Below are 144,179 nucleotides of genomic sequence, written 5' to 3'. Positions count from 1 at the left end.
CACTCCCATGTCTTTGTCCATCACCGTTGGCCGGCCAGGGGGATGATGATTGGTCCTGAACATGATAGCGGACCCTCTGGTCATCACAAAGCAACGACAGACAGTCCCCAGTGGAAAGGACCCTGAGCCAAGAGAAACATAAGCTGAAAGAGCTAAGCATGCTCAAGGGGGCCTTGAGACAATGAGGCGGTTCTTATCACTGGTAGGTAGTGGGCCTGGTGGGGGTACAGGCAGGCCACATACCCTTAAGACAATTGCAAATTATGACACCTCAGTAAAAGTGGGCTTTGGAGGACTCACTTCCCAGCCATGCTCCTGTTCCTCTTAAGAGCCATCTCTGCTTCACACTTGGTGCTTCAGATTGGGTTTGGCTGTTGTTGGGGGCCACCCCACCCCATCTGGGCTCGGGACCCTAAGGGATGAGGTCCTGCGGGTGCTGACAGGTCAAATATAGCCCCCAGTGGGTGTTGTCCACCCCGCAGTTCTGGGCGTGGATCCCGGAGGTTGTAGAGGCCAGAGGTGCCAGGCACAGTGGCCAGAAACTCCCTCTGTCCCCCAGTCCTGGCTGGGGGCCCTCCGAGGGGTATTTTCCCAAGCATCGGCAGGAACAAGCCATCTGGAGCTCCCGAGCTCTCTGGAACCATATACAGACTCCTGCAAGGTCCCCTGTGCCCCAGCCCTGGCCTCCACTACCCATCCATCCACTCGTGGCTTCCCATGGGTGCTAGGCCAAGCCTGAATACACACTAGAGGGGTCACACTGCCTCTGATACAGCATGAGGTTCCCCATAGTTCCCAGAAGGGTCACACTCCCACTGGTGGGTCATCTTCAGGGCCTGACAAGGTCTGCAGAGACTAACCCGGATGAGACTACCTAATCCCACCTCGCACCGTTTGCGGGGGACGCTGGGGGCTTCTGGCAAAACTGTCACCTACTCTCCCCATGCCAGTCCTCTCTCCTGCCCTTATTCTCATCAGCGACTCCAAGGTGCACTCAGGGCCCAGCGGGAAGCCAGCGGGTCCTGTACCCCTGCTGTCCACACTGGGCTACCTCTCCCTCTTTTTCTGTCCTATAGACCTGGCTGCTCTCCCTGTTTTGAGCCACATAGCCTCCTCCACCATTTGAGCCTCTGCCTGACCTTCCAGGAGGCCCTCTTGCTCATCCTCATAGCCTCACAAACTCACAGCAGCATCCTGAGTATGCAGGAAAGCCGGGACATGCCATATTGTCCCCAGCTCCCCTTGCCCTGGCCTGCTTTTCAGCACCATTCACCACAAACAAAACCTCACTGCAGCCCAGGGACCCGTGCAACAGCTTCTTGGCATGACAGAATTCCGGAGTTCCCCTCAGCTGTCAGGCCACCGGCCCAGTCAACACCTGTGGGTGTTGTCCTTCCAGCAAACAGGACATGCCTGCCAAAGCTCTATTGTGGTCTTCCGCAGTGAACTCACTCAGGTCTGTCTCACCTTCTTGGAAGCAGAATCTTCAAGGATGGTCAGTCAGAGACTGAACCCTAAATCCCGGCTGTCCAGGAAGCTGTTGTGTGGTTTACAAGAGTGACCCCAGCTCAAGGTCACTCTGTGCATGAGCAAAGAGCTGGCACTTGCAACTGAATAAATTGATAATACTGCAGCTAGACTCACCAATCAGGGCATTCAAGCCCAATACATCAGGATCCTCCGTGAGCTGTATTGCGGATTCACTACCAGGATCTCACCATTCTACAAAGAAGTGATCGTTGATGTCAAGAGAGGGGTGCGGCAGGGTGATACCATTTCACCAAAACTCTTCAGTGCCACCCTCGAGAACATCATGCGACGACTGGAATGGGAAGGAATGGGAGTGAAGATAGATGGTCGGCAACTACACCACCTCCGCTTTGCTGATGACATTGTTTTAATAACACCAAACATCAGCCAAGCGGCACAAATGCTGGCCGACTTTGACCGTGAGTGTGGAAAGGTAGGACTACAGCTGAATCTTACGAAGACAATGTTTATGAGAAACAGCCTTGTTCCTGACGCCCCATTCGCTCTCAATGGAACGACCATCTCCGAATGCAACAGCTATGTGTACCTAGGTCGAGAGGTCAACATGAGAAATGACCTGGCACCCGAGCTGCGCAGGAGGAAGAGAGCGGCTTGGAACGCCTTCAAGAACGTCGAAGAAATAGCTAAGAGGACGAAGAACCTCCGGCTCCGGGCACATCTCTTTGATTCCACTGTTCTTCCTGCATTAACATATGCCTCAGAGACCTGGGCCCTACGCAAACAAGATGAGAACGCCATTCAGGTCTCCCAAAGAAGAATAGAAAGAGCTATGCTTGGAATATCACGTTTCACTCAAATGAGAGAACGAATCCGGAGTTCTGACATCCGTCGACGATCAAGGATCAGGGACGCTGTCTCATTTGCCAAGGTGTCGAAAATCAGATGGGCTGGTCACGTAATGAGATTTAAAGATGACCGTTGGACTAGAGCTGTTACTGATTGGATTCCACGGGATGTCAAGAGACCGCGTGGCCGCCCACCTACCAGATGGTCAGACTTCTTTGTCAAGATCATGAACGATCGGTTTGAGGCCCTCCATGTTCCCAGAGCGAAGAGATGCCATTGGGCTACACTAGCACGCGACAGGGACAAATGGAGACGTTACTGGCGCCCGCTCGAGCAAATCGACGACTAACGGGAAGTTAAGTGATAAAGTGATTAAGACTCACCAAGAGAAGAAGAGCAAAGATTCATCAATATAATCATAAGGGAAAGTGGGGACACCACAACTGACAACAGAGACACAGAAAGGACCCTAATGTGTAAAACTGTCTCCGCGAGCACCTCAGCGGGACTCAAACACTCCGCAAATGATCTTGAGTGGCCCAGAAGGACCTGCGGAGACCACGTCGCCTTGAACACTTGGCTCCTCCTATAGGTCAAACCAGCAGAAGGTGTGGTTTCCTGAGGCCACCGCCTGATAATCTCCCCTCCACATCCATCAGACCCACACCTCATCCCATTGTACTGAACTCTAACCCGGGCAGCCTGGCCCAGCAACATTAGGCCAAAAATATATTAATCCTTACTCCAATCAGCATTCCATCAAAACCCAGAAAAGTAGCAAGAAACAGTAGGACCCTAATCACAGAGTGGCATCAGATCAGGCAAAGAACACATTCTCTGAATCAATGCAGGAGGCTCAACTCAATTACACAAGAACACCAAATTGGAAGGGAAAATCTTTGATGGGGAAAGAAGAGACAACCAGCCACCAAGTTCCCCCGGCATCCTCTCTGGAAGTGGCAGGAAGAGGGGACACTAAAAGTGTACTGGAAAAAAAATCACCCACAGACTACCACAGGCACCATGGGGAAACAGTACAGAACCCCACCACACGAAGTGGACAAAGATAGGAGCCCTTAGGTCTCAATTAGGAATATCCACCTATATCATCTCTCTGAAAAATTTTTCAGAGAGGAAATGGTAAGGATATTTAATGAGCTCAAAGGAACAATGAAATGAACTGCCGTTAAAACACAGGAGTATAGCAGAGCAGAAATGAGAATGCTAAAAGCAGAAATGTCAGAATTAAGGAATTGGCAGGTGAAATGAAAACCTCAGTGGATGCGCTCAACAACAGAGTCACAGCAACTGAAGACAGAATCAATGAGCTCGAAGATGAGATGTAGAAAAACTCTCAGCACCAGTAGAAGAAGAACAACTATCTCAAAATAAGTCAATGGAAAATAGAGCTTTCGGATGAATTTAAGAGGAAAACAACATAAGTAACATCCGAGTCCCAGAGGGTCAGGAAGGCAAACCCAGTGAAAGAGCAACATTCAAGACACCATTGCTGAAAAATTCCCAGAGCTGGAGAAAGCAGAAATCCAAATCCAGGAATCCCAAAGGATCCCAGCTAAAAGAGACACAAATAAAAAGGCTCTAAGACATATCCTAATCACAATGACGAAAACCATAAAGATACAAGATGGAAAAGCAGCAAGATCAAAGAAGGAAATTGCACAAAAAGAAGCATCCTAAGATTTACAGAAGAACATCAAATAAGATCCTCTAGGCCTGAGGTCAACGGTGGATATAGTGAAAAAAACGAAAACAAAACTAAACGAAAAATGTAATGAAATGAGGGCCTCACCAAGAGTACTTTACCCAGCCAGACTCTCATTCAGATGTGAAGGAACGATACACAATTCCATGGATAAAAAACCGCTCAGGAACTTCATAGACTCAAAACAATTATAAAAGAAATAGAACTTAAGGGGTTACTTTAAGGCAAGGCAAGCCCAACAAACACACCAAACTTCTACAGAAACATGTGTCTAAAACAGCACGACAGTAATATCTCTCAGTGTCAATGAAACATTGAAAGAAATGCACCAATTAAGATATACCAATTAAGGACACAGGGTGGCAAAATGGATTTAAAAATTGAATCCAAAATTCTTCTGCTTGCAAGAAACACATGTGAATATCAGAGCAAAAACAGGCTAGACAAGAATTCTTCAAGCAAAAATACTGTTCCCTCAAAAAGGTTGGGGTAGCCATACTATTTATCAGACGACATAGATTTCAGGGTGGGAAAGGTATTCAAAGGGTCATTTCTTAATAATTAAGAGATATGTACAACACAAAGAAATCACAATACTAAACATATGAGGAATCAGCAAAACACTTAAAACAGCTTCAATAGACTTCAAGGAGGAAACTGATAGCAATGCAATCATAATTGGAGATTTCAACACTGCTCTGTCACCTCCTGACAGAGCAACCTGATTGAAGCTCAGCCAGAAAATACTGGGTTGGAGTAAGAAATGAAAAAGAGAGGACTAGTAGATATATACAGAATGTTTCATCCCCCAAAAGCTAAATATGTATTCTTATCCAATGCACGTGAGACATTCTCCAAGATAGACCACAGTCTGAGATATAAAGGATCCTTCCATAAAATCGAGAGGATAGAAATGGTATCAACTGTCTTCTCAGACCATGATGCACTGATTATAGAAATTATTCACAAATAGAAATGAAGAATCAAATCAAATGTCTGGAAATTAAACAGCTCACTTCTGAATAACCAGTGGGTCAGAGAGGAAACAAAGGAGGAAATAAAAAAAAGTCTCTGGAAAGAAACAGGAATAAAGATACAACCTATCAGAATTTGTGGGACACAACAAAAGCAGTGTTAAGAGTAAAATTTATAGCTCTGCAAGTATCACCAGGAAGGAATAAAAAACCCACACAAATAACTTGACCTTAAGAACTTGGGAAAAGGAGCCCAAAGTAGGCAGGATGAAGAAAATAATAAAACTTAGAGGAGAAGTTAAGAGCTGGGACCCCAAAAAAAGCAATCCAAAGATCAATGAAACCAAGAGATGGTTCTTTGAAAAAAATAAGAGACAGATAAACCACTAGCAATACTTACAAAGAAATAGAGAACCTTAATAAACTGATCAGAAATGAAAGGGGGATGTCACAACAGGCACCACAGAAATTCAAAGGATTACCAGAGATTACTTTGAGACTTTATGCCATGAAACAAGGCATCTAGGAGAAATTAATAAAGTCTATAACCTCCCTGACTTAACTAAGTATATTTTGAGTACCTGAACAGACCTATCTCTATCAGGGAAATTAAAATTGTAGTCAAAAGTCTTCAGCAAAACAAAAGCCCAGGTCCTGATGGATTTACTAGTGAGTTCATCCAAACCTTTTTAAAAGACCTCCTACCAATCCTTTTCAGACGCTTCCAGGAAATTGAAGAAGCAGAAATACTCTCATACAGTTTCTATGAAGCAAATATTGCCATGATACCAAAAGCAGACAAAGAAACCGGGGGAAAAAAAAGAGAATCACAGCCTAATATTCCTGATGAAGACAGATGCAAAGATCCTCAACAAAATACTAGGAAATAGAATCTAACACCTCATGAAAGATATCGAACTCGGGTCAGCCATGTTGGCCGCTTGTAAGGCGAACGCCCTACCCGCTGTGCTATCGCGACCCGAGTTCGATTCCTCCGCCCCTCTCGGAGAGCCCGGCAAGCTACCGAGAGTATTCGATATGCCAGACACAGTAACAACAAAGTCTCCAATGGAGACGTTACTGGGCCCGCTCGAGCAAATCGACGATCAACGGGAGGGCCTTTACCTTTACCTTTACCTATGAAAGATATCATGGACCATGACCAAGTAGGATTCTTCCCGGGTATGCAAGGATGGTTTAACATATGCCAAACCAATCAACATAGCACAGCAGATAAGGCATTTGCCTTGCACACAGCCGACCTGGCTGACCCGAGTTCAATTCCTCTGCCCCTCTCAGAGAGCCTGACAAGAGTATCTCGACTGCACGGCAAAGCCTAGCAAGCTACCCATGATGTATTTGATATGCCAAACACAGTGAGAACAAGTCTCACAATGGAGACATTACTGGACCTGCTGAACAATGGGAGGACAGTGCTACCTCCATTGGAGACTTTGTTGTTACTGTGTTTGGGGTGCTATCAATAAAAGAAAAAACAAACACCTATGATCATATCAATAGATGCAGAGAAAGCACTGCATTTACAATTGTGCCTTAGAAAATCCTAAAGACTCCACAAAAAAAGCTCCTAGAAATCTATTGTATAGTAAAGTGGCAGGCTACAAAACTAATATGCAAAAGTCAATGACTTTCTTATATATGCAAATAAAGAGTAGGAAGACATTTCTTTTTATTTTTTTACTTTTTGGGTCACACCTGGCGATGCACAGGGATTATTCCTGGTTCATGCACTCAGGAATTACCCCTGGCAGTGCTCAGGGGACCATATGGGATGCTGGGAATCGAACCCGGGTTGGCCGCATGCAAGGCAAAGGCCCCACCCACTGTGCTATCGCTCCAGCACCAGAAGGCATTTTTTTAAAAATCCCATTTACAATTGAGATTTTTCACAATTTACAATTGCCTTAGAAAATCAAGTATCTAGGACTGAAGTGATAATAGGGAGGGAGCTTGCCTTGCACACAGATGATCCAATTTTGATCCCTGACATCCTATATGGCACTTTGAGTCAACTGGGAGTTACCCCTGAGCATATAGCCAGTAGTAAGAACTGAGTATAACAGGTTGTGGCCCTCAAAATAAAACAACAACAACAACAGAAAATCAAGTACCTTGAAATGAGCTTAACAAAAGAGGTGAAAGACGTAGGCAAAGAGATTACTACAAAATACTACTTCAAGAAATAAAAGGGGACACAAGGAAATGGAAATACATCCTCTGCTCATGGATTGGCAGGATTAATATCATTAAAATGATAATTTATCCCCAAAGCACTGTACAGATTCAATGCAGGCCCTATCAGGATACACATGACAGTCTTCAAAGAAATAGATCAAGCATTCCCGAAATTCACATGGGACAATAAACACCCATGAATAGCTTAAACAATCCTTGGAAAAAAGGAGATGGGAGGCATCAGTTTCCCCAACTTCAAACTGTGCTACTAAAGTGGTAGTAATTAAAACAGCATGGTACTGGGATAAAGACAGACCCTCGGGTCAACGGAATAGAGTTGAATATTCTGACAGAGATCCTCAATATATGATCAGCTAATCTTCAATAAAGTGAAAGGTTAGTTTAAAGTATTATGTATTTTGTATCTTATGTATTTTAAGGGGTTTTTTTTTTGTATTTATGTAAGTGGAATAAGAAAAGCCTCTTCAACAACTGGTGCTAGGAAAACTGGTCAATTACATACAAAACAATTGAACTCAGACCTCTTTCTAATGCCGTGCACAAAAGTCAAATCAAAATGGATTAAAGACCTTGATAAAGTAAGTAAAAAGTAAAGGCCCTCCCGTTGATCATCGATTTGCTCGAGCGGGCCCAGTAACGTCTCCATTGGAGACTTTGTTGTTACTGTGTCTGGCATATCGAATACTCTCGGTAGCTTGCCGGGCTCTCCGAGAGGGGCGGAGGAATCAAACTCGGGTCGGCCATGTTGGCTGCGTGCAAGGCAGACGCCCTACCCGCTGTGCTATCGCTCCAGCCCTTGATATCAGTTCCAAAACCATAAGGTACAGAGGAAATGTAGGCAGAACTCTCCATGGCATTGAAGCTAGAGGCATCATCAAGGATGAAACACCACTGACTAAGCAAGTGGAAGGAAGGATAAGCAAATCTCACACAACAGAAATTGTACATCAAAAAGAACAAGAGCAACTGATGCTGGTGTAGATGTGGGGAGAAAGGAACTCTCATTCACTTCTGGCGGTAATGTTGATTGGTCCACCTTTTTGGACAATAATATTGACATTCCTCAAAAAAAATAGTAGAAATTGAGTTTCCACACAACCCAGCAACTCCACTTCTTGGAATCTACCCTCGGCCTCAGAACAATGTAGGACAGACACCTGCATTCCTGTGTTCACTGCAGCACTGTTCACAGCACCCAAACTCTGGAAACAACACAAGTGCCCAAAAACAGATGAGTGGATAGAGAAACTATTGTTCATCTACACAATGGAATCCTATGCAACCCTTAGGGAAAACGAAGTCATGAAATTCATGAATTTCTTTTTATACTTGGATGATACAGACAGTATCATTCTGAGTGAGATTAGTCAGAAGGAGAGGGACAGAGGGACAGACAGAGAATGGCTGTACTAATTTGCTGGCTATATTTTTAAAAATTAGTATGAGAATAATACCCAAAGATACTAGAAACAGGGACCAGGAGGACTGGTTCATGGTAGGAACCCAGCCGGAAGGGTAGGGCCAGTGCAGTTGGGACAGAGAAGGCACCATTACGAAGTGACTGTTAGGTTGATCCCTCTGAACAAGAACTAAGTGCTGAAGGAGATAAAATGATATACATAGTCACTTGATCACCTGATCACTTGACATCCCGTTACTCATCAATTTGCTCAAGCGGGTGCTAGTAATGTCTCCATTCATCCCTGTCGCGTGCTAGTGTAGCCCAATGGTGTCTGCTCGTTCTAGGAACACGAACAGCCGCAAACCAATCATTCAGGGTCTTGATGAAGAAGTCTGACCATCTCATTGGTGGGAGGCCACACAATCTTTTGACATTCCGTGAAATCCAGCCAGTAATGGCTGTAGCCCAGCAGTCGTCTCCAAATCTCATTACATGTCCAGCCCATCTGATTTTTGACACCTTGGCAAACGAGACAGTGTCCCTGATTCTGGATCACTGATGAAGGTCAGAACACCGGATTCTTTCTCTCATTTGAGTGAAGGGTGATACTCTAAACATAACTCTTTCGATTCCTCTTTGGGAGATCTGAATAGTGTTCTTATCCTGTTTTCATAGGGCCCATGTCTCTGAGGCGAATAATATACGTATAATATTCGACACTGGATATACATAGTAACCCTTCAGTAACCAGTATTTCAGACCTCAGTGCCTTAAAAGATAAAATGAAAAGAGAGAGAGAGAGAGCGAACGAGCGAGATCAACAGAGACAGAGAAAAGAAAAGTGCATAGAGTCAGGGTTGGCGACGTTGGGGGAGGGAAATGTACACTGATGAAAGGACAGGTGTTGGAACATTGTATGACTGAAACGCAATCATGAACAGCTTTCTAACTGTGTATCTCATGATGAATGGAAGGAAGGAAGGAAGGAAGGAAGGAAGGAAGGAAGGAAGGAAGGAAGGTTAGTTGGTTAGGCAGTTCTTTTAAGCCACTAATACTGAAAATACTGAAGTGGTGTGTGTATGTGTGTGTGAATGTCTGTGTGTGTGTGTGTGTAGAACTATCTGCCAATACATTAGATAAGCCTGAAGAACTGTGTGAAGCACTGCAAGCTCACAACCACTGAGTCCTTGTGAAGAAATGAAAACTGGGCATTCCTGTCATGTGATCTGATCACCAGTCACTCTCCACACACACACACACACACACACACACACATACACACACTCACACACAGCAGAGTGGGCATCAGTTATATCCTGCTGACCCCCGTCACATGCTTAAAGAATTAATGCCGTTGTTTCTCAAACCCTGTAAATATGACACAGAAGGACACACTTCAGAATCTACTGTATGAGACCAGCAGTAGATGCCAAAGCAGAAATGAATCTTCTTCTCTACAAGAAAAGAGTAATTCACAGACCGATATTCCCAATAATCATGATACAAAAAAAAAAACTCAACAAAATGTGAACTCAACAACACTTTGAAAAGATCGACTCTCAGAGGTGGTGCTGAGATGGCACCGCAGGGACCTGTGAGAGACCCAGGCTGAACAGGCAACAAAACAGAGATGACCATGGACTTGCCGGTGGCCCCGCAAGGCTGAGTGAGATGCACCTGAGAGTCCTGAGAGAGTGTCCATGTCCAGAGAGCTGCTAGACAGGACACTGATTGGGTGTGTGGCTACAGCTGGGAGGGGCAAGGGAACCAAATAGAGGTGCAGCAGGTGGTGGCAGCAGCGACTGACCACAGTGGAACAATCTGTGCGCCGCCTGTCTTCCCAGAACCATCTGGATCTACACCTGTGCACCACTAGAAAAGAGCCCAGGGAAACCCAGACTGGCAGAAACAGTGGGGGGTACCCTCGCAGCCACCAGCATGGACGTCTGCTCCCAGCAACCCTTCAGAGGGGGGACTTTGGGCTCAGGTGACACCATGTGAAGACAGAAGACAGTGCCTTCCACCACTGTGCCTGCTCAGGTCAGGCATCTAACTAGGAACACAACAAACTGAGTTAGGAGAGAAAAAGGAAGGTGGATACTTGTGGGTCAATGGTCCAAACTCAAGGACTAAAGCCACAGGGCCAGGGCTTGTCCCTGGAAAACTGTGTACTGGAAGCCAGTGCTGAGTCCTGCCACAGAGGCTCACGACCACCAGATTCAGCACAAACACAGAAGCATTGGCTCTGGGTGGGATTGGTGAGCACAAGCCTTAGCTCACTACCCAGGTCTGCACAAAACCATTCCCTCACATAAGGCCCACACTACCAATAGACATACAGACAAAACTTAGGAAGCCACCAGAATGAATGGGCGAAGACAGTAGCCTGGAAGGATTCTCCACCCCAGTGAGGCTGTCTAATCAGCAGAAAGAAACAATAGTACAAATCTGTCGAGAACGTACAGGAAAGGTCGGCGAAACTACAACCATAAGTCACAGAACTGAAGAGCATGGGAGGGAGAATTAGAAACTCACCAGAAGGTCCCAGTAGTAGAGTGACAGAAGCTAGTGGACAAATTAGTGACTTTGAAGACCAGATGAGAAAATTATGAATAGAGACCTGACAACAGAAAAAAGATTTATAAAATGAAGACAATGCCAGAGATATGTGGAATAAGTTCAAAAAGAACAATACGGGGGCTGGAGCAATAGCACAGTGGGTACGGCTTTTGCCTTGCACGCGGCCGACCCGGGTTCAATTCCCAGCATCCCATATGCTCACCTGAGCACCGCCAGGAGTGATTCCTGAGTTCAGAGCCAGGAGTGAGCCCCATGCATCGCCGAGTGTGACCCAAAAAGCAAAAAAAAAAAAAAAAAAAAGAACAATACGTGAGCTAAAGAAATATTAAAGTGGGCAAGACATTTGTATGCAGACAACCCGGGTTCAATCTCTGGCACCCCATAAAACTCCCCAAACCCCACTGACCTGAACCCAGAGTCAGGAGTAAGCCTTGAACACTGCCAGGTGTGGCTCAAAAAAAAAAAAAGAAAAGAAAGCAAAGAATCACTATGTGAATTACAGACATCCCCAAAGAGTACGAAGGAGAGATTGATGAAGAACTATTGATCAAATTAAGTATAGCTGAGAATTTACCAGAGACTTTGGGGCTTGAGTCAGACACAGAAATTCAAGAGGCTCAAAGAGCCCCAGTTACAGTAAATCCAAATAGAAAAACACCAAGACATGTTGTAATTCAAGTGACAAAACACAGAGATACTCCTGAGATCAGGAAGATCAAAGAAGGAATTTATGTATAAGGAAGGATCTAGAGAATGATTCACAGCAGACCTAGAGAATGAAACTCTACAGGCCAGGAGAGAACGCAGGAGAGAGCAAACAAGCTGAAGGCAGCAGCATCTACTCAGGAACACTCTATCCAGCTAGGCTGTGATTCAGAGTTGAGTGAATGATACAAAACTGTACGGGAAAAGCTACAGCTCAAGAAGTTCACGGCCATTCTGTCAACCTTAGAAGAAGCATTTAACAGTCTCCTCTCGAAGGAGCTTCACAAACACTCACAATTTCTACAGAATGGTGGCAAGAAATTCCACCATTTTGATAATCTTGCCTGGTGGCAATGGCCTGAATGCACCCTCACCGTTTAGAAAGCAACCGCTCACGGACCTGAGGAAAGATATTGACAGCAGTGTCTGACAGAAATAGGAGATCCACCTCTCTCTCCTCACTGGGTAGATCAACCAGGCAAAACAGTCAAGTAGGAAACACTGACCTGAAGGAAAGAAATGGAAGAGATGGGCCGGATATGCATGTATGGAGGTCTCCACTCTCCAAAAATCAAGCAGTCCTCCTTCTCCAGGGCACATAGAACACTTCCAAGATAAACCATATATCTCAAAATTATTATTAGAGACAGTGAGGGTCATTTCTCTTCTTTTCTTTTTTTTGTAGGAGTACTGCTATTTATTCAGCCACGGATTAGCTGATTGAATTGTGCATGAACTCCACCTTACTTCTTTTTTTTCATTTTTTATAATTTTATTTATTGAATCACCATGAGAGCAGTTACAAAGCTTTTGGGTCTAAGTCTTGGTCATACAATGAAACACTCGTCCCTTCACCAGTGCCCATTCTCCACCACCAAAAACCCTAGTATACCCCCATCCCACACCCTCCCCCCACCTGTGGGGCAGATGATTTCCACATTACTCTCTCTCTCTACTTTGATCACATTCAATATTTCGACACCAGACCCACCATTATTATTTGAGATTTTACCCCAACACTCAGATCTGCTGAAAAGGCAACAATAGACAATTTGTGTTCTATTGCTGGTTATGAATAACATATGATGTCGCGTGGCTGCAGTAGGGCCATGTGATTTTGAAATTCCAAAATTTTAACACTTAAATCTGGAGGGATTTCTGCCAAAAGCCACTGGATTTCGAGATTTGCTCCTGAGTCTCTGGGATCATGGCTGTTGAGCTGCTTGATCAGGAGCCAGAGAGGCCGTTCGTGGGTGATGACTAGTGGTCTAGTTTGGGTGGGGAGGACAGGCCCGGCTCCATCCCATCCTGTGAAGCCCAACAAGTTTCGTAACTGCGGGCCCAAGCTTGACTGTCCAATGGCCTTTGGAGGATGGCAGCCACCGAGCGGCCACAGGCGGAGGGAGAGCACCCTTTCCCCCCTGGGGTGGCCCGGCGACAGTAACCTACTGCAGGGTCCGGACACATTTCTGCCAAAAGCCGCTGGGTTTTGAGATTTGTTTCTGAGTCTCTGGGATCAAGGCCGTTAAACATCTTGATCATGAGCCAGAGAGGCCATTTTTGGGCGATGACTTGGGGTTTCGTTGGGGAGGGGAGGACAGGCCCGGCTACCCCCCCCCCCATCCCGTGAGGTCCAACAAGTTTCGTCATTGTGGGCCCAAGCCTGACTGTCCAGTGGCCTCTGGAGGATGATGGCCACCGAGCCACCAAGAGGGAGCAGATGGAGTGACAACACCCTTTCCTCCCTGGGGTGGCCCCGTGACAGTAACATACTGTGGGGTCCAGACGCATTTCTGCCAAAAGCCACTGGGTTTTGAGATTTGTTTCTGAGTCTCTGGGATCATGGCCATTAAGCAGCTGGATCAGGAGTCAGAGAGGCCATTCGTGGGTGATGACTTGGGGTCTCATTGGGGTGGGGAGGACAAGCCCGGCTCCACCCCCATCCCATGAGGCCCTGTGTGTCTTGTCACTGGGGGCCCAAACCTGACTATCCAGTGGCCTCTGGAGGATGGCGGCCACCGGGCCGCCAGGGGGAACAGGCCAAGGCACAAAACCTATTCCCACCTGGGTTGGCCCAGCACCGGTAACCTACTGCAGGGACTAGACACATTTCTACCTAAAGCCGCTGGTTTCCAAGATTCGTTTCTGAGTCTCTGGGATCATGGCCGTTAAGCAGTTCAATCAGGAACCAGGGAGGCCAAGCCTCCAATTATATAGCTGAGCTGGAGGTGGTTTGTGGGTGTGTTTCCCACATGCCTAACTTTTGGCTGTTTACTTTCTTGGTAAACTTTGCCTCAAGTTTTTGGGGTCTGGCCAAAGGCACAGCAGAAATTTTGGGGTGTCTGGAAGTCTGAAGGCGCCATCAGGCTGCTGATGCACTCACCTCACAGGTACAGATTGACCTGCTGACGGCACCATACCCCCGAGGGTCATTTCTTAATGATCAAGGGCCCTATGCATCAGGAAGAACTCACACTCCATTTGTTGCAGTGACTTAACCTGCTCCATTTCATTTCATCCACCCAGATCCCTTGTCAAGGGTTAGCTGTCCGAAGCTGAGGGTCTATCTTTGGATTCCCACTTTTATTCTATTGGTCTGAGAGTCTGCTTTTATTTCACTACCAAATTGTCTTATATACCTCTCGGAGAGCCTGGCAAGCTACCAAGAGTATCCTGCCCACACAGGCAGAGCCTGGAAAGCTCCCCATGGCGTATTTGATATGCCAAAAACAGTAATGATAACAGGTCTCATTCCCATGACCCTAAAAGAGCCTCCCATCGTTGGGAAAGACGAGTAAGGAGAGGCTGCTAAAATATCAGGGCTGGGGGGAATAGAGACATAAGTGGCAGCCAATCGAGTAAATTGATGAACAACGGGTTGACAGTGATGACAGTGACACAGTGTTACCAAATAGTCTTGATTCCTATAGCTTTGTAATAAAATTTAGTGTTGGGAAAAGAAATATTGCTCTGGCTATTCGGGGAGTTTTATTACTCCATATAAAATTTAAACATTGTTTGGTTAAAATAACCTGAGTGCCCGAGAACAGATGACTGGTTAAAGAAACTTTGGTACATTTACACAATGGAGTACTGTGTAGCTGTTAGAAAAGACGAAGTCATGAAATTTACATACAAGTGGTACTACATGGAAAGTATCATGTTAAGCAAAATGACTCAGAAAGAAAGGGATGGACATAGAAAGATTGCATTCATCTGGGGAACATAAAGTAACAAAATAGGAGACTAACACCCTTGGGATTGGCAGAGATTAGTACCAGGAATTTTACTCCGTGGCTTGGAGGCCAACCACACATGCTAGGGGAAAAGGGAGCTCAGATAGAGAAGGGAACACCAAATAAAGGTGTTGGGAGGATCCTCCAAGGATGGGAGAAGCATGCTGAAAGTAGACTATAGGCCAAACATGATTGTCACCCATTGCCTCTTTTGCAAACCACAACACCCAATAAGAGAGAGAGAACAAAAGGGAATGCCCTGCCACAGAGGTAGGGTGGGATGGAGGGATGGGGTGTGGGAGGGATCCTGTGACTGGTGGTGGCAGAGAATGGGCACTGGTGGAGGGATGGGTATTCGATCATTGTATAACTGAAACCCAAGCACAAAAATTTGTAAGCCTACAACTGTACCTCATGATGTCTCACTAATAAAAAAAAAAAAGAAAAAAATATGCCATGGGGGCCAGAGCGATAGTACAGTGGATAGCGAGTTTGCCTTGCACATGGTTGAGCAGAGTTCCATCTCCAACACCACCCATAAGTTCCCCGAGCCTGCCAGAAGTTATCCATGAGCCCAGAGGCAGGAGTGAGCCTTGAGTACACTGGGTGTGGCCTAAAGCATCATCAACAACAACAACAATAAAATATCATGGGAACTTTTAGGGGGACCGCATTGAATTGTGCTTTGGATGGAATGGTATTTTTAACAGTGTTAATTCTTCCCATTCATTTAGAAGGAGAGGTGTTTTGTTTGGAAGTCTTTCACCTCCCTTATCACGTTGATTTTGGACGGCATGATTGCAAAAGGGATTGTTTTATGTCTCTCTCATTTGCTTTAATATTCGCCTATAGAATTATCATAAATTTCTGCATATTAATATACCGAATGTAGCCTGCCCACACGGCAGAGTCTGGCAAACTCCCCGTGGCGTACCCAATATGCCAAATACCAGTAACAATGATGGGTCTCATTCTCCTAACCCTGAAAGAGCCTTGAATATGGCACTTTTTTTTTAAATCTCAGGGCTAGGACGAAGGAGACGTTACTGGTACTTGCTCGAGGCAATCAACGAACAACAGGATGATCGTGATCGAATATTATTGTTTAATTTACTTCATAGATTTCTTATTTATAGGAGTGATGTTGTAGAACCCTTAGGGATTTCTAAGTATAATACCAAGTAAGCTGCAGATAGTAAGGTCTGATTTCTTTTCCAATCTGGATTCCTTTAACATCTCTATTTTCTCTTAGGTGCTATAAAGGCTTTGAATATGATATTGAATTAAAATAGTTAGGGTTGACTCTTCATCTTGTGTCTGATCTTAGAGGAAAGACTCAGCTCTTCAACTTTGAATATGATATTAGTTGTGGATTTGTGGAAAATGGCTTGCACTATATTGAATCAATTTCTGCCCATTCCCCTTTTGTTGAGTTTTTTCCTATCATAAATGGATGTTAGAGCTTGTCAAATGTTTTTTATATGATCATATAATTTTTATCTTTTCTTGTATTGATATGATACATTGCACCAATTAACTTAAATACACTAACCTAAACCATCCTTGCGTCCCTGGAAATCTCTCTTGATTGTGGTGTGTGATCTCTTAAATGTATTATTGGATTTGGTTCCCTAACATTTTTTGAGATTCTGTGAATTTATTTTCATCAGGAATATTGGCCTTACTTTCCTTTACTAGTGATTTCTCTGTCTACTTTTGGTATCAGGATGATTCTGGCCTCATAGAAATTGTAAGGATTCCTGCTTCTTCGATTTTCTGGAAGAATCCAAGAAGGATATGAAGAAGGTCTCTTTGAAGGTTTGGAAGAGCTCATCAGGGCCTGGATGCTTGTTTGGGGAAGACTTTTGATTAATGTTTCAATTTCCTTGTTCATAATTAATCTGTTCAGTGTTCTGCTTTCTTTTGACTCAGTATTGGGTAGATAAAGGATTGAAAAAAATGCTCTACTTCTAGGTTCTTAAATTTTGTGGCACATTTGCTGGAGCGATAGCACAGCGGCCAACTGGGTCAATCCAAGTTCGATTCCTCCGCCCCTCTCAGAGAGCCCGGCAAGCTACCTAGAGTATCTCGCCCGCACGGCAAAGCCTGGCAAGCTACCCTTGATATATTTGATATGCCAAACACAGTAACAAGTCTCACAATGTCACTGGGCCCGCTCGAGCAAATCGAACAATGGGAAGACAGTGACAGTGATTTTTAATAACAATATAATAGGATCTTTTGAATAGCTGTGATATCTATTCAACTTTCCCATTTTCATTTCTGATCTGGACTATTATAATTTTCCCATTTTTCCCCTTGTTTAGTATAGTGAATAGCTAGTCAATATTGTTTATTTTTTTTATTTTTGCTTTTTCAGTCACACCCAGAAATGCACAGGGGTTACTCCTGGATCTACAATCAGGAATTACTCCTGGAAGTTCTGGGGGACCCTACGGGATGCTGGGAATCGAACCCTGGTTGGCACGTGCAAACACCCTACCCTCTGTGCTATCACTCCAGTCCCAATATTGTTTATTCTTTTTGGAGGGGGGGGAGAAGCCATTAGTTTCATTGAATTTTTATATTTTTCCATTTAGATTTTGTTAGGTTACACTAGTTGGTATTTTTCTAGCAACTTAATATCATTAGGTTTATTTTGGATCTTTTCTTGTTTCCTCATAAATGTTTTGTCAACTTCCCTAATAGAGTAGCTTTTGCTGTGTCCCATTTTTCATTTCATTTCATTTCATCATCCTGTTATTCGTCGATTGCCTCAAGTAGGCCCCAGTAACGTCTCTTTCATCCTAACCCTGAGATTATATCCAAGGCTCTTTAGGAGAATGAGCCCCATCATTGTTACTGGTATTTGGCATATTGGGTACGCCACGGGGAGTTTGCCAGACTCTGCCATGTGGGCAGGTTACATTAGGTAGCCTGCAAGTTTGTCCAAAGTAGGAATGAGATGATAAGATGTCATAAAAGATGTCTTGATAAGATGTCAAGCGGCCGCGAAAGCGGCCGCGCGGTTCCGGAAGCTGCATTTTATAATCTCTGAGTCTTGGCCGTTGATGGGATTACATGGCGCCAGGGGGCCAGGTGGTGGGTGTGACCCCCGCCTACTGGAATTTGGAGGATCTTGGTGGAGGATGCTCGACTCCAATCCGAGTAGGCTGGGAGATCTCGGCCCCGGGACCGCGTGGATTTGTCCCTCTGCCAGTACCTTCAGGTGTGCGGAGAGTGGTCTCAGCATGGTGGTGGCTGGTCCTGGAGGTCTTCGGCTGCCGGAGCCCTGGTCGGGGCGGGGAGAAAAGCTCAACCCGCTCCCCTCCAACGGGCCCCGGCGAGGAACAGCCAGGGGCGGGGGCAGACTGCACTGTTCTCGTCCGGGAGCTGGATTTTATAGTCTCTGAGTTTTGGCCGTTGATGGGATTACACGGCGCCAGGGGGCCAGGTGGCGGATGTGACCCCCGCCTACTGGAATTTGGAGGATCTGGGTGGAGGATGCTCAACTCCGATTCGAGTAGGCTGGGAGATCTCAGCCCCGGGACCCGCGTGGATTTGTCCCTAACCCTGTGTCCCATATATTCTGATAACTGGTGCCTTCATTATTATTATTTGTTTCCAAGATATTTTTTTTGTTTGTTTTATTTATTTATTTATTTATTTATTTATTGAATCACTGTGGGAAAGGTTACAAAGCTTTCAGGTTTATGTCTCAGTCATGCAAATATCAAACACATTTCCCTTTACCAATACTTATTTTTTACCATGAAGAACCCCAATAAAACCCCACCCCCCACCCCTCCCCGTCCCTGTGAGGCAGATGAATTCTAGTTAACACTCTATCTGCTTTGATTAGATTCATTGTTTCAATAAAAGATTCACCACTATTTTTTAGAGTTTACCCCCCCCCCCCCAAATCAGACATGCTGAAAAAGCATTGTGAAGTGATCTGCCCTCTACAGCTGGGTTCAAGAATTAAATGTTGGTTTTGGATTTCTGCTATTTTACCCATTGACCCTGGAAGTATTTCTACTGAAAGTCAGATAGTCAAGATATTGGTTTCTGTGTTCTGGAGTCGTGGCCGTGCTGGAGAGCCGCTCGCGGGGGGACCGGTGGCCTCGGTAGGGCGTGAAGGGCGGAGCAAAACGCCCCCCTTCCCATGAGGTTTTAGTCGCCCCCACATTCCCGGCTCATACCTGCTGTCCACAAGGCTCCCATGTTGCCGCCATCTTTCTTTCCAGAGAGGAGAGGGCGAATGGGGCAACACCCTTTCCCCTCCGGCAGACTTGATGGCCTGGATCAACGCATAGTCCATTCACTTTTCTGCTCCAAGCTGCTGGGTTCTGCATTAAGTCCTTGTGCTTCTGGGGCCATGGCCGTGCTGGAGAGCCGCTCACGGGGGGCGACTGGTGACCTCGGTAGGGCGTGAAGGACGGACCGGAACGCCCCCCGACCCATGAGGTTTTAGTCGCCCCCACTCCCCCAGCTCATACCTGCTGTCCACAAGGCTCCCATGTGGCCGCCACCTTTCTTTCTAGAGGGAGGAGGGCGGAAGGGAGCAACACCCTTTCCCCTCTGGGCAGAAATGATTGCCTGGATTAACGCATAGTCCTTTCACTTTTCTGCTCCAAACTGCTGGGTTCTGCATCAGGTCATTGTGCTTCTGGGGCTGTGGCCGTGCTGGAGAGGCGCTCGTGGGGGGCGACTGGTGACCTCGGTAGGGCGTGAAGGACGGACCGGAACGCCCCCCCTTCCCATGAGGTTTTAGTCGCCCCCACACCCCCGGCTCATACCTGCTGTCCACAAGGCTCCCATGCGGCCGCCATCCTTCTTTCCAGAGAAGAGAGGGCGAATGGGGCAACACCCTTTCCCCTCCGGCAGACTTGATGGCCTGGATCAACGCATAGTCCGTTCACTTTTCTGCTCCAAGCTGCTGGGTTCTGCATCAGGTCATTGTGCTTCTGGGGCTGTGGCCGTGCTGGAGAGCCGCTCGTGGGGGGCAACTGGTGGCCTCGGTAGGGCGTGAAGGACGGACCGGAACGCCCCCCTTCTCTTGAGGTTTTAGTCGCCCCCACACCCCCGGCTCATACCTGCTGTCCACAAGGCTCCCATGTGGCCGCCATCCTTCTTTCCAGAGAAGAGAGGGCGAATGGGGCAACACCCTTTCCCCTCTGGGCAGAAATGATGGCCTGGGTTAACGCATCGTCCGTTCACTTTTCTGCTCTAAGCTGCTGGGTTCTGCATTAAGTCCTTGTGTTTCTGGGGCTGTGGCCGTGCTCCAAACTTAACTCTGATTTTCAGGGAGAAAGATTGGGTGGTTTACTTCTCATTGATCACTTTGTATATAGAGAGTTGTTGCGCGGCTGCGTAAGCGGCCGCGCGGTTTTGAGAAAAAGTCCTCGTTCCCGCATACTCGAGCTGTGTTTGTAGAGGCTTCTGGTCACCGGGGTTCCATCTGGGGGAGGCGGGATGCGGCACCTACCCCATCTGGAACTTGCCGGTGATCTCGGCCCTTTTTGGAACCTGTTTTTTTTTTTCCTCCGGGATCTGTGGTTCCCGCACCCTCCATGTGGTCCTTCTCTTAGCTCCAAGATATTTTTGATTTTTCTTTAATTTTTCTTCAACTCAATGGTTGTTCAGAACTAAAGCTGTTTAGTTTCTAAATCTTTGATTTTTCCTTCACTTTCTGTTTGTGAATTTCTACTTTCAAATCATTGTGGTCTGAGAAGATAATTAAGAAGATTTCTAGTTTATTTTATTATTCTAGTTTATTTTATTTATTTATTTATTTATTTGCATTTTGGGTCACACCTGGCAATGCTCAGGGGTTACTCCTGGCTCATGCACTCAGGAATTACTCCTGGCAGTGCTCAGGGGACCATATGGGATGCTGGGAATCGAAGCTGGGTCGGCCATGTTGGCTGCGTGCAAGGCAAATGCCCTACCTCTGTGCTATCACTCCAGCCCCTCTATTTTATTTTTTGGAGATATATGGTCTATCTTGGAAAATGTTCTATGTGCCCTGGAGAAGGAGGACTGCTTGATTTTTGGAGAGTGGAGACCTCCATACATGCATATCCGGCCCATCTCTTCCATTTCTTTCCTTCAGGTCAGTGTTTCCTACTTGACTGTTTTGCCTGGTTGATCTACCCAGTGAGGAGAGAGGGGTGGATCTCCTATTTCTGTCAGACACTGCTGTCAATATCTTTCCTCAGGTCCGTGAGCGGTTGCTTTCTAAACGGTGAGGGTGCATTCAGGCCATTGCCACCAGGCAAGATTATCAAAATGGTGGAATTTCTTGCCACCATTCTGTAGAAATTGTGAGTGCTTGTGAAGCTCCTTCGAGAGGAGACTGTTAAATGCTTCTTCTAAGGTTGACAGAATGGCCGTGAACTTCTTGAGCTGTAGCTTTTCCCGTACAGTTTTGTATCATTCACTCAACTCTGAATCACAGCCTAGCTGGATAGAGTGTTCCTGAGTAGATGCTGCTGCCTTCAGCTTGTTTGCTCTCTCCTGCGTTCTCTCCTGGCCTGTAGAGTTTCATCCTCTAGATCTGCTGTGAATCATTCTCTAGATCCTTCCTTATACATAAATTCCTTCTTTGATCTTCCTGATCTCAGGAGTATCTCTGTGTTTTGTCACTTGAATTACAACATGTCTTGGTGTTTTTCTATTTGGATTTACTGTAACTGGGGCTCTTTGAGCCTCTTGAATTTCTGTGTCTGACTCAAGCCCCAAAGTCTCTGGTAAATTCTCAGCTATATTTAATTTGAACAATAGTTCTTCATCAATATCTCCTCTTATTCTTTGGAGATGCCTGTAATTCACATTTTTCAGTGGTGGGAAAACTGGTTGACCACATGGAAAAAATGTATTTGGAGTTCTATGTCTTATATACACAAAATCAACTCAAGATGAATTAAAAAAACTTGACATTAAACCCAACTTCATAACCATAGGAAAAACCTATGGCTCCAGGGGCATCTTATAAATGCATCAATGCCCTTGGCCAAGCAATTAGAGCAAAAACAAATGGATTACACCAAAGTAAGAAATTTCTGCACTGCAAAAAAGGTAGCTAGAACAAAAAGACACCCTACAGAAGGGGAGGGGCTGATTTTGCTTATCACACATCTGAAAAAGGGATTATATACAAGAAACATAAATTATGTACAAATCAGCAACAGAAAAACCCAAATAACCCTATAATAAACAGAATAAACAGGGGGGAAATCTGAACAGAACTTCCTGAAGTAATGCACAAAAATAGCCATAAGGTATATGAAAAAGTATTCTTCGTCCCTTATCATCACTCCTAAGTGTATATGCATCTAATGAGGAACCAGAAAATACTTAAAACAACTGCTAATATGCTTGAAGAAAGACGCTGATAGAAACACAATAGTAGTTGGATACTTCAGCACCACTCTGTCAGTTCCTGATAGAACTAACTAAAGCTCAGTAAGGAAATACTTGTTTTGAATGAAGAAATGGAAGAGAGAGTTTTAGCATACATATAATATGAGCATATATTAATGTATATTATATAGTATATATTATATTATTCTAGACTTTCTGCAAGACAGACTACATGCTGGACAGAAAGCATACCTCCACGAAGTCAGGAGGATAGAAATCATACCAACTATCTTCTCAGACCATGATGATCTGAAAAGAGAAATTAGTCACAAACAGAAATGGAGAAACAACTCATACACTTGAAAATTAAATAACTCATTACTGAACAACCAGTGGGTCATAGAGGATAACAAAAAGGAGATGAAAAGTTTCTTGGAAACAAATGAGAATGAGAACACGACCTGCCAGTACTTGTGGGAACAGCAAAAGCCATGTTAAGAGGCAAGTTCATAGCTCTGCAAGAATTCACGAGAAAGAAAGAAAAGGGGTCACATAAATAACTTGACAGTACAGCTATGAACCTTGAAAATGGCCAACAAAAGGAGCGTAAAGCAGGCAGAAGAAAAGAAATATTAAAACTTAGAGAAAAATCGATGAACTGGAATTCAAAACAACAATCCAAAAGATCAGGAAACCAGGAAACCAAGAGCTGTTTATTTGAAAACATATATAGGATCAACAAACCACTGGCAAAACTCATACAGGAGAGAGGGTTGGAGGAAAGGGACGAAGGGAGGAAAGGAGAGAACTAGAATAAACTGAATCAGAAACCAGAGGGAGGACATCACAACAGACACCACAGAAATTTTAAAAAATCATCAGAGATTATTTTGAGCAACTTTATGCCACGAAGTGAGGGAACTTAAAAAAATGGGTAAATATAAATTTGTGGACTCCTATAACCTCCCATGGCTGAACCAAGATGATATGAAAAACCTCTCAAACCTATAACTATAAAAGAATTTAAATGGTTATCAAAAGTACCCCCCAAGGAAAAAAAAAGCACAGGCCCAGATGGATTCACTAGTGAGTTCATCCAAATCTTTAGAAAAGACCTACTGCCAATTCTTTTCAGGCTCTTCCAGGAAATTGAAGAAACAGAAATACTCTCATACAGTTTCTATGAAGCAAACATCACCATGATACCAAAAGCAGACAAAGAAACTAGGTGGAAAAAGAGAATTACAGGCCAATATTCCTGATGAACATAGGTGCAAAGATCCCCAGTAAAGTACTAGAAAATAGAATCTAACAACTCATGAAAGACATCATAGACCATGACCAAGTAGGATTCGTCCTGGGGGTACAAGGATGGTTTAACATAATCATGTCAATCAACATAATACACCATATCAATAAATTAGCACTGTCCTCCTGTTGTTCATCGATTTGCTCAAGTGGGCACCACTAATGTCTCACAACAAATTGTGAGACTTGTTGTTACTGGTTTTGGCATATAGAATACATCATGGGGAGCTTTCCAGGCTTCGCAGTACAGGAGAGATATTCTCGGTAGCTTGCAGGGCTCTCCGAGAGGGGCGGAGGAATTGAGCCTGGGTCGGCCGTGTGCAAGACAAACACCCTACCCACTGTGCTATCAAGCAATTAAAAACAAAAAATATATGATCATATCAATAGATGCAGAGAAAGCACTTTAAAAGATCCAGAATATATTCATGATAAAAACTCTCAACAACATAGAAATTGAAGGAAATTTTCTCAACACAGTCAAAGCCATTTACCATAAGCTCATAGCAAACATTATACTCAATGTGGAAAAATTGAAAATCTTCCCTCTAAGTTTAGGCCCCAAACAAGGTTGTCCACTCTCACCACTTCTTTTGAACATAGTACTAATAAGTGCTGCCAAAGTAATTAGGCAAGAGAAAGATATAAAGGGAATCCAGGTAGGGAAGGAAGAAGTCAAGCTCTATTTGTGGTTGCCATTATACTATATTTAGAAAATCCTAAAGACTCTACCAAAACATCTCCTAGAAACAAGAGATTTGTATAGTAAAGCAACAGGCTACAAAATTAATATACAAAAGTCCATGGCTTTCCTATGTACAAACAATGAAAGAAAGGATTTTTAAAAAACAGTCCTATTCACATTGTGTCTCAGAAAATTAAATACATAATAATTGGTTAATTAAAGAGGTGAAAGTCCTATACAAAGAGAACTACAAAATACTACTTCAAAAATTAAAAAAGGAAACATCCCCTGTTCATGGGTTGGGAGGATTAATATCATCAAAACAGCAATACTCCCCAAAGCATAGTACAGATTCAATGCAGTTCTTATAAGGATATCTATGTCAGTTTTTCAAAGAACAAGATCAAACAGTCCTGAAATTCATATGAAATAATATAGAACCCCTAATAGCTAAAGCAATCCCTGGGCTACAGAAGATGGAGGCCCACACCTCTCTGTATTTCCAGAAGTCTGGCAGTCACACACCACCCACCTGGCGCCATGTAAGCTTATCTACTGGCTTGCTCCATAAATAAATCTCAAGAGATCAACCAGCTGCCAAAAATTCTTCAGACACCCATGCATGGCTGAGATATCTGGGGCACCCAGAGGTGGGTGGGCCAGCCCAGGGCCCACCCAAACAGAGCCTTGGCAGCTGCTTGCTCCCATACTGCAAAATCTCCACCATGCCTCTGGCTGGAATCCATTGTCTCAACACTAAGCCTCACCCAGAAATCTGCCTGCTGAAAATTCAGGTATGCGGATTTTTGTGACTGAAATTTCCAGGCTTTCTCAGAGTCAGAATGGGCTACCTCCACCTACCTCCATGTACTTTTGGAAGCCCCAACAGTCATGTACACACCCCAAAGCACCACCCAGTTAAAAATTTAACTCCACCTGTACCATCCAGTTAAAAATTCTGGACTTCCTGAAGCCTTTGTGGCAGCACAACATCCCCAAACTTTACAATACGGATAATGCAGAAGTAGTACACCAGATTGGGTGGGCAGTAATGGAGAACCAGTCTCAACTGACCAAGCAGTAACACAGATGGCTTAACCTGTAACAACATTTTAGTAATCTCACATATAAGGACCTAATCTCTCCATGGTGAGATACAACAATTTACACAAATTTTATTTTAAGAAAAAAAAATTTGGTCATTCTGTTAGCAATTTATTGATAGCAAACAATCATGATCACGATCATCCTGTTGTTCGTCGATTGCCTCGAGCAGGCTCCAGTAACGTCTCCTTCGTCCTAGCCCTGAGATTTTAAAGTGCCATATTCAAGGCTCTTTCAGGGTTAGGAGAATGAGACCCATCATTGTTACTGGTATTTGGCATATTGGGTACGCCACGGGGAGTTTGCCAGACTCTGCCCTGTGGGAAGGTTTACATTTGGTAGCCTGCCAGGTTGTCCAAAGCAAGAATGAGATAATAAGATGCTTCCGGGAGCGGGTTTTACAGTCTCTGGGACTTGGCCGTTGATGGAATTACATGGCGCCAGGGGGTCAGTTGGTGGGTGTGACCCCTGCCTACTGGAATTTGGAGGATCTGGGTGGAGGATGCTCAGCCCCGATCCGAGTAGGCTTGGAGATCTCAGCCCCGGGACCCGCATGCCTTTGTTCCTCTGCCGGTACCTTCATGCTTATGGAGAGTGGTCTCAGCATGGCTGTGGCTGGTTCTGGAGGTCTTTGGCTGATAGCAAGCAATATGAATAAATTATCGTGGGCTTACTATGGGGGCAGGTTTGAGGAGTGGCTGGGAAAACTGGAAACAATGATGGAGGGAAGGTGATGAGGACGGTGGGATTGGCATTGGAATATTGAAGGTCTGTAAAAAATGATCATGAACAATTTTGCAAACCATTGTGTTTATATAAAGTGTAGAGAGAAAATTTACATAGGTAGGGCTTACCTATTTCATGTAAATGCCAAAATATATCAGCACGGTATTTCTTTTAAAGTTTTATTAGCCACCCCAGCACCATCTTACAGCACACAGCAGCGAAAAAAAAAAAAAAAACGGCTGGAGGGCCCCACAGCTCCTGGAGAATTCTCCGGGCCCCATCCAGAGCCGATATCACCGGGAGGTCCCAGATGGGGTAGATGCTGTCTCCCCGCCTTGAACTGAAAGGCTTTGTGACTGTTCTCACAGTGATTCAATAAATAAATAAATAACAAAATTTAAAAAATTTTTTAAAAGTTTTATTAAAGACAGGTAAAGCATGATTCTTACCATAATGTGACACAAATACAAAATAAAATTTAATGCTATATATTTTAGATTACAGAGTTGAGAGCTTACTTTTGTAGTGAGAATAAGCATTTTATTCTATTGTATTAAGGGGTTTTATTTTTCTTATTTACATAGGGTAAAATCATATAACAACCACAACTTGGTTCTTACTGATTTGTTTTCTGATTATTCTATTTGCCATTTCTTAAAGTTTTGTTGGAACAAGTAATATAAAGTCAATTTGTTATGTGTGCAAGGGGTCAGGTTGGGGATATAGGTTAAAATGTAGAAATTGGTGGAGGGAAGATCACATAAGTGGTATTGGAACACTAAATACCTGAATTGACTGTATAGTGAACAACTTTGTAAATCACGGAGTTTTTAATAAAAATGTTTGTTTCTCTTTTACAGAAGATGGGCGGCATCACTTTTTCCAACTTCAAACTGTACTACAAAGTAGTAGTAATTAAAAAGTGCATGGAACTGGAATAAAGACAGGTCCTCAGATTAACAGAACAGTTGAGACAGACACCCAAGTATATGACCAGTTAATCTTCAACAAAGGAGAAAAAATATGAAGTGGAGCAAGAAAATTCTCTTGAACAAGTGGTGCTGGGAAAATTTGTCAGCTAAATGCAAAATGAACAAAAAATAAATAAATAAACACCTCCGACTTCTTTCTAACACTGTGAACAAAAGTCAGATCAAAACAGTTTAATCCATATGGTACTTAGAGGAAAAGTAGACAGAACTCTCCATGATATTGAAACTAAAGGCATCTTCGAGGGTGAAATACCAATGACCAAGAGAATGGAAGCCAAGATAAACAAATGGGACTACATTAAATTAAGAAGCTTCTGCACCTCAAGGGAAATGATGACCAGGATACAAAGACAGTCCACGGAATGGGAGAAATGATTTACTCAATATTCATCTGGTAAGTGGTTAAAATCCAAGATATATAAGTCACTGATAGAACTTTCATCATGATCACGATCACGATCATCCTGTTGTTTGTCGATTGCCTCGAGCAGGCCCCAATAACGTCTCCTTCGTCCTAGCCCTGAGATTTAAAAAAGTGCCATACTCAAGGCTCTTTCAGGATTAGGAGAATGAGACCCATCATTGTTACTAGTATTTGGCATATTGGGTACGTCATGGGGAGTTTGCCAGATTCTGCATTATGGGCAGGTTACATTCGGTAGCCTGCCAGGTTGTCCAAAGTAAGAATGAGATAATAAGATATCTTATTAAATGTGGCTGCACTTCTGGGAGCTGGGTTCTATAGTCTCTGGGTCCTGGCCGTTGATGGGATTACATAGCACCAGGGGGCCAGTTGGTGGGTGGTGTGACCCCTGCCTACTGGAAGATGGAGGATCTGGGTGGAGGATGCTCAGCCCCGATCCGAGCAGGCTTGGAGATCTCAGCCCCGGGACCCGCATGCCTTTGTTCCTCTGCCGGTACCTTCATGCGTGTGGAGAGTGGTCTCAGCATGGTTGTGGCTGGTAGATAGAACTTTACAAGAAAAAAATCCAACCTTATCAAAAAATGGAGAGAAGTGATTAATGAAACGTTCTCAAAGAAGAAACACAAAAAGCAAAAAGGTACATGAAAGAATATACCTTATCATTGATTATCAGGGAGATGCAAATCAAAAATAACAATGAGATATCATCTCACACTACAGAGACTGGCACATATTAAAAAGAACAAAAACAAACAGTGCTGGTATAAATGCAGGAAGAAAGAGTATCTCATTCACTACTGAGAGGAATGTCAACTAGTCCTGTTGGAGTACACAGAGCTTGGGTTTATCAGATTGTACCCATCACAGTGCTCCCGAGTCACTCCCATTACTTTGTCTGTATGTGACCTCTTCTATGCTCTCTTCCCCAACTAATTTGTAAGGTCTCATCCTGCTTAGACACTGAAGCTGTACTGTAAGTTAATATTTGTCTTTCTCCTCTCCTTATGTCTTTTGAGCAGTTTACTTTAATGCAATGTCCTTTTGTATAGATACAGGAAGACAATTAATTAATACGCTCCGTAACTTAGGAATTAATTGGCTTTGGATATTATTCACTCCTGGGCATCTGCCTTCTCAACTTCAGCCTCAGTTGCCCTCACTTCCTAGCACTCCAAGGGCAGGGTCCCGACGTGGGACTGGATGGAACCAGGGCGAGCCGGTAAGTTATGTGCTACCCTGGCATCGCGATGGGCCAGGCCAAGGTGCCACGATTCTTAACTATAAGTTAAGAGGTTGATCATAGGCATTATGTCATGATCCAATAGTAACGATGAGACTAGGGCCCTGCTGCTAGGAATAGGAAAGATATCTGGCCTGAGCACTGCAGTCTGAGATCGAGATGGCCCTAGGAGAGCAATTCTATAAGCCCAAAGTATTTCTTACTGTGTCCATACAAAATTATTAATATTATGTATGCTTATATGTTGGTTGGACAAGGAGAGGAGAAACACGTCCTAGAAGCAGTTTCCTGTGTGTCCTGACTAGCTTGGATGAGACTGCTTTCTCCCCTTCAAACTGTCTTCAGTAAATGATTCCAGTATATTGAGACAGTTTCCCCTTTCTCTCAGAGCCCTAGCTGGTCTTAGATATGCAGATCTCAGGTGGTAGCCAGGATTGATCTTTAGGATGTAGATTCCCAGCTCTAGCCAGGCTGGTCTTTGGGATGCAAATCAAGGTGCTTGCAGCTTGTGAAAGTGCTTGTGAAAGGTTTCAGCTTGGCTTTGTATCTTCTTTCCGGAGGCCAGTGTTACTTGGCCTGCGGATGTAAGGAAACAATGTGGATGTAAAGAAACAATGTATGGTTTGCTGCCTCAACGTTCTTTCTGTAACTCCTTTTGATGACATCACTATATTGCGCCCTTTAGAGGTGCTATGATCTATATAAGGGAGATTTCAGGGCTCTCTGGGGGGACACGTGCATCAGAGAACCTGGGAAGATGGGGCTGAGGACAGAAGCTGAGAGAACAAAGGCGCACGTGCTTGAGGATTCCTGAGGCCTCCATGACATACATCTCTTCCATGTAATAAACGGCTACTAAGACCAACTAGCTTGGCCTCGTTTCCTTCCTTCACCTGACCATCGCCATCGACCTCCCTGGAGTGGGGAAACGGCAAGACCGCCGGCCTTTTTATTTTTTGTGTGTTTACACAAGTCCAAGTCCAACCCTTCGAGAAAACAGTTAGGACATGCCTAAAAAAAAACCTAGGAATTGAGCTTCCATTTGACTCAGCAATTCCACATCTTCAAATATACTACAGGACCCAAAAACAAAATGAAAAAAAAACCCTTTGCACCCCCATATTCCTTGCAGCACTATCCATATCAGTCAAAATCTGGAAACAAACCTAGTGTCCAAGAATAGTATCAAGAAACTATGGTACATATAGACAATATTACCTGGCCATAGGAAACAACAAAGTCATAAAATTTGATGCTCCATGGACAGACCTGGACAGTTGTAGGATAACATTGGTTTGTCCTTTCTCCCTATGGCAGCTTAGGTTTATGGGGTTACACCCATCACAGTGTTCCCAAGTCACTCCCATTCCTCTGTGCTTATCTACAATTTCTCTGTGCTCTCTTCCACAAACAGTTAATCAGCTTTTCCCCTTAATCACTGTATCACTGTCATCCTGTTGTTCATTAATTGACTCATCAGTAACCTCTCCTTCGTCCTGGCTCTGAGATTTTAAGAAGTGCCACATTTGAGGCTCTTTCAGGGTCAGAAGAATGAGACCCATCATTGTTACCGGTTTTTGGCATATTGAATATGCCACGGGGAGTTTGCTAGACTCTGCTGTGTGGGCAGGATACTTTTGGTAGCCTGCAAGGTCCTCCAGAGTAAGAACTAGCTGATAAGATGTCACGCAGCGGGCGCACTTCAGGGAGCAGGGTTTTATAGTCTCTGGGTCTTGGCTGTTGATGGGATTGCATGGTGCCAGGGCAGTTGGTGGGTATAATGCCGACATACTGGAAGATGGGGTGACATACTGGGTGGAGGAGGCCCCTGTCCCAATCCAAGCAGGCTTGGAGATCTACACCCCGGTTCCCGCACACCTGGGTTCCTCTGCCAGTTTCTTCATGCGTGAGGCTCGTCCAAACGTGTGAAGAGTGGTCTTAAGCATGGCTGTGGCTGGAACTGGAGGTCTTCAGCTGCCCGGGCTCTGCTTGGGGTGGGGAGGGAAACTCAACCCACTTTCCTCCAAGGGGCCCTGGTGAGGACATCCCCTTAATCAGATTCTGTTAACTTGTAAGGTCAGATCCTTCTAGGACACCGAACTTGCATTGTAAGTTAATATTGCCTTTCTCCTCTCCTTATATCTTTTGCATAGTTTACTTTAAAGCAATGTCCTTTTTGTATGGACAAAGGAAGACAATATTATGCTTTTGTAACTTTGGAGTTAATTGTCTCTGAACAATACACACTCAGGGGTATCTGCTTCCTCGACTTAAACCTCAGTTGCCCTTAGTATCAAGCACCCCAAAAGCAGGGTCCCAATGAGGGACTGAATGGACCCAGGGCAAGCGGTGAGCTACCCTGGCGTCAAAATGGGCCAGGCCAAAGTGCCACAATACTGAACTATAAGTTGAGAACATGGTCATGGACAAATGCTGTCATGATCCAAAAGTAACAATTAGATTGCGACCCTGCAAGGGTTAGGAAAGACTAATCTGGCCTGAGCACTGTAGTCTGAGATCAAGATGACTCCAGGAGAGCAATTCTATAAGCTTAATGTATCTTTTACTGTGTCCATGCAAGATGATTAATAACATGAATGTTTATATGTTTGTTGGACAAGGAGGAGAAACACACCCATGGGATCCCGCTCTTGGGTGGGTCATCCTGCTGAATGAGAATCTGTCCTAGAAGCAGCTTCCCCTGAGGGAAGGATTTTACCCTTATTAATTGTGACAACACCTACGTGTAATTATTACCTGAACCCCTCATGCTTTGGGATTTAACTAGGCTAAAGAGGGGGCTGGGGGAACGAGAAGGAGATTGAAGTGCCATCCAGAAGGACAATGAAGTCAGATGGGGAAGGAAGAAGCAGGAGGAGAATATGAGGAGAATGGAGATGAGACTGGAATAAACTGCAACTGACACCAACCAGCCTTGATCCTTCCTTCACCTGCCCATCACCATCGACCTCCCTGGGGTGGGGGAAGCGGCGAAGACCACCGACGTGGGCTGCAGAGAGAGAGAGAGCCACCACGCAAGTTCCCTTCGTAATTTCTTTAGTGAATACACAGACGTTATCCTGCTGAGTGAAGGGAGACCCACACCGAACGGTTTTTCATACGCAGCATATTAAAAATAAAAATCGGGGGCTGGAGTACAGTGGGTAGGGCATTTGCCTTGCACGCAGCCGACCCGCGTTCGATTCCCAACATCCCATCTGGTCCCCCAAGCACTGCCAAGAGTAATTCCTGAGTGAAGAGCCAGGAGTAAACTCTGTGCATTGTGAGGTGTGACCCAAGAGAGCAAAAAACAAATTAAAAAAATAAAAATTAAAAAAACATAATGGGGAAATAACAATACCCAAAGGCAATGTTCCCAATTGAACATGAGAATGTATTCAGCAGGAAACAGGCCACTTGAGGGGGCTGGGGGATAGGACAGGGAGGGGGAAACACCTTTGGTGGAAAGAGGAGGAGGGAGGGGTGCCGGGGGAGGAGGGGGGGCTGAAAGTGGGAAGGTATTACGTAGGACACCCCAGCAGCAGCAGCACTGTAAACCCACAGACCCTGGGTTTCTTTTAAAATAAGCACCTCTCACAGAAGCACACCAGTGGGTGGGAGGCGAGTGGGGTTTGGAGCCCTTGGTGGAGGGCAGGGGACACTGGGGAAGGAATCGGTGTTGAAACATCATATGCCTGAAATCCAATCATCAATAACGTTGTAATTTTATGGTGACTAAATAAAATAATGAATCTCCAATTACAATTAAAATTGCACACATTTTTACTTGGAGGCTCTTTTCCATTTTCTGCTGTTATCTGGAGATTCTCTGGAGATTCTCCGCACCTGCACCTCGTCTTGGAGCTCACTGATTTTGTCCTCAGCAGCTGTTACTCTGTTGCTGAGGCCTTCCACGGAATTTTTCCTTTCAACTTATCAGGTTTTTCAGATCTGTATTTTCTGTTTGTAATTTTGTTTGCATTTCCTCATTTCTGCTCTCAAATTCTCCTATATTTTATTGATTTTTTACTTTTTGGGTCACACCCGGCGATGCACAAGGGATACTCCTGGCTCTGCACTCAGGAATTACTCCTGCCAGTGCTCAGAGGACCATATGGGATGCTGGGAATCGAACCCGGGTCGGCCATGTTGGCTGCGTGCAAGGCAAACGCCCTACCCGCTGTGCTATCGCTCCAGCCCCCATCAACTTCTCTTGTATTTGTTCTTGTAGCTCCCTATGCATCCTTAATAGCTCCCTTCTAAATTCCTCATCAGAGAGGTTATATATCTCATATTTCTGACTGGGTCATCTGGGCTAGATTCTTCACTCACTTAGTCTGGTGGGTTTCTGCGCTGCTTTACCATTGTGACCTGTGCAGTGGCATACATTTTTTACAGAAATGTAATGTGCTTCTTAAAGAATAAACTATTTTTAGCTCAAAATTCAACTATCATTACTTTTTAAAATTTTTTATTGAATCACCGTGAGATAGAGCCTTACAAAGCTGTTCATGGTTAGGTTTCAGTCATACAGTGTTCCAACACCCATCCCTCCAACAGTGTAATTTTCCAGCACCAGTGTCCCCTGTTTCCCTCCCATCACACACCCCAACTTGCCTCTGTGGAAGGCACTTTCCTTCTCTCTCTCTCTCTCTCTCTCTCTCTCTCTCTCTCTCTCTCTCTGCTCCCTCTTTTGGGCACTGTGGTTTGCAATACAGATACTGAAAGGCTATCAGGTATTAAGAAATGAACTGAAATTTTCTTAGAGAAGAAATTCAAATGGCCAAAAGGCACATGAAAAAATGCTCTTCATCATAATCAACAGGGAGATGCAAATCAAAATAATAATGAGATATCACCTCACACCACAGAGGCACACATATAGAAAGATCAAGAGCAGCTGGAGTTGGTGCAGATGTTGGGGGAAAGGGACTCTCCTTCATTCCTGGTGGGAATGCTGACTGGTCAAGCCTTTTTGGAAAACAATATGGACATTCCTCAAAAAATCAGAAAATGAGTTCCCATTTGAAATAGAAATTCCACTTCTAGGAATACACCCTGCGGGGGGCAAAACATACAGCAGAAACATTACCATCACTCTATGTTCATTGCAGCACTATTCACAATAGTCAGAATCTAGAAACCACCCAAGTGCCCAAGAAAGACAAATGGACAAAGAAGCTAGGGCACATCCACATAACAGAATACTATGCAGCTGTTAAGAGAAAATGGAGTCATAAAATTTTCCTATAAATGGATGGACATGGAGAATATCATGCTGAGTGAAATGAATCAGAATGAGAGGAACAGATATAGAATGACTGCATTCATTTGTGATATATACATACACATATATATTATATATCCACAGCCAGGGAACATGGGCTAGGAGGACTGGCCAATGGTTGGAATCAACCACCAGTGTGTGTGGCATGGAGGGTAGGAAGGAGAGAGAAGGGACTATATGACAATGATAACTGTAAATTATCACACTGTTCAAGAACTGAGTCACTGTCACTGTCACTATTCTCCCTTTGTTCATTGATTTGCTTGAGTGAGCCCAGTAATGTCTCCATTGTGACACTTGTTACTGTGTTTGGCATATCGATTACTTCATGGGAAGCTTGCTAGGCTTTTGCCATGCGGGTGAGATACTCTCAGTAGCTTGCCGGGCTCTCCGAGAGGGCTGGAGTAATCAAACCTGTGTTGGCCGGGTTGGCCACGTGCAAGGCAAACACCCTACCCACTGTGCTATCGCTTCAACCCGAGAACTGAGTAAAATATATCACCTGATCACTTGATCCCCTGTTACCCATCAATTTACTCGAGCGGGTGCCAGTAACGTCTCCACTCATCCCTGTTGCGTGCTAGCATAGCCCAGTGGCATCTGCTCATTCTAGAAATATGCGGAGCCTCAAACCGAGTATTCAGGGTCTTGACAAAGAAGTCTGACCATCTTGTAGGTGGGCGTCCACGCGATCTTTTGACATCCCGTGGAATCCAGTCAGTAATGGCTCTAGTCCAGCGGTTGTCTGTAAACCTCATTACGTGTCCATCCCATCTGATTTTTGATGCCTTGGCAAATGAGACAGCGTCCCTGATTCTTGAGCGTTGACGAAGATCAGAACTCCGGATTCTATCTCTCATTTGAGTGAATCGTGATATTCCAAGCATAACTCTTTCGATTCCTCTTTGAGAGAGGAATATATATGTATTTAAATATATATATAAATATATATTTATTTATATATATATTTAAATATAAATATATATTTTTCAAAACCAGGGACTGGAGACATAATACAGAGGGCTAGGCTCTTGGTTTGCATGCAGCTGACTGGAATTTGATCTCTAGCACTAAAAAGGGTCCCCTGAGTCCCACCAGGAGTGATTCCTGAGCACAGCCAGATATGGTACAAATACAGACAAAAATGACATGATTATTACAATTACCACTAACCGTCTGAAAGTATAATTTATAAATCTATCTCCTAAGGAGCATAAGTGAAAAATTGAAAGCCAACTTGTGCTTAACTACTGAATGGTTTTACTCACATGAAATATAGAGAAACAAACCAAATGAATTCACGAAATAACTTTCAGGCTTTGAGAAAAATCTGGTAGTTCCTAGGGGTAGAGGAGTGAGACACAGGAATAGGTAGAGGAGCTAACTTGATAGTTTAAATGGAACCAGCATCTTGGGGGTGGATTAGTGAGGTCTAGTCATATAGCAGAGTGTGTTCAGGGCCGGAGCAATAGCACAGTGGGTAGGATCTTAGTCCTCGCACACAGACCACCCAGGTTTGATCCCCGGCATCCCATATGGTCCCCCTAGCACCTCCAAGAGGAATTCCTGAGTGCAGATCCAGGAGTAACCTTGAGCATTGCTGTGTGTGACCTTCGCCCTTTAAAAAAAAAAACAAAAAAAATCCAAAACAAAAACAAGGTGTGTTTAGCTGTACTCCTGAGAATACCATAAAACCTTTCTAGTATTATAAAGGAATGATAAATCAGTGAAATTCTATTTTAAACAGATGCCAATCTCTTCCATAATACTACCAAAAGCAATCAAGTAGGAAGGAACCTCTGACAAAATTAATCTTCAGAGAGAAACAATAATGCTAGAGGCACCACACTTCCTGGTTTCCAAGTGGAATAAGTGGACGTAGCTATATTACAGATCTACAATAATCAAAACAGTATGGAATAAGAGCAGAGAAGGAGACCAACAGAATAAAAAAGCCAGGAATAAATTCACATGTTAATTGTCAACTAATTCTTGTCAAACATACCAAAAATTTGTCATGGCAAACGACCTTCTTTTTAATAAAGGGTCTTGGGAAAACTGGATATCACTTTCAAGAGAATAAAAGAGGACCCTTATCTTACACAACTCTCAAAATAATACATTAAATTGATCCACTATTTTAGTGTAAGAGTTGAAGCCATAAAAATAAGACAAGGAAAAACAGGGGTGGGGGTGTCTAAACATCAGTCTTGGGAGGAATTTCGTGGATCTGACACCCAAAGCACAGGCAATAACTGCGAAAGTAAACAGAATGGCAGCAGGTGGGAGGAAAGCCCCTAATCAAAGGGAGAGTCCACGAGACAAAAAGGGAGCCCCAGAATCAAAGGGATTCTGTGCAAATCGCATCTGCTGAGGGGCCATTGTTTGGAATATGTAATGGCCTCATACTGGGCAATAGCTTGTGTTACTGATGAGCAGAGGCCCCAACGGGTGTTTTTCTAAAGAAGACAACAGGTTCATGAAAACATTTTCAATATCACGAATCTTCCAAGAAAGGAAATCCCAGACCTCACTGGGCATCATCACCTCTGGCCTGTGACAGTGGCTCAGATGACAGTGAGATGACAAGACACATGTTCAGAAGACAGCAGTAACCAGAGAGGCTGTGGTGGTGAAGGTGTTAAAGGGTGTCAGTCACGTGGTAGCAGCTGGAGGGAGACTTGCTTGGCCTGCTGATATAGCGTATACAAGTACCACATGTGTTGCCCAAACCTACAGGTGCAGCGCTATACATGTACAGTACAGTACCAATATAGGTGCAATGTGGTACCATCAAAATCTACAGATAGAACTGTGTATAGCATTGTAGCACTGTCCTCCCATTGTTTATGGATTTGCTCGAGTGGGCACCAGTAACGTCTCCATTGTGGGACTTATTACTGTTTTTGGCATATCGAACATGTCACGGGGAGCTTGCCAGGCTTTGCTATGTGGGTGGGATACTCTCAGTAGCTTGCCGGGCTCTCCAAGAGGGGTGGAGGAATCGAACCCAGGTTGGCCACATGCAAGGCAAATGCCCTACCTGCTGTGCTGTGGGGCTCCCACCCATAGTTGTGTATAAGCATAATAATATATAGCATAAGCTATACATGTATAATTCTGTATAACAATGCGTTACTGCTGAAATGACAGGTATGAAGCTCCATGCGTACAATGCTGTACAGGTATAATGTGTAATAGGTATAAAGTGTACATGTGTGATGTGGTACAGATACAAGGCTGTACTGTAATGTACACATACAAAGCTATGCAGGTGTAACACTGTACAGGTGAATACTGTAAATGTACAATGCTATGCAGGTGTAATACTTTAAAGGTAGAACGTTGTGCAGGTGTAACACTGTACAGGTACAATTCTGTGCAGGTGTAATAGTGTACAGGTATAATATTGTACAGGTATAATGTTGTGCAGGTGTGATACTGTATAGGTACAACGCATGCAGGTGTAATGCTGTGCAGGTGTAATGCTGTTCAGGTACAATGCCTGCGGGTGTAGTGTGCAAGTGTAATGCTGTGCAGGTGTAATGCTTTCAGGTGTAATGCTGTGCAGGTACAATGCTGTGCAGGTGTAATAGTGTGCAGGTGTAATAGTGTACAGGTATAATATTGTACAGGTATAATGTTGTGCAGGTGTGATACTGTATAGGTACAATGCATGCAGGCGTAATGCTGTGCAGGTGTAATGCTGTTCAGGTACAATGCCTGCGGGTGTAGTGTGCAAGTGTAACGCTGTGCAGGTGTAATGCTTTCAGGTGTAATGCTGTGCAGGTACAATGCTGTGCAGGTGTAATAGTGTAACAGGTATAATATTGTACAGGTATAATGTTGTGCAAGTGTAATGCTGTGCAGGTACAATACTGTGCAGGTGTAATGCTGTGCAGGTGTAATGCTTTCAGGTGTAATGCTGTGCAGGTACAATGCTGTGCAGGTGTAATAGTGTAACAGGTATAATATTGTACAGGTATAATGTTGTGCAGGTGTAATACTGTACAGGTACAATGCATGCAGGTGTAATGCTGTGCAGGTACAGTGCTGTGGCGGGGTCGTGCGGTGCAGGTGAGAGCTGCAGCGGTTCCACTGCTGTAGAGGTGAGTGCTGTAAGGGTATATGTGACACAGGCACCGGCTGTGGGTTACAGTGGGGCTGGGGACAGCGCTGCTCCACCAAGACCCCCTCAGGCATTGCCTTGCCATGATCCATGGGCTGCTCAGTGCACCCGCTCCTGGCAGCAGCCGCCACTTTCTCTCCCAACCGTGCTGAGACGCGCTGTTGGTGCAGATGGACAGGCCACAGGCGGCAGAACTTGCCTCAGTGCTGGGGCCCAGAACTGTGTTTCCTGGGGTGTCTCTGCACCCAGCCCCCAGACCCCAGTGTCAGGGGCAGGGGGTACGGTGCTTCCTGGCGGAGGTGGGGCAACAGTGTTAGCAAGAGTGAGAGGGAAGGGGGCTGTCACTCCCTGGGGAACGCAGACTCATATGGAGGGTCCCCAACTGACCGGTGCATGGCTATGATGCAGAGGTCCACTGGGGGAGTCCAGCCAGACAAAGACCCAAACCGGAGCGTGGGGTCACAGCCTGCAATCCCTGCATCCCTGCAGCAACCAGCTCCTAGTCAAGACAAGGAACGAACTCTAAGTCGATCCCGGAGTCGAACCCGTGTCCACTGAGAGTCAAGACAGGGAATCAGCCGTGTCCACCGAGGGAGGAACGGGTTCAGCAAAAGCTGCCTGTGAGGGTGGGGGTGAGAGTCCAGTGGGAAGACAATGACCTTGCGCATAGCTGGCCTGAGCGCGGTCCCCTGAGCACTGCCGGGGATCAGCCTGAGCACTCGGGACGGGGTGGGGAGTCCTCCATGGACCAGATCACTGCCCGCTGGAGAAGGAAGGACCCAGGTCCTGGGGCCCTCAGCGCTGAGCGGGCATCGCACAGGTGAGCTTGGGAAGGCACGGCTGCAAGTGAGCTGGGTGCTGGGGGTGTGGCCCGTGGTACCCGGCTCCAGTGAGGTGGGTGTGCTCCAGTGAGCACGGCCCAGCCCCTGAGTGTTGCGAGCCTGTCTGGAACATTCCTACCAGGTCCCGTAACGAGGTCGCTGTGGAGAGGGCGTTGCACCCCTGGGCCTCGGCAGGGAGATGCAGCCCTGGGAGAAGCCCACCCGCCAAGAGCCATGCTGGGCCACGGGGTTTGGGGGTCTGCAGGAACAGGCCAGGCCCGGCTGAGCGTGCCCACTCTTCCCAGGGGGTGGGGGGGACCAGCCCCCTAGAAGAAGTGACTCAGCAGCTCTGAGCTCTCCAAACCAAGACCACGCAAGGCCGGCCACTACCCTCCAGCACGGGGTGCCCCTTGGGGAGCCCAGCGCCCCCTCCTGGCCGAGAGGAGCACAACCTCTTTCCAGACCACCAGGTTCCTGCAGAGCTGCTGGGGGTAGAAGGGTGGGAGAGAGGAAGGGCCCTGGGAAGTTCTGTGTATCCAGGGGAGCACTGGGCTCCCTCCGGCACTGGGCAGCCCAAGGGTTCACTGCGGGCGGTGCTCCTGGGCCAGGCCCCCTTAGCCAGCCAGTGTGGGGACAGTGTGGGGACAAGTGTGACCTCACAGGCTGAGGCTGGGTGCCTGGCATCCCAGAGGTGCCTCTACACCCCATTTCCCTGAGCAATGGTCAGGGGTGCGGGCCCCTCCCACCGGTCAGTTCAGTGCTGCTGGCCCTGTGGGGTTGGGCTCCAGGGTGCCACCTGGTGGTGTTCCAGGGCCGCGGTGCCCAATGGGAGATGGGGCGTCAAGGCGGCCAGACACTCGCTCCTGCGCCCTGGGCCTCTGCTGGCCCTTTCACCCCCTTTTCTACCGGGGATGGCTTCCAGCACCTGGACACTGCCTGAGACTTGGGGGGGGTGCTCATCACGACCCCCTGGGAACAGACCCTCCTCCAGTCCTGACAATGAGCGCGTGTCCCAGAGTGGTCACTGCCACAACCCCAAGGCCACCACAACCCCACACCACGGGCACTGGGCAGGGCCAGGAGGAGCCAGCCTGCCCTCATCTTCCCAGGGACCCCCAGAACCCAGGGGTGCTGGTGAGGCTGGAAGGGGACCCACCAGGTGGGTTTGTAGTTCTTGGCAAGGATGAATGCCATCCCAGGCATCGTAGGTAAAGGTCTAGGGGTAGGCCCCGGAGAGCGCTTGGTAACCACGTTCCCTGGAGTGACACTCATGGTGCCCCTGCCAGAGGCTCAGGGGCTGGATCAGGACACTTAAGCCAGGGGCCAGGGAGCAGCATGACAAAAGACCAGCCCCCCTGGGGGGAACTCCAGTGGAGCAGCACCCCCACATGAGCCAGGCTTCACATTCTAGAAAGTTCTAGTGGAATCCAGTCACGCTTGCCGGATTCAAATCTTGGCAGTTCCTTCTGGAGTCCTGGGCCAGGGTGCGGAATTGGGCTCGTGACCTGCACCTGTGGCAGGAGGACCCGACCAGAGTCATGTGGCAGACACCCACCGAGGGGCCTCTGTCCTCACCCCCACCCACGATCAGGTGGACGTGCAGAATCCTGCTGTCTGTCTGTCCACAGTCGCCCTGTCCCGTCTCCCCCCTTGGTGGGCTCTGTTGGCCCCCAGCCTCCTCTGCTCTCGGGGCTGGGGTTCAAACCTCTAAACGTGCTGCAGAGAAGGCAGCTGGACTGGCCCCATCCTGGTGGCCGGAAGAACAGGCATCAGGGGCCACAGTGCTAGAGGCGCCAGGGCTTGCTCTCAAGCTCCCTTTCCCCAAACCGCAGAGAATTCACCTTTCTCTCTGCAAAATGGGGCCTAACCCCCGCCGCCCAGGTCCCTGGGGAGATGGGACCCTCCATCACAGCCACAGCTGCACAGAGGGGAGGACTCAGCCCACTGGGCTTCCGGGGCTTCCTGCACCTCTGCAGCTGCCCCCGAGGGTGGGCGGGCTTGGAACAGAGGCGCCTGCAGTGGGGGGACCCTCCAAGGGGCTGGGTGGGAAGGACAGGCAGTTCCGTGAGTGGACACCCTTTCGCCCAGGGGACACCATCCCAGACCCTCAGCAGACCCCCCAGGGATTCCCAGACCCTTAGCAGACCCCCCCCAAGGGACACAGCGGGTGCAGATGTGAGAAGATGGGGTGGGGGGCACGGCCTTCAGGGGGTGGCCCTGCTCCAGACCTCAGGCCTTTCTGCAGGGAGCGCTGATCTCTGGGTCTGACAGTCTGAGCGCTTCTAGGGGCCGTGGGGACAGGGCAGACCAGCACGGTGAGCGGGCCTGGGGGCAGGTTCTGGCGGGCAGGTGTGTTGTGACTTCAGGATCCTTAGGAGGGCGTCCCCGACACTAACGGCACACGCCAACCTACGCACCTCTGGGGCAGGCAGTGCACAGAGTTGAAAGTCACTGTGCTCATCCCACCTGTGGGCTCCTGGCCCTGTGTCTCATGAGCAGGGGACAGGGAAGGAGGTGGCAGTGGCTGTAACACCCGCTGCCTGGGTGCTGGGCCCCACCTACCAGATTCCAAGCCCCTCGAGTGAGTGAGAGCACAGAGCCCGTGGCAGCTAGCCAAGGTCCCAACAGCCCAGCACGTCAGCCCCACGGGAAAACCTCCAGATACACACCGAGGGCCTGTGACCGACAGAGGCACCCAGGCTGTGTCCCCAGGTATAAGCACCCCAGGCTGTGTGCCTACAAATATGCACTTCAGATGTGTGCTTAGATGTGTACCCCAGGGTGTCCTCAGATATATGCACCCCTGGATGTGTCCCCAGATATATGCACCCCAGGGTGTATCACCAGGTATATGCACCCCAGGCTGTGGGGCTAGATATATACATTTCAGGTATGTGCTTAGATGTGTACCCCAGTGTGTGTCCTCAGACATATGCACCCCACGGTGTGTTCCAGGATGCGTCCCCAGGTATATACACCCCAGGGTGTTCCCAAGTACATGCACCCCACATGTGTGTGCCCAGATATATGTGCTCAGGCTATCCCCAGGTAAGCACTCCCAGGGCTGGCTCCTGGTGACACTCCCCAGAGCCTGTCCCCGTCCACAGGGCACTGCTACTCCTTCCCACGGCGCACTCTCTTGTCTGGACGGGCACACACCCGCCCGCCAGAAGCTCAGGAAGCACAGTGATTGGCTCTGGGTGAACTGGGCTATCAAGTACTCTGCGCCTCAGTTTCCTTCTTCGCCAGGTGGAGGTGGTCCTGAGCACCGTAGCAGCAGGGGAGGGCAGCAGCCCCCCACCCAGGGCCCTGGAGGGGACAGGTGGGGAGCTGCTGCCCTCCCCTCGCTCAGAGCCGGCGCCGTGCGGGGGCGAGTGGAGCGGGGACCCGCTCCTGGCTCGGGCGCTGAGTCAGGGCTGCGTGCGGAGCGGTCCTAGGTGGCAGGTTTTCTCGGTAATTATGGAATTTTCGAGCTCCTGCTCTAAGCGTGTGAGTCAGCGGCTGAGTCGTGACCAGCGGAGGCTGCAGAGCCCGCGTGGGCGAGGCCTCTGCCCCTCCTGGGCGGTCAGTAGGGCTGGGGGGAGCTGGCCCCCGCCAGGGCCTCTAGCAGGGAGGGGAGACCCCGCCACCCGCCGTGGGAACAGATCCTGGGCTCACCGCTCCAGGGGCAAAGGCCAGAGGCGAGGCCCCTTCCTGCCTGCTGGTGCCCCCAAACAGACACACTCGGCTCCCTGCTCTCTTGCTCTCATTTATTACCTGGAGCCGGAATTCCCATGTCTCCTCCTCCAGCTCCCCCGTTTCCGTGTACGCCCCCCCCCAATAAGCCGATCTCCATTTATTTCTCCCCCCTGTGTCCCCAAACGACATTTCCCCCCGTCCGGTGCTGCTGTGGTGGTCATCTCCCGCCCGCGCGTGGGGGCACTGTGTGCGAGAGGGTGGCTCACTTTGTTTCTCCCAAGAGGGGCCCATCGTGGAATTGTGGGGGGCAGCAGGATGGCCGGGGGCCAGGGTCCCGGCCCTACGCCCGTGTGGGCAGGTGGGAACAGGACACACTTGCGAACCGTGGGAGTTTCCTGCTGGGGGGATTTGAGGGATGGCGCCACGCCCCAGAGGGTGGCACAGGTGGGCTGGCGGCCCCCTGCCAGTGACGGAGCGGACCAGCAGCCTCGATGTCTGGGTCAAGGTCAGAGCTGGCCCAGGCTCTGGGAACCCATTCCCAGGCCATCAGCTTCCCGCCCGGGGGAACTCAGGGTCAGCTTTATGTAGTCAGAGCAGCGAGTGGCCCCAAAACGCAGCCCTGCCCGGCCATCGGGGAAGGGTTCAAGGGCACCTGGGGAGAAGATAGGGCTCCCCCACCCCTCTCTCAGGGAAAGGAGCCAAGGGGGCTGCCTCTGGCCACCCCCTGACCTGTTCCTCGGGGCACTAAGGTGCTGCAAAACGAACACCACACACACACACACGCCCTCTGGGGGCCCCTAGGAACAGACAAGAAGGGCAAAGCAGAAACGTGTGCTGTGCCTCAGAGCAGCTGGCAACCCAGGCGTTGTGTGTATAGGGGGAGACCCCAGGAGACTTCCTGTCGGAGGGGGCCCTGGAGCGGAGCCTGGCTGAGGAGGGTCTGGCCCTAGAAGGATGCGAAGGCCCCGGTTCCTGTGGTCTGAGGACTGACAGTGGCGCTGGGTTCCGGTGGGTTCCGCCTCACATGGTGCCGGCAGACGTGGGCCCCGGCAGCTCCTCTCTGCTGTCCTCGGGGGGCACTTCCGGGCCCCGGATCTTCCTGCTCCCCAGCCTGGCGCCCGCCAAGTCCCGCCCGCGTGCCACTGGGCCATGGGAAAATGATGGAGGAGCTTCCCCCACGCCCTTGCTTCCTGGCCCCCAGCCGGCCCCTCCGTGACAAATGGCCCCCGGGCTGTGGCAGGGTCCTTCCAGCAGCCCCCACCGCGGGACCTTGGCAGTGGCCGGTGATTTATATCCCTGGGTCCAGGCCCCTCTTCCTGCCCCCGCCCTCCGCGGGGGGCCGCCCTGACTCCCAAACATGCCTTCTCGGCCGCTTCTGGGGCTGCGTCCTGGCCAGAGAGATCTCAGCCGAGCCCCCCGGGGATGTGCCCCCCAGATCCAGGCCCTCACGAGCCCCGCGGGCACTCCCGCAGGCTCCTTCTGATGGAGAAAACAGGGGTGGGGCGGGGTGGGGGGGGAAGCGGCTCTCACTGCTCAGAGTGGGTCTGGGGGTGATCCCAGGAGTGTCAGCTCTACGACATGGGCTGTGTCTTGGAGGCCAAGGTGATGGTGACAGAGCTCAGGTGAAGGCTGGCCTGGGCAGGTTACCCCGACAGGTCGCCCCCAGAATGACGAGAAGCTGGGGTGCCTTCCTGGGAGGGGCAGCTGCCTCGGTCCCCGAGGGCAGCAGGTGAGGGGACAGGGTGGGGGGGACGATACTCTCCACTGCAGGGCACAGCCAGGACAGGGGTGGGGGAGTGCGGACGGGGGGGGGGGGGGGGCGCTACCTCCCACCCCCACCCCATTCTGGCGAGGTCCCTTGTTTCTTTGGCTCCTGGAACAATAGCTGACTAGTAATTCCGCTTCTGCTGAAACCCCGTGCCCAGCAGAGGTGGGTCACCGTCTCGGGTCTGAAATGAGGCTGGGACATGCGCGCAGCCGTCCCGTCTCACGCGGAATCCCCCGGGGCCACCGGCTGCCAGCCACACTTCTCCCCAGGGCCGTCGGGGTCCTAGGGGGGGCACCGAGCTGGTTAATGCCGCGGAGTGGGGGGGAGGGTCGGGCCGCCGCTGTTGGGTAACGTTAATGTCACCCCGCACAAACACACGCACGTTTAATATATTGCAAAGATGTGTGGATGCATTAACAGCAATTTTCTTCTCCAAATGTTCCCATTTAGTCAATTCCATGCATAAAATATTAGCCCTGGCATGTGCTCCAGCTGGTTGCCGAGGGGGGTCCCCAGAGGGAAGTGGTGTGGAAGTGGGGGGCCCATTAGTGTCTTCTAGCTATTATGGAGACTGATCACTACCCTGCACGGTCTCAGGACCCCTAGACAGTACAGAGACCCCACAGCCAGCTGACCTGACCCCGCTGCAGCAGTCTGGACCCCCAAGCAGCACCCCAAGGAGCAGAGGACAGCGCCAACCTTCGAGGGCTCTCTCAGGGCTGGTGTTCCACCCACTCCCCCTCCTCCCCAGCAGGGTCAGTCGTGCGCGCAGGGACACTGCAGAGATCCCATCCTCCGGCACCATCGGTCCATCAGCAAACCCTCCGACACGGGCCCGGCCCGGGGCTGGCCGGAGCAGAGAGCAGAGAAACCTGGAAGCAGAGAGAATACAGGGCTGGCACAGGCGAAAGTTCCAGGAGAAGGGGCCCACCAGAGCCCCAAGGGGAGGGACAGGGAGGTCGCCACTGCCGGCCCCCACCTCAGGGACCCTCACCTCTGCAGTTCCGACCCGTCAGGACAGGGATGGGTTAGGGTGCAAGAGAGCAGCGGGTATGTGGGGGTCCTGAGAAAGGAAGATGCAGGGACAGGGGACTGCGGGGGAGTGTGGGGAGACTGGGACCTCGGGGGCAGGCCAGTGTGCAGGGACGAGAGCCAGGACACACATGCACGGGGCGACGGAGGGGAGGGAGGGATGAGGAAGGCAAGGAGGCCGGCCAGTCCCAGGGCCTGGGAGCCCAGCCCCACTGCAGGGGTTGGTGCGTGAAGGTCCCGCCAAGGCTGCTCGGTGCGCCTGGAAACCTCGGGAGAGAGGAGGGGCGCCCCGTGGACGCAGTCCGGCGGGAGTCGGTACCAGAAAGAGGTTGACTGTATAATATTCATCGTATAGAAAGTGAACACCTCACAGGCAACCTAGTCCGGGTACCACTGGGCGCCGCCGCGCGAGGACGCAGGCGGCTTCTTCCTGGAGGCCCAGCCCCTGCACCACAGCTCGCTCGGCCCCTCTCCGTGGGACCACCGTCTGCTCCCACGCTGATCCCCCAGAGCACATGCAGCACCCCCAACCCTCGGGCGCAGGAAGGGCTCGGCCGGGCCATGCAGCAAAAGAGGAAGGTCAGAAACCAGCGCAAAACCCACCCCTCCCAGCACTGTGCGTCAGGACGTGGACACAGGGCCGCAGGGGGTCTCCCTCAAGCTGTGCAAGCAATGTGCAAGAGTCTGGGGGTCTCGGGTGCAGGGAGGGGCAGGCTAATTTTAGTGGGCAGCCCTGAACACCCAAGCAGCAGGCATTTCCCCAGAGCCTCCCAAGACTCCTTCTCTTGCAAAAAACCACGCCCGGACAAACCCCGCCCCTCCCCGAAGCCACGCCCAGACAACCTCCGCCCCTCCCGAAACCACGCCCAGGCAATCCCCGCCCCTCCCAAAGCCACGCCCAGACAATCCCCGCCCCCCGAAGTCACGCCCAGACAATCCCCACCCCTCCCCCAAGCCACGTCCAGACAACCCCCACTCCTCCCGAAGCCACGCCCAGACAACCCCGCCCCTCCCGAAGCCACGCCCAGACAACCCCGCCCCTCCCGAAGCCACGCCCAGACAATCCCCACCCCTCCCGAAGCCACGCCCAGACAACCCCGCCCTCCCGAAGCCACGCCCAGACAACCCCGCCTCTCCCGAAGCCACGCCCCAGCATCTCCCAGGCCATCACTGAGGTCCAGGGCAGGGTGACTCGGGTCCAGTGGGGCATGGTGTCGCTGGGGGTGTGGAAGACAGGCCATCTGTGTTATATTCGTCATTCATAAAGCGAACTCATCACAGACAGCCTCTCCTCCAGCACCCAGTTTCTGTCTGCTGCTGCGGCCGACGGCTCCTGGCACGGTCCTAGGGCGGATGACACACCGAGGGTGAGGACACAGGATGGGCCTGGCACAAACTGCCCTTCCTCCCGCCCGCCCCGATCCCCGGAGCCCCGCCGGTACCACCCCTGAGCGCTTTCGTGTCGCTGGGTGGCTTGTTCCAGCTTGCACATGGTCCATGCCACTTCGGGTATGGGCGAGGGCAGGGCCAGGGCCCAGGCCGCCGTGGGTGCGGACGGCTAGTGGACCAGGTGAAGTACATTCGACACAATTACTTTCCAACTGGTCGACCATCCATCCTGTACCCCAGTGATGCCACCACCACCTTTCCTGGAGGCACCAGGAACCCCTCTCCCCTAGTACCAGGGAGGCCCGGATGCCGGCTTCAGGTGTCTCTGGATGAGTCAAGGCTTTGGACCCTTCCCACAGGCGAGCGGGAGCCCCTTCCATGCTGGAAACTGGAATCCCACTTCAGGCAGAGGGCTGCCGAGGTCCTCATGGGAGCCCCAGCCCCTCACCCACCCACTTCCCCATGGCCACAAAAGGCGGTGCAGCTTAAGAGGCCAGCACTGGGGAAGCCCCGTGTGCCCACCTTCAGCCCCAGGCAGGGGGGCAGGGGCCGGGTTCTCTAGGACAAGCTGCTTTTGGCGAGGGCTGCCAGGAGCCTGACACCGAGCTACACAGGGTGGTCCTGCTCCAGCCCCCCTGAATCCATCAAAGATTAAGAACAGGGAGCACCTGGTCGCCCTTGGCTTGAGCTTCACGAACTATGCGCGGAAAGACCCCAAATCACAGCAGGTGCAGCGGGGAGAGGCCACAGAACGCAGGGGTGATGGGGGCCTCGATCCCGAGAGGGCTGGTGGTGGCCCAGGCACAGGCTAGCCACGGGCCTGGGAGCAGGTGACGAGAGCCACAGCAGGGAGTGGATTCTGTGCCCACCACCCATTTTGCCAACTTTGGAGTGGAGCCGACAGCAGAATCCTTTCCCCGACGCTGGCTTCAGTTCTAGGTCGCGCCAGGATCGGCGCGGGGGACCGGCCACCAGAGGGGACGCGCGTGATGGAGCCCGCCCCCTCCCCCCGACACCTTGGACACTGACCTGTGGCTCAGCGTCTTTCCCAGGGTGCTCGTCGCCTTCCACAGGACTCCCAAGAACAGCGGCTGCAGGAAGGCACCCCACTTCGCAGTGGCTGGCCAGGGCTACCGGGGTTGGCCACAAGAGTGACCACACACCCTCCAGCCCTCAAGAGTCCTCGGAAGCCGTCAGCGGGTCCCAGAATCGCTTGGGACAAAGCTGCCAAGGAGGGAAATGATGAGTGAGAGTAGATGCGGGGACCCCCGACGCCCCAGACACAGGGACACCACGCCAAATACCTAGGAGTTTAGCTGTCTTAATGAGGCTCGTCCTGACATTGATTTTCATAAAAATGTGTTTTTCTCCTGGGTGAATTCCATTAAACTAATCCAATTCCCTGTTTAGCTTGGCTGACGGTGCGGCCGAATGGGTTTCATTTCTTTTATTTCCCTTGTTATTTTCCTGCAATCACTTTCATTAGGATCAATTCTTTTCCATTTAGAAGTCGGAATGGAGATGGGATGCCTCGACGTGCTCCTGTGGACACCCCGAATGCGTGGTGGCCGGCGCCGTCCGCTCCTGCAGGCTCCGAGACTCGGCGCTGGCTTCCCGGGTCAGCTGCGGCCGCCGAGACACTGTCAAGGAAATTGGATTCTTCTGCCAATTTAGAGTCAATTGGACGCGATGCGCCCTGCGCCGTTTCAGCTGTTTTTAGTTTTAGGTTCGTGTTGATTGTTTTTTTTATCACATTTAATACAAATGGGAGGGAATACTGATCGTCTCTATTTGTTTCATAGCCCTGGAGAAATCGAGAGGAATGTTCAGCCAGGGGGAGGGAGAAGGGGAACCAGGAGAGATGAAAGAGGGGTGGGAAGCCCAGGAGGGGCGCGTGAGAGCTGTGACGTGGGCATGGCCTCTCCCGGAGGCTGAATGCTGACTCGAGCTGGCCGGAGCCCCTGCACAGGGGCAGAGGCGCAGGTAAAAGGACCTGGGCCCCGAATCAATGTGGCCACTGGAATAGGGAGCCGAGGCCAGAAGCCACGTTGACCGTGTAGCGATATCACCCCTCCAGTGCCTGAGGTCAGGCAAGTCTGTTCTGGCACCAGGTGGCTCTTGTCCACGACACTGGCGTGGACAGCACACCCACACCCCTGCTCTGTCCGTGGGAGAGGTGTAGACACACACCTACACCACCCTCCGGTCCAAAGCAGAGGTGTAGACCCTGAGCTTGCCTCCCGACCATGGGAGACGCTGCGGTGGGGTCTGGTGCAGAAACGGAAGTTGTCCTTGTCCGATACTGCATCGGTGAAGCCACGTAGCCGAGGGCAACCCAGACCCCGGGGTCCCGCGTCCGCAGGGCCTCCCTGCCCGTCCCCCGCACGCACGCGCGCGGACACCAGCTTCATCTCCGGAGGGCTGTTCCCTCCGCCCCCGACCCCCCACTCGCGGCAGGAGCTGCTGGCACGGTCCTTCGGGCACTGGACTCACCCCGGCTGGTCTCGGGCGCGCAGGGCTGGTGGGCGCGGCCCGGGGGTGTGTGCACGCACGCACACGCACCGTTCACATGCACGCACGCACGGACACGCGCACACACGCAGACGCACGGAACAGGCCCGCGTGGGACCCTCCGGGGCGCTGGCGCTGCGGTTCTGGCCGCCAACCGTGTGTCTCCGGGACCCCCCCCCCCCAAACTGTCTCTCCGGGACCCCCGAGCCAGTCTAACCGAGGTGCCGTCTGTGGGGTGACCTCAACCTCAGGTCTGGGGGTGGAGGGACCCTCCTGGGGGCCTGGCCAGCGAGCAGAGGGGGCGTGGCAGGGTCTACCTGCCAGTCACTAGCAGGCTGCTCGCGGCTCCACCCACCTCAGAGAGAAACTGAGGCACAGTGGGGGCTGGCCAAGTACGAAGGCTCGGCCCTCGGGGGGCCCTGGTCTTGCCCCAGACACCCCCTCCTCTTCTAAGCCCAGCGCCACGCCGGAACCGGCCCCCTCCCGCTGCGCTCCCCGTGGCTCCTGGCGCCTAAGGGGTGGTCGTCACCTGCTCTCCCGAGTCCAAGGCTGGAGTTGGCGGGCGAGAAAATCACGGTTCCCGCCCCAAACGGGCAGGGTCGCTGCTGGCAGAGTGGGCGGCCGAGAGGGGCCCCTTTCCTTACCTGGACGGTGCCGGACAGCGGCGGGCGCGGTGCTCCCCGACGAATTTGGTACCAAAGGGAGATTGGCCATGTAATACTCATCATAAATAAAATGAACACACCATGGACAACCTCCATTCGAGTACCTGGGCAGGGCTGGCGCGGGCGCGTCCCGGACCTTGAGCCTAGGATGGGACACGGGCGTGAGGCGGAGACCCCCTCCCCACCCTCCCCTCCCACCCCCGGGCACGCCTGGAGCCAGGCTGGGCGCACACGCAGCGAGCAGGGGGCCACATCCATGGGAAGCCGCCCCCCACCCCACCTCGCCCGGCGCGCCCCATCCCCTTGTGCGCGCACGCACGCATCTGCCCGGTGGGCGTCCCTGCAGGGCGCCGCCCCGGGCGCTCAGGGGCTACGTTTGATACTTAAAAAAAGGTCAACCATGTATGATTCGTCTAGAAACCACGCGAATGCATCATGGAAGACCTCTCCTCAAGGACCGCAGAGCCGTTCCAGAATCTTCCCATGGATGGAACCCACACGGAGGGGAGAGGGGAGAGCAGGTACACGGGGGGGCACACGGGCGTGCATGCGCACAGGGGCACACGGGGAGTGCACGGGGGGCGGGGCGCACAGGGGCACACATGGGCTCGTGGGGGCACACATGCTCCACAGCGGGGTCGCCCAAGCTCCTCCGCTTACCCTGGACAGGAGCCGACACCAGGTCCTACCCTGACGCGGCCCCCGGAGCCCTCCCAGGCGGGATTGGACACTGAAAAATAGGTGAACCGTGTATGATTCGGCACAAGTACAGCGAAGGCAACACGGATAACCTATCTTCAAGTACCACGGGGCGGCTGACTCTTCTTCAAAGCGGGCCTCCTCCAGGAAGGCCCCCGGCGGAGGGAGCGAACCCCAGCAGGAAGGAGCCGTGGCCACCCTGCCTGGCTAGCCCCTGGGCAGCAGCTCCCAGGCCGGCCGTGGTGCTCTGAGGGGCGAAGGCTGGTCTCACGGCGGTCCCCGTGCTGAGTGCAGACCCCCGTGTCTAGGGAGAGAGACCATCAGAGCTGGAACAGTTTACACCAGGCAGATGGCCCCAAGTGTGTTTCCACCAGGCTGGGCAGCGCACCCCGCACCAGGGCCTAGGGAGAAACGCAGACCTTGGGGCCCGCGTGCAGGAGGAACACACTGATCATAGCCACACGCAGCAACCCTCCCCTCCTCCCCCACTGGCGCTGGTCCAGGCTCCGGAAGTGGGAGGCATTGCCTTCCCCCACCCTCACACACAGAGGATGAAACCAGCAGCAAAGCCCCATGGGAGGCCAAGGAGGAGTGGGGACAGTCCAAGGAAGGCCCTCTAGGACCGAAGCTAAAGGAGAGCCACCACCACCCCCAAAATTAAGGAGTGGAAATGAGGGATAAGAAGTAACCATGGCGGAGGGGGGTGGCTGGAGCAACAGCACAGCAGGTAGGGGGTCGGCTGTGGCCGTGCACACAGCCAATCCAGGTTCGATTCCCAGCATCCCATAGGCCCCCCCACCCCCAGCACCACCCGGAGTAATTCCAGAGTGCATGAGCCAGGAATAACCCCTGTGCATCACCGGGTGTGACCCAAAAAGCAAAGAGCATAAAATAAAAAAGCAACCAGAACCGATGACTAAATGATGCACCACTGGAAGGAACCTAAGAACAAGAACCCCTGAAAATGAAAAGGTGGGAAGAAGAGAGAGAGAGAGAGAGAGAGAGAGAGAGAGAGAGAGAGAGAGAGAGAGACAGAGACAGAGAGGAAGAGAGGAAGAGAGACAGGGAGCGAGCACACTCAGTACATGGGGAGTTGTCTAGCAGACCTTGAGCTGGACATCTCCTCCTGCCGGAAGTTACAGAGGCCCTTAAACAACAGACGCGGGGACCCTGGCCTCAGCAGGGTGTGTGTGTGGTGGGGGGGGGGCTCAGCATATCCAAAGCAGAACCCCGATATTGCACCACAGGAATACCTTTGTCCCCACTGTGGATCACCCCAAAGTAAAGTTCCCAAATCCACGAAGGAAAGCACCATCACAAACCCAGAGACTCAATACTAAGCACCTGAAGCACCGAGTGAGAGAAATGACCCCGTCACCTGCAGTCAGAAAAAAACAAGAGCCGGGTGTGGGCAAGGCCCAGACAAGTGGCCGTGACCACCATGGAGAGAACCTGGGAGGTGTGTGTGTGTGTGTGTGTGTGTGTTGGGGGGGGGGGGTTTCCAATAACCTCTGGCCATCAAGAAACTTGAGTAATTCTCTCCCGTTTTACTGATTCTGTACCCGTGACGTATTCGATATGCCAAACACAGTACCAATCGTCACAGTGGAGACGTTACTGGGCCCACTCGAGCAAATTGATGATCAACGGGAGGACAGTGACAGAGACAGTGCTCTGCAGTATGGGAACCAGGAACCCACGAATGTGCCTTTGAACCAATATGGTGATACATCAAAGAATTTCTCAGGGGTTGAAGAGGATGAGGACAGAGATGTGCTCTCTGCTCTCAACTCCGTGTGTGGCTTCGACACCACACTTGGGGTGAATCACTCATTCACGGAAGTGCGGGATCCCCGGCCCGGAAGCAGTCCCACCCGCGAGCGGGAGGAGAACGGGCCACGCGGCTCCTGCAACACGGATGGGTGGTGCGGCAGCCCCAGGCTCCAGGCCTCGGCGGGACACCTGGACTAGGAGGTGGGCGCTGGGGACACTGCTCCCCTCCACCTGCAGGGCTGACCCCGTGCTCAAGCCCACCTGCAGGGCCTGAGTGAGAGATCCCAAGGCCTGGCGCAAGGGGTGGACCAGGCACTGCCAAACAGCCGTGGCCCTCACGGAGCCTGCAGGGCTGTTTCCTGGGGAGTGTGGCCTCCATGGGGGTTAGGGCAAGGGGACGTTAAAGATGAGTGGACAGGCAGGACCAAGGCCCAACTGCCCTGGCCCTCTGCCACACCCGGGCCCGCCTCTCACTGAGCAAGCAGGGACGGTGGCGGGTTGGGGTCAGTGTCACTCAGAGCTGGGAGAGGCTCAGGTGGGAGCCTGGTCACATGGGTCACCAAGTGGGGTTCCTGGCGCCAGGGTCCCACCCAGTCCCTGGTTGTCCCTCCCTGAGGCCCAGCCGAGGTGGCTGCCGGAGTGCGGTGTCAGGGGAGCCGCCCGCACTGGGCAGCCCGGCAGGCAGTCAGGGGGATCAGGGCCAGTGGGCACCCCAGCATGTAGGTGGGGCCAGTGGGTGCCCAGCAAGTGGTAAGGGCTGGGTGGGTGCCTAGCAGGTGGTCAGCAGATGGGTGCCCAGCAGTGGATAGGGTCAGTGGGTGCCCAGCATGTGGGTGCCCAGAAGGTGATTGGGGCCAGCAGGGGGGTGCCCAGCAGGTAGGTGGGGCCAGTGGGCACCCAGCAGGTGGTCAGCAGGTGGGTGCCCAGAAGATGGTCAAGGCTGGGTGGGTGCCCAGCAAGTGGTCAGCAGGTAGGTGCCCGGGAGGTGGGTGGGGCCAGCAGGTGCCCAGCAGGTGGTCAGCAGGTGGGTGCCCAGCAGGTGTCAGCAGGTGGGTGCCCAGGAGGTGGGTGGGGCCAGCAGGTGCCCAGCAGGTGCCCAGCAGGTGGGTGCCCAGCAGGTGGTCAGCAGGTGGGTGCCCAGCAGGTGTCAGCAGGTGGGTGCCCAGGAGGTGGGTGGGGCCAGCAGGTGCCCAGCAGGTGGTCAGCAGGTGGGTGCCCAGCAGGTGTCAGCAGGTGGGTGCTCAGGAGGTGGGTGGGGCCAGCAGGTGCCCAGCAGGTGGTCAGCAGGTGGGTGCCCAGCAGGTGATTGGGTCGGTGGGCACCCTGAGGAGCAGTCCTGCCGGAGTGGGGCTGAGCCCCGAGGGCAGGAGCCCTTCGCAGCCAGGCGGGCACTCATGGGGGAGGGCTGTGTGGGACACTCGCTGCCCAGCGTGTCCTCAGCCAGCCTCTCTCCCAGCAGGCACCCTGTGGGGGCGGGGAGAGGGTTGGGTAGTGGGCCGAGTGACATGCTCCGCCACGTCACATGCTCACCCGAGACGCACTTACCCGAAGGGGCAGGAGGCATCCGGCACTCCGTCCTCCCGGTCCCTCGTGGCCACCCTTCCCAGAGCCACTGTCCAGAGCAGCGGGGCCTGTGCAGAAAGAGGAGGCAGAGCTGAGGGCAGGGACACCCTTGGCCATCCAGAGCACCTCAGGGCAGCTGCCACTCTGGACGCGGCCAGAAACCACGCAGGACTGTGCCCCCCGCCCCACGTGGAGGAAATGCAACCCCTGGCAACTGAGCACTGAGAAGCAGCAGTCACTGGAAGTGCGGCCACCCACCCTGTCTGTGCCGGTGGGTGCTGGGGGACAGGCTGGCCACTGGGCCAGCAGTGCCTGAGCCCCGGGGTGGCTCGGACACCAGCGTCTCATCTGATACTGGCCGCGGGCCCAGGGCCTTTCACCCCCAAATCTCACACCGGGGACACTGGTGACTTCTGGGAGCGGATGTGGGCCCTGCCCCAGAGAAGCACATGGGGGCACCTGTGGACCCACCTCGGGGTCCACCCAGCCCTTGGCCAGCCATCGGGTCCTGTCTTCTCCACACGGCGAAGCTGGGAGTCCGGCCGGCCCTGCAAGGCAGCATTTGGCACTGAAGAAAGCGCCGTCCGGGGGGGCGACTAGGAGCCAGAAAGCCATCTGCCCCCTGCCAATTCCCACTGTCCCTGCAGGGGAAATGTCCCCCACCTCTGGGGCAGGTCCAAGGTGACAGGAGTGTGGAGATGAGGCCCGGGGGCAGTTCCCTGGCCCAGGTCCTCCTGGCTCAGGGGAGAGCCCAGACCCAGAGTAAGGGGCTCAGCGTCCAGGGGGTCCCACCCCCCTCTGAGGCACTTTTTTCAGGTCCCCGGGGGGCAGAGAGCTGCCTTGCTGGCCTCTCCTTGCTGGAACACCACTACCCCCCGCCTCCTTCCCGCGACCCCTGGACCACAGAGCCCAGGACTGAAGGTTTCACCTTCACCTCCATGCGTCAGCAGTGGCCCTGGTGCCCTCATCCTCCTCACCCAGGGCAGCAGCAGGAACATTCCTCCCAGGAAGCTGCCTGCATCCCCTCTAGACCTCTGTCTGCACCCCCTCTAGGTCCCCTGCCTGCACGGAGCTCCATTGATTCTCAGCAGTCCCCCTGGAAATCAACCTTAATCAGATGAGAAAGCACCCCCAAATGCACCTGGATGTTACCTGGACCCCAAGACTGTTCCAGCACCCCCAATGTTCACCCCCTTGGGGAACACAGAGACTGAAGCCCCATGCAGCGCCATGCACCCTCAATGTGCCAGCTACGCTCTCCGGGACAGCCCACATACCTCCCAACCCCCGCCCGAGGGGTCCAGCCACCAGAGATGCCAGGTCCACTGCAGACGCTGCCACCCCCGCCCCACCAGCTCCCCGCACTCCTATCCTGGGGGACCCTCATGGACCCGAACACCAGACCCCATGCCGTCACCCTGGAACAAGCATGTCCGGGGCTGCATCTCACTGTCCAGCTACCTGGCTGGACTCTGAAGCATGGCCCACCCCCGCCATCCCCCAGGCCTGGTCTGGAATCACCTAGAAGGCTGCTCTGTCCTGCCTGGGGCACTGACCTGGCCCCGACTGACTCCAGGACTTGCGGTCAGAAACGCACGAGCTTCCCAGACTTGCCACCCCCAGGAGCGGGGGGCAGCTGGTCGAGAAGGGGGTGAACCCAGGGAGCCCCACCCTGCTCAGAGCCGGGTGCCCCCCCCACCCCGCGACGAGGGCAGGAGCTGTCCTGGGAACTGAGGAGGGAGACCCCACACACAGAGGCACGTCCCCGCACCTGGAGACCTCGGGCAGCGTCCCCATGTGGTTCGGGGATGGCCACGCCACACGAACCTAAGGCAAAGGTGCCCAGCGTGGCCACAGCTGTCCCGTGGTGACCACAAGCACCCCCATCCTGCATCCCTGCCCTTCAGGACAGAGGCACAGGGACACTCTGGCACCGAGAAGCCCTGTTCCCAGCTCCCGTGGGCCCCCCAGGACGGGCCAGCCCTGAAAACACAGCAATTCCTGAAGTCACTAGCCACTCGCACAGCAGCGTGGGGACCACGTGGCCACTTGCCACGGGGCTCACTGTCCCAACTGAGGCAAGGGACTTTGGCTGTGGGGAGTCGTGAGGACGGGACCTCTGGGGAGAGTCGGGGACCAGCAAGTGCACCCCAGAAGCACGCCCCACACCAAACTCTCTCCCCAGGAGGGGGTGGAGCAAAGCCCACGCCTCGTGGCCACCCCTCCAGCAGACTGCCTTCCCACGGGTGCTGGCCTGGGGTGGGCACTGCTCACCCTTGCTCTGTGCAAGAGGGCTCAGTGGCCCCTCCCTGGAGCTGTGGCCCAGCGCAGCACAGAGGCACACCCAGGGGGTTAGGGAACTGGGGTCTCCCTCCTCAGTTCCCAGGACAGCTCCTGCCAGCAGGTTGGGGGGCCACTCCCACCCCTGCCATTTCTGGAGTCAGGCTGAGGTTCCTTCCCATAGGCCCAAAGCTGGCGGATGCGCTTGAACATCAGGATGGGCGTGGGGGCACGGGGGACGGGGGACGGCGGGGTCATTAGGACCCCAGCCCCGGAAGGGACCCATGAACAGGCGGGATCCTGGGGCACACTTCCACCGTCCCCCCGTGAATCTGGGGTCCAGGCTAGACGTTCAGGGACCTGGTCCAGTCCCGATGTGAGCGCCGATGACAGTCAAGAAGACCGGGGGTCTATGCGCCCCATCCCGTGAGTGCACCGGGTTTACCAGCAGAGAAGTGGATCGTGGGTCCGGGGTCTGGGGTTCGGGGGGGAGGGTCGGTCGGGCTGGGCAAGTCCTGGCTCTCAGAACAGACGCCCCGGGGGTCTCTCGGGAACCACCTCCTGCCCAACGGCGGCATCGTGCGCTGCAGAGGACGGGGTGCAGGTTAGGGCTGCAGATCTAGGTTGGGGGGTGCCAGGGGTGCACTTGGGGGTGCGGAGGCCCCTCTTAGGGGCCACCCAGCATCATAGCCTTGCCCTCAGACAGATCAGCACGGACAGAGGGGTGGGCGACTGGGACCCCAATGCACAAACCCACCCAGCTCACAGCAACAGCACGGCAAGTCCGAGAGGCAATTCCCCCTGCTCCCCAGGGCGCATGCGCATAGCCACACTGGCTCCGCCCACCAGCCGCCCCACGCATGCGCACAGCCACACTGACGCAGCCCACTGAGCCTGGCACAGCTGCACACGCATGCTGACCCCGCCCACTGCCTCCATGGCGCATGCGCACACCATGCTGCCCCCCCCCACCCCTCGTCCGTCTACGCACCACCCCGTCGGCGCATGCGCAGCCGAGCAGCATGCCCCACCCCTGCACACACAAGCACGTGCTCTCACAGCTCTTGTGCGGCGCCCTCGAGGCAGAGACTGATATTCAAAAAAAGGTTAACCATGTATTATTCATGACGAATGACGCGAACAGGACACAGGTAACCTCTCCTCAAATATCCTTCAAAACCGGCCGCCTGTTGCCCGCTGCTGGGGGCCTGGCTCTTTCTGGAAGGTTCTTCTTGGGATGAGCAGGATCTCCAGGTCCCACCCTGCAAAGACAGCAACAGGTGCCCACGTCGACAACCCACGCCCAAGCCCACCCAGCCTGCTGAGCCCCACACAGCCCCCTCCAAGACCGGATCCCAGGCCGTACCTTCTGTGTTAGGGGGTGCCTCCAGCCTCAGTCTCCCCTGCAGGGTCCGCTCAAGCAACTTCTTGGCCTCACTAGGAATGCGAAGAGACTGGTTAGACACCCCCCGCAGAAAGCTCCAGCCAGCCTACGGCTGACCCAGCCCTCCCCACCGCCTGCCAGCTTTGGCCCCGGCCCGGCCGGACAGGACAGAAGAAGAGTTCAGGCCTGTTCTACAGAAAGGAACCCCAGCGCACACACCCCAGGCAGCCGGCGACGCTCCAGCGGGCGGAGGGCAGGTGGGAGGGGGTCAGGGGACACAGCACGGGCCACACACAGCATCGCAGGCAGGCCCCAGGGCTCCACGGCTGTTCACAGACCAGAAGAAATAGCATCATTTGGGAGCTTGCTAAAAATGCAGAATCTTGCTCCTGGAATCAGAATCTGCCTTTTAACAAGAGCCCTAAGTGATGAAGTCGCAGAAGGCGTCCCGACGTCAGCCTGGGCCAGCACTGCACGCACACACGCATGCACATGCTGTCTGCCCGCTGCATCCTGCAGCCTGGGCTCAGAAGACGAGTCTAGCACAGGCCCACGGCCGTGTCAGGACCATCCGGAACGAGCCAGACGTCCTGGCATGGCTGGGAGGGCACGCCAGGCCGCGGGAAGGGCAGGGCGAGTTCTGTTCCCCTCACCGGCCCCTCTCATGGGCTGGGGTACAGGCGCCTAGAAAGCCCCTGCCCTGCGGGAGTCCCACGTGGCTGAGACTTAAGAAGAGAAACACACATGAGTCATCACCAACACCCCCCATGGGGCCCCCACGCCCCGGCACCGCAGCTGGGTGAGCTTGGGACCCCGGGGGGCATGCGTTCGGGGCCCCCATGTTAGTCACTGCCAACATCCAAACAAGCATGCTCGGGGGTGGGGAGGTGGCCACCACGTCCTCTTGCTGAAGTTGGCGGCTGTGCAGAGACCACGATCGAAGCCCACTTGGATACTAAAACAATGGTTGTCCGATATTAATCACCATGAATAGAGAGACCATACTACGGACAGCCATTCTTTAAGCACCAAAGAACAGATTCCTCCAGAAGCCCGGTGTCTTCTCTGAAGTCGGTGTGCCTTCCAGAACATTCCCAGGTGCTCCGGACAGGGATGGAGGGTTAGCAGGACACACGCTGAGTTAGTGACACACATGCTTGGGGGTGGGGTGGGGGGGTTTAGTGATGCCCTCAGGCAGGGGGGCCGGGACTGACAGGTGGGCAGTTCACCCTCGAAGCAGGCTGGTGAGTCCTCAGACCGGGTCCGAGTGCACCCCACCCCCAGGCCCACACAGCTCCTGGGGGTCCGGAAGTCTCCAAGTGTGGGCGCAGCCCTGGGCCCCGGATCCCTCTGTTGCATGCTCCCTGCCCATTGCAACCACGGTGGGCCGCGACGTCCCTGCACAGAGCTGTCACGGAGTCTGACGTCCGCCGAGGCAGGATTTGATACTCAAAAAGAAATTGTCCTTGTATGATTCATCATGAATAAAGCGAACACACCAAGGATAATTTCTCCTCAAGTATGAAACAGCAGCGCGGGCAGGAACACGGTAGCGTCCAGGTCTCGCTCATCGACAGTGGCGGCGGCCACGGGGCTTGGTGAAGGTGGGTCCGCAGTGCGGCGGGCAGATGGGCGCCCGTGACACTCACTCTGCCTCTCTGCTCCCTGTGCAGCTGAGCTCCCGGTGACAAGCGCCAGCTCTGGCCCTCGGGGGTGGCCTGGTCCCGGGCCGGCTCAGCCACCGTTCTGGCCTCAGTTTCCCCGTTGTCCACCCGCAGCAGCTCCAGCTGTGGAGTCCGACGCGGACCTGTGGGGAGGACTTGGGTGTCCAGGTGTCCACCTTGTGCCAGAACTCTGCCCTGAACGCCCCCCCCCCCGCCTCCCGCTGCCCAACCGAGAGCCCAGAGGTCAGGGCTGTGGATGAGGAATGGCCCAGGGAGAAGGCTGGGCACTCCCGCAGCCCGGGGGACCCCCGAGCCCACGTGCACCCCCTCGGCCAGCACGGCGGCGACCAGCGCTACAGTCTGCGCTCTTGATACTGAAAGAGTGGATGACCCTGTACGATTCGACATGAACAAAACGAACAGAACAGAGATAACCACTCTCCAAGGACCAAAGGGTAGCGGCAAAGCAACGCCGCCGAGCCTGGCGCACCGCTGGGGGGGCAGGCCTGGGAGGCACGAGACTGGCCCGGGCTGGCTCCCGACGCACCCCTGGCCATGGTGGGACCCAGCACACACTGCATGCCCCGGGCCCACCCACTGGGAACAGGGAGGGGGTGGGCTGTGGCCTGCGGGGGTGGGGGGCCAGCCTGATGACGTCTGTGCAGACCACCTGCCCGCCCCTGGGATGTTTGTCACACAGCAAAGGGTCACACTCGCTCATGCACCCACATACCACATCCCTCGCTGAGTGCGGGCTGGGCCCGGGAAGACTCCCCGACAAGGTTTGATACTCACAGAGAGCTTGCCCTTGTATATTCTATGTTAATAAACCGAATATACAAAGGGCAACCTCGCTTTAAGTACCAAACAGACACCCGGGCAGGTCCGCGGCTCCCGCAGTGCAGGGCTTGGCCTCTGTCATCCTAGGGAAGGGGCAGGAGTGCGGGGCGGGGGGCGGCCCCTCCTGCCAGGTGTGCCCAGGGGGCTGCGCCCTGTCCCTCCCTGAATGTCTCCAGCCCACAACTGGGGAGGGGGGGCAGGACGCAGACCCAAGCGCCCCGAGGCCTGTCCAGCAGGAGGCGCTGTGGAGGAAGAGCAAGTGGAGCCTGTGTGGGTGCAGTGAGGCCCCCACGGTACCCACCTCACGTGGCCGAGACCTTTTCTTCCTCCTCTGGGGCAGAGGCAGCTGTCGGGGGTCCCGGCAAACAGACCTGGGCTGGGCTGAGCGCAGGGACGGTCTCCAGAGACACCCGCTGCCTGCTGCGGGGACACCTGCCCAAAACGGAATGCAGGAGGTCAGAGGACCCGCGGCAACCTCGCCCGGTGGAGGCACACCCTCTGACCTTCCGCATCCACGTACCTGGGGCGCGGGGGTCCCCACGGCTGGTCTCCGGGCTTCGCAGAACCCACAATCACACACTGAGAGGCTAACGCCATCCTGCCAGGGGACACGAGTACACCAAGGAGCACTGATGGGCACATCTCAGCCTCCTACCCCAACGGACGCCACCGTCTCCAAGAAGCCCTCTGGCACGGGCAGCTTGGGGTTACAAATACAGAATCTCTAAGTCAAGCAGCCACTCTGCAGTCCACGGTGACTCAGACATTACCCTTCAGAGGGACTGATGTCAAAATGACCTCATGGTATTGGACATGGACAAAGGGCGGGCCCACCTTTAGCAGGCAAAGCGTCATATTTAAACACAGGCAACAGACAACTTGCCGCCCCCTTGCAGGGCCTGGTCTGGGGGTCCCGCGGGAGGTTCTGGGGGGCAGCAGCCCACACGGGACCCCCTGGGCAGATGGCATGTGCCTGACATGGATCCCACACAAGATGTCCCACACTGGATCCCTGTACTGGATCCCAGGCCAGCAGATATACGGTCTGGACCTCACCCCAGATTCCTACACTGGATCCCCAGGGCGCGTCTGAACTGGATCCCATAGTGGATCCCTGCTCTGGACCCCCAGTCTGACAGGATGTACCAGAACTGGATCCCACCCAGGGCTGGCAGCAAGGACAGAGTTGCCCTGAGCACCATGCGTGAGAGCAGGAGTCTCCCCATATATGCACGAGTGAGGACGAGAGCAGCTCTGGGAGGATCACCCTCCACTTCCTGCCGAGCCCGAATGATGGTGTGGAACCAGGCCCCCTGCAAGGACAGGGAACCCCCCGTGACTCACCATCCTGTGGTGACAGAGCAGGCAGCCGCCTCCAGGACCAGTCAGTTCCCTTTTGCCCAGCCGCCACCTCCAGGAAGTCCACCAGTGATGATGCACAGGCTGTCGGGGGAGGGGAGGGCAGGACCCCGGGCATGTGCATCCCTAGGAAGAAAAGGCAAGACGGACCCCAACACTGCCACACCCGGTCAGCCCCCCACGCACCCACCTGTCTACTTCACACTTGGGACAGACTCCCTCTGAACCTGAACCTCTGGACGGAAATCAGCCAAGACTCCCCCTTGGGAACCCCAAATCTGCACGGCTCCCCTCTGGGACTGAGCAGGGATGATGCAGTGACCGCCTGTGAGAGGAGACAGCGGCGAGGGAAACCCGCAGATGCTGGTCACACTGTGGCCGGCGCCCACCCACTGGGTCCCCCGGGTCCTGTGTGGCCCAGACATCTTGGCTGGGCAGAGCTGCTGGCCTGAGCAGAAGTGCACAGCTGTGTGTGAAGCACGCTGGAGGGAGCCCCTCAGGGCTGCAGGGGGACACACAGCATGGCCACCTGCTCTCCAGAGGGCCTGTCTTCTGGAAAGTTCTCTGAGGACTGCCAGAGCTCCCCATGAGGAAGCTCACATGCCCTGTGACCAATCGCCCATTTCCAGACTTGCCTCCAAGGGCTGAGCTCTGCCTGGACACCCAGCACCCGTGATGTCCAACCCAGGAGGGGCCATGTCTTCCAAGGGCCACGCCATCCCGAAGGGAGGGGGGGGTTGTGACGAATGATGATGAGGGGGTAGCGGGCGAGCGACAGACTGTGAAGGGAAGAGCACCGTGGAGGCAGGGGTCACTATTCACACCCCCAACCCCAAGACCCCCCAAAGGAGCCCACTCTTGAGTCAGAACAACTTACCTTAGAACGTGCCTGTGTTTCTCCAAGGGGCCGTTGACCAGGGGTGCGTGGGGGGGCACTTCCGGTCACTCAGCCTTGCTGGCTCTGTGCCCGGGCCTATGGGGGCGTGGGGGTGGGTAGCCAGGGCCGCGTGCCATGCTCGGGATGGAGCTCGGGTCTTCTCCCCTGGCCACACCCTGGCCCTCCCTGGACTCTCTGTGGTAGCTACAAGAGCTTTTGGGTAAAGGGAAGAAACAGCACAGACACCGACCGAACGCACACACAGAACAGAATCCACTCCGCGTCTGGGGCCAGCCGCGGCAGCCGCCGGCCGGACACCCAGTTCCCGCATGCTCCGCGCTTTCCCGGGCTGCTGGCAGGCTCTTGGCTGATCGTGGGCGGCGAGTTCACATCCGTGGACTTTTCCAAGCAGCATTTGATACTGAAAACGTGGATTTTCCTCTATGATTGATCATAAATAATGTACTCATAGAAGGAGAATCTACCTTTTAAATACCAAAGACGGAGAGCACGCGCGGTGCCAGGTCTCAGAGGACAGTCGGGGGGACAGGGCAGGGCAGAGCCCACCGACGGCAGGGCCCACCCCACCCCAAGCGCTGCCCACTCCCCTGCATCTTCACATCCACGGCTCCACGCCACGAGGCCGTCAAGGACGCGTGGAGCCAGGTGACTGCTATGTGCGCCCTCCCCCCCCCCACCTACCCAGCTGAGGGGGGCGCGGGGGGGCGCGTGCCCGCCCGTCTCTTGCGGAGAAGTTCCAAAGCTGCGTTTGATACCGAAAACATGGATTTTCCTCTATGATTATCTACGAGTCACGTAAACATAGAAGGAATATCCACCTTTTAAATACCAAGTTAGACGGAGTTCCGGGAGCGTCGAGCTGGTCGGCGGCGTGGGCGAGAGCGGGTGCGGCGGCCGGCTCGTCTGCACGGGGGTCTCTGAAGGTGATGGTCGGCAGACATATGACAACAATGACGCACATGTTCCGCGGCCCACCACCTTCCCACTTACCCAGGAGGAGCCCGGCCGGGGCCCTGGCCCACGGCACGCAGTCCGCCCGCTTCCGTCCCAAGCCGCGTTTGATACTGAAAACGTGGATTTTCCTCTATGATTAACCATCCAACACGTAATCATAGAAGGAAAATCTACCTTTTAAATACCAAAAGTCGATGGATCCTGGCTGGCGGTGGCCTCGGCGCGGTCGTTCCGGACGCAACTCGGAGCACAGAGAGGGCCCGGCGGCAGCGGGGGCCCGACACCCCCGCCTCCTTCCTAGGGGCGACCAGAAGCGTGGCCCCTCCACGGGGCAGGGGCGGAGCCTGGGGCGGGGGACCCCCATCTTCCGCTTACCCCCTCCAGGATTGGCGGGGTCCACCCCCCTCCTGCTCATGCGGACTCATCCAGACAGACTCCTGGCAGCTTTGATACTGAAAATGTGGGATTTCCTCCCCATTTAACCGCCAAGAACATAAGCACAGAAGAAGGGATACCCACCTTTTACATACCAAAGAAAGATTTAGCCCCGGAACGCTGGATGCTAAGAGAGCTCCACCAAGCTCAGGGGTTGGGGCCCTGGCCAGTGGAAATACAGGACTGGCCTGCAGGGAGACAGGACCGGCCATCTGCATTCTGGGTCCTGTGGGGCGGGGGGGTGCTAACCTCCGCCCCTCCCTCTCTGCTTGGCCCTGGAGGGTGCAGGAAGAACTAATGGGCCAGGAGCATCTTAGAGGACCTTCGGACACGGAACTTGAGGACCCCCTCTAGGGCACGCTCCGTATCTAGGGACTGTGGGCTGAGCACTGAGCCCCCCTGCAAAAGCCCCACCAGCACTCTCGTCTCCACAAGGGGTGGGGGACAAGCACCAGGAATGTCTCAGAAAGGGCTGCGGGAGGCCTGGGGGTCTGGCCCTGCTGGATGCCTTGCACCCAACACTACCTCACGGGCACAGAGTGGCCCCAAGAAACAGGTTCGTCTTTAAGTGACTTCTAAAACAGCCGGGGAGGCTCCTACGTGCTCAGACCCGTACCACGCCCAGGTCCTGCCACAGAGGGAAAACCCTAAAATGATCCCAGGTCAGGGCCCCCTCCCAGACACCCCCAGCCCCCCAAAGGCTCTGCACTGAGCAGACCAGGAGCCTCTCACATACTTTCCAGAGACAACGACATCCAAGAACCTTCCAGAACAGTGTGGCTTGGCTCCAGAGGGTCCCGATGCGCCGATCAGTGTCCCGGCTAGACGTCACCTGATGAAGAGATCACAAGGGGGTGCAGTGCAGCGTGAGGGTCACCAGCCACCACCACCCCCGTGGGACAACTGCCCAGCTCCCAGAAACTCGCAAAGCTCAGCCCCCAACTACAGAGATTCATACTCACCCGATCTGGTGGCAGAGGATCCTCGGCCCAGCTGGCCTCCCCCGGGCAGTGCTCGAGAAATCCAGCCTCGGTTCCTGCTCTGTGACACCTCCACTCACTCCAGGGAAGTCCTCCTAGAAACAGAGCCATGGTGGGGACAAACAGGCCCGGGTGGCCTTCTTCACGAACAGCCTGTGCTCAAGGCCACTCCCCACTCATGCCCCCAGAAAAGGCACCAGCGCTGCACGGCCAGACATGGTGTTGGTACCGTCCCCCGGGGTGAGGGACAGGGGGACAGGGCCCCAGCCAATGTCCCTTCTCGACAGGAGCTGCTCCCTCCCACCCTCCGTGCATGGAGGAGGCATCAGGGTCCTCCGGGCAGCCACCGGGCCTGGCCAGGGCTGTAGGAGGGTGCTTCGTGAAAGGCTCAGCGTGGTCCAAGTCACCGGCAGCCCAGGGGACCCGTGGGGAGCAGGAGTGGCTGTGACCCACGCTCTTTGCTTGGAAGATGCTGACCCCGAAGGAAGAGTGACGAGAGGCCGGACTGGCCTGCGTCCCACCCAGCTCCAATTCGCAGGCAGGCCCAGGGACACGCCGAGGCCACCAGGAGCCTCAGTCAGTGCCCCCTAGAGACCCCAGGTCCCCCCCGCCCTCCAGAACAGCATTCCTAAGAGAGCCACTAAAAACTGCCACTCACCATCTGTCTGGGCGGCTTCCTCCACGGGGACACGCGGGTGGTGATGACACAGACGCAGGGAGGAGGGTGAGACAGCACCCAAGGGGCTGTGTCCCCACTGGGAGGATGAGGGTTGGGGAGTGCCTCGAAGGCACTGCATTGCCCCCGGCATCAGGACACGGTCCCTTCCCGCAGCAGACTGGCCCTCGCACTCACTCCCCATGCCGCCTCACTTGGCAAAGCGAGTCGCTCTGGCCTATGGGACAGGCCCCACCGCCCACGTGGACGTGGCAAGGCACCCCGGGCGCAGCAGCGCATCACCTGGAGCCTGCTTGGTCTCTGTCCACTCGGGCCCCTCAAACTCAGCAGCACACAAAAGCTGTAGGGCTTGTTTCTCAACTCACTCACTCAGTGGGTGCTGCAGGCCCTCCCTTTCGCCACTCCCCAGAAACAAGGTCAGGAGGGGACCCCTCTGGGACGCATGCGTGCAGCATGGGTGGGACAAGCTGCCACGGTCCAGGCAGCCAGCCCCGCCCCCCACCCAAAGGGGCAGCTCTGCCCCTGCACTCACCCCACGCTACTCGCCCTTCAAGAAGGTATTTGATGAGGAAAAGAGATCAACCGTGCAATATCTGCCGAGAACAAAGCAAATACATCACGGACAACCTCCTCTCGAACATCTAGGACCAGCCGCAGCCTCACGTGTCCTCCTGTGGCCACGGGCACCTGCACAGCAAGCGAGGGGCTGATTGTGCAGAAAGTGCAGGACACACACCTGGCTGAGGGGCCCTGTAAGCCCCGCCCCTGCGTGCACCTGGCTGAGGGTCTCTGAAAGCCCCGCCCCTGCGTGCACCTGGGCTCTGGGTCCCGGAAGCCCCGCCCCTGCATGCACCTGGCTGAGGGTCCCTGTAAGCCCCGCCCCTGCGTGCACCTGGTCTCTGGGTCCCGGAAGCCCCGCCCCTGCATGTACCTGGCAGAGAGTCCCTGGAAGCCCCGCCCCTGCGTGCACCTGGCTGAGGGTCTCTGGAAGCCCCGCCCCTGCGTGCACCTGGGCTCTGGGTCCCGGAAGCCCCGCCCCTGCATGTACCTGGCTAAGGGTCCCTGGAAGCCCCGCCCCTGCGTGCACCTGGCTGAGGGTCTCTGGAAGCCCCGCCCCTGCGTGCACCTGGCTGAGGGTCTCTGGAAGCCCCGCCCCTGCGTGCACCTGGGCTCTGGGTCCCGGAAGCCCCGCCCCTGCGTGCACCTGGCTGAGGGTCTCTGGAAGCCCCGCCCCTGCGTGCACCTGGTCTCTGGGTCCCGGAAGCCCCGCCCCTCCGTGCACCTGGGCTCCACAGAGCTCGGGGCAGGCACGGCAGGAGCCCACTCAGGGTGAGGGACCTGCAACCCTGTAGCGCTTCCAGCTGTCGCAAGGACCCTGGGCTTGGTCCTCCGTCCAGGGTGCTCCCAAGCAGGTTTGCACACACAAGGTGCCACCTGCCTCTCCCGATGGTGGGAGCAGGCTGACTGCAGCATACTCTCATGATGTTTCCTCCTCCAGAAAGGCTTCCAGGGGGTGGGCCCGCCTGCCAGTAGGCTGGGCCCAGAACCACACACGGGCGCCACGAGCCGGGCCTCGGCGACGGGGTATGATACACAAACAGAAGTGCACCCGTATTTTTCGTCCCATGTACAGCGAAGAAACACGGACAACCTCTTTTCTAGTACCAAAGTGGCGCTGAAGCCCAGACTCCAGACAGGCCCTGCGGGAGAAGGAGGCAGGAGTCAGGGGCTGGCTCAGGGCCGGGCCAGCAGCGGGCCCGCCCCCCCCCCCCAACACTCCCAGCCACTTACCGGGGGCGCTGGTGCCAAGTGGCCAGCAACCTTCCCTCCCGTCGGATGGGGTACTGAAGAGAGGCTGGCCAAGAGTGATTCGTCCTAAGACACACGAATGCACCTGGGAAAGCCGCTCTTCAAGTACCACGACAAGCCGCCACGGAGCCCACTGCACCTCTGCCAGGAAGACCTACGGGCGCACGAGCAGACCACGGACGACGGACGGGCAGGTGACGGATGGACGGACCCACGGGTGACGGGTAGGCAGGTAGACGGACAGGCAGGCAGGCAGTCGGATGGACGAACGGGCGGACGGACAGGCGGGCGGGCAGTCGGATGGACGGACGGGCGGACGAACAGGCGGGCGGGCAGTCGGATGGACGGACGGGCGGACGGACAGGCGGGCGGGCAGTCGGATGGACGGACGGACAGGTGGGCGGGCAGTCGGATGGACGGACGGGCGGACGGACAGGCGGGCGGGCAGTCGGATGGACGGATGGGCGGACGGACAGGCGGGCGGGCAGTCGGATGGACGGACGGACAGGTGGGCGGGCAGTCGGATGGACGGACGGGCGGACGGACAGGCGGGCGGGCAGTCGGATGGATGGACGGACAGGTGGGCGGGCAGTCGGATGGACGGACGGGCAGACGGACAGGCGGGCGGGCAGTCGGATGGACGGACGGGCAGACGGACAGGCGGGCGGGCAGTCGGATGGACGGACGGACAGCTGGGTGGGCAGTCGGATGGATGGATGGGTGGACGGACAGGCGGGCGGGCAATCGGATGGATGGACAGGCAGGCGGGCAGTCGGATGGACGGACGGGCGGACAGACAGGTGGGCGGGCAGTCGGATGGACGGACGGACAGGTGGGCGGGCAGTCAGATGGACAGACGGGCAGACGGACAGGCGGGCGGGCAGTCGGATGGACGGACAGGCAGACGGACAGGCAGGCGGGCAGTTGGATGGGTAGAAGGGCAGACGGACAGGCAGTCAGATGGACGGACGGGCAGATGGACAGGCGGGCGGGCAGTCAGATGGACGGATGGGCAGACGGACAGGTGGGTGGGCAGTCGGATGGACGGACAGACCGATGGACAGGCGGGCAGGCAGTCGGATGGATGGACGGGCAGATGGACAGGTAGGTGGGCAGCGGGATGGACGGTTGGACAGGCGGCAGACAGATGGACGGCTGGACAGGCCGGCAGGCAGGTGGGCAGGTGGGCAGTCAGGTGGACAGGCAGGTGGATGAATGAACAGAAGGGCGGACAGACAGACGGGGAGTCGAATGGATGGGTGAGGGGGCATTCGGGTAGTGGATCCAGGGTAGGGGACAAACATGGAGGCGAGAGCCAGTGGTGATTCCTCGCAGAATTTGGGGCAGCATCGGGTCCCCGTCCACTGGGGCCACTCCAGGGCAGGTGGGTCAGGCGGAACCTGGGTGGGGAGAGTCTCTGGGGGACGGTAATCAGAGACTGGAACTGCAGGGGCTGTGCCTCAGCCAGACCCCCAACCCTCCACAGCAGAAAGCAGGGGACAATACTTGGCCCCGTGGGTCCCACTGATCAGTCACCCTCCAGGGTTGGGTCCTGTGGATCCATCACAACCCCCCAGGGCTGGGTCCCACTGACCCTATCACCCCCAGGGCTGGTCCATGCTGACCCTGTCACCATCCGGGGTTGGATCCCACTGATCTTGTTCATCACCCCCCGGGGCTGGTCCCCGCTGATGCGTCACCCCTGGGGCTGGTCCCCGTTGACCCGTCACCCCCAGGGTGGTCCCCGCTGATACTGTCACCCCCTGGGACTTATCCCTGCTGACCCATCACCCCCGGGGCTGGTCCTGCTGACTATATCACTCCCCAGGACTGGGTTCTGCTGACCCCGTCACCCCCGGGGCTGGTCCCGGCTACCCCGTGTCTCAGAGGTGGGGTCCTGCTGTCTGTGAGAGTGATCTCATCAACCCCTTCCCAAAGTTGGGGGGCTCTTCCAGTGATCTGGAAATGCCTTCTCTGTCTCCCGCAGATGGGGGTCCCTCAGCAGCAGTGCTCATGGTGCCTACTATGGGTGGGGGTGGGAGGACCTACCTTGTCGAGGGTCCCGGAAGTGCCCGGTGTTGGAGGGACCTACCGTGTCAGGGGTCCCGGGAATGCGCAGGGTTCATTTGACGCCGGAGAAGAAGTGCACCATGTTTGTTTCGTCACGTATCACGCGAAAAGAACATGGGCGACTTCCTCTCAGGGGCCACAGAGTGGCGCAAGCGTGGCCTCTCCTCCCTCGGTCGGGCTGTGGGGGACACTGAAGTCAGGGCAATCAGCAGCCACACACAGGGCCGCCCCAGCTCCCCGGGGACAGGAGGGCTCCACCCAGGGGGGCCACGAGCAGAGGTGAGGGGTCATGCAGAGCGAGGCCAGACCTTGGCATCAGCAGCAGGCGCCGTCCACACCACAGCAGCTTCCTGGACTCTGGGGCGGGATTCGAGCACAGCATCCCCAGGAGGTCCTCAAGGAGATGGGGCTGGACACAGCAGCCGTGCAGGAACACAGAGGTCTTCCCTGCACACAGAGCACACATTAGCTCCCAGTCATTCCCCAGGTATGCCACCCACAACTTGGATATGCCTTCATTTTCATTGGCTTTGCCCCAATATTATGATTATTATTTTTTTAAAAAAGCAATAAAACTGGCTTACGGAGCCAGAGTGACTGTATTCACAGAAACAAGAAACTGCAGGCCAGCTTCAGGAAGGGCTTGATCCAGGGCATCAAATGACAAGGCCCAAGTCTTGCTTCTTCTCTAGCAACTCAGCACGGGCTTTGTCAAAGCGCTTGGACAGCTCTCCTAGGAGGGGAGTGTCGCCTGATCTCCGAAGCCTCCCTGGCTGCCTGGACTTAGGGGCCTGCTTCACCCCCATCCCAGCCGCACAGGCGGGCACTGAAGCTGCCGTCCACATGACCTCGGAATTGTGCGTGAGTGTCTGAGCGCCTGAGTATTCGCATGTGCGTGTGTCTGCATGTAGGTGTGGGATGTGAACGGGGAAGTGTGTGATTTAAAGCTGTGCGTGGTGTGTATGGTGTGGTATGTGCGAGTGCGAGTGCGTGTTTGTCTGTATGTGTGCTGACCGTGTATGGTATGCACTGTATGTTTACCCATGCGTGTGTGAGGATGCATGGGGTGTATCTGTGATGCATGTCTGCATGAGAGTGTGATGTGTGTAGGGTGTGTCTAGGTGAGTAGATTGGATACATGTATGTAGTGTGTAGGTGAGAACTTGGGTGTGTATGTGTGTTTGCATCTGTGAGTGAATACATAGAGATGTGTGATGTGTTTGCATGTGTGAGTGGGGATGTGGGGATGTGTGCTATGTGAGGTCTGTATGTGTGGGCGTGTGAATCTGTGAGTGTATGTGTTTTTTGCAGGTGTGAGTGTATACATTAGGTCTGTATGTGTGTATATGTGTGGTGTGTGTGTGAGAATCTGTGAATCTATGTGTTTTTTTTTTTTGCAGGTGTGAGTGCATATGTGGGGATGTGTGCTATGTGAGGTCTGTATGTGTGGGCGTGTGAATCTGTGTGTATGTGTTTTTTGCAGGTGTGAGTGTATACATTGGGTCTGTCTGTGTGTACATGCGTGGTATGTATGTGAATGTACCATGGGTGTGCACCTGAGTGTGTGCCTGAGTGTATGTGTGTTGTATAAAGGGGGATCAAGCAACTCAGGCCACGTGGCAGGAAGAGGGTTGATTCCTGAGAGGGGAGACTGAGGCAAGGCGCTATGAGGCAGTGACCATCCCTGCCCAAGCCCACGGCACACCCGCCGGCCCTCCACGCAGCAGGCCCGAGCCGGAAGTTCTCCAGGTGCTAGTGGGTACTGAGGGAGAAGTGCACCGCGAATGTTTCGTCACAAACACAGCGAAAAAGACACGGGCAACTTCTCCTTAAGTACCGCCTGTCAGCGCTGCGCTGTCGTTCCTGTGGGCCAAACGGCGGGTGGCGGGGGGACAGCAGGGAAGAGCAGGGAAGGGCACACGGCCACTGCAGCCTCAGAGGCAGAGAGGCGACCACAGGCCCGGGAGGGGGCAGGGCGGCCACCGATGTCATCACAGGACAAGAACCCAGGGGCACACAAGGGTCAGGAAAGCGCATCCTCAGGAAGATGCTGGCCACCCCGGCCCACCCCCAGCCCCGTCTCTGGGCTCTGCTGGGCCAACCTGTGTGATCCAGAGCCCCCAAGGTGGTACTTACTTTCTGCACCCATCCTTGCTGAGGAGAGTCCCAGCTTTGGGCCCGGGAGCTTCCCGAAGGGGACAGGGGCCTCTCAGGTTAGTGGGAGGGGAGGGGACACACCAGCTAACCCCCATATGCCGTGGGGAAACCCCCGGGCAGGAGGCACTAAGCCCCCATCTGCCCAGGTCAGCTGGAACAGAACAGCAGGCACGGAGAGACGGCAGAGAACACGCAGCCTCGTTCCCCAGAGTCAGTACAAAGAGAGCCGGAATCCAAGGAGAGAGGTCCCAGAGAGGATTCAGGAAGGCCCGTGGACTCCCGGGTGCCACTGGGCCCTCGTGGGGTCCAGCTCCACATCTAGAGAGTCCTCAGGTCAGAGTTAGGACTGAAAAGAGAGAAGAAGACAGTCCCACCCACCCAGCCTCCCACCCCAGAGAACAAGGGTGACACAGAGTCACAGACACTGCAGCACTGCTGCACTGCCCAACACACACACACAGCCACACACACACACTCACACATTCACACACACACACACACACACTTACATACACACACACAATGCCTGATGCTTTGTTAGTGGGAAGCAGACCCCCCGCCCCCGTACCCATCGCATGCTGGATGGACCCCATGCAAATGCTGCGAATTCACCTGGCAACCCCAGCGCCCCGGACCTTCTCCAGAATTGCCCAGATGGCCCCCAGAAGGATGCCCAGATGGATGAAACAGGCAAAACAGAGTCAACAAAGTGGACATCTCCCTCCCGCCTACCACCCCTGCAGAGTGGCCGTCCCTTCTGTGATGTGGCAGGTGGGTCCAGAACCACCCTGTGATGAGCCCCCCTTCACTCCCCCCAGCCAAAGTCAGTCGACACAATGGAACTGCACACGGAGCCTTGCCCACAGCCCCACCCGGGATGGCCAGCACCCGCCCTGTGACACGTGTCGCCTTGCCCGCCTTCCTGACGCTGCCCAACTTGTTGCTGGTGATGTCTCATCTCTGAAGGCTGCGTCAGAAAAAGGAAGTAACTCCAGGGTTGGATTTGATACAAAAAAAGAGGTTTCCCGTGTAAGTTTCTTCAGCATTAGAAAGAAGACAACACGGACAACCTCTCCTTCAAGTATCTGAGCCTGGAGCAGACACAGTCCAACAGCAAGTCAAGAGCAAAGTCCCTGCACAGAGCAACCACAGCCGCAGGGTCTTTCCCCACACGATGGGGGATGGAGGTCCCCTCCAGGAAGTCCTCCTGGGTCTGTGCCGCACCTGGTCAACCAGATGGCCCGTGTCGCGGAAGTGGAGATTCTGATTCACGTGTCCTGAAGAGCTTCTTCCAGGTGAGCCACCGACACCTCGAGCCTGGAATTAGGTCACCCATGAGCAAAGAGCTGTTTCCACTGAAACAGAGACCACATCGGTGCAAAGTTTCTCTAGGCCCTGGGCTTGCCTTGGGGGGCTGCCGGACTGTTCCTCTGGAGGCCAGCCAGGCCGGGCTGCGGGCTGTACTTGGACCCACGCTCCAGGACGGACTCCAGCAACTGACCCCACAGCTGTGGGCAAGAGAGGCCAGTGGTGTGGCGACGAGACGTCTGAGTGGGCCCCTCCAGGGCGAGTCTGAGGGATAGGAGTGGGCTTGGGTTAGTCATAAATGCAGCTGGTCTCCTTTGGACCCCAGGCCCCCCCTCTGCCGGGCCCCCAAGAAAATCCTTCTGATACCTCTCACCACTCTGCCGAAGAGGGAAACCCAAGCTTCCTGCCCTGGAATCAGGATGCCAAATGCTTGGGCCAATTCTGGATTTTTCGTTTTTGCCCTAATGTTTTCACATGAAGGGAATTTTCCCCATTGTAGGGGGAATGCCTCCAAATTATATATATATATATATTTCCATTTTAGCTGAGAGGTAAGGAACATCTGAAAGAGATAGGACAAGAGTCAGGAAGCAGGGTCAGGGTCAGCACCGCCCCTGCCTGGTGCTTCTCACTGGGTCACTCCTTTGGAGAATACCCAAAGGCGAGAGAAGGCCTCCCTCTGTCATTCCCCTGCCCTGTCCAGGAAACCCTGAAGCCCTGGACACCGGGAGCCCACCCACAAGTGATGCCCAGAGCCAAGCAAACAGTACTGACCTGTGTCCCGTGGGCTGCCAACAGGGCCGCCTCTGGTTCTGACACTGCCCAGGGCCCTCCTGGAAGGAGACAGCAGGTCAGTGGGGGCACACGGCGGCAATGGGAGGAGTCGTCCGCCCACCAGCGCACCTGTGCTGGCCAGGAGCCCGGCTGGGCCGAGGTGGCTTCAGGGCTGGGATTCAGCCCTGAGGAGCCTGATCTGGTGTGGCCAAGGCAGCCCCTCAGGAGCCCCCAGGAGGGGGGCTCCCTGTCTTGGGGGTGGGGACAACTGTCCTAAAGAAGGGGCGGAGACAGTGGTCAGAGGGCAGGAGGGTGGCCTGCTTCATCCGTTCTGGATGCAGTGACCCAGGCCCTATCCCCGAGCCCCCCGGAGGCCAAGAATTCACATTTTCTGCCCAGAGGCTCAGGAATGTCAGGTTCCTCTGGGAGCTGAAGGGCCAAGCGTAGGGGTCCCCAGGACCCCAAATGATGTGAATCCCCATCCCATCCTCGGAGGGGGTCAAGACCAACCCTCCCTCCCACAGGGGACTGGACCTTACCTGGGCTGGCCGTACCCAAGCCTCCACCAGCAGAGAACTCCCGGGCTGGACACCGTCCACCATCCTGCCAGCCGTGGGCCCGGCTAGCTCCCCTAGGAAGGAGGACATACCCGGGGTCAGTGGCACAGGCGATGGAGTCAGAGCAGGTAGCCAGCCCGGACACGGTGCGCCATTCTAAGGCTGAGAACTGAGCCTGGAGTCACCAAGCAGGGCTCACGGGCATCTTCCCGGGAGTCACAGAGCAGGGGAGCACCGCTGACGAGCAGGCCAGGGGACAGCGGCCATGAGCAGACACTGGCTCAGCAGTCGGCCCGGTCAGCCCGCCGGCCAGGAGCAAAAGCACGCCTGCCCCGGGCCAGGGTCCACCCCAGGGGTCCCCGAGGACGGGATTTGATACTGGAGAAGAGGTTAGCCAGGTGTGTTTCGTCCGCATTAAAGAAACAGAAACCCAGGAGACCTCTCCTCAGGTACCAGGGAGTTCAGAGACCCCGCACCAGCACAGCCCACCTGCGGACCCCCACGCTACCCTGCGGCCCGACTGCACGGCCCCGACGCCCAGCGTCTGTGGGGCGGATGGAGCAAGTCAGACACTCCGAGCACGGCCGAGCTTCCAGGATGCTGGGCCCAGCTGGGCACAAGAGGCGACAGCCCTCCCCGACCCCATGGACAGAGGCCCAGGGGCCCCGGCCCAGCCAAGGCTGCACCTGCAAGGCGGAGGGCGGCAGGCAGGCGCTGGAGTGCAGGAGACCCCCACCGACCACACGTCCAAGTTGGTCCCATCTGGGGCAGGCGGCCGGAGCTTCACAGGTGCTGGTCTTCCGAGAAGGGGGCCCACTCCCCGCAACGAGCTCGGGGTGGCCGCTTCTTCCAGCAAGTTCTCTCCCGGGGGGGGATTAGATACTGAGGGTTAGTGGACCAGGTCACAAACGGCACGAATGAAGCGTGTGCTTGCTGGTCTACCACCTCATGTACCCAGCACACGCCGAGCAACGTCTGGTCCGCCAGTGCAGCCGCCAAGCCGGGGAGGGCCGCTGTGAGCAGAGCGCTGCCACACACAGGAGAATCAGACACACACGCACACACATGCACACACTTACACACATGCACGCATATGCGCACTTACACACACACATGCACACTTATACACATGCACACACACGCACACACAACACATGCACACATGCACGCACATGCACATACAAGCACACCCAGATTCACGCACACACACACACACAGGCACACACACATGCACACACATGCACACACACATACACATGCCGCAGGCAAGGGGCAGCTAGCACAGACGCACCCCTCCCGCCACCCGCCTGCCCCGCGCTGGTGTTAGCTCCGGAAAAGCTGGTTGCGAGGCGGGATTAGATACTGCAAAGAGGTCGACCGTGTAATGTGCGCCATGAATAAAGCGAACGCGCCACGGACCACCTCTCCCCAGGTACCAAGCGGAAGCAGCCGGACACGCCGCGGCTCCTCCTCAGGGCCGGGCCGGCACCTCGGGTCGTCCAGAGCGAGAGGTGATATTGAGAAGAAGCAGACCATGTGTCCTACGGCACGGATAAAGCGTACACACCATGGTCGACCGCATCTGCAAATACCAGCACGGCCGGCCGCGTCCCGAGCTGGGTCTCCAGGAGTGCCTGGCCATGGCGGGGGGCGGGGGGGGGGGTCTCGATTCACAGCCCTTCGAAGAGGTGGCCGGGACCACCCAGCCAGGCCCCGGGCTGCAGCCACCAGCGGGCAGTGGGGGGTGGGACCTCGGGGCTCAGGCAGAGAGACAGCCACGCGAGCCCATGGCTGGTGGCCAGGTGGGACCTGCACCCGCGTGGAAGGACCCCCGGGGTAGGGGAGGGGCTGTGGGCAAGCACGCCCCAGGCCCACCGCTGTGCTGGGATGCCGATGCCAGGCTGACGGTCTCCCTCGCAGGTGGCCGTGCCGTGGGACGCCCTCCGTGACAGAGTGTGATAATGAGAAGATGTGGACCATATTACATACGGCATAGAGACAGCGCATGTCCTACGGTCAACCATCTTTTCAGGTACCGTGGGGAGGGATGACGGCGGCCGTGGCTCCATCCTCTCCGTGGCGCCCCCTGCAGGAGGCCCTGGGAGGCTGCATGCAGGTCGAGAACTGCCTAGGACTTCCCCCCCGCCCCCCCCCCCACCACCACCCCGGCCGGCCGCGTGGCTGGGGCCTAGGTCTCAGCCCTGGGAGCCCCGAAGCGTGCTGAAGTTAGACAAGGGCACATGCGTGGTAAGTTCGGGCGTGGGAGGCGCGGCTGGCCCTGCACGTGCCCAGGCGCTGACCCCTGGCAGTGGCCTTGGGGGAAGCAAGCTGTGCGGAGCGACGCAGCGGTCAGTGAGGGCCATGCAGTGCCCACTGCCTCCGGGTACCGTGACAGCCTGGCTGCGACTCAAGGCAGGCGGCCAGGGCGTCTTCACCGGTTCCTGCGGAAGCAGGCGGAGCATAGGTCTGTGTTCACCAAGCCGTCGACCAGGACGGGACAGGGACGAGCCCCGCCCCGCAGTGCCAGATGAGTCGGGCGTCCTCTGGGACCCGGCACCCACTGGCTGGGCGCCCACAGCTGCCTCTCCACCACAGGGTCCTGAGCTCTTCCAGGGCTGGGCAGATTTGCCGGACGGCCACCGGCAGGTGTGTGGGGTGTCGCCTTCTGGAACATTCAGACCCTGACCGCCTCTTCGTGGACTGCCAGCGGGGCAGGGGCAGGAGACTCAGGTGGGCCCTGGACACTGTGAGGGGCGCCGTGGCGCCGAGCACAGCCCGGGCAGGCACTGCAGAGCCCACGGGCAGCTGAGGCCCACGACGCCTCCTCCTGGCGGTCTAGACGGCTGGGCTGGATACCAAGAAGCGGTTTACCGTCCCACATACATAGCTGAAATGTATGTGGGACGGTAAACCATTTCTTCAAGTACCGCACGAGGGCAGCGAGGGCGGGAGAGGGCGCCCGTGGCCGCGGGCCTCCCCCCTCTGCCGGCGGTCGTGGCTCTGGTGTGAGCGGTGGTGGCGTCTCGGTGTCCCCGGCGCGGGTGCAGAAGGTCTCCTCCGAGGTCGAGCTTGCCGTGCGTGGGGCGGAGAGTGAGTCCCGGCAGAAGCCCGTCCTGGACGCCGCGATGACCGGTCCTGGGCAGCTCCTGGAAGAAGGTGTCGTGTTCCTGGGGCCTCGAGGATGGATTTGATACTGAGGGTTAGTGGACCGTGTTACATACGTCACGGATAAAGCGTACGCTATACGGTCTACTATCTCTCCAAGTACCACACGGGCGCGCCGAGGACAGCTGGGCTCCCGTCCAGACAGCCTTCCGGAGCTGGGCGCGGGCCGCGGGGTGGTGGGCGAGGGAGGACTCTGGTCTCCGCCGAGTCTCGAGCCTTCTCCTCCACCTGGAAGCCCTCCGGCGCTGCTCGGTCCATGGGGAAGCAGCAGGCGTTGCGATGGATTGCATCCTTCTAGAAATTCTGGTTAAGTTTCCAGCCAGACCTGGCACGCCAGCTTGGCGCCGAGTATCAGGGTAGATCAGGGGGACGGGAGGTGTGGAAGGCAGGTGTGGGGGAGAGAGAGGAGGGGTGAGTCCAGGCGGTAGCAGACAAAGAACGGCCAGGCGCATAGGGGGTGGCTGTGAGGCAGGGGTGAGGAGTGAAGTGAAGGGAAAGTGCGAGATGGTCTGAGAACATCAGGCTGAGGTGTGGGGGGGGGGGCGTGAGTGCCAGGCTGGGACACCTCAAAGGGCCGCGGGGCACTGCGACCCTAGGACGAGGGCTGTATGGGTGGGGGATGGTGACTCTCCAGGCCCAGAAGGCCCCACCCAGCACCGACTGGCCACGGGTCCGAGGTGAGACACAGACGAAGCACCTTCCCCTCCCCCATAGAGCATAGGAAACAGCCAATCACCTCCCACCCCTGGCGACGTCGGCTTCACAAGCCCCCTCCAGAGTCCCGCAAGGCCAATGGGCTTCTGAAAGTGGGGTCTGCGTGTCTGTGCCCTTCTTGCCTTCCCATGACCATCTCCGAGTGCCACACCGGGGCCTGGCGTCTTGCCCGCGCCCCCCCCCCAGGCACGTCACCTCCGGAAGCCCCAAGAGACTGCATGAAGAGGAGGAAGCGGGGTTGGGGAGCCCGGGCGAGGGGGGGGTCACCGTGGCATGGCGCCAGAGCTACCGTGCCCCACCCCGCCGCACCACCTCCGGGGCGCCCTCCGAGGATGGATTGGATTCCGAGGTTTAGTGGACCATGTTACATAGGTCAAAAGCACAAAGCCTACGTTCCATAGTCTACCACCTCCTCAGGAACCAAGGCGGGGCCTGACGGTGCCGTCACTCCAGAAAGCTCTCTGAGGCCCGAGGTGGTACTAGGAGACAGGCAGGGGCGAAGAGTGACAGAAAGAAAGAAGAGGTTGGGCAGATTTCGGGAGACAGCACGGCGGGCCTCTCCCCTGGGCCGTGAAGGCCAGGCCAGACCACCTCACTCCCTGCTCCCGGCCCCGCTGGGCCACCCTCGGGCGCCAGTCAGCCTGCGCCTGAGCCCTGCCACTCACCGTCACCCGCCTTGGCCGGTTCCAGACTCAAGAACTCCCGCGCCGTGCTGCAGCCGTGGTGGGCCTACGGGGTGGGGGTGGGGGTGGGGGGACGCGGGTGGGGAGCACGGCCCTAAGGGGCCAGCGAGCAAGGCACAGAGACCACCAGCGGGCAAGAGCAGAGACCACCAGAGACCAGAGAGTGCCTGAGAGCGAGCTGCTCGGGAGAACTGAGAGGAAGATGAAGGCTGCCGAGACCTAGCCAGGAGCAGATGTGGCAGTTGGAGGAGCAAGAGAGATGGCCAGGGTGGGCGGAGGGTGAGGCGGAGGGCGCAGCAGCTGGACGGGGCAAGAAGGGGACAGAGAGGGCAGCGGGAGGGGTAGACGGCAAGAGATCCGCGTGGATGAGGCAGGAAGAACCAGAGATGCAGAAGGAGGCAGGGCGGGGTGGGGGGTGGCCACCCACCCCATGGGGCATATGAGGAAGGCCGAAGATGAGGCGGGGGGCTGAGCACGTGGAAGCCCTCCCCGCCCCCACCCAAACCGCTGGGCACTGCCCTCCCCCACCCAGTCACAGATGTCACTGATGCAGGAAGGACCAGCCCATTCTGAGGAGCCGTAACTGCTGACAGGAGCAAGAGCAGGGACCAGGAGAGAGTCCCGAGAGGGAGAGGCGCAGGTGGGCAGGGGCAGGGCGCGCCATGGAAGAGATGGACAGAGGGACAGACAAACAGGAGCGGATGCCACGGGAAGGAGAGTGACCAAGAGCAAGACAGGGTGGTCGGCGGGCGTGGGGACAAGGCCCTTGTGCAGCGGATGAAGACCCTTCCTTAGGATGAGCCCAGAGAGCATCATGCGGGCAGGAGTCAGAGGGAGGAGTCAGAGTGGGGGGGACCCCCTGAAGATGAGGGGCCCGGGGGTGTGGGAGAAGAGAGGGATCATCAGCACCACTGAGGGACAGGCCCACCTGTTCCGTGGCCTCTGGGACTCGGGACAAGAAGCAGGGTCACTTGCCGGCATTGTCGGTATCTGTGGTGGGAGAGGCATCCTCCATGTGGTCCCCTGGAATGGCACTCACCCCCAGCACCCCATACTCCACAGAGCAGTGGTAAGAGGGAGCTCTGGCTGGCGTGCAGGGCAGGCGGCCCCAAGAGTCGAACCTCCTGGACAAAGAAGTTGTGTCCCCCATTGGCCGTCTAGATCTCAGGGTAGGTGAGTGACCCCTGCCCCGCCCAGCCTTCCTGCACAGACACCCATCTCCTGCCAAGCACAGGGGGGCTGGAGGTGGAGGGTCCCTGAGTCACCCCTGGGCCAGCAGCTGGGGCTCAGCCAGGCCCCGCTGACCACTGTTCTCACAATGCTACCGTCATACACGAGGGTGGAGACTGGCCAGCTTAGCCTCGAGTCCACCCACAGGCTTCCCCATCCGGGGACCCCTGCCGAGTATGCCAAGTATGCCTTGGGCTGAAGCTCAGAGCCCAGCCTGGAGAGGGGACACCCTGCATCCATGCCCAGCACAGCACCAGGGGCAGGAGCAAGGGTCCAGCACCACCAGGAGGCCTGGCCAGATGAGCCTCCCCCCCACCGGCCCGGGCCCTTAGACCATGTGGGCAGGAGGGCAGGGCACACACACAGGTGCTGGACTTGATCCCCACACCATGGTCACTTCAGCAGACCACGATGTCAAATTCAAATTCAGAACCATGAAAAATAATAAAAGACCATGAAAAATAATAAAAGAGGACAGGCAAGGAAGGATTCAAAAACAAGCATCAATTCTGTTTTCTTATGTTCAAACAAATCAAGAAGGAAAAAGGAAAATGGCTCATTTGCGGGCCAGAGCGATAACACTGCAGGGGGGGGGGGTGTCTGCCTTGCATGCAGCCAACCCAGGTTCAATCCCCCAAAGCACCGCTAGGTATGATCCAAAAAAAAAAGCCCCATCCCCCCAAAAAAGAGGGTGATTTGCTCTTAAAGGGGAGTCCCTCACTCAGACCTGAGACCAAATGTCACTGGTTGGTGCCTGTTGGGGTAAGTTGGTGGAAAAAGCTCTCACGGGCACGTGGGAACAGACCAGCAAGTACATGGATGTCCACAACCATGGAATGTATCTGGCTGCCCACTAGGGCATCCCACACACCCTGGTTTTGTCAGACAGCAAGTGATTGCATTTGTTTCTACAAAGTGAATCTGGTTGCAGGGACCGGTAAACGGGGACCCATGGTCACTCTCTGTACAGTCTATTGAATGGGCAGCATCATGTGTTCTGAACAGACTTGGCCTCACCTGAAAACTAGCATTTAATTACACTTCACTCTCATATTTTCTCATGAAACTGTGTGGAAATGGACAGCTATAACGGCCGACACCAGCGGTCACCACAGAGCTCTCAAATTACTCAACAAAGGAAGAGAGAGATGGGAATCAGTAAATCCATGGGCTGTCTCTAGCTCAATGACTACCTTTAAAGCAGGCAGCAATGTATCTGAAAAGAAGGAAAGGAAGGGGTCCGCTTTGGAGTATTGTCTGACTGAAAGCCGGTAGTGGCCAGCTTTCCTATTTGTCATGCTCTACCTCACCGGGACCCAATAAAAATAAATAAGTCGGTAAATAAATAATTATTTCAAGAAAAGAAGGAAATGAAAGAACCTCCATGGGATGCTAGAAATGGCCAGGAAAGGTGCAGAGTACTAAACTCTCACAGAGAACGCTTTGGAATTTGCTAGTCTTTGCTAGGACTTTCAAACAAGACTCGGAGCAGGGCCCAGCTGGAGGATGACAGGAGGATGCCCACCTCAGGGGCACGAGGGACAGCAAAGCAGGACACTGCCAGAGTTTCAAACACCCCACGGCAAAATCTTAAAACAAGTCCACGAAACCGCTATACAGAGTCCTACATAAGCAGAAGCGTTCAGCAAACCCATACTTCTCAGCGGGATCTCACAATCCACCAGGAGAGAACACTCAGGAGCGCATCCGGTAGGGATCAAATAGTATTCCTATGTTTATTTGTGGAGTGAGAGAGACAAATAGGGTTTGCAGAGTTTTCTCGATCCTAAAGACACCAAATCATAATAAAAAATAAACAATAAACGAATCACGAGGCAAGCAAGAGCATACTTAACAGAAAATGGGCAATAAAGGAACAGATGCATTTTCAGTATTAGGCTTCACTATCCCCAGAGCTCTAGCCAACGTAATAAAACAAAAAGTAGATAACTATGCAGAATGAGTTAAAAATTATAGTTCTTTGCAGGTTGATTTGTTACAGCTATCGAAAGAACCAACCAGGAAAAATGAGTGAAGTGGAATGTCCTTGCATTAAAACCTGTATTCCACAAACAAGAGGCATACCTTATTTTTTAAGGCCCACAAATCCTTACAAAACTGAGTATCAGACACAGAGAAGGTCCCAACAAAGCACCCAGAGCAGAATTTGTAGCACCACATTCTCCAACAGCATAGAGTCATAATTGAAGAAAAGAATAAGTAACAGAAACACAACCCAAACAAGTGAGAAATTAATGAAAAAAAGAAACAGCACTTTTATACATTTCATTTAGATAGTCATTTAAAAACAAGAATAATGGAAAACATAATTACAATTAAATATTGAAAACACCACACATTAAAACTTGAGACATGCTGCCAAAGTCACAACCAGAGGCAAATTCATAGCATGAAATAGTTTCATTCTTAAACAAGCAAAACACAAAGGCTATTATATGAACAGATCAGCAAAATAGGTTTGAGGAAAACATAAGGGTGGAACCAATAAAAAGTAAAGACAGATATTGTTGAATTTGAGTACACACACAGTGGGTTGAATTGACAAAGTTGTTCAAGAACTGAGCCTTTTAAAACTTTTAAAATAGACACTCATCAGTTCATCTACGGAAAAAAAGAGATAAAAGACATACACATAAAATTAAGAAGGACAAAGGTGATGTGATTGCAGAGATACCCAGGCTAGAAAGAGCATACAGGGTAAGGCAACAGTGACCTGGGCCCCAAGCACCAGCGAGGGGGACCCAAGCACAGAGCCAGGAGTCGCCTCGAGCACCACCAAGTGTGGCTCAAAACCCATCAAGTGGGAATATTTAAATTACTATTGTTAGACTATTCATGTAATAAATTAGACTATTCATGTAATAAAATTGTAGACCTCAACCTGCCATTTCCTGAGATAGGAACTGTAAAGCTTTCTGTACCAGACGCGGTGCGAGGCTCCTTGTCCTCGCCACCCTCAGAGTTGCCCTCTGAGCCACAGGCTCTCACCTGAGCCACCATACAAAGGGGAAATCTAAAGGAATCGGAAAGAGAAACGGTTTTCCCAAAGTCACATAGGAACTGCACAAGAATTTTACCAAGTTTCCCTGCTACATTGCCTGCATGTTTACAGAGCTATATGAGAACAAGAAACAAAATGACTCAAACAAAGTAGAAAATCAAAGGGATTGAATAATTACAGGAAAAATAGAAAAAAAAAGTTGACAAAGAAATATCCCAGGAGAGGTTATCTGGGTGAGTTGTGTCAAGCCTCACGTGGATCATCAAATAGATCAATTTATATATAATATATGTGATTATATTATATATATAGACATATGTATAATTGTATATGATACAGAATGAAAGATTTTCCTTAATTCATTTAACAAAGCCAGCATAACTTTAATAGAGAAATAATTGAAAAATTAATATGAAAATTCCTACATAAAATAGTGGCAAAGCAAGGCATGTAATATGTTTAAAAAGTAATATACCACAACCAGAGAATAACTCAAAATGCGTTGAAGTTATGAAACATTGCATCAACAGATAAACAGAGAAAAACAGCATGAAAGTTTCTACAAGTATTGAAAAAGCACTTTATAAAATTGTTTATTTTATAAAATTGTATTGTAAACTTTATCAAATATACAATATTTCTAATATTGTATATTTTATAAAATTGTATTGAAAAAGCACATTATAAAATTGTACGTTCATCGCAATTTTAAATCATGGGTGAGCTAAATATTTCATTAGCTTTTAAACCTTGCCCCAATGATTTGTCATCATATTTAACAGTGAACCAGAAATCATACCAGATTTTCCTTAGCAAATATTTTATGTTTTGGAATGTCTAGCCAATGCTATAGATCAAGAAAGTGAAATAGAAGAATAGTCCTGAAAAGTGGCAAAATTTATATCTGATATGAAAGACTCCGCATAGAAATTCCAAAACATTGATCTAAAATCTGAATTGTAAGTGAATTCAGTGAGAAAGCCAGTCACAATAAACATATCATACCTTCTCTAGATGCCAGAAACAGACAGAGTATATAAGAAAAGAGAAAAAAAATCACAATAAAACCATTTGTAGTTCCTTGGAATAAACTTAATGATAAATCATGAATTTGCCAGATTTGACAAACTGTGAAAACAGAATAAAATACAGAACATCACACAAAGCCTAGAAACCAAAAATACAAACTCTTTTAAAATTAGTTTGTAATTTCACAGAAAATCAGAAAGAAGGTCTTTGTGTCACAAAAATCACTAAAATTCATCTGATAGAATAAACATGTAAGACAGTTGAGAAAATATTGAAAAATGAATGAAAACTGCTCTTACAAACAGTAATATAACAATATAATACATTATAACAAAGCACTAGGAGAGCATGAAAACGCAAAGTAATGGAAAGTAACAGAAAAGCACAATAGGAAACAAAAAATTTTAAAGTATAAAGCATGGAGTAAATGCAAAATTAAACCTTTAATTTTTCCTTAGAACAGTCAAAGGACTAAAGATTCAAATATAAAAGATGAAGTCAGGGAAGAAGTAGAAAAACATTATTCATAAGGGAAAGTTCTTTCTAGGTAAGAAGAAACTGTCAGGGAAATGTGATCTATGTTTAGATACATATGTAAATAAAAATATATTATTAAAATATATTCTAATAAATCCATTAAAAATATGATGGCCAATGAGAAACAGAGGGAAGAGTAATACAAAGAGTTCTTTTTCTTTTCTTTTTCTTTTTTTTTGGGGGGGGGGCCACACTTAGTGTGGAGGAGTGGAGGTGAGACCCCGCCCGCGCTTTCCCAGCCCTTCCTGGCACCATCTCACTGCTTCGGGGAAAGGAAGACGCATGTGAAACGGATTCAGAGCTGAGAACTTGATCAGAATGTACGCAGTTTAGAACAAATTCTGATGTGGCAATGAAAGCAGCTGGGGGAAAGTTCCACGGAAACTAGGAGAGTCTTGGGGAGTGACAGAATCCCCCTGAATGGAGCAAGAAGCTGGGCCCGGGAGAGGAAGCACCTCAGGAGGAGGTGGGCTCCCAGCCCTCACCTGAGGCACAGCGCCCCCAGGAAAGGAGGGGCAGAGGGCTGGACACTGGGGCCACTGGGTCTTCTGTCAATAACCTCGTGTTGCAATAAAAAACAAATATATATATATATATATATATATATATAACAAACAAAAATCCATTGTACGGAACATAGGAAAAGTAGAAAATACATAGAAAGGTGAAGTAATAGCACAATGGGTAGAGCGTTTACCTTGCACACAGCCCACTCGGGTTCGATTCCCAGCATCAGCCAGGAGTAAGCCCTGAGCATCACTGGGTGTGACCCAAGAACCAAAACCAAAACAAAACCAAAAAAAGCAGAGAAAAGGCAAAAACATAAAAATGCTGAAACCCAAGGTTATCCACTAGAAGACCAGCTGGCCTCTCCCCAGCAAAGCCCACAGCTTACAAGGCCCAGCAGGGTTATCGGTGAGAATGCAGAACTTCCAAGCAATTCTGCATGTGGTACTTATCTCTCTCTTTATATATGTATGTCTGCATCTTTATTCTCTACCATCTATATCCATCCATCTCCATAGATTTCTGTTTCTATCTCTCTATATCTAAATCTCTAGTCTTCTCCATTTCTATCTTCTATCTTTTTGTGTCTCTCTTTCTATATCTATCACACTGTAAGTATATATGAGTTAATAGCTAGATTTCTATAACACCAGAAAAAATACATAAAGCATCTCATAAAAGAAATTAAACACACACAGAGGGAAATAAAAGACCTTGGAAACTCTGTTGAGAGAAAAAATTACAGAACAACTATCGTGAATACTAATAAAAACAAGAACCAATTGCATCCTAGACACATAATGCTACACATATTTTCGAGCATAGTAAAAAAATTCTTAAAGGTTATAAAATTGTGTTAAAGAGAAAGACAAATGTTTCGGGAAGGGGTGGCAGTTGATGGAAAGTAACAGAGATATTTGGGAGTCGGTCAAAGAGGTCCAACTTCTATAGTTTTAGGAACAACATAACTTATATAAAGTGAAAACAAATGAGAGGAAATTATCCAATGGATCATCCAATCTAGGAAGAGATTGAGGTAGTGGGAAGAAGCTTAAACAGAAAAAAATTACACCCAGAAAGAAACAAATGAATCAAAGACTGGTGGTGAGTTTAGCGTGTGGGCATTCCAGATTTGGTCTCCAGCACTGCTCCCTGAATGTACTGCTGGGGCAACACTTAAGCCACGTGCCAGGAGTATCACTGCTAAGCCCCCACCCACCCCGGCCCAGGACATGAAAGAACATAGGTTTTCACATCCAAAGGGCGTGGTAAAATGTATAAACACAGATTCATACAAAACCACACATGCATGGAATTGGAAACACGAGATCTCAATGAGAAAAATCCTACAGGCTCTCAAAAGGGAGAAGAGTAAGATCCCATAAACTTCATTCTTGAAGACGAGTTTCAAAGTGTTCAGAGCTCCTGAGAGATCTAGAAGACCTTAGAAGACAGTCATTCACGGTCTCAAGTCCCAAGGAGAGGGTGATGGAGAGGGCAGAGCTCAACCAGAATTCTACACCCAGCCAAACTATCAGCCAGGACGTCTGGGTCCCCGACTTCCAGACGTGGAAGGTCTGGGAACCTGGACTTCCCAGTGAACCCCAACAGAAGCAGCTGCTCCAAAGATGAACAAAACAGGAAGTGCCCAGAGAGAGGTAACATGGGACTCTGAATTCGGAGGGGGAAACAGGGGTCCCCGGGAAGAGACAGAGATAAGGCAAGACCCCCTACACAGATCAGTAACCAAGAACAAAGGACCAAAACTCTCTAAGAAATATTTCTCCCAAGAGACAGAAGCACATTCTCAATCTCAGTCTGTCTCTCCTTCCAAACAAGCCATCCCAGGACAGGAGGAAGAGAAACAAACAAAAAATGAAGTGATCAATAGCTCCATAGGGAAAAAAAAAAAAACAGAAAGAAGCTGCCAAATAAGTGTTCAGCTGTACTATTATGACGTACACCACACGAATATTGGTGGGACTAAAAGTGTGAATGTGATGTGTGTGTTAGCGGGGTGGCAAAGGGGTGCGGCTTAAGGATTTTAGAGTTAAATCCTTATCTTCTCTGATTAAAAAGACAATATCTAAAAAATAAAATATCTAAACTAAAAAACCATGGCGAGGGGCTGGAGCGATAGCACAGCGGGAGGGCGTTTGCCTTGCACGTGGCCAACCTGGTTCGATCCCCAGCATCCCATAGGGTCCCCCGAGCACCGCCAGGAGTAATTCCTGAATGTGCAGAGTCAGGAGTAACCCCTGAGCATTGCTGCATCGCTGGGTGGGGCCCAAAAAAGCAAAAAAAAAAAAAAGATGGCTGTAAATGTCAACCAGAATCAGGTGTGGGAGTTATATAGGTGGTGAGTTCTGCAGCTTTATCTAGGATGCAGAAAAGAGGTTCACTTACAGGGACACGGACACTGGCTCTGAAGAAGCTGAAGCCAACTGCAATGAGGAAAATGATCTCAGCGAGTCACTCAGACGCACAGAACCAGGAAGGGGAGGGGAGGAGGCTCCTGCCACTGCCACTGAAGAACTGAGATGAAGAAAGCGACAGTTCGCGTTGCCAGGGGGTCGCGCAGCGCCTGGAGACCCCCAGACACACAAGACAGTGCTGGGAACCTCAACGTGCCCTAGTTCAGGGAAAACGTGTGGGCGTGACAGTGGCCACCTTCGACGTGAGCCCTGAGCGTGTAGAAGAAACTTCATCAAACAGGCGTGCATGGGGGGACAGTGACAAAGAAGCTGCCCACCCTGAATGTGTGGCTGCCCCAGAGGACATGCTCCAACTCCTACCAGCCCGAGCTCTCTGGCCGGACCCCACGCTGCTGCTCCTGGGATGAAGTGGCCTCAAAAGTCCACTTTTAAGGGGATACTGTGTTTGCTTTTGAAACAGGAAGTCACTGAGTGGGGAAGTGTGCAGGATCGGGGGCAGGTTTAAGCCAGACTGACCATGAAGATTCCCATCTACGCTGCAGTTCCCTTCTGGTCCCTCCACACGCATGCACATGCACATCACACACACACACACACACACACACACACACACACACACACACACTTGGTTGTTGCAAACAGGCCGAATCACAGCACCATCCCTGGGTGTGGTTGCTCCAGCCAGCCTGGAGGGTCCATGCAGTGTCACTTTGATACCTGCAGTTTGTAGCATCTTACAGTGAACGTATTTCTTGTAGAATGAAAGAACATTAATTTTGAGAATTCGTCATGGGCCCTGAATTTTGCTTGATGAGCTTAGTGTATCTGGTTTTGGTTACTTTGGTTGGATTTGGGTTTGGGCCCACACCTACCTGTGCTCAGGGCTTACTCCTGGCGGGACAGAGGGAACTGGGGATCAAACTCGGGACAGCCACACACCAGGCTAATGCCCACCCCCGCGGCCCCCGGCCCGGCCAGCGCTATGCATTGTGTGTGAGTGTGCACAGGGTCTGCCCACTCAGAGGTCCAGCAGCCGCCGCGTCCTGCCTGACCACTGGGCAGACGCCAGAAGGCCCGAGGGGACCAGACCTTCGCACAGGGCAAGGGAGGGGGCGTAAATATGACTCTGGAAAGACCTGGGGGACAGAGGAGGGGCACAGAAAAGGCCCCCACCCCTGGGCAGCCCCTCAAGGCAGCGGCCCTCCGCACCCCAGCTCGGAGAAGCAACTGCAGATGGCCCCGGCTGGAGGGGGTCCCCGTCTCCAGGGGGGCGTGTCGCAGGACCCCAGCCCTCAGTTCCTCTGCCCTGTCCATCCCTTGCACCTGGACACACCCACAGAGGAGTGGAGGAAACAGGGCTCACCAGCAGGGCGGCAGCTCCAACAGGCTCCCGGGTGCCCGAGGGGGGCTCACCCCAGTGCCGGAGCTTCCCCAAGTGACCAGGGCTGTAACGGGGCTGGGAAAGGCGGACTGGGCGGGGCCACAGCCTGGGGAAGCTGAGGAAAGCTCTCCCAGGGCCTGGGGGCCACATGACACTGGGCTTGTGCAGGGGGGCCCCTGAAGGGCGGGAATTCCTCTCCCGGTGCTCCTGCTAGTCATACACACTGCTGAGTGACCACTGGCCACGGGTGGTGACACGTCGCTGCCCCCAGCTAACTCACCGCTTGGGACCACCAGGGGCTGAGTCTACCCAGCCACGCCCCCAGCCTGCTCTGGGGACCCCCCAGAACCTAAAGGTCAGAGTGTGTGGGGTGACCCTCACTCGGATTTGAAACCGGGCTGTGCGGTACCCGAGTACTGGCAAAGGGACATTTGAAGTGATGGGCCAAGGCAAGGGTCAGAGGAAGCTGGACAGGACATGAGCAGAAGGGCAGGGTATGGCCAGAGGGTGGGAGCATGGACAGAGCTGGGGTGTGGTCAGCTGGATAGGGTCTTGGCCGAGGACAGGAGAAGGGACACAGGGCAGGAAGGCGCCGGGCGCTGGACACAGGGCATGGTCTAGGGTCTCTGACTGAGCCCAGGAGTCCCGCAGGGCCTGGGACCATGCGGGAGAGAGTGGAGACCAGGTGGGGGGGACACCAGGCCCGCTTCGGACCCGCCCCCTAAGGGCCCCCTGTTCTAGCCAGTAGGGCAGGCTTTCATTTCATCCGAAGTAAAAGCTTTTAATGTTAATAAAATTCAAATTTCTCCAAACCTGACCTGGCAGAGGACCGTGAGCTCGAGGGACCAGGAAAGAGTTCTGAGGCCCCACATGATGAGTGGGAGCCACCTGCCTGGACACGTGGAATGGGGGGATCCCCAGGAGCCCCCTAGACCAAGGGGTGACCTAAGGGACTCTCTTGCTGTCTATACTCACCCCCTGTCCATCATCCCCATGGGGGGAAACTGAGGCCCACCAAGCCAAGGCCACAAGCCAAGACTCAGACAGTTAGGAGGGAACGGGTCACGGCAGCAACAGGGACCAGGGAGGGGCATTTCAGGACAGTGAGGCAAGGCCAGGCTGGGGGGGGGGGGTGCGAGTGGACACCGTCCACTCCTGCCCGCACACGAGACTGCTGCTGAGGAATGAATGAGGGAAGACTGAGGGGGCCTGAGTCTGCTCCCTCTTTCCTACGGCAGAGAAGCAAAGGGAAGAGAACAGGGAACACAGGCCCACACAGTGCCCTGGGGGTCCTCTTGCCCCCCATCCCAACTGCACAACCCCTCTCAGGTGAGAACCCACCAGCCCCGACGGCCAGGACCCTCTCCAGTCCCCCACGTTCTCAGCCTGGGAGGGGGGAGCTGCCCCACAGATGCTGCCTGGGGACTGGGCGTGGCATCCCACACTCCCACCCTCACCCCAGAAGCTGCAGGATCCTGGAACTCAGCTGCAAGCCCCGAGCCCGCCCCTGAGGCAGCCGGGCATTTCCCTCCCTGCATCTGACGGGACCCCAGAGACTCCCAGCCCCAACAGCCAGGCTCGGCTCTGGAGCACCAGGCTGGAGATCTGCAAGCAGGCCTTCCTGCCAAATGCCTGAGCCCATTCCCCTTACCGCGTCTGCAAACCTCCAGGGATGGAGACGGATTGACGAAGGCACCAAGTCTGCATTCATGCCACAGAGGGACAGCAGCCGGCTGGGGCATGCAGCGAGGACCACAGCCACGGAAGATGCTGCTTCTGAGTGCCCAGGACCCCAGGTCTCAGCCAGTGGGGTCCTGTACCCCAGAAAAGCCTCCCCCAAACTCCTCCTTGAGTAAGTCAACCCGCATCTGGACCACTGCAAAGATCACTGCATAGACCAGGAGTGAGCTCCAAGCACAGAGCCGGGAGTCATCCCTGAGCACAGAGCCAGGAGTGAGCCCTGAGCACAGAGCCAGGAGTGAGCCCAGAGCACAGAGCGAGGACTGAGCTCTGAGCACAGAGGTGGGAGTGAACCCTGAGCACGGAGCCAGGAGTGAGCACTGAGCTCAGAGCTGGGAGTAAGCCTTGAGCACTAATCCATGAGTAAGCCCTGAGCACTGAAAGAGGAGTGAGAGCACAGAGCCAGGAGTGAGCCCAGAGCACAGAGCCAGGAGTGAGCCCAGAGCACAGAGCCGGGAGTGATCCCTGAGCACAGAAACAGGAGTGAGAGCACAGAGCCAGGAGTGAGCCCTGAGCACAGAGCTAGGAGTCAGCCCTGAGCACAGAGCCGGAGTGATCCCCAAGCACAGAGCTGGGAGTGAGCCCTGAGCACAGTGCCAGGAGAGAGCCCTGAGCACTGACCCTGAACACAGAGCTAGGAGTGAGCCCTGAGCACAGAGCTAGGAGTGAGCCCTGAGCACAGAGCTAGGAGTCACCCCAGAGCACTGAGCCAGGAATGAGCCCTGAGCACTGCCAGTGAGCCCACCCTTACCCTCAAACAGGAAGGGTCCCGTGGGAAGGCAGGTGGCCCCAGCGACCGTGCGGGCACCAGGAGCGCATGACGGTCTCAGGTGGGGCTATGTTTGCCTCAGTTCCAGGCGGGGACTTCCCTCGGGAAATGCAGTGCCAAGGTGAGACCAACTTACTCTCCTTGCCTGCCGCTGGCGATGTGGGCGCGCTGGGCTGGCCGTCCTGTCCCCACTGTGTCCCCCTGCGACGAGGCGCACACGCCGCTCTTCTGTGGCCGGAACCGGGGAACCCTAAGGGAAAGCACCAGAAGTCGCTGGTCACAGTGACTTCAGGGGAGATGGGGAGGCCGGGGCGCGCCTGGGGTCTGTTCCCTCCCATGTGCAGCCCGTCAGATGTCAGCTCTAGTGAAACCACCGAGTCAGACCTGAGTGGGCGTTTCTCAGCCTTCCTCTCGCCAGGGCCCTTCTGACGGCGCTTCCTTCCTGGGTGCCCCCTTGCCTACCGCTTGGACCCCGAGTTTCACGCCGTGGTCCTTCACGTACATGCTTTTCACCTGGGCCCCACTGAAATATCACGGGGGTCCCTGGGGTGGTCCTTAAGGAATGACCAACGTTGTGAAGCTCAGGCCCCATAGCTCAGGGGTGCACCCGTGCCCCGCCCTGCCGCCCAAACCGAGATAGTGCACGCGGCCGGGAAGTGGGCCCTGAGTCCCAGGAACAAGCCGGGATTATTTCAGAGCTCTTGTTTTGGCAGAGGCCAGGCCACTTTCAGGAAACACCCAAAGGCTTCCCTCCCGGCGCCAGGCCAATGTTCTCCAGGATAGGCCATGGCCAGGACAGGCAGAACGGCCAGTACCCTGTCCCCCGCTGGCCTGTGCCCCAGGAAGCCGTGCTCGAGGGATGGCATAATCCACTGACACACAACTCACAACCCGCAGAGCGGTGCCAGACCCAGCTGAGAAGGTTCGTTCCGTTCCACAAAAGCCTGCCCGGCTCCAGCCACACCCATCCACCCAATTCATTCATTCACACGTCGGGCAGATCGACACCCAAGTCCTGGCACTGGGCTCCAGGCTTGAGTGATGACAAGTCAAGGTGCTCTGGCTGCATGGAGGATGCTGGGAGGTCGGGGTGTGGTAACGCTCTGGCTCTGGCCGTGGAAGGCATCCAGGGTGAGCTCACTCCCTCGTTGCCTCACACACGGACGGCTGACTCATTGGCGTGGGGACTGGCTGGCTCATGCACTCACCCTCGGAGCACTTAATTTATTCCTGGCTCAGGCGCCCATTGATGGGCTTCTGTGCTCACTCATTAATTCATTCTCTCTTTCGGTCTCCCTGACAGACTCATTCACCCTCCCGTTGCCCATTCATTCGCTCATTAATCTGTCTCATTTGTTAACTTATTTCCTCATTAGTTAATTTAGTCCATTTTTCTTTTCATTGCTTTCCTCATCTATGGCCTCTCTCTTTCCGTGACTTAATCATTAATTAAATCGCTCAGCTACTCTTTAACTCATTAACTCGTACGCGAGTTCCTCCACCAAGTCTCTCATTACCAATTAGCTTCCATTTAAGCATAGATTCACAAATATATTCCGGGAAGTGCGCCTTTATTCAACGCTCATTGGCTACTTTTTCCTCCATTCACTTGCTAACTGGTTTCTTCTTCACTCACTCATTTACTTTGCAGAACTTACACGTGGGCACATTTGCTCCTCGGGTCCTCTGCAGTTCCTCACGGGCCACTGTGAGTCATTCAGGATTTGCTCACTCATTTGCATAATCCTCCATGGGACATTCCTTGTGAATCTCTCATGCCTCTGTTCATTCAAAGATCGGGAGAAATGTTTACTACAAGTGCCACAGGTGCCAGGCCTAGAGGGCAGAACAGGAACTCAGAGGAACATGACTTCTCTTTCGCAACGCTTCCGGACTGCCAACTGTCCCATTGGTCCGGGCGTCACCGCCCCAGGACAGCCCAGAGGAACTGGGTAGGATTCTATGTACAGGAAGATGTCAGCAGACCTTATTTTAGCACTCGTTAGCTAACTGGGTGCCAGCAAACTATAAAAAAAAAAAATGAGTTCTAAATAAATCACCAGCTCTAAATAAAGCAGGTCAACAGTATCCATGTCCAAGGTAGGGGAAGAATAATACATGTAAGTTTCATTGTAAAAATATCCAAAATATTTCAAGAGTTCGTGCACAATAGTACAGGCTATTACAACAGAGACTGGGAAATAAAAGAGAAATGTTCCATTTAGTCAGTGTTGGGGGTCAAAACTATACTGTTTTTTAAGTCTTTCTTTGAAGACACAGGCTGTCGACCCATAGATTTACCTACCAAAAAACAGCCACAAAAAAAGCAGTAAGATATGTAATATTCAAGAACAACAGCTATAATAACAATATAAGATCTATGAACTCCAAAAATTAGTCACAAAAACACTTAATGACATAAGGGTTTTGTCCTTATTAGTCACAAGATGGCAGTTTAAATACTTTTAGTCAAATGGATCTTTGAGAAGTAAACCTAGGTTGCTAGTATTTCTTAAATTTTGTAAAATTGGTAAAATTTGGGAAAAGTATTCATCAAAAGACTCGTGGTCATTCAAATTTTTTAATAGGATTTTTCTTTCTTAATTCGGTTGAAAACCTCATTTCTAAAAATAGAGGCAACAACATAGAATTTGCTTCCAAACAAGTGGAAAATTTGATGAGTAAGTGTTTGAATGTATTTCTTAGAGTGCTGAACTCATTAACGTTCATCTTTAAAAGTTTCTTATTTCATGAATAATCCCATCACTGATCCTGAGTGGTCACGGTAATTTTATGGGAATATTTACTTTTAAATTTCTTAAGAAAATTTCTCATCTGAACCCTAAGCAAGATACAGGTCAGGACTACAATGTGTTTACCATATTTCTAATCTAGATAAGAAGCTTTTTTTTAATAAACCCACAGCCTTTGTCAAGACAAATTCTTCTTTTTGAGGGTTGGAGGGAGTGTCAGACCCAGTGGCACACAGAGCAAACCAGGGTCAGCTGCAGGCCTGATACTTGCATGATCTCTTTAGTGTTGGCACATGTATGCATGTGTTTGATTCGATTTTATGATTGCACAGAGCAATTTATTCTTTTTGTATAATACAGTGATCAGAAAAGGACCAACCAAGAGTAAAAAATGTGATCTCTTACTCACCCTAATCTACATGCTCTTACGCTTCTGTCAAGATCTTCATAATTAAAGGATGAATTCACAGCTGCCAGCAACCACTCTGGGGGTACAAAGCAGATAGGAGAAAGGAAAACAGAGCTCTTCCTTAGTTTATATGTCGCCTCTTTTCATGTAGCAAACTACTTAATTTTCACTTTTTATCTTCACTTATCCAGCCAAAGTAGGGGCAACAGGCTGTCTTTACAATACCTCTGACTAGCTACTTTTTTCCAGAAAGTGGTAACAACTTTAATCTTTCCTTTTTGTTCGATAGCAGAAGGAAGTACTTAAGAATTTATAACTATTCCTTTTTTTTTTTTTTTTTTTTTTTTTTTTTTTTGCTTTTCGGGTCACACCCAGCGATGCTCAGGGATTACTCCTGGCTCTGCACTCAAGAATCACTCCTGGCGGTGCTCGGGGGCCCCTATGGGATGCTGGGAATCGAACCTGGGTCGGCTGCGTGCAAGGCAAACGCCCTACCCGCTGTGCTATTGCTCCAGCCCAGGAGGGGATTCTTGAACACACTGGTTCACTGGTTTGCAAGGGACTTTAATGCTTAAAATGTTGGATTATGCTCTCCTCAGATGCGTTCTGTTCATAGCACTGGGCCAAGTGCAGTCCTGCTGCCTTGGATCTGTGCAACATTTTAACAAGACAAGCAGCAACCGCAAACCCACCTCAACCAATGAATAACTTTGGCACTGATTCTTTTTCAACGATGTCATGGCAGTTGCAGGAACTAGCCAGGCCCACTGGTAACTGTGTTACTTGCTTCTTCCCTGAGCAGCAGGAGATGAGGAGAAATCTTGATGGGAGAATCCCTTGGTTAGCGATGGAGTATCCAGCCTGCGGAACGGAAAGAGGGTTTCAGCAAGTGGAATGGCTCCGAGTTGCAATTTAATTGAGCGAACAAGAACTAGCTGCGATAGAAGTTAATCAGAAACAATCATAGATGCTAAACTCTTACCTCTGGCCCACAAACGGGCCTTCATTTAATTGCTTCATGTATTCAGCTGTGATTTCAACGATGCAAGAAACTTGAGAACGGGGTAAGAGATAACTGCCTCGCTTCCCTCACCTAGTGAGCTATGTAGACATCCGCCCCCATTAAATCTCCGCTTCCCTGCCCCCTGAGTCCTGCAGGGGGTTACTCCCTGAGCACGGAGCCGGGAGCAGCCTCTGAGCACTGCCCGAGTGGCTCAAAACCCAGCTGTCCCCCAGGCAAGGAGAGAGCTCAAGGGGCTCAGCACACAGGAGGCCAGGTTCAACCCCCAGGATGACATGGTCCCCTGAGCACTGCCAGGCGGGGCCCCAAAACAATAAAAGAAAGAAAAAAAGAAAAGTCAGCTGTGCAGAGGCTGAAGCCAGAGGACAGCGGGGAAGGCGTTTGCCTCACTCACGACCAACCCAGATTCTATCCCTGGCACCCCATATGGTCCCCCGAGCACCGCCAGGAGTAATTCCTGAGTGCAGAGCCAGGAGTAGCCCCTGAGCATCACCCGGTGTGACAAGAAAAAAAAAAACAAGTAAATAAATAAAGTAAAATCAAATTAAATCTCAGAGACCTAGGACAAAATTTCTGTTACAGCATATGTTGCATTTTTCCTTTTATTTATTTGGAATATGTTCGGACTTGCTTTCGGAGAGTGATTACCTGAGTGGGAATGCTAAATCATAACACGACTTTAAGATGGGCCATTACTGCATCCGTATTTATCCCCTGACCCTCTTGCTTGTTATCATTTATTCCCGATAATGATAAAATCAGTTCCTCTGCATTCTCTCAAAGCAAGGGCACCAAACAGCAGAGAGAACGTGCAATCCGCTCCCCGTTCCTTACAGGAGTAAAGACATCCTGTGCCCGCCGAGTTTCATGGAGAAAACCAGTGAGCACAAGAGCTCTTATTAGGCGCCACATGTTTACCCCTGGCCTTTTATATTGTAAATACCAATTTCACAGTACCACACCCAGGATGCCAAGTTTCTGCCGGGAGCGTGGGCTAATGCAGACGCCTGTCTGTGGGCGCTGAGTCTCAAGGCCCAGAACAGCTGGTGAGGGGGCCGTTGTCCTCACAGGTGCTGTAATTGGTGTGGACATGTTTTTCCCTTCCCCGATGCCTGCCTGTTAAACGCCTCATGCACTAATTCATTTATAAAAATCCAATACAGCAAATTATCCATGAATCTCAAAAGGGCAAGAATTGCATAATTTAATCTTCCTAAAAACTGGCTATCGGGTCTTTTCCAAAAGAGCAAAGGACAAGATTTCATTTTGTGTTTGAACTGAAGACCTGTAGATACATATTACTCATCACTCTTCACCCCCAACCTGTCTTAATTATCCAGGCTAGTGGATACTTTTTTTAAAAACTTACGTTGTATCTAATGTATTTATTAATTTTCTCTTCACTAAAGACATACACATTACCCCCAGAATATAGGGAGGAGAAAACAGAGAAGGAAAAAAAAACCAAGAGGAGCAGGAATAAGAGAAAGGGAAGTATAGGGGTGGAGGGGTAGGGGTGGTGTCAGGGGTCAGGACTTGGGTTCTACCCACAACAACACTGAAAACATGAGATCTAAGCTCAGGAATATGCCTGGTGGGGCGGGGGGGCAGTCAGGACAGGGCTGGAGGGAGCAGGGAACCCTGGTGGTGGGATTGGTGTTGGAATTTGTTTGCCTGACACCCAACAAGCAGTCAATTTGTAAATCACAGTTCTTTAAATAAAAAAAAAAATTTAAGAATTCAAAAAAACTAAACTAACTTTGATTATCCCAATCATCCCTATGTAGAATGATGCTCACAGCCCACCCCTCCCTTCCTCCCTCCAGGCCCAAACCACCGCTGCAAGCAAAGAGCTCAAATCATGCAAGACTTTCAGTCCACTAAATCAACCCCCAAAAGAACAAGGTACTCTACAGAAAACAGAGCTGATGAATCGATATTGATTCCTGACTACTATTACCCAATTACTCATTTGGGCATGCATTATTTGTTTTATAAATATGTATTAATTTTGGCAAAAGTTAATCTCTAGCTTAGAACTAATTCAGAAGAACAAAGCTGATCGTTACTAATCAATGCTTTGAAGATCCTGAACCAAAGTGACAGCATGCTTTTTCCATTTCTGCAAAATTAGCATGGTCGTCTGAATGAGTACTACCCCAGTGAACATTTGCCCTGCCACAACCAGCATCAACCCATGACTGGGCCCCTTCTTACATCTCCAGTTACTGACTAAATTTATCAATACTTGTACAACCCCCCAAGTGGGATTGCCTGAGAGTTGGAATATCTCTCTGTCCTTTGAGACTGAACTCCAGGTCTCGTCACCGACTCATACTTTAGTAATGAACTTAACAAACAACATGGAAGAACTCTGACTCCAGGCCATGTGTACCCTGAGTTCTAAACACAGATGCAGTTGGAGTTTGGGAGCTAGAATTCATTTTAGGCAGCTGAGACCACCTTCCAGAGCATGAGAAAAGAAGAAAACTGGCTTCTGCTCCCACTTTTCAGGGTCACTCAATGGTCAGCCAATTATTTGTGGCTAATGCATATTTTACACGTTTCGAGATGATCTCCCACTCACCACTAATAATAACGCCTAAGTGCAAATGCTGAACACTAAGAATAAAGACAATCTCCAGGGGCCGGGGCTGAGGGTCTGCATTAGAACTCACCTGGTACATGGGCAGTCCTGGGGTCGATCCCCGGCACTGGGAAGCAAAACAAAAATGAAAAACAGCGTCTTATAAATTCCTGAAAAGATTCCAGCGTCCCCAACAGCAATGACCATGGATCTTGTTTGGGATTGGATCTCAGATTTTTGTGTGATCACTGCGCAGAGCTCAGATATGATGATCATTCCCATCATTGACCCAATCCCAGCCCTACATTTTCTCAATTTGCTTCCGACCGTGTACTGACAAAACGCAATTTCTTGAGAAGTTTGAGTCTGATGATTCATCAGACAACGGGAGGAACTCTGAACAACCTTCTCCGTGTCTCAATTATTTTCGTATCAGCCACAATCACATTACTACTCTCAGTCTAAACACACAGACTCAACTACATATCCTTTCACATACGCGGCCTTGATCACAGAGAGAGAGATCAATTGCCTTTTTAAATTACATTTTACTCTTTCTAAGAATGCAATGAGTTTCCATCAAGAAATAACACTTTGCAAAGAAAATAACACCGCCTGAGTCAGGGTGCTTGGAGCCCTCCCACTCCATGCACCAAGATGATTTCCAGAATCATCTTCACCCCAAGATCAGGGACGCACGGTCATGGTAAGCTTTCCCACTACACTGGTGTCCACGGTCAGCCATTTGCCCTCTTAAAAGTTCTAAGACACTTTCTAAAACATTGAAAACCTGCATAGAAACCGCAGACACAGACATGAACGCTGACCCTCACTCACCGGGCTTAGAGCTGCCACACGGGCATCGTCACAGAAGTCGGCAGGGGTGAGTGGAGTCTTGAACCATCTTGGACACGTTCATCCTGAGAAAGCAAGCACAGTTGAACCAACACATCAAGTTGGATCCACAGTGGTATCCCGTGCACATCTCATTCCCTGAGACGTTTCGAGATTGAAAAATGCACGCAGTGTGTTATTTTCACTGAGCCAGGGAGATAGCCTCAACTTGGGACTAATCGGAAGTAATAGCATATGATCCTGAACACGCAGATAATATTCTCCAATGATTTCTGAGTGAATATCAGCACTTATCAAATTTAATTAGGAACAGCTATCACGTCACGTGATGCCATCGTAGGAAATGTCTTATCTCTTTTGGTTTAAGTATGTACTAATTTTCAAAGCTCTTAACCACAAACCAAACCTAAGAATACAAAATAAGAACCTGGTATCTGTATATTCAACATCTGTGTGTGGGATCACTTCCAGGAGAAGGAATAGGTGAGAGGCTAAGCTGGACACAGAGGCCACTTATGCTAGTGACCACCAGGATCACAGACCCACATTAGTCCATAATTCCCTTCATGTTTTTACATAGGTGTCACTTGAATAATTTAGTCATGAATGTGAATAGAAACACACTACTTTCCTCTTATCACTCTTTTGTTTAGGACTTTAACCATGAACGGATATTGGATTTTGACAAACACTTTCTCTGCATCTATTTACATGAAAGTGCCCGGACTCAGACAAGGTAGTGGGAGAAAATGAAACATCTCAGCCCTGTCCCAGAATTCCCAGGGATAACAGACACCATTATTCTAACAGTGGACCTCAGAGCTCCAGGAACATATTCATCATGTATGAACACATACACGATCACTGGTCATCATCGATCCAAAATTGTTTCTCTTTGTGATCTTGTCCCCCCCCCCCCCCCCGCACATCCACTGATCAACTCGTTATTGTCTTTAAATGAGAGGGTTCACCAACACTTTTCATGGCCCTAGCTCTTTATGGAATTATTCTCACAACAGGGCTGTCATGAATCCTCCTCACTTTTTCATGATTATGGATAAAATGCACCACAGACATGCACACATGAGGATGTTCAGTCAACAACGGGCCACACGTATGACGGCGCTACCTCGTCTGAGTCCGGGGGTCCAGCAAATGGATGCCAAGCTGGAGTCATGACACCTTATATTGTGTCCCGGGATGAAAATGCCTGGCATCCCCGTTCTCACTCTGTATCCCACCACTAAGTGCCACACAAATGGGAATCCCAAAATCACACTGAGATACCCACATATCTTACAAATTGAATATGCCTTATAAATTGAAAAACGCTTTTTAAAAACCCAAGAACTTTGTGTTCAAGAAAGCAAGGTCAGTGCTGCCTTATTTATGGCCACGCAATATCTCCTATTTTACACCACTAATATACCAAGAATATCACACCACATTTGATGGGGTTTAAAGCAGAAGGCAACCTACCTTAGGAGGAAATACATTTATACAGCTATCCATATATGCACACAAGGCTCAACCTTTAACAACATGTTACTGACCTCATATTGAAGGGTTTAATGGCTCCTGCGTGAAATACAACAATCTTCACACACCTTCCTCTAAGAAACCTTCTTTGAGTCATTTTTAGTGGATTATTCATGACAAGCAATACAAAATGAATTATTTTGGTTCTGTTTTGGGAGAAAGATTTGGGGTTCGGGATAGAAACATCCAAAACATGGTGGTGGGAAGGTGTGATGGTGGTGGGATTTGTATTTGAATATTAAGTGTAATCAAATATTGTGAACAACTTTATAAAAATAAAAAACTAAAAAAAAAAGAAAGTAAGGTCAATGATTACCCACATGGGCCTTGGGAGAGGAGCGACCACATGACCAGGTCACAGCAGACGTCCAGCGCCCCTAGGGAGGACTCACCCTGCTGCCTTCCTTTTCTTTAGCATTATCGAACTTCTTTAATGGTGCCATGATTAATCACATTGGTAATAACTCTACCCTATTAACCCAATAGCCACGTTGGGCAAATTCCTAGTCTCTGTCTCTAGACCCAGGGAATACTCTCAGTCTAAGGGGGACATGGCAATGTGGAGTGTTATCTTCATCAAGTCTCCCAGCCAGGCCCTGCCCACCTCATCAATCTAGAAGTCCCTGCTTCCATTTCCACAGTAGTGGAATAATTCACTATAACAGCCAAACATTCAAAGTAATTTCCCCAAATTATCTGGATATCTATGTCTCCTTAAAGACTGGCCTCAAGGTCACTTTATTGAACTAGAGTTCATGTCCTTTAATAAAGCACTGACATCTTCTTCCCACCCCCCAAAAAAAATCCTCACAAGAGAGAAGTTTGACTCTTACTTACGTGCTTCCCAGGATCCAGACGTGTGGACACACTCAGAACCGTGGGGCCATCCTCAGAAAGTACAAGACAAAGGAGATGAGGAAAAATTAGATGCCATTCCCCCATTCGCGTGTCAGTCATGAAGCAATGAGTGGCTCATGAACATTTTTATGTATTTACTCATGATCTCATTCCACACTTACAATAATGGAAATGGGTGAACATGAAGAATAAGAATATTATTTGGGGGGCTGGGGACGTGGCTCAGGGTAGAACTCACCTTCTATGTGGGGGGTCCTGGTTTCGATCCCTGGCGCTGGAAAAGAAAATAAAAAAAGTTATTTTGTATATTCCTCACATGATCTAGACGCCCTGAGAGCAAAGAGGGGGAATGAGGGGCTCATGTCTCGGTCTCAGACTGTCCCACATGATCAGCGTAGAAACTCATGAGATATGATGACAAGTCAACATCATTGGTCCAGCCCTGCCCTTTCTTGATTCACTTCTCATTGGTTGTCAATAAATTCATCAGTGCCCCATGATTTTGAGTGCCAGGTTAACAAAATAAGCAACATGAGCTTCCAAGGCACTTGGTCTGTCCCTAGACTGTTCTCATCTCCACCCCTGCCACTGGGACAGGTGACACAGTGACTCAGAAGTACACTGTGGGGTTAACCTGCACTCATCACCGAGAGAGTTTTCCTTCTAGTTGTATTGACACTTTTGAAGAATGCCGTGAACTGCATTACAGAAACACAATCCTCAAGCTAAAGAAAATAACCTCAAGTGTGACTCACCTTGAGCTGACCCTGGGCCAGGTTTGTGTCCGGACGTGCTTCTGCGTGCGCCAGCGTGTCCGACTCTGCGGAATACAGCACGAATGGTGACAGAGAGTCAGACACCCAGTTCTATGGTCCCAGACGCCCACTTTCCACTAAGCCAATGAGCAAACAGTGAGTGGAATCATTTCTGTTTCATTTTCTTGTCAGTAAAATAACAGTATCTGGCTGCTGACAGAGCAAGAATACTGACAATTGTTTCTTAACGACAATATCATCCTCAGTCGAACACTAACATCCTAGTATAACTAGTCTTATAACTATTTGTATTTCTAACCATCTACCTCTATAGAGAGATGGTGTTTAACTACCTTCATCTTTACTTCTATATCAAATGCACAAATGTGAAGACCAAAACTAGATCCTTGTGTCTTCATCGAGAGCAACTCCAACTAGAGCATCCCTGAAACAATGAGGAGAGACTCGACCCTTTGCTGTTGGACCTCAGCGTTCCGGACAGGCCTCATCACAGGAGACTCCGACACCACAAGCCGTCATCATGCATCCAACATCCTCCCTCTTCTTCATTCATGTCTATGACCCACATTTATCTGTGCCGCCCTCGCTACAAACACACTCACGGTGAATTTTACGTGTGACTAATGAGCACAGAGCTTCCTACGATCGTGGCACGGCTGCTCTGGGGTGTGTTCAGACGTGCAGTGCACAAGCAGAAAGATACCAGACAGACCCGAACCATGACCATCCCTCACCTTAATCTCCGAGCCGCCGGCAGGGACGCCCCCTCATGGATCCCTCCACCAAGGCAGGTCTCACGTCAGTGCAACGTGTCGGTGTTGAGAAACAAAACACAGGTAAGGATAAAAACTAATCCCCATGTCCACTGTCAGTGGCCACGCAATCCCACATTTCACCCACAGATATACTGAGGTATTAAAAAAACCCGATAATGTAGTCCTTGCTCTCTCTCTCTCTTCCATCTTTTTCCTTTATTTCTCTTTCCCTCTTTCCCTCATTCCCTCCTTTCCTTCCTGTCTTCCCTCCCTCCCTCTCTCCCTTCCTTCTTTGCTCCTTCCTTCCTTTTCTTCCCTCCCCTCCTCTCTGCCTTCCTCCACTTCCTCCTTCCCTCCCTCCCGCCCTCCCTCCCTCCTTCCCTCCCTCCCTTCTTCCCTCCCTCCCTCCCTCCCTCCCTCCCTCCCTTCCTTCCTTCCTTCTCACCTTCCTTCCTTCCCTCACCCCCCTCCTTCCCACCCTCCCTCCCTCCTTCTTATTGGGCTTCTTGGCTCTGAGCTCAGAGATCTCTCCCGGAGTGGTTTGGGGGACAATATGGGGAGTCTGGAATCAAACTCAGGTTGGGCACGTGTTGGGCAAGTGCTCTGACCACTGGACTGTCTCTCCAGCTCAATAGGGTTTTCTTGCAACAGCAGAAACGCTCAAACCCCTGACTTGGTTAGAACAGCAGGACTGAGTCTAAGTGATTCATATCCAAGTGACCCTTAGGAAAAGAGATCGTGTAATAGCCAGCAATTTATTTCTTAATGAGCTTCAGTGTTTTATATTTTTATTTAGAATATACGTTGTCTCTCCACATATGTTCATAGTTGCACAATGCTTCACACTTTCTCCTTTATATTTCCGTAATAGTGCTGTTAGCCATTAATATTCACAAAAGTACATATAGAGCCACGCAAAACAAAAACAAAGACAAGCTTTACAACATCTGAAGAACACAGCCGGGCCTGACCGTCAGAGCCTCTGACGCCAGCACCGGTCCACACAGCTCACGCTCACAGCGCTACAAACCATCAACCTCGCGACATGTATAATATGGATTATTGCACAACGGCCCATTTTTTTTACTGATAACTATATATTATGTGATGATTATACTTACAATACTACTATGAATACCTCTCATTAAATGAGCCAGCCAGAAGAACGCATTTAACCATTCCTTGCTTTCTTTCACGTCTATCGTGAAAGCAAGGTAGCAATCTTGATGGTGACAACAATTTATATGTCCACACCAAGGACAGATTTGCAGTTTCTAATTTACTTCAAATCATTGGGCATTTACTAATAAATTTCCATTTCTTTCTAATCATTAGGCATTTACTAATAAATTTCCATTTCTTTCTAATCATTAGGCATTTACTAATTTATAAAGATTATTTATTTATCTTGGGATTGTGGACCACATCTGGTGGTTTGCAGGGTTTACTCCTGGCTCTGTGCTCAGGGGTCACTCCTGGTGGTGCTTGGGGGAACAGATGGGTGCCGGGAATTGGCCAGGACTGGCCACAATGGAGAAAAGGGTTTCACCTGCGGCACCCCCTCTCTGAACGGTGCAGAGTAATTTCTAGTTAATGAAACAAAGTTGGAGTCTGCAACTGGCTCAGGCAATGAGTAACGATTACATTTCATTATCTACATCAAACTACGAGTGGATACAATACACTTGGTCTACTCTTTATGGTTCCAGTGAGTAAGTGTTTAACCTTGTAACATATTTAACAAAATACATGGTGTTCTTCATCTGTAGTCATTTCTACAACTCGTTTAATGCTTTAACTTTGCGGATTGAAAATACTGCTAAAATCTTGATTACAAAGGCTAAGGAGAACATACGAAATATCTAACATCTATGTGGAGATTTCCCGGACGCACGGGAGAGCAGCAGATACTCAGCACGCAGGCAGGACTCGGGGGCCACGAACATACAGAGGACAGAGACACAGCGGTGGTCGGCGACACCAGCTTTCCTGTGGCCTTTCAAAGGGGGTCTACTGACTAACAGGAGGTCGGCACTACGTTCACAGCCACAGACACGAGATCCCTCTTTCTTGCAAACACGCAGCTATCACAGAATCCACGGGAGGAAATCCCCTGCAGTAACTCTGTGGTCACTTCTCTTCGCTCTCAGCACCGTGCCCAAGGCTGCCGTTTCCGTGATTACTGGGAAACGGGCACATGTCAAGCTCTTGGCTATCTTGGTCTTGAACAAGGCACCAGTCGCTCTCAGACTCAGGACGCAAACCCAGCCACCGAGGCTGATGACTGGCAGGCAGGCAGCCACGCGACCACGTGGGGACACCAGCTGCGCGGGGGTGGTCCTGGGGGTGGTCACCAGCAGCACCAGAAGCTCCAATCTGGGGAGTAAAGTGCAGGAGATGAGAAACGCTACGACGCCCTGCCGGGCACGCTGGCTGTCCGGTTGTCGTTACTCTGGGCCCGGGCCATCCTTCCGGGACAGTGCTCACACGATTTTCTTTGATGAATGCAAGTTACCTTCCAACCTCAAGCTGACCCAAGGCAGCAAACTGCCAATAACTTAGTTGTGGAGATCATCCTTAGCCAAAGAGCGTGAGTCAAACCCACTTACTCTCTTCCGCTTTCACTACTTCATACTAACAGCATTTCTTTCCTCTTTTTAAAGGGTGGGGGTCCTTATCCAATAGTACTGAAGAACCATACGAGGTCAAAAACAAAACCTGGGGTTCCCAGCATGGACTCCAGGCTCCGGGCCCTAATAGCAATTCTTGCCTCTCCACATACTTTTCTTTCTTTTTTTTTTTTAAATTTTTTTTTAGTTTTGGGTCACACCTGGCAATGCTCAGAGGTTACTCCTGGCTCTGCACTCAGGAATTACTCCTGGCGGTGCTCAGGGCACCATATGGGATGCTGGGAATCGAACCCGGGTCGGCCTCCTGCAAAGCCAACACCCTATCCACTGTACTACTGCTCCAGCCTCTCTCCACTAAACTTAACTTCTAAATTTAACAAGCCACCCATGTCTTGGTTTGGGGGCTTTCGGTAGTGGTTTGTGGATTCCTGCTTTGTTGTAACCATCGTCAGAGACCAGAAAGGCCAGAAGGGAAAGCTGCGGCCCTCCACGCTGACCGTCAGCTCCGCAGACCCGCGTGGACATCCCTCCTGAGTCCCAGGCTGGCGGGGTTCACCCGGGCCAGAGAGACCTCCTCCCCCTCTCTCAGAGTCTCTGCGCTGCTTATGGAGGAAAACTCTGAGTCCTCAGACTCCAGGCCAGAGCTGCCATCGCCCCCCACGTCTGCGGAATTCTTCTCACACCAAGAGGTGTCAGGAATGCACCCACTCTCCTGCACGCTTGAACCCAGAGCATGCTTCAAATTAATCCCATATTTCTCACGCAGGCATGGTTGGCCTTCTTGGATCATAGTTCCTGCTTTTTATTAATACCCGTAAACAAAAGACTCGCGCCGAGACAAGGTCTTTGATTATTACTTACATTTGTCTCCAGGCTTCTTCCAGAGACGCGCCCACAGAGCGTGGGGTCAGGGCGGCAGGGGGACCCAGGCACGTCGGTCCTGAGGAGGGCAGAGCGGAGAAGTGAGAGCGAGGGGTGAGACCTCCCTTTCCACGGCCCGACCTTCCCGCCTTCATGGCACCGCTTGTCTGGACCATTGTGAATTGGATGTCGGGACGCTTTCATTTCTCCACGAGGGCAAACAACTTTGAGTGGGACCCAGAATCTAGATTTTGTCTATGTCGCTAGTGCCTGGCCCGTCCTTAGCTGGTCTGGTCATTGTCACGAGGCCCTTGTGTTCTGGGGCTACACCGAGCAGGCCCAGGGGACCATGTGGCATTTGGGATTGATTCTCGGGCTGTCTGCTGCATACCCCACACTCTAACCCTTCATGCCATCTCTCCAGGCCATGGACCGTTTATTTCTAAGTGAACATCATGATTTTCGTACATGTTATTGCCTCAACATCCATTTTTGAAACTGGACTACGCTTCATTGCATTCACCTTTCTTGTTTTATGAAGAATTATGAAGAAATTATTGGTAGATTTTCATTTTTCTAATAGCTATAAAAGAATGCAAATGTATAAATAATAAGGCCAAAGGTAAGCCATCAAAATTCCCGACACCTGTCCTGAGACTCTCCTCCAACAATGAGAATGGATCGATTTCCTTTGTGTTGGACCTCAGATTCCCACGTATTCATCGCAGAAGACTCATACGCCACCAGTCATCATCATTGATCCAATATTTTTCATCTCTGCATCCATTTCTCATTGCTTATTGATAGAGGTATTCAGTCACCAAAAAAAATCTTTTTTTTTTAGGGTCACATGCAGCAGTGCTCAGGGCTGACTCCTGGCTCTGTGCTCAGGAATCACTCCTGGTGGGACTCAGGGGCCATATGAACCATGCAAGTGCCTGAGATTCAACCCAGGTCAACCACATGCAAGGCAAACACCTTATCCACTGTACTACTTCTATGGACCTAAAAATTATTTTACTTGCTAAAATACATGCCCCCCGCCAAATTAAGAATACATGTCCCTTGCTGAAAGTAGACTATAGACCAAACATGATTGTCACCCATTGCCTCTTTTGCAAACCACAACACCCAATAGGAGAGAGAGAACAAAAGGGAATGTCCTGCCACAGAGGCAGGGTGGGATGAGGGGGATGGGGGGTGGGAGGGATACTGGGACCCGTGGTGGTGGGAAATGGGCACTGGTGGAGGGATGGGTATTTGGTCATTGTATAATTGAAACCCAAACACAAAAATTTGTAAGTCTACAACTGTACCTCAGGGTGTCTCACTAATAAAAATTAAAAAAAAAAAAAAGAATACATGTCCTTACTAGGAATATCAAAGCCTTCTCAAATATTTCTTAATCCTTAGTTTCCCAAATACATACCAACTGGTCAGACACCATAAACACCATTCACAAACACCATACTTAACAGTAAAATAATCTGGCACTTTGGGATGATGTAGTTCCCGGTACCGAGACAGTGAGAAGGCAGGAAGACAGCTTCCCCCAGGACTCACTTCAGCATCTGCATCATCTGCTCTCCAGCGGTGACCACAGGCCCAGCCCTAGGCTCGAGGGCATCCATGCTGAGGAGAGGATAAAAAAAAAGAAATAAAATCATGAATATTCTGGATAGTTCAAACTGAGGGACAGTGTCTGCTGTGCTTGGGCGGGCCTCAGAGTCCCACGTATTCATCGTAGAAGACTCATACGCCACCAGTGGTCATCATCAAGCCCACCGCCTGTGCCTTACCACTGTGTCACTTGTTAATGTTTCAAATTCCCAACACTCTAACCGACTTTAAAACCACATGAAACAAATCGCATCCTTCAGTTGCAGAGTGCTTTTCCAGCAACATACTCTGCACCAATCATGCTGCTCCCAGTATGAGAGTTAAAATAAATGTTTGGTATTAAGGATAGACATCACTTAGTTTAGATATATTTCAGACTGTCAAAGAAGCCGATGGGATTACCTTTAAACAGAACCACTGAGATTCGTGAAGAGACAAAGGCTCAGGCGATGGCGATGTGGTTCTTACACTGGCCACCAGGGGGCACTGCTTCAGTGAGCTTCAGGGGTCCACTCTGGGGAGTACAAAGTCCAGTGGGAGATTTTTTTAAAAACCGGTAAGGGCTGGAGTAACCGTGCAGCGGGTAAAGTGCTTGCTTTCACGCGGCCAATCTGGGTTGAACCTCACCACCCCATATGGCACCCCAAGTCCCACCAGGAGTGAAGACTGAGCACCTCCAGGTGTGGCCCCAAAACCAAAATAATTAGGTCCTACCCTTCCTGCCGGATCAGACCACATTTTACTTATTCATTTTGGTATTTCTAAATGTGCCATTAATATAGGTATTTGATGCAAACAATATAGGTATTTGATGTAAACAGGAGTGATTCCTGAGTGCCACAGGAGTAACCCTTGTGCATCGCTGGGTGTGACCCAAAAGGCAAAAAAATGAAAACAAAAAACCCCCTATATCTAAGTACAAAATAAGAACTCTAATATCTCAAATATTCTAGTGACAAAAACTAACTTCGGGGCAATTTCTTTGATTTTTCTTACATGTTAATAATACACTGAAATCAAAACCCTCAAACCTCAGGAGCTAGTTGGGCCCTTACTCCCATGATCACAGACTCTAGACGCACCTACAAGTGCTCGGAACCAGGGACACCCTCGGTCACCTCCAACGGTTCATTGTCAGGAACACAGACAAAGGACACGGTGTAAAGATTGGATTCTGTTCCCCCTACCTAGCGGTACCCAGTGATTAAGCCAAGACTGAGTCCAAGTCTACGTGGAGCAGAAGGTCTCATTCTCCCGATGAAAACAATACAATGTAAGTGTGCGAGCACATAGAGTCACACAGACCCTTGGGACAGATTGGCTCAGTGGTCAACTCACCTCTTATGTGGGGGGTCCTGGTTTCAATCCCTGGCACTGGAAAAGTAAATAAAATAACAGTTATTTTGCATATTCCTCACATGATCTAGACACCCTAAAAGCAAGGAGGGGGAATTAGGGGTTCATGTCTCGATTCCAGACTGTCCCACATGATCAGCGTAGAAACTCATGAGATATGATGACAAGTCAACATCATTGGTCCAGCCCTGCCCTTTCTTGATTTACTTCTCATTGGTTATCAATAAATTCATCAGTGCCCCATGATTTTGAGTGCTGGGTTAACAAAATAGCAACATGAGCTTCCAAGGCACTTGGTCTGTCCCTAGACTGTTCTCATCTCCACCCCTGCCACTGGGACCCTTGGCTGACACAGCGACTCAGCAGTACACTGTGGGATTACCCTGCACTTATCACCGAGAGTTTTCCTTCTAGTTGTATTGACACTTTTGAAGAATGCCGTGAACTGCATTACAGAAACACAATCCTGAAGCTCAGAAAATAACCTCAAGTGTGACTCACCTTGAGCTGACCCAGGGCCACGTTTGTGTTCGGACGTGCTTCTGTGTGCGCCAGCGTGTTGACTCTGCGGAGTACAGCACAGATGGTGACAGAAAATCAGACATCCAGGTCCCTAGTCCCAGATGCCCACTTTCCACTAAGCCAATGTGCAAATAGTAACTTGGAATCATGTCTGTTTCATTTTTCTGTCAGTAAGGTAACAGTATCTGGCCACTGGCAGACTCGGGGTCTTCGTGTTGGACCTCAGCGTTCCGGACAGTCCTCATCACAGGAGACTCGGACGCCACAAGCCGTCATCATGCATCCAACAACTTCCCTCTTCTCCTACACTCACTTCTAGATCTTTATGAACTGACTGGCTCACGTGAAAATAATGTAATGCCCAATTGACAAAAGACAAAACACTGATAGCTCCATCTTTGAATAGAATAGTTCTTGACTTGATAACTGTGTGGATTTTGTGATGTTCTTTTTCATGCTGGTGTTCCTATTTCATGATGTTCAGTAATTAATGCTGAGCTACCCTTAGCAAGCATTCCGCCATTCTAGGGTTACTTTTTTTTTTTTTTGGCTTTTCTTGTGTCACACCCAAGATGCTCAGGGGTTACTCATGGCTCCACACTCAGGAATTACTCCTGGCGGTGCTGAAGGACCATCTCGGTGCTGGAAAGTGACCCTAGATCGGCCACCTGCAGGGCAAACACCCTCCCCACTGTAGTACAGCTCCGGATCCTGGAACCACTTTTAAAGAAAGTGCTAGATACTCTAGAAATCCCAATATGCCTTGAAGTAGAACTTTTTCAAAAGAAACATGCTCACACTGGTGTTGTGTTTCCAACAGCAAGGGGACCCAGGTTCTCTGCCGTGAAGTGAAGCACAAGTTGAGTCTTCTGAGAACAAAGCAGAGATGGAAATATGTCAGTTAGTGCAACTGTATTCCTCTGGGTTCTGAGGCCACAGTTCATTTCCTCGGCTACTGGGAGTTTCCGTGGTTTGTAATGGAAGCCTCAGTTATTAAGGAACAAAAATTTTTCGTGACGGACAGACAGTCTAGTGGGTAAGATGCTTGCTCTGCATGCAGCTGACCCAAGTTCTACCCCCCACAAAACCATGGATTCCTGAGCCTCATGAGCACTGATCCCTGAGCACAGCTGGGCTTGGGTCATAACGAAAAAGGACGTTTTAATAAATCAAAAATTTTCATAATGTATGACTTTACCTCCTCTTAATAAAAAAAGAAGTTCTTAACAACCTCAAATATAAAACCCAAAACAGCGAATTGGTCCTGATCCATATTTGTATGATCCTTAGTCAAATAGGTGGCAATCTTTATTGATGAATAATTAATTTATTCAGTGAGGATTCGGGTTTCGTGATGGCATCTGAGATTAAACCTATAGCCTCATTCAGGCCAGCAAGATCTCTACTCAGGGGTTATTTCATGTTTGAGCTCTATTTGTTAATTGAAGTAGAACTTTTACTCTTTTTATTTGTTAATTTTCACGTGTTTTTAAATTTATCAATAAATATGTTTTTCCCCTCACCGAACATAATTGATGCTAACTGGATTATATATCACACTATGTTTACATAAATAAATATCCATCTCTCTACATACTCATATTTAAGAGTTGTATCGGTAATTTATAAATAAATCCATAGCTATAAAACCAAGGAAATGATTTTCCTCTAACTCTTAGTTGAAAATCACTTCAGAGAGGAAGTTGAGGGATTCTGCTCCACGTTGGACCTCAGAATGTCAGAAACATTTTCATCATCCCTGTCTCCTGTATCAGTGGCCACAATCATAGGTCCATATCAGACATTGCATTTTGTTTAAACAAATCTATTAATGAATGTATTCATTCACTGGCAGACAAACAATACATGGCTCACAAAAATAAAACCAAAACTAGTCCCGGCATTTCAGTAGTTGCTTTGTGCGTGTGGCTGACCCTGGTTTAATCACTGGCACCACTGCCTATGGTCCCCACCCCGGGCTCTGCCTACAGAATTATTTCCCACATACACTGTATCTCTGCCAATCAACCAGCTCACACTACACAACATTAATTAACACAATACTTTACATCTTGCTCATCATTTGAGATGTGGTTGGCTAATTTTTGAGACTTTAAAAAAATGCTCTATGTCACACAGATAGGGGAAGGGTTGGAACAAGGGTATGTTCAGGGGGATACTGGGGATCTTGGTGGTGGAAAAAGTGAACTGGTGAAGGGATTGGGTGTTTGATGATTGTATGACCAAAGCTCAAACATGAAAGCTTTGTAACTATCTCTCACAGTGAATCAAAATTAAAAAAGGGGGGGGGGGATAATAATACTAATAATAAAATAATAAAATTAAGATTCAAAATTTTAGAAACAGTAATGTGGAGTTCATGCTCAATTCAATCAACTTAATGGTGGAATAAGTAGCAGTACTCCTACATTATAAAAAAAAAAGATGCCAAACACAGTAACAACAAAGTCTCACAATGGAGACATTACTGGGCCCGCTCGAGCAAAATCGATGAACAACGGGAGGACAGTGACAGTGTCTATAAGTGTAGGACTGGAAACTGCACGCCTGAAACCCTAAAATGAACAGTATTGTCAATCTCAATGGCTAAAATACAATTACAAAAATGGTACTGATCACTCAACCATGCTCAAGAAATAACACTGCAAGGCAAACAACACTGACCATTTCTCACCTTGGTCTCATCTCTGACACGAGGACACAGCTTGAAAACAATCTTGATTACAGAAGCTGGAAACTGCTCAGCACCTGTGTGGAAGTACCCACAGAGAAGACGATGAGGGGCTGAAGGGACCCCTCCCCGGGGCAAACCTCCTCGATCACATACACGCATAGGTTTCCATCAGCTCATGCTCATACTACTTCGTCTCTTAATAAAATAAACTTCAGACTTGTTATTCATGGATAACAATATTACCTGTCACTGCTCAGATAGTTCTGAGTAAAGAAATAGAGCATGACGGTACATTTAATAACACTTGAGATTTAGGTTGTTATTCATTTTCCTTGTAACATAGTTGATCAATGAACAATGCTTCATTCTCTTCATCCAAATTTATACATTTTACTTTTATTCTGCCATTAATTCATTCGAGAGGTAAAAAAATATATATGGACACTAAGACCAAAAATAAAATTCTTCAACATTCCTGAATTCTGGCTACCTGTGGGTCGGACCTCCGAGTCGCAGGCATGTGTCCACTGTCATCCAGAGTCACACGCCAGTCATCATCATTGGTCCAGACTGACCCTCCTGCTCTACTGAAAGCCGCAGTCATCTGCTTCCTAATTTGCTCTTAAACTGACCTACATTACCCAAAAGTCATAAGTATAAGTTCCTCGACTAGCCTTGTTCTTTCACCAATCCGTTCCACTGAGAGCCAACTCTCATGAACTGAACTCACTGTTTCATATATGGGTTAATCAGAATATGATTTTATATTGGTGATATCTGACAAGAGCATATTTAGACTGTCTTGATTATATTTAGGATTTGTTAGGAAAAATCAAGTCATGAAACCTGCTTATACATGGATGGACATGGAGAGTATCCTGCTACGTGAAATGAGTCCAAGAGAGGGGGACAGGGAACAAACTTAGAATGATGGCACTCATTTGCCAGATATTAAAACAAAAACACATAAGTGAATAATACCCAAAGACATAGAAGCAAGGGCCAGGAGAACTGGTCCATGGTAGGAAACTTCCACCAAGTGGGAGGAGGAGTGAGGATCATGAATTTCTTGATAATAATAAAATAAACACATTTATAAATTTATTGTCTCCCTGTCTCTGTCTCTGTCTCTCTCTCCTCTCCTGTACTTCTCAGAGCTGAATCATAAAAATTCATAAAAATTCCTTTGATCTACCCTATTGGCCTGTCCAGCTCCCCGTGGCGTATTCGATATGCCAAAAACAGTAACGAGTCTCACAATGGAGACATTACTGGTGCCCACTCGAGCAAATCGATGAACAATGGGATGACAGCATTACAGTGCTACCCTATTGGCTCTATAAATCATTCTTTTTTTTTTTTTTTGCTATTTGGGTTACATCCAGTGATGCACAGGGGTTACTCCTGGCTCAGTACTCAGGAATTATTCCTGGCGGTACTCAGGGAACCATATGGGATGCTGGGGATAGGATCCGGGTAGGCAAATGCCCTCCCCACTATACTATTGCCCCAGCCGCTATGTATCATTCTTCACGAAGACAATATCACCTCTGTTCAGAGGCCTCAAAGATCCCAGCATTACCTGTGATCCAGATTGTTCCATTCTGATTGGGTATACAATTTCACGCAAATCCCACAAACCCATTTTAATTTTTTTAAAATAAAACCAGGACAAGCTCTTTGCTACTTACCTGATTCCTTTCCTGGGCCTGAAGTGAGATGACGATCTTGATCCCAGCAGAATCTGAAGTGAACTCCAATGTTTGCCCTGAATGGGCCAGTGGAGAAGGGAGGCATTAGAGACAGAACCACGGTCTCCGGTGACCACGCACTAAGCCCATTGGGATTTTGTTCCAACTAACATTATATTCCAATCCCCATGATGTTTGTTCATTATACATTTGGAAAATAAACAATACTTTATCTGTTTTATCTCCGACCATTTATGTCTTTGTTCATTCCTTCCGTCAATTCAGATACTCTAAGATTTCATTAACACATACCGCCTGTCCGTGGCCAAGAGCCTGGTAGTCTTCGGGCGTCTGCCCCATGGTGCCCTTCCAGCGGGGAGAAAGGAGCCATTCCTTCTGCAATGGGCCTCAGAGTCCCAGGCAGTCTCATCACCATCTTCCCAGGTGTCACCCTCGTTTTGTATTCTTTTTTTGTTTGTTTCATGTGCTTCAAATAATCTAAAAGTTCACAAATAGTAACAAAGGTAATGCACACAGGTCACAGCTATTTTAAGCAGTTTCTTGGGAATGCCCGAGATCTCTCAACAGAATATGCCCCACCAACACCCTCTTGCCTCCCCTGACCTCAGTGCCTACTTCAGCAATCTATCCCCACCAGGAGTGACATCAGCCCCGCCTCTGCCATTAGGCTGGGACTGATGGATTGATTATATTCCCAAGGTCTTCCTAGGGCAAACACAGGACGTCACTAGGACTTCCACAAGAAAGACTACTACTCACTTCCGTTGCCTCCCAGATCAGACCACGCCTTGCCGACAGCCACCAGGTTTCTGGGGTATTCAAGACAGAACAGACAATCAGGATGGAGACATCCTTTCACCTACGCCCTCCGCCTGCCCGTTACTAAGCCAGCTCCGTATGTACCAGCTGGTGTCACTAACTCTTTGGGGGCCTGGGCATGTGGTCTGTATTCAGGAACCCTGGCATTGCCCACTCCCCCCCAAGCACGGAGTTGGGCTTAGTCCCAGAGCACCACCCATTATTTTAGAGGCCCTTAATTATTTCACTCTTGTCTTTACAAAAACCACATGAAACTCACTACTGTCCCTGGGCAACAGGATTGGTGTCTGTATTGATGATGGTTAGCCTGATGGACTCGTTTGAAATAAGGATTCCTCATCCAAAAGTCAAGTAGGTGCAGTTCACACCTTTCGGCAATACTGGGACCCCACTTTTTAGAAACAATAGCAATATGCAGGACCCAAAGCTTGACCCCTACTTGCCTTGGTCTCAGATCCTCAGACATGGTCACATTCGCGGAGCTGGTCACCAGAAGGTTCTTCAACTCAAGGGGCCCATTACTATTATCTTCCTGAGAGATTCAGTTCTGAGAAGAACAGGAGAGGAGAGAGAGACAGAGACAGAGACAGAGACAGGGAGACAGAGACAGACAGAGACAGAGAGACAGACAGAGATGGACAGACAGAGACAGAGAGACAGACAGAGATGGACAGACAGAGACAGAGAAAGACAGAGATGGACAGACAGAGACAGACAGACAGAGATGGACAGACAGAGACAGAGAAAGACAGAGACAGAGAGAGAAAGAGACAGAGACAGACAGACAGATCGACAGACATAGAGACAGAGACAGAAAGAGGGGTGGGAAAAGACAGGATTCCAAACATTGGAGATAACTCCCAGAGGTGATGCTTAGCAGACTACACTGGACAGCCCATAGGGACTGTCCATTGAAAAAATGTGTTTATTTCTCCTGAGAAAACAGACCTAAACGGTCTCACCAGTGTCACCGTGGGAGCACGGCTCCGGCTCCACCCTTCCCTGACGCTGTGAGCCAAGAAGGGGAGAAGCCATGACACACTGACGGCTGTGGATACTAGAGAGAAGTCTGTCCATACACTGTCTCGAGGTTAAACAAAGGGTTTATCGCCATTTTCATTAGCATTGGTCTCTTCGCCCACTGACTATTTCAGAATCTGTTCTGAGGCAGAGGAGAGACACTGGACATCATGTGGTTGGACCTCAGAGTCACACGTATTCATCGTAGAAGACTCATACGCCACCGCCAACAGCGAACATCATCGATCCAACCCTGTCCCTCCTGCTCTGCACTGACCCCCATCGTCCATGTGACCGTCAGCCTGTGGCCTGGCCAGGACTCATCTGGGGGCTACTGAGTGACTGCTGGACACAACCCCATAAATGGCCCCCATTTCAGATTAAGAGTCCTAGATCACCACTCCCCTCCCTATCTCCCTCATCAGTGATGCTAGGCGACCCCTGGACACGGATGTGCAAGGAACACTCAACCCCGTATCAGCCAAGTCCACCCTGCAGATGTCAGGGGGACACAGGGGTCTCACTGATCACGGAGCACTTTGTGAATCAATCCCTGTTGTCCTACAAAATTCCTAACACCAGGCCCTAATGGTAACAGTACTTGCCTTATTCTGAGCATCAGAAAACAGGGTTGCAACTATGACGCAAGGAGCCAAGACAGCGGCGACTTCTGTTCCAGAGTGCCACTTTCCCGAGGGCAACTGAGAGAGAAAAAGGGAGAGAAAAAGATGTGAACAGGCTGACACTCAATGCCGCTGAATCCTGCCCAACCCCTCGGCATAGAAAGACCATGTGAGAATCTCTTTCTATTTCTCCCTAGGTAGCATGCCCTACCCATCTCCCGGGGAACCTGGACAGGAGTCACTGACCAGCAGGGCACGACATTATCAGAAATCATTAGCCCAGGAAGTCACCCTCCACACCTCTGAAAAATGGGCACTGATAGCATTTCCTGGATCAGGACTTGAACCGTGGGACGGAACACCACAGCCTCTATTTTTGTGATCCAGTTCCTGATTGATGAGTTCCTGGTCGAGTGATGACCGGGAAGGGGATACTCTCAAGTCCTGATATCCATTTATAGCCTCATGCCACAGGCAGCCAAGGACAAGTTATCACCTCTTTGGACCTCAGACTCCAACATATTCATTGTTGAAGACTCATACGCCACCAGTGGTCATCACTGATCCAATAGTGCACCTTCCTGGCCTCACTGGGGCATGTTGGCAGCCAAAGAACCACTAATTTCATTGGGGTAAAAAAAATTCTGGGACCCAGGGATGGTCTGAACATCCCACACTGTGATGAAGCATCATACTGGCATCCATATCACTAACTCAGGCTCCAATTACTGTCTCCCACGGGAACTGATGGATGGAATCAATCCTTTACTTGCTACCGCATAGCAAGGGCCTTCCCTGATAGTATTTCACACCTTTCAATGATACTGGCCATCTACTTTCTAGACATAATAGCACATGTGGGACCCAAACCTTGACTTGCACTTGCCTTGGTCTCAGATCCTAAGACGTGGTCTCAATTGTGGAGCTGGTCACCAAGAAGGTTCTTCAATTGGAGGAGTCTACCGCTATTATTTGTAGGAAGGTTTTGGTTCTGAGAAGAACAGGAGAGGAGAGAAGAGGAGAGGAGAGGAGAGGAGAGGAGAGGAGAGGAGAGGAGAGGAGAGGAGAGGAGAGGAGAGGAGAGGAGAGGAGAGGAGACAGAGATACAGACACAGAGAGACACAGAGAGACACAGAAAGCAGGGTGGGGAGAGATGGGATTTCAAACATTGGAGATAACTCCTAAAGGTCATGCTTAGCAGGCTACACAGGCTACAGGACGGCCCATAGGGACTGTCCATTTGAAAAAATACGTTTATTTTTCCTGAGAAAACAGACCTAAACGGTCTTACCAGTGTCACCACTGGAGCATAGTCCCGGCTCCATGTGAGCCAAGGAGGGGAGAAGCCCTGACACACTGACGGCTGTGGGTCTAGAGGGAAGTCTGTCCATACACTGTCTCGAGGTTAGACAAAGGGTTTGTTGTCGTTTTCATTAGCATTGGTCCCTTCGTCCACTGACTACTTCAGAACCTGTTCTGAGAGGCAGAGGAGAGACACTGGACATCATGTGGTTGGACCTCAGAGTCACACGTATTCATCGTAGAAGACTCATACGCCACCGCCAACAGTGAACATCATCGATCCAACCCTGTCCCTCCTGCTCTGCACTGACCCCCATCGTCCATGTGACCTTCAGCTTGTGGCCTGGCCAGGACTCATCTGGGGGCTATTGAATGACTGCTGGACACACACCCCAGAAGTGGCCCCACAGTTCAGATTAAGAGTCCTAGATCACCACCCCCATCCCTATCTCCCTCATCAGTGATGCTAGGCAACCCCTGGACACGAGTGTACAAGGGACACTCAATCCCATATCAACTGAGTCCACCCTGCAGACGTCAGGAGACACGGGGGTCTCACTGATCACGGAGCACTTTGTGAATCAATCCCTGTTGCCCTACAAAATTCCGAACACCAGGCCCTCATGGTCAACAGTACTTGCCTTATTCTGAGCATAAGAAAACAGGGTTGAAACATCATAATGCAGGGGGCAAGACAGCAGCGACTTCTGATCAAGAATGCCACTTTCCTGAGGGCAAACTGAGAGGGAAAGAGAAAGAGATGGAGGGAAGGAGGGAGGGAGGGAGGGAGGGAGGGAGAGAGACAATGAACAGACTGATACCTAATGGCCACTGAGTACTGCCTGTGTCCCTCAGCACTAAAATGGACATTTGAAAAACTATTTCTCTGTATTGGTGCCTAGTTTCCAACACTCCAAACAAAGGTACAAAGTGACTGTTTATTTATGGTATTATGTATATATTTTTCTCTTACTAAGATAAATATAAAGCTTAAAACTGATGTAGATCAAGACTCCATGGTTACCACTGTCTCAGTTTAAAGTGTAAAATACATTTGGTCCACTTTGTGTACATTTTCAATATTTCTAATCACTCTATATTTAGTAAGCAATACTAAAATCCTTTCAACCTCATTCACTTGGACATATATTTATTCTGCTGTTTATAGCCTTGAAATAAAATTATTCCAATTTCATAGGCACAGAGCCAGGGAAGCCAGTCCTCAGACCATTCTGAAATATTCTGAAAAATGGTACACCAACGGCAGAGAGATGGATTCAGAGGTGGGCAGGGTGCCTCCGTGTAGACGGACTGAAGTCTCTTCATGGCCAATCCGGACTCGGGTTCCATCTTCTTCGTTCTGAACAAAACTTGGCACCAATCAATGAATTAATTAATTCATTAAAAATAATAAAATAAGCACTTATGTAACGATAAAATCAGGTAGAAGACCACCCAATATCCCGCCACCTGTCTATGGAACATTCGCTTCATTGAACAATGCTTTTTCCATTAATCTTTCCTCTTGTGGCAAAATATCAACTAATCAAAATGTTTTGTCCCAGTACCAGATTTGTCATTGACTTTTGTTGGACACTCTCTGAATATATTTAATAATTGTTCATTTTACACTGAATAGCCTCCACAAATAAACAAGATAATGGGAGACCTATTACTCACCGTGTCTTTAGTTTTTATGTGTAGGACAGCAATTGAGCACCTCATCATGGTAAAATGCTTCCATCAGGTCAGGCGATCTGTCCTGGGATAGAAAGCAGAACAGATAATAACACAACTGAAATATTCTTTACTTACCCACAGAGAATGCCTTCATTTATCAGTCATTTTAGAATTCAGCAAACACTGGGTTCATTTGTTATTACTTTCTCTTAGGAAAACAAATATCAAATATAATCCTAACATAAGAACTTCATTATTTATTGTCTAATCACTTTTAGTCAAAGAGATAAGAAAATGTTGCTTTCTTAATGAACTTCAGCTCTTCCAATATACATTTAGAGTTTTATTTCTTACCACATAAGATAAAACAGACACACTTCATTCTATTTATCTTAACTGTTATGAATCTGTACACTAATTCTTTTGGGGGGATCATTTTTTTAACCCATTCTTTAACAAACACCAAGAAAATTCTTCTTCTTTTTCACTTACATATCTATACTATCATGTCAAATAGAGGTGATAGATAGTATTTCTTTTTCTTTTGGATATCAGTTATGGGAACATACTATTTACTGATCGTGATTTATACTTCACCATTATTGTTATTGTTGGTTCTTATATGAATCTCATTTTTTGAGATGCCAGAGATCAAACTCAGGGCTTCACACATGCAAAGGAAGTGCTCTTACCACTGAACTTTATTTCTGACCTTTCTGCTTTATTCTTATTTGCATAAAGTACAGTGACTAATTCACTAATCATAAATATTCATGCTTTAAACTTTTCTAAAAACACCCAAAAAATAAAAGCAAGAAATAGTCTGCATCCACCTTGTGTTAACTGCATGTTAATATCTCTCTTTCATTATTATCAATGTTGAATCTGAAAATTAGTAAATTTAATACTTTCTATCAACCCCCTAGTATTCACTCCTAAAATCTGTCATTTTTTGAAGTCTCTCAACCAAAGGTAAACCTTAACTATTACTCACGCTGATTTCTACGCTGAATAATCAGAAGGAATACCAGACTGATTTGCCATGGAAGGTACTTAAATCTGCTTCAGGGGTTCCATGCCAAGAAATACAGAGCAAAGCAGAGAATTTTAAAATGTAGACCATCTCTAAAATCCTGCTTCTTTCTCTCAAATGACTGACTCCAGCAGATAGGCACTAATGATTTGTTATGTAAAGATAAGGTCTTTAGTAAAGAATTAATACCTCTACATAGCTCAAAACCATCAGTTTCAGTCATCTGTATAAATGATATTATGTGCCTCATCACATATGCCTAGTTGATAAGCCTTCATCCCTTATTCTAGTGTTCACTGACTGGTTGACCTCTTATGAATACACTTGTACCAATAATACAGAAATCTTTGGATCCAAATTTACCAGCACAAAACCATTCATTGTACTAATGATCAGTCTGTTTGAGGATTGACAAGAGAAGCAGAAGACCAAATAGTGTTGCTGTTGGACCTCAGACTTCCAGACACACAGTGTTCATCGTCTATGACTCTGGCGCCATTAATCGTCATCACTGGTCCAAGCTGGGGTCTCTGCCTTCATCCTCATGAATGCATCCATCCACTAGTAACAACTTAATAGATATCTGAGAATCACATAATTCAAAGACAAGAGCATTCAAAAGCTATCACCTCTTTGGAAGCATTGATAATTAAATATATATATATATATTTCATTCATCACCTCATTATGACAAATTAAATCATTGATTTCTGGTGTCCTTATATTTAAATTTTTAAATATTAAAAAGAAAAACATAAAAAAATTCTCTAAGAAAATTTTCTCTGAGAAAAACACCCAAAGTAAGATGAAGAGAGTTTCTTTCACTCACATGGGTTTCCACGCAGCTATAAATCCAAAGATCATGACCAAAGGGAAATGCTGAACTCAGCTTTGTAAGTCCTCCCTAAAAAGCAGAATCCAAAACAGATAACATGACTCAGATATTATTTCTATTGATCTAGGCATCTTCATTTCAGTATTCAGTGATCAACATACATTATGTATTCCGTTAGCATAATATTCATTTTTGTTTTATATATATATTTTTGTCTTGTTTGTGGGTCACATGCACGGGCTTAGTTCTGGATTTGCTCAGGGATCACACACGGGGAGACTTGGGGACCATATGTGGAACCTAGGTCAGCCACCATGAGGCAATTTCTCCAGCTCCAGTATTTTTAGCTTTTAAGAAGAAAAGCAACATAAACCTATCTGCTAACACAAAACATAAATATGGGCCTTTAATGTCTATAATCTTTTGAGTGAGAGGTAATATCCTTGAAGAGTTTATTCCTTAATGGCTTAATAGTCCCACGGTTCTCCATTAATATTTTCCCTTGCCTTACTTCCATTTATCATAATTGGACATGATTAGTGAAACTTCATAATTCGCCCTCTTCATCTTCCTAAGTATTATAGTAAGTATGTATTAATCTTTTATTCGTTTGTTAAAATAAAAACTCTTAAATATTAGAGCCCCAAATCTTAAGACCTCTGGAAAAACTTCAATCACTCCAACTATTTCTAGACTTATTTGCCTTGTTGGACACAAATATTTTATTAAATCATCTTCACTGATACAGATGGTGATGGATTAAACATTTAATATCAATTTATATTTATTATGGCACCATCAATGGGTCCTTTGTATTATATATAAGATTGAACCACTATAGTAGATATACCATGATGGTTATATATATAATACAAAGGGACAATAATGGACCCAGAATAAAGACAGAATTGATATCAACTAAATTTTTAATATTATAATTAACATGCTAAGCAAATGATCAAAACTAAATAAACACTCACACTGGTCTCTATTGTAATTCACCTTAGGATATGATCTATGTTTTTGTCAGCTTCTGGGGGCGGAGGTCATCATTCTGAGAAACTCAAGACAGTAAGTGATAAAAGACTAAATCATTATCTTTTATTGATTATTCTATTTACCTCTCAATAAGTAGGTAATTGAGATAGTTATTAATTGGAGTAATATTTTACTTAGGAGAATGAATGCCCAATTTGCCTCTGAGCCAGTATAAAAACATTAACTATGACTTTTTTTGTTTGTTTGTTTGTTTTGGGGGGATTGGTATTTTTGCTTTTGAGTGTATGATGAAGGATCAAAGCTCACACATCACATACATGAGGCATGCACAGAACAACTGAGTCACATTTCCCTGATTAACTTTCGTTGGACTTTAGAGTTCTAGATACCTAAAACATCACTCAGAGCTCAAAGAGCAGCAGCATCCGTGATCCAACTGGACCAATCTGTTTTCACTTTCATCACTCTCTAAAAGAATTAATTTGCCAATTTCCTGATCATTAAATACTTGTGATTTTAAAGTAAGCTAATAAAGGCCTTAAGGGCCCTCCCTATCAGCTGATGCCATCACTTGCCATATCAATATACCAGTTTTCCTCTATGGTTCATATATGATTAATCAACATGATGTATCATGGGATAGTATATTTATCATGGAGTTAACAGTGGCCTTTCTTTGTTCACAGGAAATAAATCTTATTCTTAAAAAAATAAACACATGCAAATTAAAAGTAGGACAATACCTTTCCGTATCGTATGGCTCAGTGTCCCTGACACTGGATGTAACCACAGAGCTCATGACTCCGGAATAGGGTCCAGTCATCCTATGTCCAGCATGGGAGCAAAGCAAAGACACAGGTTTCTAAAATGAAGACATTCTCTCCAATTCATTTTGATTTCACATTTCACTTAGTCTGTCTTCTGTAATAAGCTTTTCATAATATTTACGTACTTTTCTCTTCACAAAATGAGCAACCTCGCCCGCAAGGTTGATCATGAGCAGAGGGATGAATCCTCATCAGTGCCGAGGTATTCCTTGGACAGGGCAGTTAATGAGCTGGTCGATTTATTTCTTAATGGAAATCAATGAGGTCAATTAATATCGAAAGTGCTTCATGACTTGCCACATATATTTAGAGTCTAACACTGCTTCACCTTCGTCATACTTACTAATTTATGTGTTTGCGTTGATTCCATTATTGATCCAGTTACCAACTGAAAGTAAAGCTATGTGTATATCCTTATGGAGTGAACGGTGCTGGACATGGTACCCATGAAATCCTCTCATTAGCCAAACGGTAACAAAGATAAAGCAACAAACTCCGTGTGTGTGTGCATGTGTGTGTGTGTGTGTGTGTGTGTGTGTGTGTGTAAAAGAACAAGACTCCTAAATATTTCTCACATGTCTCCATAGGACCATTTACCACAGAAAGCGTTAATTAGATTTCTGATTGTATAGGACCTTAGAGTTCCAGATGAATATCTTTTATAAATTGATCACCGCATGCTGCAGAGACAAATTAACATCTCACATTAATCCCATTTTAGTCTTTGAATTAAAATTAAAACTGAATAATACATTTTACATTAATGAGCTCATAAAATAACAGTATGAAAATGGATAAGTTGGTCATGCCTTTTTCTCCTTACTTGATCACGACGTAGTGAACTGGCCCACATATGACCTTCACTGATTTCATCTGCCCGTGGAGTCTTTTACTTCCTTTCACACAGACTTAGACCACCAACCAGAAGCAATTACTCTGTTACTTACAGAACTTTCTATGCTTCTTAATTAAAACATTGTGCATCCATTCTGTGGAGTACAAAGCAAACACACACACACACACAAAAAAAAACAGAGATGAGACTAAACTGGATTAGGAAGCAGCTAGCACAAGCTAGATTCAGATTTTTTAAATTGAGCTTGTTAATATTAATGAGTATTTGCACCTTAAAACTTTGTGTGGCTTGTTTTGATTATTTGATTCACTGATTGAATTTAACTGATCAGGAAAATGACAGAACCAATACCAGGGAAAAGAGTAGAAATTATGACCCCGTTGACCATTTATAGTCCCGTTATCTGTCAAAGTAAGGTCTAAGATACTTCTAAATTAATCTTAAGCTTGAGAATTTGGCTGATTTGAAACTAAAGCCTAGGACCAATTTTCATTCGTTCCTGTCTAGATGTGTACAGCTGCACACCGAATCATCTGGCTTCCATTTTTAAGGATATTTCCAGAAAGAAAAAGCTATCTAAATATAGTCCCCATTTCAAACATCACAAATTTAGGCTTCTTGCTCTGGGAGCAGCTGAATCCTGTTTCATGATGACCACAATCCTCAACAGTTTATACTTTTCATTCTTTCCAATAATTAACAAAATATTAACTTATTCTCTTATAACTGTATTATAGCATCAATATTTATGACTCCAGAGAAACAGCACAGTATTGATACCTACACAAATGCTCACTGGGCACAGGAAAAAGATGAGGTGACTGTAACTGTGTTTTTCTTCAGAGAACAAAATCGTAAATAGGGGCCAAGAATACAAACCCATGTGCTAGCGCACAGGTCTGGCATGTAGAAGGTGCCAGCCTGAATTCCAGCACCACACGCCCTGCCACCAGCCCAGCACTGTTCTGGTGGGTCCTGGCATCAGAGTGTCAGCATTGAATCATCCCACTCACACACACGAGGAGTGAGCACTGCACAGGGGGCTCCCAGGCAATAATAACAATTACTATTGTTATTGAGCAATGTACTGCTACCTGAGTTTAAAAAAAAAGTAACTGCAAATATCACAGGATTGTCCATAATCAATCACGAACCACAGTTACCACAGAGATCCAGGTGTGATTATGCAATTAATCAGTCATCTTAGAAAAACCATAATGCTTTTGGCTCTTCTAATAAAACAAAAACTAACCACCTAACCCAGTAAAACAACACGGAATTTTATATCCATTTATCTAAATGCTCATTTTCCCAGAAGATTCAACTTGAATCAATTCATTTTACTGGAGCTCGGGACTTCAAAAATGTATTAATAATGATTTCATATTAAATATATTAGATTACAAACTGTTAAGTTGAACCAGAAATAACCTAACTTGTCATTATTTATACATTTCTTGGTTGGCCAGCTGAAAATAAAACAAAAAACTCAGAAGCTCAAGAACAAACGCCTAAACTTGGATTTGGTTTGGGTTTGGGTTTGTTTTCTTTTTGTCTTTCAGTGCCGGATTGAGTATGCTAAATTCCTGGAATGCGTTCTTCTTCCACAAAGTTAACAAACAGTAGTATTCTGGAAATGGACCTCAGAGTTATAGGGTTTAATCAAAATCCTTGATTTCAGACACCCCAGGGAACTCATCATTGATCCAGGATAAGTAGGTTTTTTTCAATTTATCCCTTTGTTTATTGATCCACTAAAATCAAGACACACGAATTATTTGTAAAGCCCAAACAGGTTCATTAGCCATTTCAGTATCAAAACTCTGTGGGTCAGGGCTGGAGCGACAGCACAGTGGGTAGGTCATTTGCCTTGCACGCAGCCGACCCGGGTTCAAAAAATAGAAAATAGAAAAATACGATCAGTTCCAAACAGCTTTGACAATGAACAGCGAATGTCTTCCATCTTATTTTGAAACATAGTCATGTGGAATCTGGTTAATCACAATCTTAGTTTCCAGGCACAACAGTATGTGAGGTTGACGTGTGGTTAAATTTAAATAATTGAGGACTAATAAAAAATTGTTAACAGGGGCTGGAGTGATAGCACAGCGGGTAGGGCATTTGCCTTGCACGTGGCCAACCTGGGTACGATTCCCAGCATCCCATATGGTCCCCTGAGCACCGCCATGAGTAATTCCTGAGTGCAGAGCCAGGAGTAACTCCTGTGCATCGCTGAGTGTGACCCAAAAAGCAAAAAAAAAAAAAATCGTTAACAAAAAATTTTTACAAGATATGTTCAACCCCTAGTCCCAAGAGATAATAGGCCAGAGACAAATACTCCAGTCACAGTTTTCATTCTCTGGGGGCCAGACCTCAATATACAGAAGAATGAACAATCCAGATCAGGTGGAATTCATGGAAAATAGTTTAACTGTGAAGTTCTACTTTTCATAAATGACCCAAGAATAGCTATACTATCTCTCTGAGCCATCTATTTTATTTTTTGTTATTGGCTACATTAACCCAAATACCCAAAGCAGAATCAACAATACTGAAATCAAGAGACCCAAACATTAACAACTAAACTCAGAATGAACCCTGTCAAGAGGGCAGGCTGGAGGGTGGTGGCGGGGGCATACGGAAGGGGCCCCGGGGACATTGGTGAGGGAAGTTGCCACTGTTACTGGGATCGGTGTTGCTATATTATATGTCTAAAACTCAACTATGAATAACTTTGTAAATCACAATGCTTTAATAAAAAAAATTTTAAAGGGTCTACATATCTACATTCAAGTTACAAAGAGAACATCATCAGGATATATAAAGGTTGAACATCATTTCTCTTTTTATTAGTTCCTGATTTTGAGGCCTTTGGAATAACTGAGGTTCATTCATTATCTGTCCACAAGTAACAATTTATGAACATCTATGAATTAATGACCATCAGACAATAACCTTCACAACGTGTCTTGCTAATATCTACATGGATTGGTGGGGTGGTTAGGGGGTCACACCTGGTCATGCTCATGGTTAATCCTGGCACCTGGTGATGCTCAGGGTCACTCCTGGCTTTGAACTCAGGAATTACTCCTGGAAGAGCTTGGAGGACCCTATGGGATGCCAGGGATCGAACCCGGGTCAGTCACATGAAAGGCAAATGCTCTACCTGCTGTACTAGCACTCCAGTCCTGCTACATGGATTTTAAAGCCAGATTTTTTCCTAACTTTTAATAAAACAGTGAACATAGCAAATTGACAATAACTTGTCAAAACTCACATTTCAAGAGCTGTGCTCATTCGTACTTTAATTCAGTAACTAATCAATTATTTATGTAATGTTCCTGTCTGTAAATGAGATTAAACAAACAGCTGACACCCACCAACCTCAAAAACTAGTCTCACTTGTATCTGCGTGCAAACATATTACAAAATAAGCAACAGATTTCATCAATATATTTCAACGAAATTCAGTGCTACATTATTGTATAATCACCCCCTTTGTGTTACATGCTCTCACAATTATGAGAGTATGTCATGTTCCTGTATACCTATCTTATAGTTCTTTAACTAGTCATGCATTTATTACCTTATGAAACTCAATCAATACCCATACAAGGGTGTGGACACCCACGATCCAGGAACCCGAATTGTCCAAACTTCTGCAATAAGCTTTGTCTGTGAGGAGTGGGGTCAAGTTGGAATAGTGGATCTCAGAGTCATAGATGGCATCAATCAAAACATTTGATTCAGACACCCTCCAATCTCATCATTGGTCCAGGCTTGGCGCACTTCCCTCCATGCACCGATGCCTTCATTAACCCATGAAATATATGCTCCCAAGAATAGCGGCTTTGATTCATGAAACTCAGAGCCTTGACAATCGATGCCAATGGAAGGCTGATTTCCCGTCAGCACCAACAGCGAAGCTGGTCCTTGACTGGGCCACATATTTAATTTGTTTAATTTTCAACATGGCATTAGTGAACCATTAAAATCACAAAGGTTTCAAACAAGTAAGTCTAAATAAAAGCACAGTGCTATCCCATAGCCAAAATATAGATTCTAGATTAGTTTTTTGTTCTGGGGGCTTGGGGGTGGATTTTTGAGTCAAACCAATGATACTGAGGGGTTACTCCTGTCTCTGCACTCAGGGATCACTTGGGGTAGGACTCATGGGGCCATACGGGGTGCCCGAGATCAAACCCATGTCAGCCACGTGCAAGGCAAGTGCCTGACCTGCTATAGAAGTGTTCTGGCGCCACTATATTCTTTATAAAGAATTCACTTAAACCATCAAGATCCATAAATAACATCAATAATGTGGACTACAAATGGCTCTGGTATTTAATTAAATGATTTCTGGTATTTAATTAAATGATTAAATGAATCTCAGTTGTACAAAAATGACCTCTGCTTCTTAATACCTGGTGCTTACCTACTTTAGGTCTACATTTGGAGTTCCTGGGATGTATTTTTGTTCGTTTGCTTGTTTGGCGGAGGGTATAGGTATTGTCTTTTGTTGCACTGAACTCAGCGACGATCCATGAACAGGTGAACACAGAAGAGAAACTTAATTTTCTTACATTGATTCTTGGCCAAGAAGAAACAGCCAAGGTCCTCAAGAGTTAAGACACAGCGACCGAATCCTCTGGGCAGTATTCAACCAGGAGAAACAGGTGGATTTTGAAAAAAAAAATTAAAAGTGCAAATTTAGATTTTTTTAAAGAAATATTTCCATGAATAATCTCAATATTGGTTCATGTCACATTTTCATAATCAATTCAGCTGGGGTGTTGTAGTCATCTGTCAATTTACTCCCTGCTTAGAGTGTAATATTGCAAGGGAGGTCCTTTGCTCTCCTACCCCATACAGGACTGTAACGATTAATATCTACCTTTATATCTGTACCAAAAGTCAAAGAAGCCACAGAATTTTTCAAGACTCTCTTTTTTTTGTTGTGTCGAGGGTGGAACTCGAAGCTTTATACATTCCACTCAAGCAAGACCTCTCCTGAGCCATATCCCTGAGCTCCGGTAAATATTTTTAATGTGGAAAACTTGGACTTCTCTGACTGTTTTTGCTTTTGTTTGGGGGGCCACACCTGCTAAATGAAATTAGACAGAAGATGGGTAAACATGGGATGATAGCACTTGTTTGTGGATTTAGAATAACTGGATGAGAAAATGCAGTGTTTTAAAGGGGGTGGGGGGGGCACGCCCTGATCAACCTTGGTCTTGGAATATAGAGAGGAGAAGGAGAGAGGGGGAGGGGGGAGAGGAGGGGAGAAGAGGCAGATGGGAGCCAGGCCAACGAGGTCAGGGGCAAAGGTGGTGTTAGGGAATGACATAGCCAAATACCCAAACCAGAGAGTCCACAACACTGAAATAAAGAGCACCGAACTTTACAAGCAGACTGAAGAAGGTGTAGGTCAGGAGGGTGGGCTGCAGGGTGGGTGGGAGGGAGGGGACCTGGGACCCTGGTGGAGGGGCGCTGAGACTGGAGGGGGGAGCTGCAATACTGCACATCTAAAACTCAACTGTGGGTAACTCTGTAAATCATGGTGCTTTCATGAAAAACGTGAAAAAGAAAAAAGAATGTGGAGGGACACCGACATCTATCTACTCATTAATTACTCATGAAAATCGTCAACCAAGTTCTTTATCAATAAAAAATCAGTCAGTACAAGAGGATTCTTCTTTATTATAATTATACTTTCAAAGTCCCTGCTTACGACATTTTCCATGATTCCACAGGTAACCAGGGATTCCTATTTTTTGTTTGTTTGTTTGCTTGGGGGCCATACTCTATTGTGTTCAGGGCCGACTCTTGGCTCTGTGCAAAGGGGTCACTCCCAATGGGGCTTGAGGGATCATATGGGGTACCAGATATTTAACGTGGGTCAGCCACATGTAAGGAAAAGTGCCCTGTCCACTGTACTATCTCTCTGACCCCTCTATTTTATTTTTTATTATTAGCTACATTAACTTATTCTCATTAAAATAAGCTGTTCTCAAGTGTTTACTATTATTGAATAATAATTTACTATTATTACAATAACATTTACTATGATATTTACAATAATATTTACTATTATTGAATATATTTTATGAAGTAATTTGGCAAAGCTCTCTACATTTGTACCCTTTGTAAAAGAATAATAGCAAAAATAAATCTGTAAAATAAGCAAAAAGAAACACACCACTAACTATAGTAATAATGATATTTCTGTTCATATGCTTGCAAAGAAGGAACAGTCTTGGTTTATTTTTTAATTCACATTTTCATAAGTGCATTAATATGTCTTTAGTTCATTAGTCCCTTTAATAATTTGATATTTGGTAGCCCTCCTCTGTTTATATTTTATTCATGCATTGATTTACCACTAATCACGCAATCCATATTCATGAATAACAGGAAGACCCAAGATACAATCTTTAACTACTTCTAACTTCCTCTACGAATAAATCCCCTAGACAAAACGCCCCTCAGAGCTACAGGCTGAGTTTAATCAAGGTATTTTATTCCGATGCCCCAAGCCTAGTTATTATTGATCCAGACATCGTATTCTGTGTCTTTACTTAACATAATGTTCTCGATTTATTCATTGATTCACTAATAATAATGCAATCGATGTCCATAAATTAGGAAAATAAAGCAAGATTTGTGAGTAGCCTGTGAAAGATGCTTTAGTCTTTGGTTAAGAGCCTCCAGCATCTTCAGATAAGAATTAATAACATCTAGACCATACTTTGTCTCTTTCATTTAACACCCACATTTTAAAGATGTTAAGATGCACTAAATTTTATGCCACAAATGAAAAAAATGCAAATGTTTCTATTTCCTTATATTCTGTCCCTCATAGGTTAATAAATCTATGTATGAAGAAAGGCTTAAACCTACTAGGTAAAAAAAATTTTAATATTACAATGTTCTGGAAATGCCTGAAATATCTTTTATCTTTTTGTTCTAATTAAGTCAATCATAATTAAATGGATAAGTTTTAATCCCAGATTCATAAGTTTTAATTCCAATTTCCACCCCTAGTCAATAATAGATGGCCACTTCTGAATTGACTATGTACACGACCATTCCTTTTAAACCTCTAGGTAAAATCCCAACACCAAGTCCCTAGAACATGAATTTTGAGTGTTACTTACAATGATCTTTCTTGTCTTTAGTCAAAAGTCAGCTATTCCTTTGAAAATGTTCATTCTGAGGAGTCAAAAGGAAATGCGTTTACATTGAGCTATCTTAAACAAATTGGTACGACAAAAATCAAGTAACAATCAGCCTTGCTTGGAAGCCTCATCTCAAATTTGGAAGGAGACATATCTATTTTGTATTTATTAAGTTTACACTTTGTGCAATTATTTTAAATAATCAAGTACAGACCACTGGATCTAGCAGGGAATATGAAAAATTAGTAGAAGTATTGGAGATACCTGTCTGTAATTGCTGTCCATTGTTACAAGACAAGATTTTCTTCTTCGTTGAACTTGAGTTGTATGGATTACGTTGGATTATAATATCAAAGGTAATACATGTCTGAATTCACTCACTAATAGACCTCTCACTCATGGGATAATCACACCATTCTTTCCCTTTTCTAAAAGAATCCCCAAAAGTTTAAACAACCATCGAAACAGAGAGAAAATACTGCTCCTTCCAAATGTCCAGATGCAGCTTGGGAGAAGACTAAACCTTGTGTTCCAAAGACAGATGTTGCATAAGACACGAGGACTCACAACATTTGTTGGCAACGGATGTATTCTGGCAGAATTTTCTAAGATTGTATTGAGGTGAAGTGTATAATATTGTCCACGTCCAACACTACTTTGCTCTGCATGAGCACACGTGTACTGGATCAGGAGTCTGAGTAATGTTTGTCTTTGTCCCTCTGTGATTTCCCACGAGGACGGCAACCAGTTACTTTAGTGTTTGCATAAATAAAATCGCATAAAATATTGCACTAATCATAAATGTGGTTGTATGAAATGGTCTCATCATTGCGCCATGCTCTCCCTCTCAACTACATAGTTATTCAATCAACTACTTATGCAAATGTTTTCCTTGTCCTAATAGAATGATCAATTGGCAATCTGCCTCAACACAAAACGAAGTCTTTGACTCGTATGTACAGATGGCCATATGTTCTGTACTGATATGATAAGAGCCTTGACTAATTGATTGGCACTTAATTACCTAATTTGTTGGGACTCAGAATCCCCAAATTATTTTCCTCATAATCCATGTTTACTTACATGCTCTAAAAGTAGTGCAGACTGCCACAGACATCTCTCATTCCTTATGCACTGACACCCCCCGTTCTTCGTGGGCTAATTGCATTATAACAATGCAATGCGTTCCCCAAACCACAAAAGCCCAAGACTAAGGTGTGTGGCTCAGTTCCCACCAAGACAATAATGTTTTTCTTTGTAATGGACCTCAGAGTTGCAGATGGGTTTAATCAAAATTCCTGTTTCAGAAACCCCATGACACTCATCATTGGTCCATGCTGGGAAATTCAGGTTTTCTACTTATCAATGATTTACTGATTGTACAATTTTAAAAAAAAAACTCCCAAAACAAGATTCTTGAGGTTAAAATTCTTGTCCTGTAAAGCTCATGGACAACATTTTTCATGCAAAGGGCTTAGGGGGGGATGGGCAACAACACTTTTTCCTTTGAAGTTCCCCTTCACTTCCTATGTGGCTCTCTTTAATTTTAATTTATCCACATGATGATTTAACTGAAAAATCATTAAACCACCATCTTTAGTCACCTTTGACCTGCCCCAAGCAGTTCCTAGCAATTCCACCCAAATGAGAGTGCTTAAACCAACCGCAGTAGACAATAAATAATAAGATTTAACTGCTTAGAGAAGCAAATATATAGCAAAACTGCTTTTAAAATTACCACAGTTGTGTCCATTTCAATCAGTTTTTGGTTTATGTCATGCTCCTGTGACTGACTCCTACCTAACATAAAGAGTATTTTATACCATGTTTGTAAACAATGATGATTTCAAAATTCTTCAGCAAACATGCCACAGCAAACAATCCAAAGACGTAAAGGAAGGGACTTACTTATCTTAGTTTTTATGCTCTGCGCTCAGAAAGCAATTTTTGATTGAATGATTAAAGAAGCTGCTTATATTCACTCTGGAGACTACAAAGCAGATCTACGCTAAATTTAAATTTACATTTCTTAATGCATCTACTCAGAATGGCATCACAATAAACCTCAGATCAAAAACATGACTTTATATTATACTTGTATTGAGCTTGGAGTTATAAAGAATCAAGGAAGTATCGTTCAAGTCTAAGAATCTAGCCTAAGAGCATAATTTCTTAGGAACTACAAAAAAAAATCTGCATACACTTCTACCTAATGCATGGTTATTTAATGTATTGTAATGGACACAAAAACTTTCCCTTACATAATTAAAAAGAAAAAAAGCAAATTATAAGCTACTCAAAACATGATCTGTTAGCTGCGGATACTAACATGCCACATGCAGAAGAGGCTGACCTATTAATTTCAGTGTGGAGTTATTTTCATATAATATTTTATTTTGTATTGTTTGTCCATGAGGAGATCTTGTCATTTATGTACATATTGGTTTGATTGCAGATACCCTGATTCACTTGGATTCTACCAGTCCTTAGAGGTGAATGACAAATATCTGGGAACAAGTTTCCCTAAACTTCTATGAGCCCACCATTAGAGAGAACATGGAGGAATTTTCTCTCCCTAATGGACCTCGAAGTTACTGGGTAAAGGTATTGATTCAGATACCTCCACCAATATTCACCCCTAATCCACTTCTTCTTTCATTTATGCCCTCTTATATTGAGTCACTAGTTCAGAGATTCATGAATAACACGTATACAATGTTACCGTGAGTGAGACAAAACTCAGAACAAAAAATCATCAATGTAAACTAGATTATTTAGTAGACCATGATCATCTAAAGCCAACAGACTTGACTACTCTGCAGAAGAAACCTATGTTTCACAGTCCAGAAATAACCCATGCCCTGGCTTCAAAGCAATCCCTTCTCATAACTGGGTCCCAACCTATACCCTTTTCGTTATGTTTTCTGTAGAGTTACAAGCTGGTCTAGACAACAACTAAAACCCTCACAACTTAAGCCAGCATTGACCAAGTTGCCATCTGCCATCTTTAAAAGTACTCCTGTCGCAAAGAGTTAACCACTCAGATCATTATCCCCCAAGGAATGTATGAAACAAATATGAAATCCCACAAGATAGTCTGCTCTGAAAATTAGCAAAATGCCTCGCTCACTGTAGCAATGGTCTTAATTGGACTGCGCTGAATTAATCACACATTTTAATTCATGAATCATTCCACTCGTGGCTCATAATTGGCATTCCTTCATTTCATGTATTATTTAAGCATTTATTTAATTGAAATCATTAGTGGGGTCCCATCAATAATGCCCATGTAAGCCTAGAACATCAGTGATGGTGCTTATTTACATCAGTCTGTGCATGGCTCGGTCCCCAAAGTAACAGCCCAAGGCTTGGCAATTAAAGAATGATTAAATCAACTGTGTGGTGTTTATTCTATAAAAAAAAAATCTACTTTTCCAAACAATGAACACAGAATTAGCTTTTCAAAACTGAAATGTGTCAAGAGGACTTGATTAGTCATAAGCCCCACTTCAGTTCATATTCACATCATTTCTCTGAGAATGACACTTGTGTTTACTAACTTAAATGTTACTATTAACTAACACGAACCACAATAAATTCATGGCTCCACACAAAACAAAAACTCTAACAATTAGAGACGTTTGATTTTGCTTTACTACCCAAACAGGGAGAGCCTGAGGAGACCAGGCCTGCCTTTTCCCTTAGAGCTCTTTGCGCTGAGCTGGACACAGATCATTTGGTTTAATGGTGCCGTCATAGCAAGCACTCCACTATAGGTACTTTAAGGACTCTCTCAATTACTGATTTATTTTATTTTTCCAGGAATACTAATAGCATGTCCTCATTTTTCTAAGAAAACTCAAAATGGATAAACACTAGTTCTAGCACCAAATTGCAACAACTTGGAAAGCTCCAGGTGCACCTTTCAAAAAATAAAAGACTCTATTATTTTCGCCTGGAATACCTCGGGAAAACAAGGTGAGTCAGTATCTTTATATCAAAACATGTATTCCTAATTGGCCCCTGGGTTGCTGGTTTTTTAAAAAGTACACAAAGATATAAAATTACCCCTTATTTCTCTTTCAATAATACATCAGTCTCTGTGATCTGATCCACAAGACAAAAACACCGAACTAACTTTGTCTGTATCTGTAGTCACTGATTATGGACACTACTTAGGTTATTTAATGTCAAGAATAATATGGATTATTTTCTGCTGTCTTAATAAAATAAGTTTTAAAATTGGATTTATTATGATCACTGTCATAGAAAGCATTCTCATCTTGGTTTCTGCTTGGATTCCAATTAGACGGTTATTTTGCAAACTAATTTATATGAGAAAATGTGTTTTCATTTCTCCAATACAACAATCAGTTCAAAGCCCACCACCCACCCCGAACAAAACTGCACCGTGCAAATGAGCCTGCATTCCCGTCCAGTGCAGTCAAATTGACTATTCATTTATTGAGAGTCAGACTCAATTATCTTTGAGCAATAACCAGAGTTTCATTCCATTTTTTTCATTATCAATGCAAGTCCTCTATTTTCCATGCATTGACCCTTTTCGTTCATTTCTGAGTTGGAAATACAGTCCTCCCCAACCCCCAGACCTCAGCCGCAAGGCTGATTTCCCATGCGGGGAGTAGCCAGTGCTCCTCTTCAGATTGGACCTCAGAGTTGAATATGGGTTTAATCAAAACTCCTGTTTCAGATACCCCATGGTACTCATCACTGGTCCAGCGCGTTTAGCTTCCAAGATTTCACCAAGTCATCTAACATGAACCCACAAATAATAACATAACCGTAAGGTTCTGGAAATGCGACCTTCCCATTAGCGGCTCTCCCCCTAGGGAGCAAACAGACTGGAGCTCCTTTTAAGATGGACCTCAGAAGACATGTAAAATCAGTTCATTTCCAGGCTACATACCTGATCCATCTTCACCAGGGGCCTCCCGTGGTGATTTTATTTACTCCCTTTTCACACAGGGTTTAATGAACCGCCATAAGCCATCTTTAAGCAATGCTCAGACACGACGCCTTCAGCTTCCTGAGGGTGGGCAGAAAAATAATTATCAGTGCTATACTGCAATGGACATGTTTAAGCTCCGGTCGTAGAAAGTAAATCCTAACGTTAGTTCATTCGGAAAGGAAAGGGATGACTATATTTTATTAATCAAGTCGACTGTACCAATCAGATTAAACATGTTTTCATTTTTGTTTTGCTTTTCAATATTGCTTGTGATTCTTAACATATTCCCATCACTGGTCTACTTGCAGGGAATGTTTCTTCTACCACAGACACTGATTCTTCTGAAATACCCCCAGACCATTTCTGCCCGGGGAACTGACGGTGGGAGTCTGACAGCGTACTTACATTTTCTCTGCCTTCTTTAACCACAGCATTTCTTGCTAAGATTCTGGCCCTTAGGAAATAAAGTTCTGCAGTCCTCTCTGTGGAGGAAAATTCAGAATTAATCTTTATAAAAATATATATGTTGCTACCTGGAAATAAATTGCACTGTAACAAATTTCAATCCATCTTAATTAGCCCTATAATTTAATTTAAAATTCTGCTAGTCACGACTGATTGGACCTTCTGAAATAAAAATGAAAACAATCAGACGTATCTTAAATTTCAACTGTTCCTGATTGAAATAACATGGATTTACAACACCTGTGACCGTTTCAGAAAGAAAGTATCATGCCTCTTCAAATGTAAAGACCACAACCACTACCAAAGTATATTTTAAAAGTTTTAGCAAAATAAAAGATGACTTGGCTGGCTGTCACTTTTTCAAGGTAGATTACCTCTAAACCCTACTGATATTCTCAGTGATTACTGTGCTTGATTTGGTTTTCTATGTCTGTTACATTTATATGTCTATTAAATTTATATGTGCTCCTACAAGCAAAGTCTTCAAGCACCTTATCAAATGTGGAAGTGAGCTAAGAATGTGTCCTTTTCTTAAACATCACAAATGAGAACCTATACAATGAAAACCTATAGTCTCAGCAAATGATAGTCATTAATCTGGGTCTTGGCTTAGCTTATTTTTAATGCTTCTGAATTTTTTTGGCTTTTACCTTTTCAGTACAAAAGAAAGCTTAGATTGTAGGATTATTATAGTGCTAAAGTTTATTGAATCACTGGACAAAGTTAAGGTACTCTGAATGCAAAGACGCTGGAAATAAATCTGGAAGGGTACTGTTCTAACTCCTAGTTGGTCACGGATGTAACTAGGTCGTGTTTGAGTTGTTCATAAAATCGAGTGGATTCGATTTGATGTGTCCTGACACAGTGTTAATACAGGTCCCAAACTGCTTTGTCATTCAGTGAGATATATACCTAGTCAATGATCTCCGTACATGTTTCCCATTTCTTTAAAATGTATATGTAGCTGAAGTAGTTCTGGGAGAGAAATTTATAGCAGTGAGCATGTGTATGAGAAAAGTAGGCTGGGGCCCAGTGCGACAGTACAGTGGGGTAGGGAGTTTGCCTTTCGTGTGGCCGACCTGGGTTTGATCCCCGACACACCTTATGGTCGCCTAAGCACTGTCAGGAGTACATCAGGCACACAGAGCCAGGAGTATCCCCTAAGAACCGCTGGGTGTGGCCCAAGGCGGAGAAAAAGAAGACAGTTCTCTTTCTAGATGGATGAAGAACTGGAGCGCATATACACAGTGGACTCTTATTCATCTGTAAAAAGGGATGTCCTGTCATTTTCATCATGGGTGAGCCTGGAGGACATCCTGTCATAAATAAGCCAAAGCAGAAAGCTACTGCGTGATGTCACTTACATCATGGAATCTCAAAAAGCCCAATTCAGGAACCCCAGGGGGTGGAAGGGGGGTGGGCGGCATGTTGGAATGTGTGAGGCCTGTGTTTTATTCCCAGCATCAGCTCCACCCCCAAAGCCTCCCCTGAGCACTACTGGGTGTGGACCCAAAACAAAACAAAATGTTTAATTTGTAACTTTAAGTAGATACTTCTCCAAAAGGAGAATGGCCCCTGAACACATGAAAGAATATTGCACCTCACTTACGATGATGAAAATTCAAATCAAATACAAGAGCTATAGACTTGCATTCATGACCATGCACGAGGTCAGAAAGGTGGAAATAACAAGTGTGGGTGAGGATGTTGGATAGAAATATGGAGACCGGGTGCACTGTTGGTGGTCATGGAGGTAAGCCTCAACGAAACATGTAACCATTCCTGTGGGGGAAGAAAGGGAAATTTCATGTCATACTGCAACATCATTCCTACTGATTTATTCAAAGGACATGAAAAGACTGAAAAATATCCACACCCAAGTAGCATTGTTACTAATAGCTAAAATATAAATAAACTAAAATACCCATCAAGCAAAGATCAGATCAAGAAACTATAATGTAACGAATGGAATACTACTCTGTCATAAAAAAGATGAAAACACAAATTTTGGGACAAAAATGGAAGAGATGTGAAGTGATTTCTGCTAAATTAAATAAGGAAGGACATCAGAGATGATTATTGGATAGTGTCGTTCACAAGAAGAAGACTAGATATAACCAAGGCACATGACTGGAAAGGGTCAAGAACAGTGATGCCTGGACTTGGTGGACGCTGGTGTTCGTGGAGGGAAAGAGGAGACTGTGGAATGTGTACACAGACTTTCAGGTGGCGGGATGGCTCTAGACTTTGGTGTTTGGACAGCTGTGAAGCTGGACCTCAGCGATGCCCAATTATTGTAAATCATTGACAAAAATTATAGGAAAACTGGAATACACAAAAGCATTATTATAGTGGTTACAAAAAAACAATGAGGAAGAGAAAGTAGGGAGATCCTGTGAAGAGTTGAATATTGTGGGTTTCTTTGGAGACCGTTCTAGAAACCTGGACAATGGTTAATAACATTATGCACTAGAGATGTGATTTCTGTTTGGAAAGTAGATTTCAGCCACTCTGTCACAGAACAAGTGACAAGACAAAGGGCAGGGAGGTCTGGAGATGCATATGTTAATTAGATGGGTATGCTAATTAGACTGCCTGTTGTAATCAGTGATATATGTAATATATGAAAACATCATGGTTGGCAGCTTAAATATGTAATTTTTTAAAATAAAAATCTAAAAACTAGACATCTAAGGTTCTACTTTGGGAAATGAGAAAAAGAAAAATAAATTCATTCCAAAGTAAAGAGAAGAAACTAATGAAAATAAAAGAAGAACATTTTTAAAAAATGAATAAAGGAAATCAAAATATACTGTTCTTTAAAACTGTTCATGTGGGAGACCCCTGGCAGTGTTCCCGGAGGCTACAGTTAGGACAGAGAAGGGGCCACCATGACAATGGTACTTGAAAATGATCACTGTGGACAAGAACTGAGTGATGAAAGGAGATCAAGTGATGTACATGGTAAGCTTTCAGTAACAGCACTGCAAATCACAGTGCCTAAATGAAAACTGAGAGAGAAATAAAGAGAGAAGGAGAGGGAGAGGGGGCAAAGAGAGGAAGAGAGAGAGAGAGAGAGAGAGAGAGAGAGAGAGAGAGAGAGAGAGAGAGAGATGAAAGGTGTCTGCCACAGAGGCAGGAAATGTGTGCTGGTCACGGGAATGGGTGTTCGACACTGTATGACTGAGGCTCAATCATGAACAACTTGGTAACTGTGTATCTCACTGCGAATCAATTTTAAAAATTTAAAGCACAAACATGATTTGCCAAGACTCATAGAGAATAAGATCTATCAAGAAATGGAATAGTTTTATGTCAGTTGTTTAAAAATAATTTAAGAGAATAGAAACAGAATAACTCTTTCCTAACTCATAACAGGAGGCAGTATTATCATAATACAGCACACAGAAAAACACAGTATCAGAAAACTATAGACAATATGAATGCGCTGTCGTACCACAACCACGACATAAGACACCGAATTATTTCAGTGGAACTCAGCAGTTCCAAGCATTTAGTCCAAGTCCTGGCTTCATTCTACAGTCTCCTAATTGATTCAATCAAGGTCCTCCCTGTCTTCCTCCATTTGCATATTGTATCCATTAATTCACATAGAGATCAAACGTATAAATCTACCTACGGTTCTCAGGGAGCTCAGCAGACCCAGAGTTATAGGGGAGCCTGATAACATCTACTACTTGCTGGTTTCTCACAGAAGAATCTCCTCACTGACAACGTCTCTGTTTTCTAGACTCTCAGAGCTCAAGGCCGAACCCCAAGTCTATCCTCAACACCGCAGGAAACTCAACAGGAACCTACAATTGGCACATCCCTCTTCATCCATCTGCAGCAGCATTGACGGGTTCAATCACTGATTCACTACCAGCTAACTAGATACACAAAGATCTCTAAACCCCAATAATGAAAGCCTTGAAATGAAGATCAGTAGAAAAATCTCAATGTCACACAGAGATTAATTAACTTTCTTGACTCTTGAAATTTTTTTTGTTTTGTTTTGGGGATTAAGGTTTTTTGGGGGCCACACCCAGCAGTGCTCAGAGCTTACTCCTGGCTTTGCTCTCAAGGATCACTCCTGGTGGCGCTCAGAGGACAAAATGGGAATCAAGTCTGGGTATGCCCACCTGCTGAACTATCACTCTGGAGCTTGAAATAAAAATTTTCTTATCATTTATTCGTGCTTTGATACTGTTAAATTAATATGTCATTTTAAAATATTGTACAGGGGGCCAGAGCAATAGTACAGCGAGGAGGGCGTTTGCCTTGCACGAGGCTGACCTGGGTTCAATTCCCAGCATCCCATATGATCCCCCAAACACCAACAGGAGTGATTACAGAGTGCAGAGCCAGGAATAACCCCTGAGCTTCTCAGGGTGTGGCCCAAAAAGCCAAAATAAAATGAATAAATAAAATAAAATATGGAACCAAAATGGATCTGAGTATAAAGTATACCATCTGCCCCCCTAGCAAGACAGCCCATAATATCTATCTCTGTCTTAAGAGGAAAATTAAAATTGCTATGGTGCAAAAAAAAAAATGAAATGAGGGGCTGGAGTGATAGTACAACGGGGAGGGCATTTGCCTTGCACACAGCCGACCCAGGTTCGATTCCCAGCATCCCATATGGTCCCCTGAGCAACGCCAGGAGTAACCTGAGTGTAGAGCCAGGAGTAACCCCTGTGCATCACCGGGTGTGACCCAAAAAGGGGAAAAAAAAGAAGTGAAAGAATAATAAACTCTGATATGATAGAAATATCCTCCATAATATTTTTTGGTTTTCTTTTGGGGCCACACCCAGCTGTTACTGACTGCGCGGGGTCACTCCCAGCAGGGCTTAGGAACCAGATGTGATACCAGAGATCACACCTGGGTCAGTCACATACAAGGCAAGTGCCCTACTGCTGTCCTCCATCTCTCCGGCCCCATCATATTTTCTTTTGCATTGAACTGCGTTGAATCTCATTTGACAATCTCATTTGAGTTGAATTGGAGTAGCCTCATTTCGGTTTGGTTCATAATATAATCCAATCAATGGGCAAGGCAGGGTGCTTTAAAATTTTCTTCGGTGTACGTGCCCTTTATTTCTTTAAGCTAATAAAATCCCATGAACAAATCTCCTCAATCAAGAACCTTGGCTACTACTCAGATTGTCTCAACACCTTCTACCCACAAAAACAACAGCTAAAACTTTTATCAGCGCATAAATTTAAGATATACCAGGGTGGATCCATGGAACAGAGGAGAATCGGATTAAATGAAGACCCTAACAGCCAATAGGGCGTTTGCCTTGCACGTGTACAACAAGGGTTGGACCCCTGGCACCCAATATGGCCCCCTGAGCATCACCAGGAATGATTCCTGAGTGCAGAGCCACGAACAAGCCCCGAGCACAGCCAGGTGGCGGCACCCCCACTCCCCGAAAAAAATAGATACAAATAAAAAACAAGGAAAAAAGACTGTGTGTAACTGTAAAGTGTGTGTAGCTGTAACCTGTGTGTAACTGTAACGTGTGTGTAACTGTAAAGTGTGTGTAACTGTGTAACCACTGGATCTGGAGATCTACAGACATAAAGCTGCGTTGCTCCCAGCTCTGACCTTATTCATCAGTGGCGAATTGATTTCATTTCTTTTTAAAAATAAGACAAATAAATCTACATTTAACAATTTCAAGAGTGTCACTAGTACTATACTAGGTTAAAGAAAAAGTCTGCTTCAGGCTACACTTCAGTCAGGGGCCCATGGCCTCCCTTTTATTTAATGCTTCATCTAAGACCCAACACAAGAGTAAGAAATGATCTGATTATTACAAGACTCCCTCCCTAACTCTCGGCCAACATGGTATGAATCTACAGCCCAAGTCCTAACAGTGGATGCCACGTGTATAGGACTAAATAGATTTATTTTTCAGGGCACATTTTCACAATCATTAAAAGGCTAGACTTTATGCAATGATTTATCTATGCATTCTTTATTAATTTGTTTGGATAGTCACAGATCATTAATTAGAACCACTGTAGTTTTTGTGGGCGATTTGCTCTGGTTTGGGACCCACGCCTGGCGATGCTCATGGGGTTATTCCTCGCTTTGAGCTCAGGGGTGACCCTTGCTGTGTTTGGGGGACTATGCATGAAGGGGATTCAGGGAGCATAGGGCCACGGGGGTGCAGGGAAAGTGTCATCTCCTCTGGACTATCTCTCTGGCTCAGGACAAGTGGTTTTTATAGAGAAAATCAATAATATCAACCTACCAAGAACCCAAACTGCTATGCAACTAAACGCAACTATATAGATGAACTTGATCCAAAGTGGGAAGAGACTATTTTTTTTTTCTCCCCCTCAGTTACGTATCACTGAGAGAGGAGAGAGAATTCATATTTTTTCAAAATACATGCTCCTGATTGGTCCATGGTGTACCCCAGTGCTTCTCAACCATGGGTAATGTTGCCCCCCAGAGGACATCACCGAAGTCTGAATATACTTTTCACTTTCCTAACTATCTTAGGAACTATTTCATGGTTTGTATTTTTCTTAATATTCCATGTATGAAAAAGATCATCTAGTGCCTGTCTTTTCCCTCCTTACTCCCCGTCTCTCTCTGGGACCCCCCCCAAACAATGCAGAATATCAAAAATTCTTGCTGCTTACACACTCTTTACCTATATAGACTTCACTTAAAATCAATTGATGTTGGGCTTGAGCAATACTAGAACGGGTAGGGTACTTGCCTTGCATGCAGTCAACCAGGTTCGATCTGTGGTACCATATAGAGTTTCCGGAACCCCACCAGGAGTGAGCCCTCAGCACCGCTGGGTGTGGCCCAAAAACAAACAAACAGAAATCAATTTATGTTGGAACAAAGTGCTTTAGAAATAGCTGAATAATAAATAATATATTATATTTTCTAATCATTAGACCAC

General features: G+C 49.3%; 2 long non-coding RNA genes, 8 other non-coding genes and 6 pseudogenes across 10 annotated transcripts; all 16 read right to left on the bottom strand.

The window, feature by feature from the left end:
• Positions 1-100,124: 100,124 nt before the first annotated feature.
• On the bottom strand, positions 100,125-100,197 carry LOC130023282 (small nucleolar RNA SNORD113/SNORD114 family). Its single transcript, XR_008792436.1, has one exon. It is a non-coding gene; the product is annotated as a small nucleolar RNA SNORD113/SNORD114 family (small nucleolar RNA).
• Positions 100,198-102,946: 2,749 nt separating this feature from the next.
• On the bottom strand, positions 102,947-103,017 carry LOC130023292 (uncharacterized; annotated as a pseudogene).
• Positions 103,018-104,014: 997 nt separating this feature from the next.
• LOC130023222 (uncharacterized) lies at positions 104,015-108,870 on the bottom strand. The gene is made up of 4 exons (XR_008792425.1): positions 108,757-108,870; positions 108,298-108,366; positions 106,735-106,813; positions 104,015-105,619 (listed from the first exon to the last, which is right to left on the bottom strand). It is a non-coding gene; the product is annotated as an uncharacterized LOC130023222 (long non-coding RNA).
• On the bottom strand, positions 107,431-107,498 carry LOC130023279 (uncharacterized; annotated as a pseudogene).
• Positions 108,450-108,518, bottom strand: LOC130023281 (uncharacterized; annotated as a pseudogene).
• Positions 108,871-109,692: 822 nt separating the features above from the next.
• LOC130023221 (uncharacterized) lies at positions 109,693-115,110 on the bottom strand. Its single transcript, XR_008792424.1, has 6 exons — positions 114,931-115,110; positions 114,619-114,695; positions 112,928-113,001; positions 111,031-111,101; positions 110,212-110,275; positions 109,693-109,728 (listed from the first exon to the last, which is right to left on the bottom strand). It is a non-coding gene; the product is annotated as an uncharacterized LOC130023221 (long non-coding RNA).
• On the bottom strand, positions 110,448-110,518 carry LOC130023289 (uncharacterized; annotated as a pseudogene).
• LOC130023294 (uncharacterized) lies at positions 113,425-113,495 on the bottom strand (annotated as a pseudogene).
• A 1,544-nt stretch (positions 115,111-116,654) lies between the features above and the next one.
• Positions 116,655-116,728, bottom strand: LOC130023286 (small nucleolar RNA SNORD113/SNORD114 family). The gene has a single exon (XR_008792439.1). It is a non-coding gene; the product is annotated as a small nucleolar RNA SNORD113/SNORD114 family (small nucleolar RNA).
• An 873-nt stretch (positions 116,729-117,601) lies between these two features.
• On the bottom strand, positions 117,602-117,669 carry LOC130023280 (uncharacterized; annotated as a pseudogene).
• A 944-nt stretch (positions 117,670-118,613) lies between these two features.
• Positions 118,614-118,687, bottom strand: LOC130023283 (small nucleolar RNA SNORD113/SNORD114 family). Its single transcript, XR_008792437.1, has one exon. It is a non-coding gene; the product is annotated as a small nucleolar RNA SNORD113/SNORD114 family (small nucleolar RNA).
• A 2,873-nt stretch (positions 118,688-121,560) lies between these two features.
• On the bottom strand, positions 121,561-121,635 carry LOC130023278 (small nucleolar RNA SNORD113/SNORD114 family). Its single transcript, XR_008792434.1, has one exon. It is a non-coding gene; the product is annotated as a small nucleolar RNA SNORD113/SNORD114 family (small nucleolar RNA).
• Positions 121,636-126,269: 4,634 nt separating this feature from the next.
• On the bottom strand, positions 126,270-126,342 carry LOC130023287 (small nucleolar RNA SNORD113/SNORD114 family). The gene has a single exon (XR_008792440.1). It is a non-coding gene; the product is annotated as a small nucleolar RNA SNORD113/SNORD114 family (small nucleolar RNA).
• A 1,994-nt stretch (positions 126,343-128,336) lies between these two features.
• LOC130023290 (small nucleolar RNA SNORD113/SNORD114 family) lies at positions 128,337-128,410 on the bottom strand. The gene has a single exon (XR_008792443.1). It is a non-coding gene; the product is annotated as a small nucleolar RNA SNORD113/SNORD114 family (small nucleolar RNA).
• Positions 128,411-133,071: 4,661 nt separating this feature from the next.
• Positions 133,072-133,146, bottom strand: LOC130023284 (small nucleolar RNA SNORD113/SNORD114 family). Its single transcript, XR_008792438.1, has one exon. It is a non-coding gene; the product is annotated as a small nucleolar RNA SNORD113/SNORD114 family (small nucleolar RNA).
• Positions 133,147-136,475: 3,329 nt separating this feature from the next.
• LOC130023288 (small nucleolar RNA SNORD113/SNORD114 family) lies at positions 136,476-136,550 on the bottom strand. The gene has a single exon (XR_008792441.1). It is a non-coding gene; the product is annotated as a small nucleolar RNA SNORD113/SNORD114 family (small nucleolar RNA).
• Between the last annotated feature and the right edge of the window lie 7,629 nt (positions 136,551-144,179).

The sequence above is a fragment of the Sorex fumeus genome, unplaced genomic scaffold (genome assembly GCF_029834395.1).
Source record: "Sorex fumeus unplaced genomic scaffold, SorFum_2.1 ptg000022l, whole genome shotgun sequence".
Classification (NCBI taxonomy): Eukaryota; Metazoa; Chordata; class Mammalia; order Eulipotyphla; family Soricidae; genus Sorex; species Sorex fumeus.
This window is presented reverse-complemented; position numbering and strand designations above follow the sequence as displayed.